The following is a 144,179-nucleotide window of genomic DNA, read 5'->3' as shown; positions in this document are numbered from 1 at the left end:
CTATATGTGTGGCACCCACATGTCATAGTGAGCATGTATGTGGAGGTTAGAGGACAATTTATGGCATCTGTTCTGTCCTCCAGCTAGGTGGGTCCCAGGGATCAAACTCAGATTGCCAGGCTTGGTGATAAGCCCCTTTACTTATTGAATCATCCCAATGGCTCTATTTCTAACTTATAAATTGTGGTTGCTACATATAGGTCTCGCTTCCCATGACTTAAGCTTATTATATTGGACACATATCCCTGCTGTTTCAGGCCACAGTTCTAACCATGCTCGTTTTCCGTGGCTTATTTGATTTCTGCATTTCCTTAGTGGTGGACACTGGCGTAGGCAGTCTTGGCAGGAAGGCCCTTGGAGCCACCCTCCTGCACATACATTAGCATGCGTCTCTTGGAGCATCTGTCCAGGAGGTAGGCTCCTTCTAGGTTTCCTTAAGACTGCCTATAGCCAGCAGACACAGGGATCTTGTTTCCTGAGTTCACGATAACCTTTGCAGGGTCACATTTCTGTATTTTGCCAATCTGATAAGTATGGATTAGTATCTTGTCTTAATTTGTGCTCTGCTAACTAATGAGCACAGAGTTCTCTTAGGGACTCAGATCAATCTGTGTGCTCTCACCTTTCTCAGTGAACAGAGGTATTGGCTGCTGTTAACTTTCTTCTCCTCTCTTTTCTCCGTCCCCTCCTTTATCCTCTCCCCCATTTCTATCCCCTTTATTCCTGCTCCTCCTTCTGTTCTCTCCTGCTCTATAGAAGGAAGTTTCTGTCCCTCCAGGTTTCATAGACATCCAGTCCCAATCCCTCCAGGTTTCATAGACATCCAGTCCCAAATAAACACACACAGGCTTATATTAATTATAAACTGATTGGCCTATTGCTCAGGCTTATTACTAACTAGCTCTTACAACTTAAATTAGCCCATAACTTTTGATCTTTGTTTAGCCATGTGGCTTGGTACCTTTTCTCAGTAAGGCATTGTCATTTTGTTTCCTCTGTATCTGGGTAGCGACCGACTCTCTGCCTTTCCTCTTCCCAGAATTCTCCCAGTCTGGTTGCCCTACCTATACTTCCTGCCTGGCTACTGGCCAATCAGCATTTTATTAAATCAATATGAGTGACAAATCTTATAGTGTATAAGAGCATTCATTATCCCACAGCACCCCTCCCTCTCTCTCCTTTCTGATATAATATCTCACTCTTGCCCAGGTTTGCCTCAAAACCTGAACTCAGGTGATCCTATCCTTGGACTCCCAGATAGTTGGGATTACAGCACAACCAACCATGCCCAGTTTCTTCCCTTGTTTCTCTGCTGAGTTGTTAGGTATTCTAGAGGGCATTGACTCAATGGTGTTCCAGAAATCTGAATTTATTTGGGGGCACTCTTCCAAGATAGCTGTGCATGAATTCCTGGTTACGTGTTACTTTATTTTTACAATTCATGTGTGTTAGAGCTTTATCTTGAAAGATTAATTTGTGGTGCAAGCTTTAATTCCACAGATCCACATTTTCAAAGGTTTGCTCATCATCTTGGTGCTGTGGGATGCAGTGAAGCCTTTAGAAGGGCCTAGAGAGGGAGGCTTTGGGTCATCAGGAATATGTCCTTTAGGGGAATGAGACCTTTGTTGCTTGCTTCCTCTTTCTGGCCAAGAGTGTCTTTCTCCTACCATGTACTTCCCATCACTGCCACCTTGGACCCCAACAGAAGCCTGTAAGCATTGGGTCCATACCTGATCATGGACTGGAAATTCTAAACCCATGAGCCAAAAGACCTTTCTCTTTTTACAAATTGATTACTTCAGGTATTTATTACTGGGGTAAGTATCTGAGTAATAAGTTGACATTATAAATATCTATTAAAGATGGCAGTGGGAGCCAGCAAAATGGCTCAGGATGAAAGGCAATTGCTGATAAGACTGAAGATGTGAGTTTGATCCCTAGGACCCACATGGTGGAAGACAGTCTTCAAGTTATCTTCTGACCTCCACATGCATCCCACGTCACATGTGTGTGTGCCACCTCTCCCAATAAATGTATTTTTTTGAAAATTACTGGTGGTTGTGGGAAAAATTAGGAAGATAAAGATGAGAATTCCAATTCCAATCCTTTGTTTTTCCTTGCTATTTCCAAATACTGAATCTATTAATTAATCTTGTTTATATAAAAAAGAACAGCTGTATTAAGATATAATGCACATGCTTGATTGTTCACTCATTTCTAGTACACATTTAGTGGATTTTGCTATATTACACTGCAAATCTAAAAATTGTGATAAAATATATAACACACAAAAATGGAAACTTTCATCATTTACAAATGTGTGACTCAGCGATATCAGTCTTACTGTTGTGCACCCATTACTAATAGGTGTTCACAAAATTTTTCATAAACTCTAACATTCTTTAACTACAAGTGACCACCAACTGCCCACTTCACTCCTAGTTCTGGATACACGACCACTGTACATGAATCCTTTCTGCTGGCTTTCATTTTGTGTAAATAATCTTTTCAGGATCCATCCATGGTGTACCATGTATCAGAACCTATATATGGTGGAGTGCAGTGATATGGGATTCCTCTCTGTATGCTGTGAATACCATTGGTGAATAAAGAAACTGCGTTGGCCTGTTGATAGGGCAGAACTTAGGTAGGCAGGGAAAACTAAACTGAATGCTGGGAGAGGGAAGGCAGAGTAGGGAGAAGTCAGGTAGCCCTGCCAAAGACAGATGCCAGAACTTTACCTGGTGAGCGACAGCCTTGTGGCTATACACAGATAAATGGAAATGGGTTAAATTAATATGGAAGAGCTAGCCAATAAGAAGCTAGAGCCAAACAGTGTTTTAATTAATATAGTTTCTGTGTGATTATTTCTGGGCTGAGTAGCTGGGACCCAACAAGCGGCCTCCTTACTACAGTGGAACAATGTTGTACTCTATGCATACCATACACTTGTGTTTCTACTTATCTTTTGATGGACACTAGAGTGTTTACATATATTGCCTAAATGTTTAATGATACAATGATTATTTGTAGATGTTTATTTGAATTCCTAGGAGTGCTTTTTTTTTTAAGTTGAGAAAATGCTATCATAAGATTGGTCAATAGGCAATTCTGTAGGGGCATTTTCTGATTATCAATGTGGGAAGGCCCAGTCCTTTGGGAGTAGTGCCACCCTTGGGCAGGTGGGATAAGAAAGCAGACTGAGGAAGTCAGGAGGGGCAGTCGAGTAGGCAGCACTCCTCCATGGCCACTGGATCAGTTCCTGCCTCCAGGTCCCTGCCCTGATCTCCCTCATGATGGACTGTAGGAGAGGTGAGCTAAAAGAAATGCTTTCCTCCCCAAGTTGATCTCAGTCATGCTGTTTGTCAAAGCAACAGAAAACAAACTAGAACAAAAATTGGGACCAGGATCATGGTGGGTTGCTCTGTAGACCTGACCATGTTGTTTTCAGGAGGACTGTGAAAGGGATTTGGCATTTTGGGCTGGAAAACAATTCAGCGCTCACAGCTCACTGAGCTGCCATGAGCTTGGAAGATGACAGGTGTGTGTGGACATGGGATTCTCCTAGCGCACTGTTGAAAAACAGCCCTTCTTTAACTTAATGTTCTGGGTGCCTTGCTGAAAAGCACCTCATCATGTCTGTGGGCCGTGTCTACTGTATCATGTCTGTGGGACGTGTCTACTGTATGTCTGTGGGCCGTGTCTACTGTATCATGTCTGTGAGACGTGTCTACTGTATGTCTGTGGGACGTGTCTACTGTATCATGTCTGTGGGACGTGTCTACTGTATCATGTCTATGGGACGTATCTACTGTATCATGTCTGTGAGACGTGTCTACTGTATGTCTGTGGGCCGTGTCTACTGTATCATGTCTGTGGGCCGTGTCTACTGTATCATGTCTGTGAGACGTGTCTACTGTATCATGTCTGTGAGACGTGTCTACTGTATCATGTCTGTGGGACGTGTCTACTGTATCATGTCTGTGAGACGTGTCTACTGTATCATGTCTGTGGGACGTGTCTACTGTATCATGTCTGGGAGACGTCTCTACTGTATCATGTCTGTGAGACGTGTCTACTGTATCATGTCTGTGGGACGTGTCTACTGTATCATGTCTGTGGGACGTCTCTACTGTATCATGTCTGTGAGACGTGTCTACTGTATGTCTGTGAGACGCGTCTACTGTATCATGTCTGTGAGACGTGTCTACTGTATCATGTCTGTGAGACATGTCTACTGTAGTCCATTGGTCTTGCAAGTGTGTACAATCTTCTGTACTGCGACACATCATTGTCATCATGTCCTTTAGTCCCACAATGCAGGAGGCAGAGGCAGGTGAGTCTCTGAATTTAGGAACATCCTGGACTGCATATCAAGATCTAAGACAGGGGCTGGAGAGGTGGCTCAGAGGTTAAGAGCACCGGCTGCTCTGCCAGAGGTCCTGAGTTCAATTCCCAGCAATCACATGGTGGCTCACAACCTCTCTAACGAGATCTGGTGCTCTTTTCTGGCCAGCAGGCAGAACACTGTATACATAATAAATAAATAAATCTTAAAAAAAAAGATCTAAGACAGGCAGGGTAACATAGCAAGACTCTGTCTCAAAACAATCCAAGTGCCAACTACAACAAGCCCACACAAACCTCCTAACATTTTATGATTTTCGTGTTGCGGTAACACCGGATAAAGGACAGGGGCTGGAGGGATGGCCAAAGGGTTAAAGCACTTGTGCTCTTGCAAAGGACCTGGGTTTTGGTTCCCAGCACCCACATTGTGGCTTACAACATCCATAGGTACATACAAGGTACACACAGTGTAAGTACAATGCTTATACACACAGAATAAGGAAATCTTAAGAAAAAAACAACAGACCAAAGTAATAGTATCATTCAAGTCTAGCTTGGTGAACTAATGAGTTTATTGGGGTTACTTCAGGAACATGGGTGAGGGGCTACTTATAGGAGTAGGGGCTTCCACATACATATACATGCCCACCTGTATACACATACATAAACATGTACATACATCTCCCCATAACATTATTTCATATTTATTTTATTGCCAATTATTTTATAGTGCTATCTTGCATGTTTCCCACAGCCCAATATATCTTCCCTTATGAGACCTTGATCTTATGATCATTGTGTGTGTGTTGTTAGGAAAGTGTGGTATTCAGCTGTGTCCTGTGCAGACTGAGCCCCCAAACCTATGTGTTAGGGAGAGGGTACTGTATTTCTATCTCAAAAGTATGGAAAATTTAGAAGAAGAAAGCCTATTTTTCCTGTATCAATGTCAATACTTTATCCTGCTTCCAGACAGGCCACTGTCACTCTCAGGTTATTTTCAAGGCAGAGAACACACAGTGAGGGAACAGTCACACAGGACAGGACACAGCGAGGGAACAGTCACACGGGACAGGACACAGCGAGGGAACAGTCACACAGGACAGGACACAGCGAGGGAACAGCCACACAGGACAGGACACAGCGAGGAAACAGTCACACAGGACAGGACACAGAGAGGGAACAGCCACACAGGACAGGACACAGCGAGGGAACAGTCACACAGGACAGGACACAGAGAGGGAACAGTCACACAGGACAGGACACAGAGAGGGAACAGTCACACAGGACAGGATACGGTGAGGGAACAGTCACACAGGACAGGATACAGCGAGGGAACAGTCACATGGGACAGGATACGGCGAGGGAAGCCTGGAGTGAGACTTTAACTGCATTTCTTCGATAGCAAACCAGACAGCTTCTGGCATCGATACCTGTCTTGCGAATTAAGCCCCTGTCCCTGGTGGCGCTTGCTTAGTCTTTTAGAAAGCACTTCGCGTTCTCATGTCCAAGGGCTCAGCGACAGCCTCGGCCTCCAGCTTACCAAAGCATCACTCTGCATACAGACCTCTGACAATGTAGTGTGTGTTTTTGTCAAGGAACACTTTCTCTTCATTTTATTATATTCTTTAATGAAAATTTACCAAGAAATTACTGAGTCAGAGCTGGGTAGATGGCTTATTAGGTAAAGGCACTTGATGCCAAAGCTCATGACCCAAGTTCAATCTCTGGGACTCCCACGGTAGGAGAGAGCTGGCTCCCACAGGCTGGACTCTGACTTCCACATGCGCACTGTGGCACACATTTTACCCCCCCCCCCCAATCCCTGAACCAGAAAATGAGTACATGGCATTTTACATTACAAAGCAACTCAATGACGATTTAGAGAAAGTTAATTCTTTGAAAAAAATGTCACAAATTCTGGCACTTCAAACAATGTAATTGCTATGCATCTTTTCCTTAAAAAGCTTGTTTCCAGGCTTCCTTGACTCCCTTAATGCTCTCCTTCTTGACGCACTTCCAGTACTCCTGCACACTCTGCTGCTGCGACACCTGTCACCGAGAGAGAGGTCAGGCACTGGAATCATGTCTCGTGGCCCTGCTCATTGCCTTCCCATACTCTCTAAAGAAAGCTGAGGGTGGGTTATGTTGCCAAATGCATGTAATGAAACCCATATTTGTTAATTTTCCCCAGATAATATGTGCTGTGGGAATCGGGATCTCTTTTCTAATTGTAAATGAATAATCTTATGTTAGGAACACAAGCATCAGTTCTCGAGCATCCCTTTTATCTGGCTCTCTTCCTAACTATCTACTTACTGTCTGTGAAGAAGCTTAAAGTCAAGTTATTCTGATGCGAATTTATTTCATGAGAGTACTTCTAGTAGATCCTAATGGAAACAAAATTCTGGGCTTTCTCTGTCCCCTAGTCAGAGTGCCTGTGACTAGCTGCAGCCACGACATGTACTGAGGGTTCTGTGTGCTTCATAGTTAGCTCCCTATATAGGTATTGTTGATAAATTGATCATTTTCTTCATTATACAGATGAGGTATCTGAGGAACAAACTAAGTGGTTCTTCAAGATTCATCAGTTAGCTGGGTGGCTGTGGTGCACGCCTTTAATCCCAGCACTCAGGAGGCAGAGGCAGGTGGATCTCTGTGAGGTCGAGGACAGCCTGGTCTACAAGAGCTAGTTCCAGGTCAGTCTTCAAGCTACACAGAGAAACCCTGCCTTAAAAAAACAAAAACGAAAAAGATTCATCAGTTAATACATGACAGGGCAGAATTTGAATCTAATGAGTCCAAGGTCAGTTCCAAGGTCAGATCTAAAGTCAGACTCAAGGTTAGATACTAGGCTGTGATTTCTGAAATTAGATTCAGATGTATGTGCACATTCAATATACAAGTGTGCATGTATGTCCAAGTATGTGTGCATGCGTGTGTATAAGTATGTACAATGACAGAGGTCTGAGGACAGCCTTGGGTGTCAATCACTGGCCTGAAGCTCAGAAAGGAGGGTAGTCTGGCTAGCTGGCAAAACCCACAGACCCACCTATCTCTGCTCTCCAGAAGTGAGATTCTAAGCACATGTCACTGTGCCTGGCATTTACCTGGTTCTGGGGACCAAACTCAGGGTCTTACTAATGGAACCATTTCCCCAGACTCAGGTTATTCTTAAAGCAAGGAAAATGGTAAATATCATTCTTGTAAAAGACAGTTCAGGGTTTGGTTGTAGTTTAGTTTCTGTGTAAATGATAAAGATTCCATTTAATATATTTCAATTGCTTCAAATTTTAGGTTTAAAACCATTGTTACTAACATGTAAAAACACAGATTAAAAAAAATTATAAACAAACTAAAAATCTGTTACCCATAAACCTCGATGCATCCTGTTTTTCAGTACTCCAAGAAACTCCCCATGGCTGAGGCACTCATCGCTGTCCAGGTCAAAGATCTTGAAGACGGTGTCCAGGACATTGTTTGAGAGCTCCTGTCCAGTTGCCACCTTCACAGCTCTCTTAAACTCCGCTACAAGGCAAAGCAAGAAACCGCGATCAACCAGGTAAATTAGTCTAAGTGGATTTAATCCACAATTTCCCATTATTTGAGAAGAGTATTCAAATCCTGAGTGTGCTCAAATCACGAGAGTATTCAAATCATGCATTTGGTTGAGAAATGTCATGAGGGTAAAGCAGGGTATTTCAAGTTAATCAAGGTTCCCAGTAACATATTCAATTCCATGTCCTTCCCTTTCTTGAGAATAAGAAAGTAAAAGCAGATAAAGTGACTCTTGAGTAAGCCTGCAGGGCTACGCAGGGAGAATAACAAGATCATTATCTTACTGCTAGTCACCCCCTTATGGGTATCATCCACTCGACAGTGAGACTACGTACAGACAATGAAAATGAAATGATCCGTATCTTACCCAGCCTCACGGGGCGATGAGCTAAGCTAAACATTTGCATGGCGATAGCAAAGTCTTCCAAATGCGTTGTAAAATGGCAAAATGACTTGAACTCATCCAAAGTAATGCTCTAATAAAATAAAAGGTTTTTTAATTATAATTTTACATATACATTGAAATATTTTTTTCTTTCTTTTTTAGTTTTTCGAGACAGGGTTTCTGTGTAACAGCCCTAGCTGTCCTGGAACTAGATCTTGTAGACCTCAAACTCACAGAGATCTGCCTTTAAAGGCGTGCGCCACCACCGCCACGCTATACATTGAAATCTTATTCATGTTAAGTCTTCTATCCTAAAGCTTATGAACATAGATCTTTCTAAGCAAGTTGATAAAATGTTAAAGACAGAACAGAGTGAAATATGGAGGTAGAGGCAGGTGAATCTCTGTGAGGTTGAGGCCAGCCAAGGTCTATGGAGTAGAACCGAGATTTGAACCTTGATCTATCTGATTTCAATATCTACGTACTTAAGAACAAACAAAACCTAAGTTTAAAAGCTACCTTTACCAGTAAAAAGAACTTGGAAAGGGGGCTGGAGATGGCTCAGCAGTTAAGAGCACTGGCTGCTCTTCTAGAGGTCCTGAGTTCAATTCCCAGCAACCACATGGTGACTCACAGTCTTCTATAGTGGGATCTGATGCCCTCTTCTGGCATAAAGTCATATATACAGGTAGAGTACTCATAAAATTAATAAGTCTTAAATTTAAAAAAAAAGAAATTAGAAAATTCTCTTCCTTCAACTGATGCTGCCTGAATTGATCTGAAACTTAGTATACCTATTGCCTTGATCTCCAGAGTAGCTGGGTTACAGGTACATGCCAGCTGAAGCAGTGGAAGTTCTGACAGAAAATTCTTATTTCTGCAGGGCCTCTCAGGACCTGCCCTCTGTCCAGATGTGGTCTGCTCAGGTCCCACTACTTTCAGCCTTTGTGGGGCAATCAAAGTTGTAAAATTGCAACAAATTAAAAAAAATATATTATTTTTCTTATGTGTATGGGTGTTGTCTGTGGACCACTTGCATGCCTGTGCCCATGGCAGGCAGAACAGGCGTTAGATGCCCTGGATGAAGTTCCAGACAGTTGTGAGCCGCCATGTGGGTGCTGCAATCAAACTGGGTCTTCTGCAAGAGCAGCAGTGTTCTTAACGTGGGCCATCCCTCCAGTCCCAACAAAAGAACTATAAAGAATATATGACCAAGGTGAAAAAATGTCAGCAGTGTGAAGGGTAACAAGCCTTCCTTCCTCCTCCCATCCCTCTTCTGACCTCACTGCAAAGGCATGGACAGCACCTGTATGCTTCCAGAAATACACAGCTCATATAAAAGCTGCAGGGGAGGACATTTCTTTTAGCTTAATAATTAATGGACACCAACATAGAAACAACGACTTAGGTCTACATGAAATTATCTGCAGCTTTTGCGGCAACAGTGTGAATCTATGTGACACAACACACTTTTTTTTAAAAAAAAAAAGATAAAACCAGCATCTTACTTTGAGCAAAGTCACATTGATAGCTGTCAGATTAAACTTTTACTTTCTTGAACAAGAATCTAGAAAAATTGCACTAGGGTTTATTACTTGAGTAATGTCAAAGCCATTATGAGCATCCTATGCGTTCATGTGTTGCAATCTCCTTTAAATAAATTTTACCTTTTGTGTGCCATAATACAGTTTAAAACGGGTAGAATATATACATTGGATGAAAAAGATATATACAAGGGATAAAGAAATATACAATCAGGCTAGTGGGAGAAAACCACCATTGTTAATAGCTTGCTTTAGGGTCTGCATTTCTCCCATAAACTCCCAAGTGTAGAGGGGAGAATGGGCATAGATGTCTATCTCTGCGATGAGCGCCTGTCACCCTCAACATTTGCTGAATGTACCGGATGCACAGATTTTTGATGCTGTTTCTTTCTGGGTCAAAGCAGAATTTTGTCTAAAACTGAATGCATTTTGGGTTGTGGGTTGAACTAATCAACAGAGATATTTTACTGATATATTTTGCATTTTATTTTACTCAATTTTATTGTATTGTGTACTATGATAATATTCAATGATTTTTTGTGTTAGCGTGTTCATGTGTTTTAGTGTGTGTGTTAGTGCATGTATATGGATGTATGCATGGCTATGTGTGTATGGGTGCATATGTAGGTGTGTGCAGGTGTTAGTGTGTGTGTATGGGTGCATGTGTGTATGCTGGTGTATGTGTGTTTCAATGCTTGCGAAGGCTACAGATTAAAGTCTGTTGTCTTCCTCTATCACTTTTCCACCTTATTTTTTGAGACAGGGTCTGCCATTGCCGATCCAGTGGATCTGTCTGACCAGTGAGCTCCAGGGATCCTTCTGCTTCCGCCTCCATAGCACTGGTGTTCCAGGCATGTGCCGCCATGTCTGTTTTTCATAGATTTGCTGGCAAACAAACTCAGGTCCTCGTGTTTATAGAACAAGCACTTAACTGGCTGAGTGCTCACCGCCCCTTGACTGATTTGCAACAGGGTTATTAGAGAATGCTTTACTTGTAGATGAGTCTGTAGGGAGCGAAGAGGCGAGCACAACAGCTGTGCTGTTCTTTTCCACCTTCTGAGACAGGCGGGAAGAGACTGGGGGGCTGACCAGGGAGACGGAGCAAGGGGAAAAGAAGTGTGCTGGGCTGCCGCAGCACTGGAGAACCGGAGACCAAGAGGGCACGAGAAGGGGATTCACAGAAGTGAGAGAAAAGCCGAGGTGACGCCTCATTCTGAACAGCGCTGGCTACAGTATGTGTCTGTTCACTGCTACCAGCCATGAAAGAGAAGAACACACCTCTCTTTTCACACCGCAGCTTCTTTGCAATGCAAACCCATCTATCTTCATGGGCTACACGCCTTTCCCCGGGTCTCTCTTTTATCTACTCCTAACTTCCCACGTGGGGTAAAATCTCTTCATGGACAGAAGCATTCAGTGCAATGCATCTGAATGGCGTTCATGTTTCCCACATAGCTTGTAAAAAGGATTACGCTTAGTGTTTGAGACACAACAGCATATGGTGTATATGTGTATACAGACTTAGCAAATCTTAGCAGAAATGCAGGGAGCTGAGGATGTTGCAGGCCCCCTGCTTTCCATATCAGGATTTTTTTTTCTGGTGTTCTGATCTGCTGCTTTCTAGTACCTGTTTAGAAACCGTGTTCCAGAGAGTTCTCCAGGGAGGCCCAGGGAGGAGGTAAGCAAGGACTACAGTAACCAGATACTCTAATTTTACGAAGAAACAAGTTCAGGGAAGTATGTTCATGACGCTTTATCTGAGACACGGAACCGTCTGCTTCCTACCGCACTGCTGTCACAATACAGCCGTCGGTCGTGCAGATTTATGCTGGACCTCTGCAGAAGAGGCCTGTATAGACCAGAGCTGAGTCTCCACATCTCAGGACAGGATCAGTGCACAGTAAGTCTGGCTGAGATGAGTCAGTGCTGGTCCCAGCAGAGCTGCACTCAGGGACACAGTGTATGGCCTTGTTTTGTGTTAAACTGGGCTGCTTGTTTAGTGTTAAGAACAAAATTGCTGGGTGGTGGTGGCGCACACCTTTAATCCCAGCGCCCAGGAGGCAGAGTCAGGTGATCTCTGTGAATTCGAGGCCATCCTGGTCTACAGAGTGACAGCCAGAAGCACACAAAGAAACCTTGTCTCAAAAAACCAAAACAAAAAGCTCAAAGTGATGCTTGGGGCATTTTTCTTATTTGCCAGTATCAAGTAACCAAAAATAACTATTACATTTTATAGCCAGACATTATTTTTTAAAAACAGGCTAGAATATTTAAGAATAGTAACTTTATGTTTTATAGGTTAAATTTTCAGTGATAAATACCTTAAAGAACCATAGAGAGTATTAGGTCTAGAGCAGTGGTTCTCAGCTTTCCTAACGCTGTGATCCTTTAATACCTTCATGTTGTGGTGACCCCAACCATAACATTATTTCATTGCTACTTCATAACTGTGATTTTGCTACTGCTATAAATCACAATGTAAGTATTCTGGAGACAGAGGTTTGCCAAAGGGGTCAGAAGCTGACAACTGCCGCCGTACAGTTCTAGGAAATGAGGATATTCAGTTTCTTCCCTTCTTCCCCTCTCTCTTTTCTTTTCTCGGCTTTTTGAGACACGGTTTCTCTGTGTAGCCCTGACTATCCTGGAATTCATTTTGTAGATGAGGCTGGTCTCGAACTCACAGAGATCTGCCTGCCTATGCCTCCTGAGTGCTGGGATTAAAGGTGTGTCTCATCACCGCCTGGACAGTTTCTTCATTTCTTACATATAACATTTCCCCCAAATTTTATGTTTACCTTCGAAATTCTTTATAATGAAGCTTTTTTTCTCCCTTTTTCCCAAAGAAACGCACTTGAAGGGTTGTGTTAATCCCAGGCTCTTTCACTGCTGGTTCCTATAAAGAAGCACAGAAAGAAACCTGTGAGTGGGAGCTTGGGGAAATGTCCGCGAGTGTGTCCTGTAGGTCGTGAAGGCAATGAGGGCAGTCACTCCTGCCTACGACCTTGGCTAACAGGACTCCCCCCAACTTCCACTAACCTCCTCTGTGATGAAACTCTACAGAAACTAAGAACAGAAGGGACACACCCTAAGAGGACAAGCCTACAGTTGAAACTGGGGAAGTTGAAAGTCTAGAGGGTCCAGGGTGGGACTCCTCACTCACATTCAGTACAGCTGGGTTACAGGTGCGTGCTGCCACGCTGCACTAGTGGGCCAAGTTCCTCCTAGCGCTCCTTGAAGCGCTCTGACACTGCCTCCCAGAGGCTCTCTGCAGCCCACACCACACTGGCCTGGAGTCCAGTGCCCACTGATCCTTCCAGCTCCACCCTACTCTGCTGTCCTCACTGCCAACTTCTCCCTGCACAGAGTGGCAGTCCAGACCGGGCCACTGCTGAACTACAGCCAGCAGCACAGACTTACTTTTCTCCAGAACCTTCTGTCTAAAACAGGGGCTGTGTAACTCAAACAACTGGAGGCCTGCAGCTCCTGGGCACTCTTGGCAAAGGCCTCATCTGCCCTGGGTCCACAGACACCATTATCTGTGTCTGTTCCACTCAGTTGGCTATGACTAGAAGTTTTTATTTTTAGATTCAGATTTCCACAGTCCTAAGGTTCTACATATCTAGTGAAGCATAGGGTGTCTGCCTCAGGATTACAGAACGAGGGGACAAATCAACTGAATAGCCAAATGACCCAAAATTTAAGCTCAGAAGAGGGATAGCTTCTACGTTTGACATTTACCAAACATCAGACCAAATGTCAAAGCTTTAGTAAAATTCATGGTAGCTAAAACATTTTTACTAATTCTTTAAGAATTTCATACAATGTATTTTGATTATATTTACCAACTTTTCCCCTTAATTTTGATTTGGTAATTTTGTTTTTCTAATTAGATTTAGATTTAAGTCTTGCTCTGAGCATAGAATTAAATGAAGTTAGGTTTCACACCACATCTGCTTTAAAGTCCCTGGTTAGGAGATTCCGGTTTCCCTTTATAAATCCACTGTAACGTTTATTCTTTTGAGACAGGTCTGCAGTAGCAAGAAGGACCGTGCTCTCCTGGATGGGGCTGCATATCTGCCTGACAGAACCCAGGATGCTGCGGACGCCCTGTAAATACCACCACTGAGAGCACTGTCAATCTCCCTGCCTGGTTCCCCTCTTGAAATATCTATTTATGTATGTGGGCGTTCTGTCTACATGGATGTCTGTGCACCAGAAGAGGAACTGGATCCCATAGGCCTAGATTTATAGATAGCTGTGAGCTGCCATGTGGGTGCTGGAAATTGAACTCAGGATCTCTGGAAGCTCAGTCAATACTTTTTTAAAAAATAATTTATTTATTCTTATTTTATGTACATTGCTGTTTTGCCTACATGTATCAGATCTTGGAGATAGATATGGATCTATTTTCAGGGCCCGACCCATTCTTATAACACAAGATAAGTCATTTAGTTTCTCTTAGACAAGCAATGTCATATTGACCATGCATGTAGCCTAACTGACGATGGTTCCCAGACAGTAAACGATTAGCTGACCCTTTAGCCTGAGATGGGACTATGTGCAAAAAGTCAATTACTGAGACAGTTATGTCTAATAAAGTTGCTTCTATCTTGACCTTGAATAAACAAAACTCCTGGAAAAATGACCTCGTGTATGTATTTGTCTCTAGGGGTAACCAGATATTTTCCCCAGGGGCAACCAGCCTGTTTTAAATCTGCTCTGAAGTCTAATGTTTGCTGTCATTGTAAAAGACTGCCTTTGTGACTGAGAATCTTATGTCAGTCTGAGGAATGTAAAATACCTTGGTATTATTTCTAGTCATCAGAATTACATAGCTTGAGCAGAAACCATGTTCCTGACAATTCACAGCTAGATTTATGACCAACAGAAGGAATGTTTTCACAAGATAAACATGAAAGCAGTGAGCACACAAAGCTGTTCTTATGGAAGAAATGAAGTGACTTGTGTGAGAAATTACAGGTAAAGGCAACTGGTTTTCAGAGTCAGTGGTCCTGTAGACCTTGCTCGACAGGATTATCTCCATCAAAAAAAAAAAATGATTAATCTTGTGGGTCAACACCTGAATTATCAGTTGTTATATGTCGTTGCATGCTTCCATGGTCCCCTGCATACAAGAGCTAACACAGAATATAGTGAGGTCTCAAGCTGACATGTTCAAGAAGGTGTGTTAGAATACTTTCATGTGCATTGGTCACGTCACTACCACAACCAATCAAAATAGATAACTATGGAAAGACTTTCCCATCAAGTATTTGAGAGGTGCTCACTTAGTGCTGCGCAAGACCTGGGTCTGAAGAGAGGATGGCACCGGAGGTGAGAGGCTCCTTCTGTGGCAGAGATTCTATTAACAGTAACTTGTCTCTGTTAGTTGCCTTTCTATTTTTGCAACAAATTGTCTGAGACAACTTATAAGGAGGGAGTACTTATTTTGGCTCATGGTCCTGGAGGTTTTGTTCCACGGTCAGGAGAACCACTGTTTTTGGAGCTGTTTTGTGAGGCAGCACAGTGGGGCATGAGCTCATGATAGAGGACAAAGCTGTCAGCTCCCTGCAGCCAGGAAGCAAAGGAGAGACAGGAAGGACAGGATCTTGATGTCCCTTCAAGAGCACACCCCTATGTTTTAGCTTCCTCCCACCAGGCCTCAGTTCCCATTGGTTCAAATACTTCCCAATATCTCCCCAGGATAGCCACCAGACACTACTGCATCAACTCTTAAGGGACACTACAGGCCAAATATGTGGCATTGCCCAAAGATAAGAACATGCTTCAATTAGGACAATTGCTTTGCATATTTTCTGTGTCATAAATGGTCAATGAAAACCCCATAGTTAATATTAATGCTATGACACCAATACATTTTTAAAATATTTATTTATGTAATGTATCTCTGTGTGTGTTCACTCATGTGCATGCTGGCATGTAGGTGCTAAGGTATACATATGGCAGTCAGGACAGCTCTCTGGAGTCAGTTCACTCCTGCCACATCTGGATAACTGACTCACGTTGTACGCTCATACACAGAGCCTTTTTCTTCTGAACAGTCCTGCTGGCTCCAACTCCAATAATTTTAACACACACAGATGTAAAGCAGATAATACAAAAGAATCCATTCTGGTACCCAGACTTAATTTTATCTGGAGGTGAGGGGATGAGATGAGGTCAACTTGGGCTTAATTTTAATATTCTCTAAAGTAATGTTGGTCCTTTTACTGCTAGCATTTACATTGCACTAGGCATCGTAAGTCACCCAGAGCTGTACTAAAGCGTGGGAAAGACTGTGTTTAGGTTCTTTGCAAATACATCATCATTTGACACAAAGGACATCACCACCTATGTGTTGAGGGATCTGAATTCTGCAAGGGTTTTCTTGCTGAGTCAGCTCCCTGATGGAGGGACTGAGGTAGGGTGAGCTGTGTGGAAATGCACCTTTTACTCCAATGTCATGTCCATGATAATGAACTCTTCCCACAAAACATCTGAAGTCCACTCATATGCACCCATCACCTATTGGAGGTTCCTACTTCTCAACACATGAACTTTAGGGGCACCGTTAAGCTCAAATTAGGCCCTATTCTTTGTGACCTTATTTTACTTTAATAATCTCTTCAAAGGATCCAATTCCAAAGTTACATGGGTACTCAAGACTTCTTCAACACATAAGGTTGGGAGGAGCACAAACTGATCAAGTCATTCAAGGGCTTTGTCTCAAACAGCCCACATCACTACACCCATGCTTCCTCCTGGCTTTGAGGGTGAACAAACTGGCTCTCTTGCTGGTTTTAGAACCCCAAGGATTCTTCTATAGACTACTAATAGTTTCCCCCTCACTTTTACACAGCCCTTGAATGCTTAGTCACAAACTACTTCTCCATGACACCTCAGTCCGTGCTTGACCATCACGACTCCCAGCCCCAACCTGTTCAACACCCCCACTTCCCATTGTCACCATCATTTTAAATGTTGGACCACACATCTTACCTACTCTCCATCTGTCCCTGGGCTTCGTGCTGGCTGAGGTTATTTGTTTCATTCAGGGTTGGTCTTCATCATCTCAATGCACACTTTTCCAGTGAGGTGACAGAAACTCACGGCTGTCTTCAAAGGTGAGCTGCCGATGGGACATTAACTGGCACACTGTATCTGGTCTGAACCAACAAGTGACTTCTACTTTCTCCACTAGGAAACTAACTTACTGTCCTCACCTGTCTTTCTGGCTGCTGACTTTGCACTGCTCCTCAGAATCCATTATTATTTCTTGTCTCTTTCTTGTGTGCTTAGAACACGCTGAAGTCAGCGCATTCAAATTCATAAATTTAGACCTCAAGGGCATTTTCTGTGAAAGACCAAGGTTTATTGAAATAGCAGAATAATAACAATATTGCACATGGTTCGAAACTTTGCTTTAAAGAGAAACTGATGGAGTGCCTGCCATGAGGACACTTCAGGACTTCAGAACTCTTACCACAACCCACATGACACTGGTGGTCTAAGTAAGTCTTAAGTCTTCTGATGATGTCCTTACACTCAGAAGCCCACACTTAAACAAAAATCTACATGTTTTTCTTCCAAATATATTGCTAATGTACAACTGTTAAGAATTTTACATAACAGCATGCTTATCTTCTCCAGGGTGCTACTATGCCCTGTCTGGACACACCTCAGACCTCTCATTCTTGTCTGCTTGAACACAGTCTTGGGCCTGGCAGAGACCAGGAAGGGACAGACCTGTATGTGATATGATCTAACGGTCTCTGCAGCAAAAGTCTGTAGATGGCATTCCTTAAGAGGACGACTCAAAGGTAATTCTCCAAAATGAGTATAATAGTGTTATTGAGTATGTGGATTACCATGCTCAAAACCCAGCACTCTCTTTTAGTGGCTACAAACAAATGACACTGTGTTTCTCTGCCAAATGCGATGACAATTGTGTTGATTAGTTTTTATCAACTCAACAGACCAGAGAGCCGTCTAAGAACAGAAAATCTCAGTTGAGGAAATACTGTAGGCAGGTCTGTGGGGCCTTTTCTTGATTGGTAGCCTGCATGTAATAGACCGATAAATTCTTAGTTGGTTTCCACTCTCTCGACCTTATGAACATCATCAAGCTGACCACGAACACTCTTGTGCAAAAGACAACAGATGACTGGGTAATTATTCTAGAACAGTGTTTCTGAAACTTCCTAATGTTGTGACCCTTCAATAGAGTTCCTCATGTTGTGGTGGCCCCCAATCATAAAATTATTTTTATTGCTATGTTGTAACTGTAATTTTTTTGTTTTGTATATTGAGACAGGGTTTCTCTGTGTAACAGTCCTTGCTGTACTGTAACTCACTTTGTAGACCAGTCTGGTATCAAATTCACAGAGATCTTCCTGCCTCTACCTCCCAAGTACTAAGATGTCCCAGTACCAGGTGTGTGTAGATGGAGACTGTGCTTTTGTTTCTCAGCCACTCAGACATGAATAATAACACAGAAACTACAATAATTACAACACTGTTTGGTCAATGACTCAGTCATATTTCTAGCTAACTCTTACAACATAAGTTGACCCATAATTTTTTTCTGTATTTAGCCATGTGACTTGGTACCTTTTATCAGTGAATGCCATCTCATCTTGCTTTCTTTGCTTCTGGCTGGTGACTGAAGTCTGAGCCTTTTCTCTCCCCAGATTTCTCCTTGCCTGGTTGCCCATTTTACGTTGGATTGGACTTTGTATATTGTATACAAATTTTGTATATTGATACAAATTTGAGATTAATTTTGTTAAAACATACTTTACATATATTTCTACTCTTGTTCAAGGTATTGTACTTTTATAACTCATTTAACAATGTAATGTAAATTTCTAGCCCTTTAAAATTATTATTATCAATCTGTTTAGGACAATAAGGAAATATAGTTTTGTAGTTAATCACCTAGTATAATTGAACTTGTAGTCACATTAGGTATGTTTTCAAGGTCAAATAGAGATATATTTTAGATAGGCAGGTCATCTTCAGGCACTTCAGAGATCTACAGAATATGTCATTTAAGATGTTTTAATAGCATAGGTTCTTCTTTTTTATGGCATTGAGACTTGTCTGCTCCTGGCAGCACCAATCTACTTCAGAGAAGATAATGGGCATCAAGGGAACTCCACATGGAGTTTACTTTCTTTGTGGCAAAAACCACTGGGTAAGAAAATGCCCTTGCCTTGACTGCTGACAAGCTGGACACAAAAGAAACTGACTGCCCAAATATTGTCCAGACAAGGAAGGACAGCCCTTCAGAATGTTCTGCTTCACAGAAAAGTCTGTCCGATATGCTAGGCCTGTAGGCCAAAGATAGAGATGCAGAGGAAATTTGGGTGACTGTCCAGGCATCCAGCTGTTTCTGTCATTACTCATATTTTGGAAGTAACTTGCTTGCACTTCCTGCTTACTCAATAAATATTATTTCCTTTTCGGGTCTCTAACATAGTTGAAGACTAGATAGTTATAGTTTTCCTTGTTTACCGGATGCAGAAAGCAAGTGATAATAGAAAGCAAATTAGGTACAAGACTTTGCACTCTCTAAGACAGGATAGATATGGAGTAGTTTCTGTAAATTTGTCAATGCAAATAGACTAAGCATTGTCTTAGTTGATGTATTTATTAGCTTATATATTGTATACAGTTGTGGTACTTATTGTATATAGTTTTTCTTATAGTTGTTATAACCTTTTTTATTTTAAATAAAATGAAGAAATATAATTCATTTCTATATTTTTAAATAAAGTTTTTCTGAAGACCAGAGAGTCAAACAGCCCCACTAGTCAGTCTTACAGACCAGGCAGTGGTAAGACAAACCCCACTACTTTAATCCCAGTAGCCACACTAGTTGTCATAGAAACCGGGCAGCGCATACCTTTAACCCCAGGAGTACATGGCTTTAATCTCAGCCCTAGAGAGGATTAAAGATGGGAGGAGACAGCTCTCACACAGGCTCATTCTGAGATTCCTGGAGGCAGGCTCGCCATATCAGACTGAGGTCAAGGTAAGAGCCTTCGCTGACTGCTTTGCTTTCCAGATCTCCAGGTTGAACCCCAATTTTTCTTTCTGAGCTTTTATTAATCATGCTTCAGGTGTGTGTAAATGTGTGTGTTTCCATCACCCACCCATAACTGTAATTTTATAGAGGAATGGTGTTTCAGTTTCTATGGCCACTAGAGATATGTGTTTTCTAGTGGTTTCAACCCGCAGGTTGAGAACCACTCTTCTACAGTATTTGCACAACTCTTCTTTTGTACTTCATTTCTATTTTTGAGATTATAGTATAATTATGTTTCTCCTTTCCCTTTCCTACCTTCAAACCCTCCCATATACCTCTCCTTTCAATTCATGGCCTCTTTTTTCATTGTTATTGTAGGCATATAGTATATGTATGCATACTATACTATATATAGTATAAATAAAACATATTTATATATAGTATATATACTATATATAGTATAAATAAAAACATATTCCTAAATATAACTGATTCAGTTTGTATAATGTACTTGTATTATGTTTTCAGGTTATTCATTTGATATTAGATAAGCAATTGGAGTCTCCTTGGGGGAGCCTATTTGTCCTGCTTCCAGCAATTCCTCAGGTGTCTGTAGTTCTTTGCATCGGGTAGAGACCTTGTGGCCTTTTTCCTGTCCACTTTGGCAGGTCCATGTGTCATCCTTGTTCAGCTCACACTTGGGCAGTCACATTGGTGAGAATTTATGGGTGTAACTTCTGACCTTACTAGGTGACCCAGTCTCACATCAAACTCTCTGCTCCTATTGCTCTTAGAATCTTTGCATCCCCCTCTTTCACAATGTTCTCTGAGCCCTAGGTGCAGAAGTGTTTTTTAGATGTAGTCTTGGGGACTGGGCTCCACAACTCTGTGTTTTGATTGATTATAGTATTCTGTAGGGGTCTCTGTGTGTTGCAAAGTTTACTTGATGAGGGTTGAAGACTGCACTTATCTGTAGGTATAAGGACAAATGCTTAGGTTGTTGTGAAGGATTATGTTGGTTTAATGAAGTAGTGGTTGTAGATTCTTCTCTGATATTTATGACTTCACTAGAACTGTATTTCCAATACTGACCTCCTCCTGCTGCGAGAACGCAGTGGCCGCCCATTCAGCTGCATAGCCACTCCTGTCATCGTTCTGATAATTTTTTAATGTAGGCATTTAGAGATATAAATTTTCCTTGCAGGACTACTTTCAATGTGCTTCAGAGGTTTTGTCATGTTGGGTTTTTTTTTTCATTTTCAATTAGTTCCTGGATTTTTATTTCTTTCTTAATTTCTTCTTTGCCCCATTCATCATTCAGTAATGAATTGTTTAATCTTCATGAATTTGTGTATCTAATAATCCTTTTTTACTGTTAATTTTAAGTTTTATTGCATTGTGGTCAGAGAGGCTACAAGGACTGATCTCAATTTGTCTGAATTTATTAAAATTTGTTTGTGTCCCAGGATTTGGCATATTTCAGAAAACTTTCATGTGCTGTTGAGTAGAATATGTATTCTTTGATGTTTGGGTGGAATATTGTATAGATATCTGTTAAATCCATTTGATGGATGACGTCAATTAATTCTGATGTTTCTGTTTACTTTTTGTCCAGATGACCTACCTATTAGAAAAAAAGGGGGGGTATTGGAATCAGCTACTATCCATGAGAATTAACCAATGTCTATAAATTCAGTGGCAGATTTTTTTTTTGTGAAATTGGGCACCCCAGAGTTTGCTGCATATGTGTTTAGGATAGTAATGTATTCTTAATTAACTGTGCTCTTAATTAGAATGAAGTTTAATTCTTTATCCCTTCTGAAATGTGTGTAACGTTGTCACCATGTTGTTGATTTTGGGTCGTATCGTTTCTATTCTCGATGGCATTTGTATTTTAATAATCATGGGTTTGTACTTCTTTCTACAGTCTCTCTGCTCTAGTCTTTCTTCTCTACAGCCCCAAATATTGCTTCCAGAATTGTCTTTAAGTTAATTTGTTGAACATAAATACTTTATGGCTATGTATGTCGAGGAAAGTTTTTCTTTCTCCTCCAATCATGCTAGATAGGTTTTGCTGGGTATATTGGTCTAGCCTGGCTGTCATAGTCCGTTAGGGCTGTAACACATTGCTGCAGGCTCCTCTGACCTTCAGAATTTCCATGGAGAGATCAGCTGTTATTCTCACAGGATTTCCTTTGTATGTGACTTGGGTCTTGTTTTGTTTTTTTCCTCTTTCAGCTCTCAACACGCTTTCCTTGCTCTATTTACTTGGTATTTTAACTCTGACAAGCCACGTGTATTTTCCTTTTTGGTCTTGTATTTTGGTATTTTCTATGCTTCTAGCTGTACGGATATCTCTTTAGTTTGAAGAAATTTTCTTCTGTGATCTTGTTGAATGGTCTGTGCCAATGACTTGGGGCTTCTGTTCCCTTTTCTATGTCTGTGATCAGAAGGTTTAGGCTTTTTCATGGTTTCCCACATTTCCCATGTATTTCTTTCCCGTGTTTTTTGAATTTTTTCATATACCTTGATTATTTGGTCTAGATCCTCTACTTTATCTTTGAGTCATGATATTCTACCTTCTGCTTGATTCATTCTACTTAAAATGCTTTCCCTTGAGTTTTCTATTTGGATTACTGAGTTTTTCAATGCATCTTTATTTCAGCTTGAGTCCTCTTCAATGTTTTTTATTTCCTGATTGAATTCCTTTCTCAAGTCTTAGATTGTCTTTGCCATTTTCTTCAGCCGTCTGTTTGTGTTTTCTTGGGCATCCTTCAGGTGTTTATTTCCCTAACGCTCTTCTCATTGATTTCATTGAGCTGTTTCTTTGTGTTTTCTTTAAACTCCTTGAATTCTTCGGTGCACTTTCTGGTGGTTCTTTTAGCTTCTATGTCCTGTGGCATCTAGGCAATTCTCATTAGCAAGCAATTTTACATTACTGTAGATTTTGGAGAGGAGCGTCTGCCTTGCTCTGTCATATTGTTGGTGTTTTTACAATGATATCGAGATAAGTGGACTTCTCTTGTTCTGAGTTACAGACAGGGTAGATTGAGGAAGAGGGGAGATTTGTGGGAAGGCTGTTTCTAGAAGTTACAAACTTCAAGGGTAGAAAGAAGTCAGGTAGGCAAGGGACTCTGGACTGGTGTGCAGGGTGTGCTTCCTGTTCCAAGTCTGGAGTGTGGGGGCAGATGCTGTTTGATGGAAAGATTAGATGTGACATGTGGTTTGTAAGAGAAGAGGGAGGATCCTAGCCCACACCTAGAGATCCTCTGAAGAGCAACCAGGGAAGGTCGGACTACTTGGTGTACTGAGTGTAGGACCCAGGTCAGCACTGGAAGAGTGACAAAAAAAAAATTGAAGAGGATGTCAGGGGAACTCACCTGCTTAGACTCTGAAGGAGGACATGGGAAGTCTGTGTACCAAGTGGGGTGATGGAGGCAGCCAGAAGGGACCTCTGGGTGACCACAGATAGTGTGGGTCCTGGCAGAAGCTTACAGCTTGGTTGTGGCCCAGGTGGGGGAGGCCAGACTAAGCTGGGGACTTGATTATAGGACCCACAGGATATCTGGAAGGTTAAGGAAACACATGTTAGGGAAGACCAGAGTACTCATCAGGCTCGACCCTGGAGGAGGAATTGATATTTTGAGCAGTTAATAGGTTGGTATAGAAGGCACAGAAGGCTAGTACTTAATTTTCATTTGAAGAATATTCACCTTGATTTTGTTTGGCCATTCAAAAACTTATTTTTGATACTTGTACTTGAATCAAGTTTTATTGACCCCAACAGTGTTTGACACCGTCTCCACCGCTGGGATAACATCGAACTTTCTACTGCGGGTGAGTGAGTCTCACTGGGGTCTCATTTTCACTCCCTTGGTTATCTATTAGCTTTACCACTTTTCTATCTTATGGCCCTTCCAGATTTCTTTTTCTGCCAGTTTCTTATCCACCAGCATTTCTGCTACGTCTTATTAGTGAAAACATTTTATTAAACCCGCCAGGGTATAAAGAGAGGGAAAACAGATTTCAGTCTGAAATGGGCAGAGCAGTGTGCAGATGCGGAGGGCAGGCGGGCACTGGGGGCAGCCATCACCAATCAGTCCATAGGCCCATTTCTTACTGTAGCTGCTTCTCTTGCTATTATGTTAAATTCTACCACTGTATCTTCCAAATGATAATCCTTTGCAATTATGTAACACAAGTATTATATTCAGCATGAAACTGTATCATATTTTATGTGTTTTGATTTATAGACATTTTCAGTGTTAATTTATTCACAATTAATGTTATTGTCTCTTATAAACTAACTTTGTGCCTCATTTAAGGATATCTTTGCTAATTTAAGTCATGAAACTTGTCCTTTTCTTACAAATGCTTTACATTTTGTATGCATATATGGATCATGAACCATTTGGCATTTATTTTGGTCCATAATTAAAAACTATTTTAGCTTGTTTTTACACAGCAAGCCAGTTGTCCCAACACAATCTGGTGATGAATCCAAAGTCCATCATTGATTTCTAAGTCCTTTTGTGGAAGCTTCCATGTATTTCTGGATTCTTGTTATCTCTGTAGCTATAAGTAAACAGTATTTTATTAACCATGAACTTAAAAAAAAATAAGTTGTATATGTGTTGGGAGGAGAATATGATTATCTATGTGTCCATATGTGGGAGGTATGGGTGTCAGTATGTGAGCATGTAGAGGCCAGAGGTCAATGTCAGGTTCTTCCTTGATCATTATCTACCTTACTTTTTGAGTCGGGGTTTCCTATTAGCAGGAGCTCACTGACTGGCTAAGCCCCAGTATCTCCCCATCTCCCCTTCCCAACATGGGTGTCAAGCATGCTCTGACACACCTGGCTTTATAGGGTCCTGGGGACCTGAAATTGGGAGCTCAAGCTTCATAAGCAAGCATTTTACCTACTGAACCATCACCCGGGCCCCAGAGAAGTCTAATTATTTTGTTGGAGAGCCCCCCGTTTCTTGGTTTTCCATGGTCTTTATCATTCAAATTAGAATCTGTTTGTCAAACTCCAATTATTAATATTTTGTTTCTATTGTTTGAAAGTTAAAAGCCTAACTTTTTTGGGTAGTGCCAGTAAAAATTCTACCAAGCATTTCCATCCCCCCTCCCTCCGTCTGTCAGTCCCTCCCTCCCTTCCTCACTCCCTCTATTCCTTCTTCCCTCCACTTCTTGCTGAAATTGATGAGAAGATTCTAAAGTGAACATGAAACTGAAGTAGGAGGGGTGGACATGGGAAATCAGGTGGGAGGAGGAAGTTTCCTTACCCCCAGGTTACTCTAGGTTTCTCACCAGATGAGCATCAAGACTTTCAACACAGGTAACAACGTTCTCTGTGGAAATTACAACATAGAGACAATACTTCTTTCATTTAGAGGTATTTCAAACAGCAATGTTAAATAGCAAGGAACTAGCCTTGTCTTGCTCTCTGCCCTCTTCCTCATTCCCTCCTTTACCATGGCTCAGATACCTACCATCAGGCTGTCTGTGACAGCTCTCTCTCTCTGTCTCTCTGCCTCCTGCTCTTTCTCTCCCAATGGTCTCATAATGCCTCTAACTCTCTGCATTTTCTTTCTGTATACCTTTATAAAGTCTACTCATGGTTTCCACAACTCTGTCTTAGTGTTTTGTTGTTGTGAAGAGACACCGTGCATGACCACTGCAACTCTTATAAAGGAAAACATTTAATTGGGGCTGGATAACAGTTTCAAAAGTTTAGTCCATTATCATCATGTCAGGGAGCTTGGTAGCATGCAGGCAGACATGGTACTGGTGAGTAGCTGGGAGTTCTACATCTGGATCTGCAGATAGAAGGCTGAAATGCAGAGAGTGCTGCTGGGCATAGCTTGCAGCCCATCCAGGTGACACACTTCCTCCAACAAGGCCACACCCACTTACAAAGCCACACTTCCCAATCCCTCTCAAGTAGCACCAGTTCCTAAAGACCAATCATTCAAATACATGAGCCTATAGGGGCAATTCTTATTCATACCACCACATACTCCAAGGCTTATTTTCTTAAGTAAGTCCTTGTTCTAAAAGTATTAACCACTATTAGATATAAAATCTCATGAATCAAATTTAAATGGGTCTGTGTAGTTGAGTTATGCCCATGAATTTCATTATGTTCAACGAAGCAAATAAAATCTATTGTTATGAAAAAGACTTTTGACAGATCATAATTATATAAAAATAAACACACCAGCAACAGAGAGGGGCAAAATTAAGGCGTCAGTGTTGGCAGATCTCATAACTGAATATCATATGAAACACTAGAAAACTTGGTGTCAGCCAGAGGCTCAACAAACAAGGACTCCTGCCACTGAGCCTGCTGATTCTAGTTCAGTGCAGGTCCCACATTACGGAAGAAGCCACTGACCCTGGCGAGTTGTCCTCTGCCTTCACCTGTGCATTGCAGGGCAGGTGCAGCTCTCCAGGCACACTAAGTAAATAAATACATATGATTTTAAAAATGCAGTACACTTGCTGTTTTGTGTAGTTACAGTAAAATGGTAAGGATTAATTTATTAATGACTTGAGAGCAGTTAACTAATTCTTAACACATCATGAAGTTAGTATTCAGAAAAGATAAGTGGGCATATGTTGTGCTAAAATCTGCTTGGTTAAGACATGACAGACTAAAATGTCAATTGTAATGAAGTTAAGTTGGAGTTGGAACTTAGACTAAATTCCCAGGTTATCAGTAAATGACTAACTTCATCCTTAAAAGTAGGGATTATGCCAGAGTGAAAAGTACCATTCTGTAAGTTAATAGTTTATCACAAAGGTGGAAATGAGACCACCCAGCTAGCTTTTTGAGTGAAGCAACCAAGTCTTGGTTGAGATTTTTATATAAGAATGTGAAAATTTGGAGTTTGAAGCCAATCATTTAAATCCTTCACCTAAAGGACAAGAGACCAGAAGCAAGTCTCCAGACTGCACCACATGATCTAACCTCGGACTCCTGTTTGCTCACACTGAGCACTGACTATGAAATCAAAACATGGACTTTGAACCTAATGTGACAGTCACATTTCCTTGGCCACTCAGACCAGGCCACCTCTTCTTTCCCAGACCTGGCCCACTCCCCACAGTGACACAGCATCTCCCCTCCACATCCCACTCCCCCACAATGTCTCTTCCCCTGAAGGAATGGAAATTTCTAGGACAACTTATAAAAAAATAAATGTGAGGCCTTGGATGTGGCTCAGTGGGTGAAGTGGCTGCTGCACAAGTATTGACGCCCAGAGTCTGGATCCGCAGGCTCCACAGGACCCACAAAAGAGGTGCAGCACCTGTCTGCAGCCACAGCTCTGCAAGGACAGATCTCTAGAGCTCACTGGCCAGTTAGCCAGCCTAGCCAGTCGGTAAGTTCTAGGCTCCCTGAGAGACCCTGACTCAAAAGACACAGGAGAGTATAAAAATCACCAGCCATTGACCTCTGGCATCAGACATACACATGCACTCACATACATACATGCATGCACATGCATGTGAACATGTCCACACAAACTACACACGAAAGAAAAAGAAGTCTACGTTGACTTTTCACATTTTGGAAAGCTATGCTCACCTTCCATAAGATGATTCCAAGCCATGTACCTATTTTTAATTGTATGTTGTTGCAACAAATTCATGAACTGGATCAGGATTAGATTAGATTATCTGTGCATATAAATTCCAAGTGCATATTTGCTCTCTAAACTTTCAATGACATTATCATTGGTACTTTCAAGAGAAATTAGTAAAGAAGGCGTGTTTTTCTACGAGTCTCCCTCTATGCTACGTTCATTGAGCTTCTTTAAAAATGAGTGGGGTTTTCCCAGTTCAAGGAGGCAGCGAAGGGTGAAGCAGGCACGGGGACACTGCGAGTCCTCCTGCTCACACTGGATGTGGGACAGGTGAGTCAGTGGGCTTCTCCTCGAGCCAGTCTCAGGCCAGAAACTGCCACGTAGGCCATCACCTGATGGACACAAGCCAGGCCTATTGCCAAATGGGGCCAAGGTACTTTCTTATTTTAGTTACTTTATAAATTGAAGATGAAACCTGATTAAAGGCTTTAATTGCAGTTTTCCCTCAATAGACTCAGGTTTTATATCCTTGGATTTATCCCATCACAAGCAAAACATTAAAAACCAAAATATTTCACCTGCTTTAATCAGAGCTATCATTTTCCCATGCTCCTTAGAGTGTGGTAACACAGAGCTATTTTGCACACCGTTTACACTGTGTTGGGATTGTAAGTAACCTGCATGTGAACTAAAGTGGGATGTTGGGCACGGATTATATGCACGATTACTCCCTTTCATTTGAGGGACTGGAGCATACTTGGATGTTGGTACCCTGGGGTCTTAGAAGCACCGTAGCATCTTATATTCAGTGTGATGCTTTGAGTTCATTGACTACAGGCATTCTGGGTAAAGATGCAGATGCAATCTCAAGTGCACTTCACGACTGAGGATAGACCACGAGAGATGCTCTACCATTCCTTACAGGAGAGTCTGCCGAAAACTGGAAAGGCAAGAAACGTAGTTTTCATAAAGAATTAGGTAGATTGATCTACATATTGAGAATGGTCGAGGTCGGATCCAAATTCTACTTTGAAAACAAACAAACAAAAAGGCTGTTCAGATGAAAACATTTTCAGAAGTAGTTTACAATTTAAACACAGACTAGACAGTATGCCAGTTGGTTTTTGCCAACTAGACACAAGTTAGAATAATCTAGAAAGAGGAGATTTCAACACAGAAAATGCCTTCATCGGGTTGGCAAGTCTGTGGTGACATTGTCTTGATGAATGATTGATATGGGAAAGCCCAGCCCACTATAGATTTTAGTGCATGCAACAGGGGGTTTGTTGTTGTTTGTTCGTTTTGTTTGCTTGTTTGTTTGTTTTTGAGACAAGGTTTCTTTGTGCAGCTCTGTTTCTCTTGGAACTCACTTTGTAGACCAGGCTGGCCTCAAAGTCAGAGATCCCCCTGTCTCTGCCTCCTGGGTGCTGGGATTAAAAATGTGCACCACCACCCAGCAACAGGGTTTTATATATTTTCTTTCCATTTATCTCTAAGTGTTGATATCAAACACATTACACTTGTTTTTATCATCAGTTAATAGCACAATATCAGGTTCACTGATTCATGCAATCGAATTGTAAGTCATCTGTGGGAGGAGTGGGAAGGTGCAGGATTCCACTGCCTTTATGGTCACCGGATAATAAACTGCTGCTTCTGCTGCTGGTATGTGTGGGTGTGCGCTCATCTCGTCTTTAAGTCAGAGAGCTTCCTTACGTGGGCAGCTGAGACTCTGCTAGCTCATGTTCATTGTGCACAGCCTCGCTCTCATGCCTGAAAACCCATTTCTCAGAATGAAAGAGTCTGGGTTAGCAAGGCTAACACTGTCCTTTCTGCACTGTTACCACGCCATCCCCCTGACATCTCGCTACAGGATGTCAGTCTTCCTGGAGTTCCTCATAGGTCTTGCCACTTTCGAGATTTGTCGTTTATGTGACCTTCAGTGTTTTAATTATGTCTTGTGTGGGTCTGTGTCTATCCTATGCTTTTTGTGTAGGTAGAGAAATGCTTCTTTAAAAACAAAAACAGGGGGCTGGAGAGATGGCTCAGTGGTTAAGAGCATTGCCTGCTCTTCCAAAGGTCTTGAGTTCAATTCCCAGCAACCATATGGTGGCTCACAACCATCTGTAATGAGGTCTGGTGCCCTCTCTGGCCTGCAGGCACACATGTAGGCAGATATTGTATGCATAATAAATGAATAAATATTTTTTTAAAAAAAATAAAAAATAAAAACAAAAACAAACAAAATATGGGGAATTTTGATCATTTCTTTTCTTTCTTTTAGTTTTTCAAGACAGAGCTTCTCTGTGTAACAGTCCTAGCTGTCCTGGAACTAGCTCTGTAGACCACGCTAGCCTCGAACTCACAGAGACTTCCACCTGCTTCTGCCTTCTAAGGGAAGGGATTAAATGTGTGCGCCACCATCTCTGGGCTTCTTAACCATTTTTTAATTTTATTTTATTTTTATTTTTTTAGGTATAAACTGATTGGCCCATTAGCTCAGGCTGCTTCTTAACTCTTATAAGTTATATTAGTCTATTATTTTGTTTATGCTAGCCACGTGGCTCAGTACGTTATTCAGTAAAGCAGTCACATCTTACTTCTTCTGTGGCTGGGTCACGACTGCAGACTAGGACTTCCTTCTTCCAGAATTCTCTTGTTCTCATTAACCCATTTCTATTTCCTTTTTAATGTCCATGAACTGCTTTCTGTGTCTCTGCTTTGGCTACATGTGTGCTTGTGTGGTCAATGGTGCCCTGCAGGTCTCTGTAGAGAGCCGCATGGTGCCATGCCTTACAGGTGGCGCTGATTCCCACCTTCCACCTTTCCAACGGTGAGTGCTCTCAGGTGTGTAACAACTCCATATATGGCTAATGCTAACATCTGGTTTGCTTCCACGTTTCTGGATCTATCTGCGTTTCCCACGTGGCTTGCTGGGGTTGGCTACCCAGAGGTTATTTAAGCTGTAGACTGGCTTTTCCCCGGGGTAAGAGGTTGCGAGGAGTAGCAAGAGGGTGAGAAGATTATTCTAAGGTCCTGAATAAAAACCACAGTGAGAAGAGTCCGGTGTTGCGTCTTCATTGCTGATAAGAGGACGTGACAGGTCTCTGAGATTTTATTCAGTCTTTCCACCACCCCTCCCTCCTTCCCTGTCGTCCACTCTGTTTCAGTGCTTGGGCTTAAACCAGGACCTCTCAGGCAAACACTGTGCACGGAGCTTCATCTCCTCTCTCTCTCTCTCTCTCTCTCTCTCTCTCTCTCTCTCTCTCTCTCTCTCTCTGTGTGTGTGTGTGTGTGTGTGTTCCTGTTTAATATATTTTCACATTCATGTATTCTTTTTTCTTCTATTTTTTCCTAAATATATTTACTTTTGCAATGTACTTGTGATTTTTTTTTTTAGTAAATTCTGTTCTTTCACACTTTGATACATGTACACTGTATTTTATGGTCCTTTCTTTCCCATCCCTCCCCCCTTGCCCTCCCACCCCTACTAGCTCCCAACTCTGTTCCCTACCTATTAATTCTGGCTTTGTGTAGTGTCCCACTCTATTTAACTAGGGCCATCTGTGTGATCCTGAGTTAGCGCTAACAATCAGAGCAGGGCAGGACCCTGTGAGTCCTTCCCTCCCCATGGCTGACCTTAGGTAAGCCTGACCTCCGTGACCCCTATGCCAGTCTGCACAGCTGCCGTGAGTTTGTGCTTCCCGTGTGCATATGATCTTAAAAGGCGATATTCCTTAGCCGCCCTCCCCACCATGCCTTGCTACATTCTACCTACCTCTTCTTTCACAATGTTCCCTGAAGCTTAAGGGGTGATATAAATGTCTATCTAGGCCTGAGCCCTCAAACATCTCTTATTCTCAGTACCTTGTAGTGGCAGGGTTCTTTGCCTTTATTCTATTCATTGCAAGGAGAGGGTTCTCTGTTTAGAGCTGAGATTAGCCTTTAGATATTTGGTGAGTGGACTGATGGTTTATCAGGTCAGCTAAGCAACTGTTCTAGGTCCCTGTGCCCTCAACCCTGAAGACTATACTTTTTCAGTAATGACTTCGGGTCAGATTTACAGTATTAGGCATAGATACCCTCTTGTAGGGCCATTCCTAAACTTAAGCTAAACTGGCTGGTTACCCCTGTGACAGCTGTGTCTCCATTGTACTAAGGAGCACATCTTGCCTGGCAGATTGATGCTCTAGCTAGCTTAAACCATCAATACCTTTATCCCACAGAAGCTTGCATATCATCTGGCTCCAGGAGAGCCAGCCAGCAGGGAGGAATCTTCCAGTCTACTTCTAGCTTGATTTACCTGCATCTTGCATGCGAAGTGTGTGGTGACCACAGCAGTAGGATCTTAGGAACAAGTTCTGGTGTAACCAGGAAGACCGATAAGACCCTGTATTGTCTGGGGGACTCTGTGGCCTCCCAGACCAGTGACTCACACAGGTGGCACTGTGGCTTTCATTTAGTAGTCGTTCTACGATTGCCATTGTGTAATCATACAAGGGTATCTGCCTTCAGACTTTCTCTAATGTTTTTAATCGGTGACCTCCCAGGCAGTAGGTTACTGAGTGGTTTTCTTATACCAGCTTCACTTTGTTCAGCACCAGCCCTGTTCCCTCATCTCTCTGTCATCCCAGTTTTATTACATGTGCTGCTCAAGGAGCACCCGACATAAAACTGAGCATCTCTGGACAGTTTCCCATTTTTGTTACTGTACATATCAGTGGCAGAACTTCCGCTTGACTGTGTTTTGTCTTTCCTACTGCTCTTCTGTTTGGTAAGACAGAGCTGCCAAACTTCCCTGGTGGCTTCCTTCTTTAATTCTTTAAACATGTTTGCAGTGGTGACTTTGATGTCCTCAGCCCACATTCTAACGAGGTTGCTGTCACGTGCTTTTTCTTCTCACCAAAAGAGAGGAGAAGGAGTCCATCCTCCTTGTTTGGTTTGATTTTGGTTTATATTTCCATAGCTTTGATTTTTGTTGTAAACTAGACATTTTAAGCAATTACATCAACTCTGAATTATCGTCCCCCTAATAGGCTTCAAAAAATGTAGTTTGTTCATTTGTTTATTTACTCAACAGTGTGTATACACATATACACATGTGTGCTAATGTGTATGTATGTGGTATACATATATAGTGTGCACATATACGTATTGCACATGTGTGATTGTTTTTGATATAGGATCTCGTGTATTCCAGGCTAGCCTCACACATGATATGTAGCTGAAGGTGGCCTTTAGGTTCTGATTCTCTTGGTATGTACCAAATGTGGTTTTATGTGGAGCTGGGGATGGAACTCTGTGCCTCAAGCATGCCAGGCAAGCACTACACCGACTCAGCTACATCCCTAGATCATGTGTTTGTTTCGTGGCCTATTCGTTAGGTGGTTTGCTGGTCACAGTGAGGACAGTCTATTTCCTCCTCTGTGTAGTCTCCGACATGCACACCGCTTACAGTGCAGTCTGGCCATGCCCACTTTCTCCCTTAATGCCTGCTCCTCAGATGACTGTGCTTTGCTAAGGTCCCCTTGGCTCTTACCTAATCACCATGTGCCTGGTTCTGCCTCTTTTATGCTCACAACCAGTTCTGAGTTGGGAGGGGATGGGGAGATAGGCACGGTCTGGCCACACCCACTCAGCACAGCTTCTAGCACATTGAGCTGGGCATTGGAGGAATCAGTGGGTCTCAGTTCAAATATCACAGACTCACTGCTCATACCGAGACTTAGAATATTTTCGCGAATAACTCTTGTCCCGTCTGCTGTGCCCCAGACACTCTACGTGGGTTTTCATCAGCTCTCCCAGGTGCAGCTGTCCCTGTACAGCAGCTCTGCAGGGCCTCCCACTGCCTTGCCAGTCCTCCCCGGTCACATGTGCTTCTCTCTTCCCTTTAGAAACCTCTCTGCTTCACAATATAAACAACGGCCTCACAATATAGACACACTATGCTCATGTATTCACATCACTTAGTATGCAAGGACTGTGTTGCTCAGAATCCCTTTTTCTGGTGAAGTATTCCACCCCAGCATGGGCGAGCTCATATTTGCACACCCACCTGCTTCTCAGGGTCCTTAGAGCACTGGATATTGGGGCTTTTACCATCTGGGTGAAATTATTTCTTTCTGTGCCAACAAAAGAATAACTTTTGTCTCTGGGACCATGCTCATTCTGCTATACATTAATAATCAGTAAATTATTTAACAGTAAATTATTTAACAGGATTGTATTAGCTACAACCTTTCCAGGTGTGCAGGTTAGTGTGTGTCACACTGGCACAAGTTAGAGTTGCCGGGAAGAGAGGATCTCACAGAGAGAACGTCTCCAAGAGATTGGCCTGTGGGCAAATCTGTAGGGCTTTTTTGTGATCAATGACTGATGTGGGAGGGAGGTGGGAGCGCCCCGGGCCCCACCCACTGTGGGCCATGCCATCCTCGGGCAGGCAGTACTGGGTTGTATATCTAAGAAGACAAGCTGAGCTAGACGTGCCCAGTAAGTCAGAAAACTGTGCTTCTCCACGGCCTCTGCCTCAGTTCCTGCCTCCAGTCTCTGGCCTGTGGGTTCCGGGACACAAGCTTAGGTCCTCTGGAACTGCAGTCAGTGCTCTAAGACACTGAGCCATTGCTTGGGCCCCAAGAGTGATGATTTAAAAGAACCCAGCACTTGGGAGGTAAAGGCAGATGAATCTGTGAGTTCAAGGCCAGCCTGATCTACAAGAGCTAATTCTAGGACAGACTCCAAAGCTACAGAGAAACCCCATCTTGAAAAACCACAAAAGAAAAAAAAAAGAACAGTCGTTGCGACCATGTATTTGATGCAGTTGCAAAGGTGGAGCGGTCTACTGGACTCTTCCAGCGAACTGACTGGATTTCTTAAACTGTGATCTAAAAATTGTAAACATTTGGGTTGCAAACCGTAGATGTTTCCAGTTTATTACAAGAGAAACATTTCAAATGCCTCCAGAAGCTTTATTTCCTATTTGCTCTAGACAGCATTTTTCCTTATTTGAAATCATAAAGCTCACTAGAACGCCCTTTTCAGGAACTGTGATGATCAGTATCTGCAGCACATCCAGGGAACATCTTCCCATACCCAGGCTAGCTGCAGGAAACAGCTTACAGCAGGAGGCTCTCCCGAGGTGCCCCGAAAATGTGTGTGTCGTGGGTAAATACACAACACACTCAGCACCAATCACAGCTCACAGCATCCCACCCTGCCTTGGAAAAATTACAATAAAGCAACTTCTTCCAACTACTGGATGAGCAGCCAAGCCTTTGCCACTGTTGCCTCTCAAGCCCGAGGGCGTCCCCTGGTGGCCGGTCACCTGACCTTGCTGAAGATCGACCTCTCTGAAGGAGCTTAATCTGAGCTGTGCTGATGAGGGCTGTGAAGTTCCGGAGAAACCCGATTAAAGAAAGACCGCGAAAGAAGATGCACAGGCACCTGGGCCCCTTAAGATACAGAAGAGCTGAGGGTTCGTGCAGCGGATCATTGCACCGGGCCGATATGGGACCACTGAATACTCTGCAAGTCGTCAATTGAGCCGCCAAGGGGACCTAAGTTAAGAGTCAGGTCCCCTGATGTTACCACACTAGGACATGAGGAGCCAGGCAGCAGGACTCAGGGAAGAGTCAGTGCACAGCCTGAGAACCCACGGGGAGGGCGGGAAAGGGGGGGCGAGGCGAGTGGAACCGGCATAAAGGTTCTCTGGTGCTGGAGTTCCCGGCCCAGGTAGAAGGAGTTCAGAGTTGCCCGAGAGAAGGGGCGGTGTTGGACCTGGAGGAGGCACTTGGGTTCTTGGGGTAGGGGGAGCGCTGGGGACCTCTGCAAGTGCCAAGCACAGCACTGGTGCCTAGGAGTGGACAGGTAGAGGAGTTGTCGGGGACACGGGCGGAGTCTTGTGTAGTGCGGGGACTTAGAGGAGAGTAGAGGTTAGGAAAGGAATGATGGGTCACGCTACCGCCCCGTGACACGGGCTGGGTTCCCAGGCTGTGCAGTGACCCCTGCCTCCCCCACCCTGGGGCAGCTGCTCCTAGGACCTGCTGGATATACGACCCTGTGTCGAGGACCGCCCCGCCTGGAGCAGAGTTACTGGGTAAGGAGGAGCCAGTGAAGATCCAAGTTGGTCTGGAGCAAGAAAAAGTCTGTGTCTGGAATACTGTGGAAACTGGGGTTGTTTGAACCCCAGACCCTCGAAGCACAACAGCATAAAAAAGAGCTGCCACCATCCACCGCTCAGTACAGACTGCTCTCTTCTCCAGCCTCCTAACCATCCACTAAGGTAAGGGTCCCAGCCTAGCTTTAGCCTTCCCCAAAACTTCCCACCACTTGGAGCTCCCCCGCCCCCTTCTGCATGCTGCACAGCCTACTCTGCTGAGACCTGGGAGGGCTGAGCACAGTCCCGCAGAGAGGTTTAGACTGGCTTGCTTTGCCTATAAGACTGCTGTCTGACATGCACTCTGAGACAAGACTTAGCTCCTTGTGAGTGCTGTGTCCTGTGAGAGAATGGGGTGAAACTGTTCTCTGTGTGTGGATTTTACCCAGGAGCCAGCAGGGAACTTTGGGGAAGCAGAGAGTCTGTGCTAAGCACAAAGGTCCAAGAGGTTTGCTTTGGGGTCTTGGAAAGAAACCAAAGTCCCCGGAGCCCTGGTGGCCACTGTCATCTCAGGCTCAACATCGTCTCCCAGTCATGTTCGGTTACTTCTGAAGTTTCTGAATATTTGCAGGAAGGAATAGGAAGATGCTGCTTTTAAAATCTCATGGGATAGACATCCTGATGGTTACAAACATCAGTGTGGTCTCAGTTTATCAGAGAAACACCACTCCTTAGGTGATATCGCTGGGTAGATTCCATAGTTAGTACTGTGCACGCAGACTCAGTGTCCTCTCTTGATGTTTCTAAAAGGAGATGAGCCTGTGTGTTTGCGGCAGGCTATGTGAGTGATACATGCTGTAATGAAAATGTCAGCAATACCACAGACTGTTTCTCCAAAGAGGTACACTCACGCTGAAGTCCTGAGAGGAGAGAGTTTACCAAGATGCGCAGTCAGGCTTGGGAGTTTCCTTTATACAACAATGGACCTCTAAATCAGTGCTTCTCAACCTGTGACTTGAGACTCCTTTGGGTGTTGAATGATCCTTTCACAGAGGTCACCTAAGACCATTGGGAAACACAGATTATTTACATTATAATTCATAACGGTAACAAAATTACACTTACGGAGTAGCAATGAAAATAATTTAGGTTGGGGGTCACCCCAACATAAGGAACTGTATTAAGGGGTCGCATCATTAGGAAAGTTGAGAACCACTGCTCTAAATGGTGCGGCCGGCTGAGAGACACGCCCTCCACAGGAGTAAGAACACCTGTGAACTTTGAAAATCCCACAGTGGACTGCAGGTATTTTGAACTCTCTGAACCTGCATTCCTGTTACTTGTGATGACTGTGCTGCAGAATAAGACACCAGACTCGATGGTTAGCAGATGCTACACACAAATTCTAACCTGTGTGTGGCAGACACTTACACACGCAGAGGGGGTTCTGACTCACTGTTGTCATCTATGAGATCAACTCTCTCCTCAGAAAAAAAAAGCTCGCCATGGTGATTCACCAAGCAAAGGCTCAGAACTCCACAGCTGACTCTAGAAGAGAGAAGCAAACTCTTGTGTTTACCAAAAGCTTTGCCTCCTCAAAACTATCAAAATACGACTCAGAGAGCAAGAGGGTGGTAAATTCATTCTTTTTAAAGAAACACCTAGATAATTACGGTTAGAAGAACATTTAAAACCCCTTAGTTCACACATGTTTGCAGACTATATACACAAATACAATTTGAATCAGCAGCGCTCAGTTACCTTGGGGATTTTTCTAATTTACCAGAGCACCACTGAGATAGCAACCATGTCAGGCTGTCCCACAGGGGTTTCTGTCCTGCCCTGTAGTTAAGTGAAACAGATATGGTTTCAATGAAATGAAAAAGATAAACACAGTTCTGTTGCTTTTCCTGGAATTGTATGGACAGAACGTGATTTGTATAGACAGGGTAATGTTGGCAGAGATCTCAACAGTCTGCAATCTGAAGGTGGGAGCAAAAGCTATGTCTCAGAAAGCCCATCTCCCTGTAGTTGAATTGATGGGATGTGAACCCAACAGACACGTGCTGGCGGTGGCACAAAGCTTGATTTCTCTTCCGGGATCAGTTTGATGTATTCCCGAACGTTACCTTCCTGGACCTGACAGTTAAATTAGGAAATGAAATTACTGTATTCCAGTTTCTGGTTTTTCATGTCTTTTTGTTGTACATGAGGGAAATAGCCCACTGAAGTAGGAGATGGGGCGGGGGGGGGGGCAGGAATATAAACTCAACGCTTCTTCATTACTTAAGGCTACAAGGCCCCTTTTTATATCCATAAAACTCATAGTTCTTCTATCTCCCCCCCACACACACTAAATAGTGTGGCCCTAATACTTAATTTGGAAACACTGTACGTGGCCAATCCCCTTTTCTAATTTAATTACTCACTTATAGTAATCAGTGTCCCGAGAAAAGAGAAAGCAGCAAATATGAAACCATGCCCTTCCCCATGCTGGGGTTTAAATTGGTGTGTCTCAGTCCTGAACAGCCCTGCCGGGAACTGAACCTAAATTAAACATCAGCCTAATTGAAACCGGCTGAAAGCAGCCCAGCGTGCTTCCCATCCTGCTGCTGGGCCAGACTCTCCTGCCCAGCGGCAGGCACACTTTAGTTCCTTCCTCAGGGGTGCCTGCGAGACTTCCTGACTCAGTTGCTTTTAAAGTATTTATTACGATGCACGTGTGACACGCATGTGGTGAAGGAGAGTGTGCCTGCCAGGTGCCTGTGCGGAAGTTAGAGACAACTTTCAGCAGGCAGTTCTCGAGTTCACCTTTGCTTCCGGTTTGGGATCAACTTCAGGCAGTCAGGCTTGTACAGTAAGCACTTACCCACAGAGCTATCCCACGGGCCCCTTTACTCTTTCTCTACTCTTTCTTTACAAACCACCCTCCGTTCAAATGATCCAATGGAAATATTCAATCCGTTTCCAGATGACTTCTTACGTGTGTGGGGGAAGCTTCGTGCCTTTTCGTCTATGTGTCCCACACTCCCTTAAAGGAGATGTTGTGTAGACTACATTGTCCCAGCTTCTCCGCGAAGCCACATACCATGGCTTTTTCATTTCATCCACCTGCGCCTGCACCTGATGGGGAACCTTCTTCAGCCAATGGCCTTTGAGAGGCTGGACTAGGTTGGGCGTGGCTTTGGGTACCAAAAGGCCCCCGGCAGGGGAGGGGGGAACCTCCACTTGCCCTCCCGCTCCCCACTCTAGATGTTACATTCCCTTCCTGTTTCCTCCTTGTGATCTGTGAGTTCTCTTTTTAATAAAGAACCCCTTTACATACCATATTAGGAGCTTAGCTCCAAAACTTAGCTTTGGACCCCAGCATCATACAAAGGAAGCTGTACTAGAGCCTCTGGTAAGTTTCAGAGCTGGTACCCAAACATCCTTCCTGTTAGGGTACAGCATCCTAGACAACCGCCATTCTTCCTGTGAGTGCAGACTGCCACACATGAGTGCTACTAACTCGGCTGAATCCAGAGGAAGGAAGGCCTCACGTTCAGGTGCACAGCAAAGTAGACAGGGTGGCTCTGTGCAGAAAGTGCTTGAAGATAATTCAATGGCCAATGTTTGACCCCTGGGATCCACATAGTAGGGGGAAGGAACTTAATTCTGCAAGTTGTTCTGTGACCCCCACACAACTGCCATGGCAAGAGGGTACTTGTAAACACACACATACACACTCACTGAATAAATAATAAATATAATGCCAAGAAATGTTAGCATGTCAAGCATAATGAATGGAAACCAGTAACCTAAGATCTCTCTGAGCAAAGCTGGGCATGATGGCACAAGTCTGTGGTCCTAGCACTGGGGAGGTGGAGAAAGGACGATTTGGAGCCCATTGACCAGCTCGTCTTTCCAAATCAATGAGCCTCGGGTTTAATGAGAGACCCCGCCTCAAATATCAGGTTGCGAGTGATTGAGGTAAATAGCTGAGGTTGACCTCTGGTTTCCAGACACACATGTGCACATGTGCATACACATGTATGCAGACATGTTACATAAAATGCATATGTCACACACACAAATTTTTAATACAGTACATGTAATTTATAAAAATTAACACAAAGAGATATATGTTATTCTTTTTTAGAAATAGAATATTTTCAAAGAATCATCTGTGTGAGGTTTTATGCACTGTGCTGTATTAGATCATCCTTCAATTTTATCAAAAATGGCACTATAACTCAAAAGTAGGAAGTTATAGATATGCATAATCTGTATTTCAAATGTGTCATTTGTATTGTTCAATCAGTAACAATAGTAATTTGCACAAATATTATTTTATAATTTTATCACTTCTTCACTAGTTGAATGAAGTGAGAAGCGAGATCCTTCAGAAGAATATAGAGAATGTATGTATATGAGCTAGAAGTAAGGTAAAAAAAAACATGAAAATAGTTCATAAATTATGCTTCTCATGATAGGAGAAAAATTTTCAATTTCTCTAAACTAAATTTTCTTAGTTTCAAACTAAGAGGAGTTGAATGCTTTCCTCTGCTGCCTAAATTTAAAACTCTTAACTGCATATTTAAGGAGTAATGTTATATTTTCTACCCATTAAATAGCCTGTATTTTTCAAACTCTGAATTCTGATTATTTGTAGCCACCACCACCCCACCCCCTGCTTAAGTAGAATAAGCATCCCAGACTAAGGAGAACCTATGCACATCCAATCCGTAAGACTGTTTCCATGGAGAAAATGCTTTTCAGTAGTTAACTACTTTTGTCTTTGCTTTTGCATTTTAGATAGGGTCTCATCATGAAGTCCAGGCTGGCTCTCAAATTTATAGCAGTCTTCCTGCCTCTGCCTCCCAAGTACAGGTATGGACCATCTAAATGTTTGTATTAGATGTTGAAAGTGAACCTGAGGTGGAGGTGACGTCCTGTTGCTTACTGGATGGAGGTAGGAAATGTTTACTGTGTGTATTATGAAGAGACAGACTCGGTGTCTGGTCAGAATCTAAAGTTTGATAGACAAGGTATTTCACCAACCTTGAGTTAAAGACGTAACATTAAACTGTAAAGGCTCTGAGCACAATAAAAACAATTTCCTGGGCTGGAGAGATGGCTCAGCAGTTAAGAGCTGTTAAGGACCTCTTCCTGAGGTCCTGAGTTCAATTCCCAGCAACCACGTGGTGACTCACAACCACCTATGATGAGATCTGGTGCCCTCTTCTGGCCTACATGCAGGATACTGCATAAACAAACAAACACACAAACAAACAAATCTTTAAAAAAAAGAAAAAAATTTCCTTGCTCTAATTATTGGACACAATTTCTGCTGTGTTCCTGAGATATGACTCACATTTGCTTATCCCAGCATCTATCAAACAAATAGAACCCCCCCCAATTTCACTATCATTATATGAATTGCATATCCATGTTCTTAAGACTTCTGGCCATAACATTAAGCTGCCTGCTCCCATCTCCACCCAACAGTTCAGCCCAATCTACACCTTGTCTGTCCACAACAAACAGTGTCATCATATATTCATCATTTCTTCCACATCTTCCCTGCTCTGGGTGGAAAGTGCTGCTGTTCCTTCCATCGTTGCTCACTCAGACACGGGGATAATATCGTGTCTATAAACATCAACCCTGTGCCACAATTTTGACCTTGAGTTTTCCTCAAAGACCCGAGTGTTCAGGGTTTGATCATAGAGGCAATGGGAGGTGGGAACTGGTAGGAGGTGGTTAGTGGGAGGAAGTTAGGCTGTTGAGGACACAACCTCAGAGGACACTCAGACCCCAGAGGACATTATCTGTATGAATTAGTTCATGGCTAGGTGTATAGATGAGAACCTCATAAAAGAAAGACTTATTGGGAGCAATGGTTTCTAGACAAGTAAGTAGCTTACCGAAGATGGAAAATAGAAATATTTAATATCCCTTGACTGCAGGGATTGGGACCAGGATTGCTTCAGGTTCTTCTTAGGAGGTACAATTAGAATATTGCATACACACAGAGATGTCTTGAGGATGAGACCCATGCCTAGATGTGAGAATCATTTACATTTTATTCATATAGCCACAGCCTACAGGTAGCTTCATAAAATACTCTAAGTTACTTTGTGCATGAAATCACGTGTGTGTGTGTGTGTGTGTGTGTGTGTGTGTGCTGTGTTACTCAACTGTGCGTCACTACTGTAACAAGATATTTGAGATACCTCACAGTAAGGTGCAGCAGGCTTTCTTGGGCTGCCAGCCTCCAAATCATGACACGGAGACTTATTTATTAATTATGGATGCTTGGTTAGCTTGTTTCTAGTTAGCTTTTTCTTCCTTTAACGTAAATTAACCTATTTCTATTAATCTATGTGCTGCCCCAAGGTTTATTTACCTCCTCTGTGTATTGTCTATCCTGATTTCCTGCTTCCTCCCCACCTGAGTGACTGCCTCCCAAAGGCTCGTTGCCTCCCTTTTTCGCTCTGCCTCCTCTTCCTGCCTAGTCTTCCTCTGCCTAGTTATTGACCATTCAGCTTTTTATTAGACCAATCAAGTGCCTTACACAGGCAAGGTAAGAACAGCAACACATCTTTACACAGTTAAGCAAATACAACATCAACAAATGCAACACATCTTTACATATTTAAGTATTCTATTCCACAACAATAAGAAAGCTTTGTTTGGCTTAGAATTTCAGACCATGTTCTGGCAAGGAGTATGTGACAGGAAGCTGCTCAGTTTGTGGTGGCTCGGAAGCAAAAAGGGAGGAAGTGGTTGGGGTTCCAATATTTCCATCACGGGTATGTTAAGAATGGCCTAACCACCCCCATTAGACTCTGTCCCCTAGAAGGTCTGCCATTTCTGCACAGCATCAAGCTAAGAACCAAGCTTGTAACTCGTGGGTCCCAGGGGACAGTTAAGATGTAGACTATAGCATGCATGAGATCCAGGAAGCACCAGAATTGTGGCATTATATTGACTCAAAAATGTTTTGGATTTTGGAGTATTACAGATTTCAGACAGTTGGATTATGGATGCTCAACCTTCATCAACCCAACGAAAGACAGCTTATGTTAGTTTGTTTGGGACCATTTTGATGTATATGTATTTTAAAATAACAATCAACACATTTTCAGATAATACTGAAACATTTCTGAAAGAACACTCTAAGCCAAGTTTTGAAAATGAAAGGGCATAAGCAAAGGAGTATCACACCATTGTCCAAAAACCAGTTATTGATCAAATAGCAAGTGCCGGTATCTTCTGGAAAAAAATGACAAGATGGAGAACAGAATCAAACTGGGATTGTTGATAAATGTTGAGTTTTTAAAGCAAAACAGACTTTTCTAAAGCATACCTTTCAGCAACAGGCAGAATTTTATGATATAAACAGAAAATACTTAGAATTATATTCCTCCTAGTGTATAGTTTGAATCCCAATAACTGAATGTGTTCTAAAAGTTTGTTGAGGAATCTGAAAACATTTCCTCAGAAACCAGCCAAAATTTGTTCTATGAATGTTTTGAAACAGTTTAGCCATAATGTAGCTGAGTAACCACACTTATGCTCTGGTGTTCCAAAGAACACACATTGTCCTCAGTATCATTTCTTTCCTTAATGTCAAGAAAATGTAAAACATGTCATACTCTTATTGACCCAGAGAATAAGGACTCTTTCCTGAGAAACCCAACTGCGATAAGGTCAAAGAGAGAAAACTGGTGTAGTCTTGGGGAGAGGAGACAGTCACACAGGTCTAGGGCATGGTCACTTAGAACTTGCTACTCTCACCCCAAAAGAGAAATTTTACCTGATTGTTTGAAACCTCCAGTTGCAGTGTGCTTGCACAGGGCAGCTTAGATGTACTTTTTTTTTTTAAATCACCTTTGAAATTTGCCCCAAAGGTATCCGCTTGGGAACTCAGAAACAATACTACATTCTGCTGGTTGAAACCAAAGGCAAAATTGACTCTTGGGCATAAAAAGGAATGGAAGGTACTGGCATCATCCCAAGAGAGCAACCTATTGTTCATTACTGAAGGCAGAGGAACTGATGTCCTGAAGGTCTGGTGTACGGGGTTATAATGGTCATCTTTATTTTTGTTCTTAATTCCATGCTGTGTTTGAACTGTCCCTGAGGTGAATTCATTGTTTCTGTATGTTGAAGCCAAGGTGTATGTTCCCCAATGCATGTGTTGAAACTCTACTCCTTCTAACTTGTAGTAGTACAGTTGGGTGGCTGGACCTTTAGTTGGTACTTAGGTCATAAGGACAGACCTCTCTCCAATATGGGCGCCCTGATTACAGGGACCAGATGAATGAAGCCCCTTTGACCCTTTGCTCTGTCTCAAGAAGCAATGAGAACCCACCATTCTAACCCAGACCTGTCCATGTTGACATCTTTTTCTCAGCTACCAGGATCACAAGAAAGGTTGTTGATAGATTACCCAGCCTCAGGCTTTTAACTATGTGGGAAAACAAAAACAAAAACAAAAACAAAAGCAAAAGGAATCCCTTCAGTAAGAAGGATCCAGAAAAGAACACAAAAAGATAATTGTAACAAACAAACACCCGGTGACCCCGAATATCCCTGTGACAAAACATGGGAGGGCAGACTTCAAGCAAGGACCCATGATGTGAAATTATTTACACACTGACTTCCCATTCAAATCAATAGGGAAAACAAATGCAAAATGCACACATGCTGTCCAAGGACACACTCTGTGTCCAAGGAGAGTCAAAGGTCCTGCTGTGGGTTGCAAAGATGGCAATGATGCCCTTCACGGGGAAAGGGCACGTCCTGCCCAGTGTGGAGTCTGAGTAGCTTCTTGTGACACAGAACTGAGCGTGAGATTTAAGAGCCGACAGCTACAGGCCCAGGAGGTGGCAAATGAGGAGCCACACTGAGAATCCATCTGTCTGACTGCAGCAGGTAAACACCTCCGAAGAAGAAGGGAAACAGCCAACAGAGAAGTGTAGTTGGCAAATGCAAAAAGTTGGGTCATGAAGAAAATGTCGATTGAATCATAGCATATTCTTCCCTGGCATACAATGAAAACTAGTTGATGGCAGGGAGCCGCTGTCGAGGAAAGCGACTCCTAGGAGACATGAACAGTTTTCCCTGACAGAGGTAGTCCCTTTGCTTTGTTACCTCAGGTGGTCTCTGGGACAAAGCCTGCTCTTTCACTTGGACAGCAATGTCTCACAGCAGTGGCTGATGACCCTGGCTGACCCTTAGAAGACTTTAAAGAACAAGAACAACACAGCAGAATGTCTGGTGTAAATCCAGGCCGCTCTGTTGCTTCCTCTCTGCTTCCCAATGCCATCCACCACTGTTGTCCCTGCCATGTGTCAGAGCATCCTTAGATGACCATCATCTTTGAAGCATCATCTTTGAGACATCATCTTTGAGGCACCGCTGTTCTCCCTGCCCCATGTTAGAGCATCCTTAGATGGCCATCATCTTTGAGGTACCACACTTCTGTGGTCATGATACCTCTAGTACCCAAGTTTAGTAGTAAACGATCTTTTGAGAAAAAAAAAAAAAGACTGTTAAGGGGATGGCGTGAGGGGCACTGAGGAAGTGACATAAGTGGGTCACTGTTAGTCACACTGGGCTGCCTGGGAATCCGAGCACCTCTTATAAGGAGACAATGGCTGTTGGGTGGGGACAGATCATGTTTACAGTTAGAACTGACACACAGCAACAAAAGGTCTTTTGAAGGTGGGGGCTGGAGAGAAGACAGCTAAGGGTTAAGAGTACTGACCAGTCTTGCAGAGGACCCACGTTCCATGTATCCAAATGGTGGCTCACCCTCTGTGACTCCGATTCCAGGGGATCTGAACCCTCTTCTGTCCTCTGTGGGCACTGTGTGCATGTGGTACACACATATTCACACAGACAAAATACTCATGTGCATAAAAAACAAATGAAGTTTTCTCTAAGGGTTTTTAAAAGGTTAGAGTTAAGCAGTAAAGTTCAGAGAGGGGAGAGGAAGCAGGCGGGCAAGGAGGAAGAGGAAGTGGGCGGGCAGAGGAGGAAGAGGAGGTAGGCCAGCAGAGGAGGAGGCACCAAGCATTTTAAATGCCTGGTTTTTCAGGAACTATTCTGATCGATTTCTTCCTTAACCTGTTAGTTGCATTTGTCTTGATGGTTATGCTCCATGCTGTCCCTGAGATCCTGACTGCCAACCAGACATAAGAACTGCTGCCCACCAAGTCACTTAATAGAGCGCTAACATCTGTTCCCTACGAATGATGCCAAGGCACGCATTCACGGCCTACGTGAGAATATCATAACTCCTTCAAGGTCAGGGAGGAAGCTTTGACATTTCAGGAGGCATCCTATTTTCTCTTCTGAAATCGAAGTCTTCTTTTTCTTTTAGTCTTTCTTATACCTCTTATATCATCAGCATCCTGAAGATTCCTCATTTATTCTAAGTGTATTTGTACTCTGTCTTCCCCAGCAGTACTGAATTAGGCTTTTATCCTAAACCTTATTCCCCAACTTCCTCCAGCATACCATGATAAATATAAAATATATACATTTAGTAATCTAATAATCAGTCTAATTTTTATTGATATGTAAATTCTCTATGGAATCTGAATTCTGAGCTGGGTAGGTAGTTCACGTGGTAGAGATGTTGCCTAGCATGGACAAAAATCCCTGAGTTCAATCCTTAATTCCCCATAAGCTAGGCATGGTTGTTTAGAATAGTGATTCCAGCACTCAAAGTAAAGGAAGAGGCTCAGAAGCTCATAGTCATCCTGGGATTCATGAGTCTCTGTCTCAAAAAAGAAACAAGTTAGAAAGACTGGAAAAGAATCAGCCAGGATCTTGCTGTGTAGTCTAGGTCATCTTCAGACTTGTAGCCATCTTGACACAATGGTCTCTGGTCATTTTCTACTCTTACCTCTTGAGAATGTTTTCTTCTACAATGGTCTTGGGGATGGTTGGTTTCAATTATCTATTTGACTCAAACAAGAATGGCTTGGGAAGAGAGTCTCAATGAGGAGTTGTCCATGGTGTGTTGACCTGTTTCTGGGAGATTGTCTTAAGTAATTGATGTGTGAAGACCCATCCCACTGTGGAGGGACTATTCCCTAGGCAGGGATTCCTGAACCATATTGGAGAAGAGGAATTTAGCTGAGCCCAAGAAAGTGAGTATGTATTTATTTCCCTTTGCCCTAGACTGTAGCTATACTGTGACTGACTGTTTCAGGTCCCTGCTGCTTTAACTGCTCCACAATAATGGACAGAAAACAGAAATTGTGAGCTACAATAAATTCGTTTTCACTTGTTACTTTTTGTCAGGACGTCTTATCAGAGCAATAGAAACGAAGCACGAACACTCCCTTGGGTCATTGTCCATTCTCACCCTGGAGATTGCTCCAGGTCATGGCTCCACTTGTCTTCCACATTGCGCTCTAAGATTCATATAATTGGATTTAACAGAGATCACATGGTCTGGTGAACTGAGGACATGTCAGCATGAGATCCAGGTAACATCAGGGAATGCATGTGTCTCAGAAAGCTGGTCCCATATCTTAAAGACTCTCTGAAAGCTGTAATAAGTGAGGTGGGATGGCTTGCTGGTTCCGTGAGAAACCCTGTCACCGCTCCAGTGGCGGTGGGATCTGGGAGAACGGGGCTGATAAATGAGGCGGACTAAAGTCTCATGCAGTAGTCAGCTCTAGTCAGAGCATCAGTTTATACTCTGAGGCTGAAGAAGAATCACGTGAGTAAAGGGCACAACCACAAGAACAAGCCACATGTAGCAAAAACAGGCTTTTCCATAGAGGCATAGACATTTAATTGAGTTATGCCAGCAAGCAATAATTAATAATTTGAAGTAAACTCACTCCTATCCAGTATACCTAGGAGGAACACAAAAACACATTCCAAGAACAATTCTGTGTTTTGAAGAAACTGAAGTCACAAGACTCTTGTTTTCTCAGGGTTTTCTCACAAGCACTCAGAATTCTCCTCACATGGTTCCGTTCCTGAATGATTTCTGACAAATCCCTATCTGAGAGACAGAGAGACAGACAGAGACAGAGACAAAGATACACACACACACACAGAGAGAGAGAGAGAGAGAGAGACAGAGACAGAGATAGAGACAGAGAGAGAGAGAGAGAGACAGAGAGAGAACTACTAAGAAATACCTCTAAGGTCAACCTCTGGCTTCCACATGCATGTGCATATATGTGCATGTACATCCATCAGCACACATGTATACACACAGGATTATGTACTTACTGTATACACACAACACACAAAAATACATTGCAGGGTGTGATATTTTCAGAATATGATAAGTGGCCCATCCACTATGGGGTAGCATCGCATCTCCACATCAATCTACTGCGAAATTAGGCTGCAGGGCCAGAGTTGAGCTGTAGACTTGGGTTGCGCTGTTGAGGAGAAAGGGCAGGACTGGATCCAGGTGAACTAATGAATGGGTGGGTGGGTGGGCGAACAACAGGTTAGACAGGCAAACAGGTAGACAGAAGAACAATTTAAGTAGGCCAACATCATTTGTGGGAATGAAGCCCAGATGACCCAGAACACTTGGGGGTTCTCTGTGTGTTGGTCATTAGTGCACACACTTAGTGTGCAGTGACAGGTCGTGGGCTGTCACAAAGGTGATGCCAGACATTGTCTTCTTTATGGAGCCAGAATGAAAATGTTGGACCCTTTCCTCATCCTGGTGTGTCTAATAAGTCCTCGGACCTGCTTTTTCTGATATGATTTTAATATGCCATGTGTGCCTATAGTCTCAACTCTCCCTGGTAAATCAATGGGTGGCACCCTCTCTACTTCCAGAAATGAGTCATTCATCAGTCTGTGCTTTATGGGTGTGCCAGAAGGATGGTGTTGTTCAAGTGTCCAACCAGCTGAGCACCATCCTCTATTCTCAAAATAGACCCAAAGCTTCTCATGGGGCCCAAACCTTTCGGGACAAGTCACGGTCTAAAAACAACCCACCATTTTATACAACATGGGATAACTTAGGGCCAGGAAGAGCCTGCTCTCAATACCACTTCCAACACCATTTGTCCAAACTATAAGACAGACAGATGGACAGACAGCAGACAGATTAAAGATAGATGTCACTTTCCTAAAAGTCAAAAGTTGGTACCTTTTGTTTAGCAATGCAAATTGGGGCTGTGTATGTCATGTCCTGTACACTTAGCAAGACGAACTGGGGCTGTGTGTGTACTTGGGCATCACAAAATCAAATCAGGAAACCAGGCCCAAGAACGTGTTGACCACAGGAGACTGAGGAAAGATTACAACGCCTTTTCCTGGGCCCCACAAGAGGAGGATCCCTAGCGCTGTGATGGTGATGGCCCTAGTGACCTGTCACCTGACAGCATAGTGTATGCATCAAGAGACCAACAGGCAGAGACTTCCCACTGTCCTAGGGACTTCAGCTCAGCTGAGTGCCTGCTGTTGAGCTGTTGACACAGCCTACTTAAAAGGTCATTTGTCTGTCACTCCATCTGTTCATCTGGACCTAGACCTCTCCAAGGCCTCTTCAGCACACACACACACATACACACACACACACACATACACACATGCACGCACGTACGCACACACGCATGCATGCACGCATGCACATACACACACCTTACTTCTACTTGCTGTGACCAACTCTTGAGTCTGGGTTCAACTCTCACCAGTTGCCTCAGTGTCTCTGGCAGACCTCTGGTACAGCTAGTTACCTGATCGCTGTGGTGCCATTTTTCCCACCCCTACTGGTTCCCCTGCTGCCTCCCAGTCCTCTTGGGAGATCCTTGAACTCTGCAGTGGCCTTTTGAACAATTTTTAGCCATTCTGCACTCTGTGTGTGTGTGTGTGTGTGTGTGTGTGTGTGTGTGTGTGTGTGTGTATTTTGACTGGGGGTGTTTTTGCTGTGTGGTACATAAGGTGTGGTTCAAGAACTAACATATAACATTACTAGTTAAGACAGGAAAATAGAAACTGTTTGGCCTCAGCTGGGTGCCAAAGAAATTAAGATTTGGCAAATTGATGCCAATGAAACAGCGTTATCTAATTCATTGCTAGTCAATATATTCTGATATTGTGGAATGACACAGACATGTCCTGACATACGTCCATTTTTATGGGTCAGTTTGTGCCTTGATTTCTTTTAGGATGTGGTGTTTGGATCGAATTCCTCCCCGTGACATCACTACCAAAACTTCTGATTTTACACTAGGGTTGTCCACACGGAGAAAACTTGAAAGAGAGGTACCAGGATGGAGGCAGTAGCCCTCTAGGCTCTGCAGTGTAGGGCAAGAATGGGGAAAATGAGATGACACCAGGCTGGATCCCAGAAGTATGATGACTGTGCATGGAAGACATGGTGTACTGAATAGGCATGGAAGCCCAGCAGGCTTTCTAGTCCTTTCTCATTAGCCATGGAACCGTGAACACATTAGTTGGCCTTGGAATAGAGTTACTTTAAGGTCTCCTCTATATTTAAAATGTTATAATTCCATTGAAAACATATCACATGTGAGTTTCAGACTTAAGGAAGACCGACATTAGAAACATAAAATTCTTGTTACAATAATCTCAATTACTCTATAAAATCAGACCCACCTCTGAGTCATTCTCACCTGGAGGACTGGATGTAGAAAACTGAAAACATGAAATAATGTTAAGTGTGAGTGGAAAACACACAAAATACTGGGCATGAAAGCCATTCCCAATGTCAAGGGCATGATTACAAACCAACCTACTGACCAATGAAAAGGACGATGGTGACCTTCAGCAGTCGCGGTCAATCAGAACACAGAGTGAGGACTTCAGACCTGTGTTTTCCCATCCGTGTCTGTCTGAAAGGTGAAGGCGGCATCCTTGGCACATAGGTTAAATATTTTGACTAAGAATTGATTGCTGTGCTCTGGTTTTCAGTTTGAATTGTCACAACAGACAATTGTGTGTGGAGGATCCCTGAAAGAGCTCCAAGTGCCCTAGAAATATAAGATTAGCTGATACTGTCCTGGTTTAATTTAAGGCCTGCAGCTGTTCCTGTAGGGAAGCATCGAGTTTCAAACAGTTACGAAGACACAATGAAAATAAATAGAAAGGGAGTCTCCCCAGGACAAAGTAGAAATTAACCACGTGTCCGTGTGGTGCTGCCCGTCTATGCCATGTTTGCTGCTAAGACATCGATCTCAAAACATGTAATTTAGTCTGCCTTAATTCATGCTGCTCGGCAGCATACCAATGACTCAAAGATTAGGATGATTCAGAGGTTGATATATGTGTACCTGATAAAAATTAAATGAACTAATTATTTTTTAAATGAAGACAATTTAGCACCAGATGGTTATATCCACATAATTTGTTAAACAGATGTATTATCTTTCTTGAAAAACATCATTTGTTACATCCACATAATTTGTTAAATGGATGTATTATCTTTCTTGAATAGCATCATTTTAATAAGTAAAGTTTGTTTAGATTCTGTTTCTTATGGTAAACATGATGTAAATTTTTTCTCAAATAATTTTCACTGACAATGGGACTTAAGGAAAGTGTTTTTCAAAGACAGACTGTTTGTTATTGGATAGTTTCCCATCTCTGGGTAAAAAAAGGGAACCCATAAAGCAGGGAAGCCCAAGTTCTGAGCGCCGCGAGCTCCTTCGCAGTGGCTGAGGTGAGGGTCGGCATTAGAGCTCACCAAAGAAACCTACTTACTCTTCTTCCTCAAGACAAAGATGCTTTACAGGAAGTGGGGCAGAGTTTACCTGTCGGGGTGCTGGCTTTGTAGGAATGGTTGGGATTCTGTGTGGCTCTGGCTTGGGTTTGGCACGCGTGAGGGTGCAGGCTGGAATTGGTTCCCAGTTTTAAGAGTCCGAGCGATTGAGGTCACCGGGTAAAATTAGATTCGCCTGTTGCTACAGGAAGGGCAGAAACCTGAGCCAAGAGAGTCCTTTCTCAGGGCAGAGCCAGAAGTCAGTGTCCCGTCACCCTACACAAATGGGAGTTTAATTCTTTCCGTTCCCGCAGAGTTTGGGTCCTCATCTGGAACCAGTTCATCAGTGTGGTTTCTGAGTCGCTAAGGTAAGTAGTCAGTTTCCACTTGGGTTTTATATGATTAATGTGTAACTTATAAAGCAAATAGGTACAAGGTTTCTAACTTCTTTTTCTCCAGTGGCAAAACGGTTAATAGTCTAAAATAAGCTGAATAAATTCTCTCAATTTTATTTTCATTATTAACAAAATCCGGTTCCCCTCTCATTTCGCCTGTGTTGGTCCCAGCAACTCCAGGGACAACCTGTGCTGTGCCCTTAGCGTGGCCGCGCTGCTGACATTCGCAGACTTGTCCTATCAATGTGGCTGTGTCGTGGGATGTTGTCCTAACAATGTGGCTGTGTCGTGGGATGTTGACTCTGACAGTGGAACAGAGAAGTGTGCTCTTTAAAGTCACCTTCAGCTCCACCCAAGTCTTTCTGGTAAACTGAGTCTGCGGCTTCAGACCTTCTGGGTGCTTTTCTTAGAGACACTAATAGGTGAAAATGGGAACAACAGTCAAGGTGTTTTATAAACTGAGAATCAACAGCACAAGAGCCTAGTGTCAAGCCGGCTCCAGAACTGTTCTTGGACTGTTTCCCTCACGAGATTTGGGGGGAGAAAAAAAAGTGATATGCACAGATAAAATCCATCCTGTGGGGTGACTCTAAAGAGGACTGGTGATTTCGACTACTCAGATTAGGGTTGTGTCTTTGTTCCTAAGTTACTATGTGGAGGTTGGAAACTATGAGTTACTTTTAAAGAAAGGAAGAAGGCCGGGGAAAGAACAACAGGACTGGGAGAAAGCTCAGCCCCAGGATGGGGTGAGTCTGGGATCACAGGAACTACAAAAGCCTGGCCTGTTTGCTTTTTGCTCTTTTCTTGGAAATATCTAGATACAAGGAGATCCACTTTGGGAATTTCAAAACTAGTGGTTCAAGAAGAGTTAATTTTGTGGGTTCTAAAATGGGTTGAGATTTTCTTTCAAAGCCAAAGGGACAGCCATATCTCAGACTAGCCAGGTCTGTGATTCTGAAGATGGTCACGTCCAAGTTCCCAAGTGACCTTGACAAAGATGGTAGTTAAATACTGAAAATAACACCCTTCTATCTTGTTCTATTAAAAATATATTTCCTGGGGCTTGAGATACAGTTCTGTGTTACAGAGCTTTCCTAACATGTGAAGTCCTAAGTTCACAACCAGGTAGATGATGATAGATGATAGATGGATTGACAGACAGACAGATAGATAGATGGATAGATAGATAGCTAGATGATTGATAGATAGATAGATAGATAAATGATAGATAGATAGATAGATGATAGATAGATAGATGATAGATAAGCCAAACGGTTTTATATATATATAAAAGGACAGAACCCTGAGGCTAATTCTGCCTCGTCCCCATTCCTTCAGGTCACGCCTTCTTTCTTTCTACCTTCCCCCTCTTCTCCCAGTCAGTATCTGTGTAGCTCGATCCTTCTCTGGCTCTATGACAAAGCCCTATAGTTCAGTTCTTGCGTCTGGGTTCCACTCTATGAGTCGCCTCAGCATCTCCAGCAGAGGAGCTGGTCATCTGACCACTGAGGAGCTTCGTCCTCACCTTATCAGCTCCCATGCTGCTTCCCAGTCCTCTTGGGAGATCCTTGAACTCTGTAGTGGCTTTTTTTTTAACACATTGTAGACAATCTGCAGTGTGTGTGTGTGTGTGTGTGTGTGTGTGTGTGTGTATGTGTGTATGTGTGTGTGTGTGTGTGTGCGTGCGTGTTTACTGTGTGATGCAATAGGTATGGCTTGAGATTTATCATAAGTAATTAAGACTGGAGAAAAAGAAACTGTATTTTTGGCTGTCAAGGAAACAGACTATTGGAAAAAATGAAGCCAATGAAACTACCTAACCTTCAGCTCTATGGCCTTATGACTGCTGTAAAACCTTTGCCACACTTTGTCATTTCTTCCCCTTCAGAGGCCTTTTAATTTTGTCATGATGTCATGTAGGGAATTTTCGGGAGAAGATCATATAGGAGTCTTTTATATTTTGTTAGGAGTAAGTAAAGTCCTGAGTGAATATGTATTGTTTGATAAGGCCCAGCCATATCAAGGACCCTAATGCCTTAGACCCACAGTAAATGGCAAGGCCTTTCTGGGCAAGGCTCAGAGGCATGGCAAAGCCTTGCCCCAGTGGTCTCTGCGTGGGTATTGACACTGTGTGAAGAAAATGTCCACCATTGCTTTCTCTGCCTGCCCTTGGCTGTCCCTACTCAGGGACTCCCTTTCCACTGTGTATAACAGCTCCTTGTTTATCCATGTGTAATAACCCTGCCCTGTCTCACTGTCCAGCTGCATGTAATAGCCCCACCTCTGTCCAATTGCACATCATAAACACACTCTCTCGTGTGAGAGATGCCTTTAGGAAGAGGAGGGTGACCATAAGCCAAGGGCGGTTCAAGGGAGACGTGCCTGTGAGTGTGGTGACCCTATGGAGTCTCCACATCACCTATATACATACAAATGAGACAACTCAGATCCCTCACATTTTATTGTTCTGTATCCAGTTACAATTTAAATAAAATGTTCTGGGGGGGGGGTGTATCTAACGTATTCAGCTTATTCAGTAAGTATTTGCTGAGTTCATACAATAATGACACATGCTGTTCAGGGGCTGGGCCACAACAGAGTGGCCAAACAGTTTGGAACCCTACCTTCTTGGGATTCATATGTGGTGACAAAATCAAGTACAGAAAAATACCCAGATAAAATACAAAGCATCACCTATAGAATTAAGTGATGTGGGGGACAAACTTCAGCAGGAAGGAGCATAGCGCTGTCTCAGCTGGGTGACAGAGCAGTGGCTGCAGGGGGGTGCTGTTACCTGGGAGACCTTCTGAGCAGAGGACAGCTCAGGCAGGAGTCACACTTAGGGTACACATTCACTAAAACCTGTGGAGCTGGAACAATAGGGTCAGGGAGAAGGCAGGAGGAATCCTGCTGGTGGCAGTGAAGGCATGGCGGTGGACTCCCAGACAGAGTTCTGTAAGAGATGGCACAGAGATGGAAAGTTGTGAAAGGCCATCTCAGGGCTGGGGCAATTGTGCATGCACGTTGACTGGAGTTCAGATCTTGAGAATCACAAATGCTTTGGTGAATGTTGGTTGTTTTTTTTTAACGTTTATATTTAGTGTGGGCCAAAGTTTATGTCTGTGCATGTGCATCAGGTCCCCTGGAACTAGCATTACAGAAAACTGTGAGTCATACAATGTGGGTTTGGGGGATCAAGCCTACGTCCTCAGCAAGGGCTTTAAACTGCTGAGTCCCCCTCAATTTTATACCCTGAGTTTTGTCGTACTTTATGGTAGACAGATTAATAACCTCCAAAGATGTCTATACCTAACACTCCAAACCTGGGAATTGCAGGCAGAGACTGTTCATTCACTTCCCAGCTGATAAAACCTGAATAATCACGCAGAAAGCATATTAATTATAACACTGGCCAATGACTCAGGCATATTTCTAGCTAGCTCTTATATCTTGAATTAACCCATTTCTATTAATCTGTGTATTACCATGAGGCTGTGGCTTACCCGGTAAGGTTCTGGCTGATGTCTTTCTTCTTTGACAGCTACACGGCATCTCTTTGACTCTGCCTACTCTCTCTATATATTTCTGTTTGGATATCCTGCCTAGCTTTGCTCTGCTAAGCCTTTGGCTGAAACAGCTTTATTTATTAACCAGTGGTAATAAAACATATTCATAGTATTCAGAAGGGAATCCCATATCATCTCTCCTTTTCTGTCTAATTAAAAAGGAAGGTTATAACTTTAACATAGTAAAATTACATATAACAAAATAGATATCAAGCAAGAATTACTAAATTTCAATATTTAGTCATCTATCCTATCTTTGTGAATCTAAAGTTTTATAACTAATTTATTTATTATCATAACTAAGGAAAACTGTAATTAAAACTATCTAGTCTTCAACTCCATCAAAGACCCAAGAGAAATATAATATTACCTAAGTTAACAGGAAGCACATTATAAGCAACTTCTAAAACTCTGGAATTGACAGAGACATCTCACTGCCTTGGACAGTCCCCCAAAGTTCTTCTGTAGTGGTGGGGCATCCATCTTCAGCCTACAGGCCCATAGTATCTGGAATACCTTTCCATGAAGCAGGAAATTTGAAAGACCTACACTGGCAGTTTGTCAGTCACTTTCTTCTGTGTCCTACAGAATGTCTGGCAGACTCTTTCATGAAGCAGGAACCCTGAAGGATTGTTGCACCTTCTTTAGGCAATTCAGCAGTCATTTTTCTGTGGGTCCTGCATGTCCATTTTAAATAGCATGCCATCAAGCAACCAGGCAAAGGCAATTTCTTGCCCAAATGGCTAGCAAACTCCATAAGGAGACTCTCAAAGCCCATCTTCCACTTGAAGTAATTGGTGCTGCCAGGAGCCGAAATGTCTCACTGTTGAGAAGACTCTAAGTTCTTAAAACATTTTAAGTGCCGTTTTCTGTAGGTCTTTGAAGTGATAAAGATTATCTAACTGAAATACATCTCTATATATCTAGAAAACCTAACTAACATGACTATAAGTTTGACTATTATAAATGACTACCTATTAATCTGTAATTTTTAATTATATATTACATTTAAAATGAGCTGCGTAAACATACTTTAAACAAGAGTAGAAATATATACACACAGTGTAACCAAATAGACCTGAAATTTGTATCAATAAACCAAAATCCATACTAATGCTAAGTATTTATCTCTATATAATATCCCTCATTAAATAAAAATAAACATTTGCAAACAATCATTTTGGGAATTTGTGCATTGTTTTCTCCAAACTGCTCCCTGCTATCTGTTGAGTGAAGTATTTTTAGGATTCATAGAGATCTTTTGGGGGGGCTCTTGTTCCATCAAACCACATTAGCCTGAATGGAATCCACAGGTTCTCATCTTCTTTGAAAACAAAAGCAGAACTTTTTTCCAAAGCATCATATCCTTAGTCTCAAATTTTGAAGTCAAGATACCTTTAAAAACATATATGTTGGTTTAGTTTAGCAGCCTCCAGAATCAAATGTTTCTTTGCAGTCAAAAAATTCAAAGAAAACACAATAAGATGTATAATCCAGACTCTCTGTGGATATTCCATCTTTATGTGGCATATTTTTCTTTACACCTTTAATCTATTACTTTTACTGTCTCTTTAAAGACTTCAATTTATTTTTAAAACTACTTACTTCTTTTTATAACTGTCTATACTCTTTTTCCTCTCTCTCTCCCAAGCCAACATATATTTATCCAACACTGTGACCCATTCAGAGGTCTTATTGCATACCTGTAATTATTTTCTGACCAAGAGCACTTTTAAAAAATGTTAAGTATACATGGCTAGGACCAGGAGTTGGCCTGTCTATTTGTTTCACCATGTCCAAAATGGTGGAGTCATGTTCACCACCACTTGGCCATGCTCACTGCCCCAGCTCCAGGGGCACAAAGGGTCTATGTTGCCATTAAGCAATTAGTAACAAGCTGCTCACAAACCCCATTTAAGTGCAGGACCTCCTGAAAGAGCCAGAGCTGTTCGTGTGACTAGCATGAACCAGGAAGCCTCCTTTTAAAGGAACCATTCCTCTGCTGGCCACCAGAAATCAGAGCCTACCTGAGAAAATGCTGCTACTACAAAGTCATGCTTAACTCTGCTCTTTGGTGTCTAGAATTCCTTCCCAAACTCTCTCGGGTTTTATGTGGATGTAGTTGTCCCATGTTGGCACTCCACCCTGTAGGCAGAGACTGCTCATTTGTTTCCCGGCCTCTCAGACCTGAATAATCACACAAAAACTATATTAATTATAATAGTGTTTGGCCAGTGACTCGGGCATTTTTCTAGATAGCTCTTACATCTTAAATTAACCCATTTTTATTAATCTGTGTATCATCACGAGGCTGTGGTTTACCAAGTAAGGTTCTGGCTGGTGTCTTTCTCCTTCATTAGCTACTTGGCATCTCTTTGTTGCCACCTACTCTTTCTATATATCTCTGTTCAGATATCATATCTTGCTTTGCTCTGCTAAGCCATTGGCTGAAACAACTTTATTTATTAACCAGTGGTGAGAAAACATATTCACAGCATACAGAGGGGAATCCCACATCAGGGAATGTCTCAACCTTTCATGGAAAAAGGAATTTGGTATATGTGATAGTGCTGGCTCTTGAGGTGGAAAAGTGACCCTGAGTTCTCCAGGGAGTTCAAAGCCAATACAAGGTAGGATTTAGGGTTTGGGCAGGGATGGCCAAGTCAGAGAAGATGTGCAGAAGGAAACAGCATGAAGGTCAGAGATTGGGGCAGATTCTCAGCTAGATCCTCCAGAAAAATGCAGCCAGGTCACATTGAGTTTTGGTCTTGCAGATACGTTTTCTGAACTTCTGACTGCAAGAAACAGCATGTATATAAGCCACTCAGCTTGGGATCATTTGTTACATCAGAGTTGGGAAAGAATGGCAGGGGATATTAGGCAGGATTATAAGGAAGACTGAAGGAGATCGGAGAACAGAACAAATAGCACCCGGTAAAGCTGCCAACACTAGGTGTCCAGAGGAAGCAGGGTCAGTCCTGAAGACTTGGAAATTCTTTGTGACAGAAACACACTTCTACATTGTCACAACATGGGGGAAGAGCACTAAGTTAAACACAGACAAAGAATTATCTGGACATCTTTCGTTTTCAATATGGCTGCTTCCAAATCACCCCTAAAAATGAACATACACCCCATGCACGAGGTGTCAGAGAGGAGACCAGCTCGAGTGCTATGCACATGTGCCATTTCCAGTCAGGGTCATCATCACTCATGACTTTCATGGACCTTTTCCTTGACTTTTTTTTTATATTTGGTGTAAAGGTAAAATAAAGGATTTATTTTTTACCAGAACTCTTTTGTTCACAAAACGATATTTGTAAACATTCACTCTCACAAATATTATAATCTATCTAAACATATGTCAGTTCTTGGCAAAGACAGGTGTTGTAGGCATCCTGTTTAAAACATCATTCATAATTCTGAATCATTTAGGTGAAGAAAAACATAATTTAACTACTCAGAGTCAAATTGAGTAATTACATTAAAAAATATGGATACCAGCTTGATTTTTCTTCCTTTTTTGATAACTTGGCTTTAAGGTTGATGCTTCAATGTCAAGGTCAGCTCTGCAGCAATTTGAAAGCCACAAGTGTGTGTGTGCGTGTGTGAGTGTGTGTGTGAGCATGTGTGTGCACGTGTGTGTGAGAGTGCGTGTGTGTGCAAATGTGTGTGTGTGAGTGAGTGTGTGTGTGCCTGTATGTGTGTGTGAAAAATTATGGCCATTGGATTTTAAGTGAATTGGTCACATCCAAATTATTTTTAATGACAAGTTAAATATTGGTTGAAACAGTATGACATGTTTCAAAGTACTAGTACACCTCTCTCTCTCTCTCTCTCTCTCTCTCTCTCTCTCTCTCTCTCTCTCTCATTTGTTCTTCCTTTGAGACAGAGCTTTATGCATTTGACCTTGAGCTCCCTATATAACCAAGAATTCATTTTATTCCTCCCCCTGCACTCCAGAGCCCTGACATTACAGGTGTGCACACCATACCCAGATTCTGGCCTCTTTTTTAAAAATTATCACTTCTAGAAATTTAAGTTTGGGCTAAATTTGTTTTCTAGACTCATAATAAATCAGTACTGGCAACTAAGTTCTCTCTCCTCCCCTCTTCTGTCCCCCTGCCTCCTTTACTCCCCTAGAAGATGGTACGAGAACAGTACACCACAATCACGGAGGGCACCCACATAGAGAGACCCGAGAACCAGCACGTCTACAAGATCGGGATTTACGGCTGGAGGAAGCGCTGCCTCTACCTATTTGTTCTTCTCTTGCTCGCCATCCTTGTTGTGAACCTGGCTCTTACCATCTGGATTCTCAGGGTAATGTGGTTTTCTCCGGTGAGTACTGTCTTTTCCTGAGCACGCTCCAGACAGGCTGGATCATTGCCTTAATAGTGCGTGGAGAGATACTTTCTGTCTTTCTCAGGATTTTCGTAGCTTACTGCCATTGTTCTCTGACACACTGTAAACTACAGTGTGCTGATTTTTTTTTGGAGGGGGCTATGCATTATATTTTTCATTAGTTATTTTCTCTATTGGGTAGGAAAATCCTACTCTTGAATTTGTGGTTGATTGAGTCAAGCTATCTCAAAGGTCATTTGTAGAATGTGATCTATAGAACTATGTAAATCACAGATTTTCCTAGTGTCATCAGTCCTCTAGGCTTAGTGTTTCACACCTGCCCTCATCTACTTAATTACCGGGATGAAATACCTGATGCAGAAATATGTTTGCTTTTAAAGAAGATAATTTTTGTTTTTCATTCAGTTTTTGTTTAATTTTCCTCCTTTTCTTGATAATTTTATGGATGTATACATTAGAATATGATCATATTTTTCTTATCTTCCCCCTCCAACTCTCTCCATATCTCTCTTAACAGATCCAACTCCCAATTTCATGTCATTATTTTTATAGCTCACTAACTCCAATTAGTGCTGCGCACACATACAGGGATGTGGGGAGCATGGGAAATCTACCTACCAACAGCCACATACAAGAAAGAGTGATTCTCTCTCCCTCTGCAGTTATTCACTGCTATAGTTCCTCAGGAAGGGTTGTGGCCCTGAGGTCATCTACCCATCTATGCCAGACTTTTGGCTGGCTTGGTCTCGTACAGATAACTACAGTGGTTGTGACTTTCTCAGTGCTCGGCACTCCTCCCCATCCTCCAGCTCTTCCCTTCTTCCGGCCACCCCTTCCCTGATGCTGCCCAAGCCATTTGGGGGGCGGGGACTTTATAGAGATGTCCCATTTAGAGCTGAGTCTAAAGAAAAGTGGTTTATTCCGCTCACACTGTTGGAGGTTTAAGGGCTTAGATTCAGCTCTAATGGGGACCTGAAGATGCCTGGCGGGAATGCAAGAATGCATGTGACAGGGAGCATCACATCAGCAGGCAAAAGCCAGCCAGGCTGGGTGGGGCCCAGCTGGGTTTTGTTTGTTTGTTTGTTTGTTTTGTTTTTTATCACAATCCTCCTATGGAGCTAACCAAGGGCTCCAGACAAATATCTCAGGTACAAGTTGCCATTGACCCCAGAACCTTCCATGTGGACCTACTCCTTAAAAGTCCAAAAAGCTGCCACCCCAATTGCCAAACTTCTCACAAAGGAAGCCTTGGAGCAGTGGTTCTCAACCTTCCTAATCCTGTGACCCTTTAATACAGTTCCTTCTGTTGTGATGACCCCATCCAAAAAATTATTTTCATTGTTATAAGTAACTTTGCTACTCTTATGAATCTTAATGTAAATATTGGATATTTCTGATAATCTTAGATGACCTCTATGAAAGGATCATTCAACCCCCAATGGGGTTGTGACCCACAGGTTGAGAACGACTGCCTTGGAGGGACACACTTACACCATGCCCAAGCCAGAGCAGCCCAACATTTGCATGTTTTAAACACTCTGATCTGATGCGCGTGAATACTAGACAAACACTTCAATATTCACAGCAGATTTAGTAAATAAAATACTAACAGTCTGAAAGAATTTATTCTATTTTAAGCATTCTCATTTGTTAAAAATAATTGCATAATTTTCTTTGCCTTGATATTTCAGGTACACTTTGTTTTGTAGAGCCGGGAGTTGAACACAGGGCCGTTTGCATGTTGGGCAAGTGCTCTACCATTAAGCTATGTCCCAAGAAGTCCTTGTTTTGTGAATTTGTGGATGGGATTCTATAAATTAAATCCATTAATTTAGAATTAATTAATTTATGTAGAATACATTAACTTGGCAAGACAGATCCAGTGAGATAAAAATACTCTGCCAAGAACTTCACATTTAGTCAGAGTGCTCTTTCCAAGAAGGGCAGTCATCATCTGTGGTTCAGTGAGAAATGCACTCAGGGAATCCTGCCTATTCTGTGCCCTTATTTCTGTCCTGCCATGGTTCTAGTCAATACCATTGCTCTTCTCACATAATAAACATTTGTGTTTCTATATTGTGGTAAAATACTCATAAAATTAAAATCATAGCTTGAAAAACATTTTTGAATAACATTTAATATAGAGAACTATAAGTGTATTTACTATAAATATATTAGAAATTATTATAAATTACATGTAAGTTGACATTACAAATATGAGTATATTTAACATTAGACAGTATAGGATATGATTTATGGGTCAGAATTTGTAAAATAATATCTGTGTAGCAGCATGATGGTACTAAGTATCAATGCCCAGCCATGACAGTACTGGGTACCAATGCCCAGCCATGATGGTACTGGGAACCAATGCCCAGCCATGATGGTACGGGTACCAATGTTCAGCCATGATGGTACTGGGAACCAATGTCCAGCCATGACGGTACTAGGTACCAATGTCCAGCCATGATGGTACTAGGTACCAATGCCCAGCCATGACGGTACTGGGTACCAATGCCCAGCATCCCTTTATGCAGGCAGGACATCTGGACATGTACTAGTTACTTTTCTGTTGCTATGATAAACACCATGACTGAGGCTGCAGATGTATGCTTCTACCCTTTAACTCTTTTGCTCTTTACTTTTTGGGAATCCACCACCCAACTCCCAAATAAATACACATGGAGACATAATCCTTTCTTACGAATGCTCAGCCTTAGCTTGGCTTGTTTCTAGCCAGCTTTTCTTACCTTAAATTACCCCGTCTATCTTTTTGCCTCTGGACTGTTATCTGTTTCTATTTCTGTATACCTTATCTTTCCTTCTTATTCTGTGTCTGGCTGTGTTGCTGGATGACTGGCCTCTGACATTCTCCTCTTCTTGCTCTCTTGCTTCTCTCTCTTTTCCAGATTTCTCCTTTTATTTATCCTCTCTGCCTGCCAGCCCCACCTATTCTTTCTCCTGCCTCGCTATTGCCTGTTCATCTCTTTATTAGACCATCAGGTGTTTCAGACAGGCAGAGAATCACAGCTTCCCAGACTTAAACAAAGGCAGCATAAACAAAAGCAACACATCTTTACATGATTAAACAAATGTTCCACAGCACAAACAAAAGTAACACATATTAAAATAACAGTCTGCAGCACAGGGAAACTTATGGAAGAGTCTGGAGTAGCCAGAGTCTAACTTCAGCTAGCCACGAAGCACTGAAGGTTGCTTTAAATGCTATAGCACACAACAAAGCACACTCTGGGTGCACACTACCGCTTCACAGCCGTGCGGTTTATAGAACTAATTTGTACAGATTTCTACGACAACGCACATCTTGGACAAAGAAGGCGGTATCGACTTCAGATCCACCTCATGCGGGGCACAGGCTGCATTCTCCACCACGTTCCATGTCTGAGGTGGTTTTCCTCCCACAGGAATGCGTTACTGGCGGTGTGTGAGCAGGGTCTTTAGTGCTGACCTTAACAGAGTGAGACATGCTACCATTCACATTTGTGGGCTCAGAAGATAAAAGACACAAAGTCCTAATCCACAGAAGATGCTGGGTCCTAATCCAAAAATATTGAGCATCACCTGGCCTTTATACCTGCAGTGGAGTGGCATTCACCATACAGGTTGCATGGGTATAAGCTTGAGTCTTTGCTTTGAAATATCATAGCGCCGAGACTACAAATTGTTTATTAATTCACACTTTAATTTTTTCTGTCTTGAAAACTTTTAACCTGATATTTCTGCTTTTAAATTTCATTTGATTGTGGTAAGAAAGTATTATCAGTTCTACTCACGAAATTTGTAGGTATAAAATAGAATCTCATCAACAATAGGTATGTTTGAATTAGCACATCTGTAGGCTTTATCTGTGTTGTTCACTGACCTGAAAATTCATAGGTTTTTATCAATCATCCCATTTCCAAGTCCCCAGCCCCTGTAAGGACCATTCTAGTGCTCAGTCTCTTGAGTGTGGCTGTTCCGAGATCTCACGCATACGTGACAGTCATGCCACATGTGTCCTTCTGTGTCTCCTAGATGCGTAGTTTGTTTCCACATCTTTGCCACCCTGGGTGTTGCTAAAACTAACATGAGTGCACAGATAACACCCCTCGGTCCTAATTTCTACCCTTAATGACAAACTACCTAAAAGGGAAATCAGAAAACAATCTTATTTTCAGTGGCATCTGAAAGAATAAAATATCCAGTGAAAAGCTAAGGAGGTAAAAGCTTGTTCACTGCAGTTGTAAAACATCGATGAAACAGATGAGAGGAGATCAGAGATCATGTTCACAGGTTACAAAAAAGCTTAATACACTTGGGGCTTTGAATGTTGGCAAGCACCTGTAATTACATATCAGATATCTTGTATATCAGATATTGATTCGTAATGGTAGCAAAATTATAGTTATGAAATAGCAATGAAATAACTTTATGGTTGGGGGTCACCACAACTGTATTAAAGGGTCACAGCAACAGGAAGGGTGAGAGCCACTGTTGAAAGGGGTTCTCCAATTGACCTGGTGTTGCTATGTTCGGGGGTTCCTGGAGAGACTTGGCAGCTTCATGTGGTCCTCACACATAAGGATGCTCAGTTTGCAAAGGGACTTAAACTACTAAACCTGACAAACTGTGTTGGATTCCTGGGAACCCCATTGTCAAGGGAGAGAACCAATTCCTGAAAGCTGTCCTCTGACATCTACACAGACACTGTGGCACAGACGTGCCCACATGCAATCCATCCATCTATGTCTTTAAAATAAAAAAAGACAGTAATAAGATTTTATTTTCTTTTATATGTGCATGGAGTCTTAGATGTTATCATAACATGATTTGTTAAATCATATATGCATCTCCCGAATAGACCTTTATGCTTGCAAAAGGTTTTTTAAACAACTAAAGTTTCAAGTAGACATTTAGGAGAAATACAGAAAAATAAAAGGAATATATAGAAAGGCATGTGTAGTTTTAGTTAGTCCAAAAAGAATGAAAAACAAAACAAGAGAAAATTTCATGTCTCTTTCTTTAACAGATAGGAATGGGTTACTTGCATGTTAAACAAGATGGACTTCGCCTGGAAGGAGAATCAGAATTTTTATTTCCACTGTATGTCAAAGAAATACGCTCCAGAGTGGTAAGAAGACTGTGTTTCACTTTTGAAAAATAAGTAATGGTTAAACACAACAATTCATGGTATATCCTATCTAACACATTCACAGTACGTCCTGTCTAACACATTCACAGTACCTCCTATTTAACACATTCACAGTATGTCCTATCTAACACATTCATGGTATGCCCTATCTAACAACTGGACTGTGGACCTTACTTTACAGAATATGTGCTATAAAGATTTTATTCTTAACTGCTTCAGCTCTGAGTTTAGTAACCTCAGCACGGTGAGCTGTTCAAACACATACATACACACACATGCACACACACACATGCACACACACACACACACACACACACACACATTGGGTAATGTTTAAATGAGGTCAGACATATTTCCTCCAAAGTTTATCATTTCTTTATTGTGGAAACACAAAGTGATGTCTTCTAGCCTTTGAAATGTACAGTGCATCGCAGTCAGCTATGGTCCTGCTGCCACACAGCACTCCCCAGTGTCTTCTTGCTCCTGTTGGGCTATAACTCCTACCCACTAATGACCCACTTCTCCCCTCCCATGCCACCCCACCCCCAGCTTCCTCCCCACTCCCACCCCACCCCTAGCCTCTTCCCCCATCACCCCATACCTAGCCTCCTTTCCCCTCCCACACCACTCCTAGCCTCCTTCACCCTCCCCACCTTCTAAATGACCAGTTTTTTTCAGACCACGAGACTGAAGAGTCCTTCGGGGCTTGTCTTTTTCCTGTGTTAGACTTTTTATTTTTACGGCGGGAACTCTTTGCATTTTGAAAATAAACAGGTGGTATTTCTTGTAGACAATCTAACCGTTCTTGGACTTATCCCCTACAAATGCCTTGAGCATAAATAACAGTGACAACAAAGACTGCGAATGCCTTGGCAAAGATAAAACGCTAATTAGAACCCATTTTCCTCGAGAACTAATCAAAATATTAAGAGCAGCATTTTCAAACATAATAAACTCAAAGGATGATTATAATGTATTCATAAAAGTCAATGCATTTATACCCTGAAAATAATATAATTCTGGTTATTTAAAGCTTTGGCTGCAAGCGTAGAGGATGCCAGGATCTGACGTAGAGAGTGTACATATCAACTATATGCAAACATAAAGGTAGATCGTGCTAATTCTGGAAATCCTTTCCAGGATTCATCTCTGCTTCTGCAGTCCACTCAGAATGTGACAGTCAGCGCTCGCAACCCAGAAGGGGAGGTCACGGGCCGCGTAAAAGTGGGTGAGTGCAACATCCTTACTGCACCACGCTTGTTTCAAGCCCATGCGGAGTGGAAGCAGTTGAACGTTTCCTCTAAAGAGTTGCGAGCTTATTTATAAGTAATACAACATGAGCTTTCCAACCTTCATGCTGTGCACAGAGGACAGTCAGCACTGAGAGACAGAGAGACGGTGTAAAGGTTTGTGTGTGTGGAGGGGGGAGGCATTAAACTTGAAAATAGTGAGGAGAACGATAATGCATGATTATCTAATTAAAGTAAGCTTTATTAAATATTGGCCAGGACAACGGTCACTGGCCAGGTCCATACCCAGGATTCCCGGAAAATGGCATGGAATTAGGTTAGTCAGGTGCTCATAAAGGCAAAGCCCACAAGGTTATGTATTTCCAACCTTCATCCAGTAGGGGGCAATCATCCACCCTGACGTATTTCCTGTCTGCATACCTCCTGCCTAGGTGTTATCAAGCACATTCTGTGCAGTTGGACAACCAACCTTGTTTACAAAAGTGAAAGCCTGTGGCTGGTTATCTTACCTGAACAACAGGCCCCAGCATTCCCAGACGTTATCTGTCCTTGGGCAAGTGGAGCTCGCAGGTTAGAGGCGATTTTTGCTTTACAGATCTCTTAAACAGTCATTTAAAGTTAAAGCAGAACTTCAGCTCTCACACCCCCCACCCCGCCCTTGAGTTGTATCCCAAACCAAATCCTTGACTCTGTGGTGGGTACCTGCACATACTGAGATCTAATAACCATCAGTTTAATAGCACCCAAATAAAAATTTATGTGTGCAGTTAAGGCATTAATGATGCAAGGGCCATTGGGAATTATCAGAAGCCAAAGGGCCAAAGGCTTTGTGATGATTGGCATCATGGTTACCATGAAAATGGGAACTTGTCATTTTTCATCTGGGTTTTTTTTTCTGCAAGTTTTTGGGTCTTGTTTTGTTTTATTGTTGTTTTTTGTTTGTTTCTTTGTTTTGAGTACAGCCTGATTATCCCTAACGAGTCCTGAGTGATTTGCATAGAAACAACATTTTTCTCTTAAAGTCACATGATACCTCCTTGCTCTACATAGAGCAGGTCGAGTGCTCTATCAGATGGGAGAATTATTCCAGAAACTACCTTATAAAGAGGGGACAAACTCAGTCCTACTCAGAGAAACCCCAAACGGAAACGCCCACATTGTAATTGGCATCACAGATGGGCAGGAAATCAGTGATGTACCTTCCTTCACTCAAGGATTCCATGTTTGACAGGAGGACAAGACTAGCAACAGCAATGTTCAGAAAGAACAGCTAACAAGGTTCTGTGGAGCAGAAAATAAAAATGCGTCCATCTCCACTCTCACAGATAGAGAGGAATATTCCTACACTGCATTGTCTCCAGAATGCAGGTGCAAGGAATGTATTATTTTTTATCCAGAGGAAAACCACTGGCACATGATGCATGATTTTAGGGAAAAAAATGAAAAACAGCTAATAATGACGTAACAGATGAGGGTGTTTTCCATTCCCAGGACAAGGCTGAGCAATAATCTTTTATGTTTAAAAGTTGAAAGAGCTGGAGAAATTGCTCAGTGCTTAAGAGTACTTGCTGCTCTTGCAGAGGACCTAAGTTTGGTTGCCAGCACCCTTAACAAGTGACTCACAACTGCTTGTAGCTCCAGCTTCAGGGGCCCCTACACCTTTGTGTGGCCTCTTTGGGAACTCACATACATGTGCGTATGAGCAGGCATACACACACAACAATAACAACAACAACAATGAGCAAATTTTTTTTAAGTTGAAAGGCAACATATTTTGGAAAACAGTAAACGTGACACACAGGAATTTAAATGACGGAGAACTTAATGTTTCAATGGATGTATGTAGGTATAGGGTATGCATCATGTTTCTGTGGCTAGCAGAGACACCTCAGAACAAACACGGTTCTGGTCAAATGATGACTAATGCTATGTTGATAGCTAACTTCATGTTTCAAACTCTAAAATTACTGTACTTAAGAGAACTATAAAGCAAAATTGGAATCCCAGATGTTAAGGGTTGTTAAGGGTTGATATTTGTAAGTTCCTGGTCTTGTCCAATTTTAACAAAATTATTGTTTTACAAGATAATAGGTCATAAGGTCAACCACTCTTTCTGCTTCTATAGAGGAACACTTTTTTGCTCAAGACGACCTTCTGCTTGGCAGAACAGAACTCAGGGTTCTTTGCCTTTATAATCTCTGAAGAATGTGACTGATTCTACATTTGGGGATCCTGAGTCCTGGTGGGTCTCTAGATAACCCAGATGCATAACAGTAACTGTAGCTTCCTCCTCCTCCGCTCAGTTCTTCCTTTCCACTGCCTGTGGGGAGCCGGGAACCCCTTTGCCTTCAGTCTCACCCAGTTTCTCTTCATGGAAATGAGTGGATGCACGTGCAGTGTGTACCATCATTCTTGCAAGACTGAAGCAGTGAGCTTGCACTGCATAAGTTGCCCTATTCTCCCATTTTTTTAATCAGAAAATGTTATGTATCATTCAGAGTCAATATTAATATAACATATATAAGAGATGCTGGTGACCCTGGATCTCAGGATAGAAATATATATCTACCCCAAAGTAAAACCACATTTTCTTTGTTTTTTTGTTTGTTTGTTTGTTTTTTCAAGGCAGAGTTTCTCTGTAGCTTTGGAGCCTGTCCTGGAACTAGCTCTTGTAGACCAGGCTGCCTTTGAACTCACAGAGATCCTCCTGCCTCTACCTTCCGAGTGCTGAGATTAAAGGCTTGCGCCACCACCACCCGGCTAAAACCACATTTTCTTAAGAAAAAGAAAACTGAGCAAACTGGGAGCTTTAATCCCTAACTATATCTGTCACCAAAACATTTTTTTCATTATATTACAAAACATTATTGTGGTAGGTTGGGGAGGTGCATGCCATGGTTTGCCAGTCATATTCCGTAGTTTAGTAGTGCCAGGGCAGTTGTGAAAACAGGGAACGTATGCTGCTTACAACAAACACTTCTAATACCCTGTCCTGATTGGCCCTTCAGGTGCACAAATGGTAGATGTTCAGAGCCAGGGCTTTCAGATCCTTTCTGAAGACGGCAAGCCACTGTTCACCGCAGAGGAGCAGGATGTCGCGGTCGGCACCGGCAGACTGCGGGTCACGGGTACGTGGAGACAGTCGGCTGCAGCGGCATGCATAGCTCTGCTCCGCACTCTGTAAGGGAAAGCACCTGGCTGTTGGTGTTTCTTCCTGGCGCTTCCTTTGACATTCTGTTTGTATTTGAAGGACGATGCCTTCCTCATAGAGTTTTGCTCACCTTCTTATTTCTCCTTTGTCTCTTTTCTGGTCACCGGAGCCAACAGCTGACACAGCTTTCTGTAGAGTTCACATATCTGTCTGATCCCCATTATCCCAGATACTTGGATACCCCATGTGCCTACAAGACAACCTTTCCTCTGGTTGATTCAAAAGTGGAACCGAGCTCTCACTGAGTTTACCTTCAGTATAAAAAAATCCAAATGACAAACATTTCCGGAACCTCATTGTAACTTGCTTGCTATGCTTCTGGAAGACGAGAGGTGCAAACAGACAGGTGTGTTTAAGCTGCTTCCAGAGCTTTTCTGTACTAATCAGATCAGCAATAGCCTCTTCTCTCACGCAGTGTTACCAGGATGTAGATCCAAGCCCTGATATATGATTTTATGTGACATATGCATCATTCCCAAGCACACTCCAAAGTGATGACCTAATGTTGCAGACTTTGCTGAGGAAGCACCAGCTTCCTTTCTTTCCAAACCATACTGGGAAAACCAGAGATGAGTAAGTGAAGCCAGTGGCGGGGGCGGTGGGGTGGGAAGGGAGGCATGTGCCTGTAGTCTAAACACTCAGAAAGCAGAGGCAGAGGATCACAAATTCAAGACCCGGGCTACATGGTGAGACCTGTTCTCTCCCTCTCCCTCTTCTTCTCCCCCCTCCCCACACTTACTGCTTAGTAAGTAAAAGAGCAAGTCGCTAAGTATCTGACATAGAATCCACTAGTATATATGGTTTGACTCATCTGCTTTGGAATGATGGAGACACGGTTAGTAGGAACCAACTGGAATATTTAATGTGCATGTTTTCCTAGACTAGCATTACATTATCCCATCCTCATGGCTGGACAGCTACTGTGGCCAGTACTACACCTCCTACTCAGCCCTTGGATCACACACAACTGAGCCTCCTTACTCTACAGTGGGCTGTGCTGCTGAGACGGCATTGTTGATAGGCAGGTATCTGTTATCTTCCACTTGGGATATTATCAGTTCATGACATGGTTATTGGAACACAGAACCATTATGAGCCGAGGGCTATCTGTATAGGAAACATTGGCTTTCTTGACCTCAAGGCCTTTCATTTCTGGACTTTTATTTTATTTTATTTCTGGACTGGCTGCACGCATGTTGTCAGTAGGTCTGTCTCCTGATGTGTACGAGTTTGTTGGCAACACTAATCTACTCTTGTTGATAGACCAGGATTAATGCAAAGTCAGCATAACTTTTGGGAAAGTGTCACTGCATTGTGGGGTGTAGAGAAAAGGGTAAACAGAAACTTGGATTCCATCCCCTCCCAAGCCCCATCACAGAGGATGAACCACTCCTTAGACTGGGGTTCCTTTCAGACTGTGGCATAGTAAGGGAAACAGATGGGAAACCCGATGGGCAGTTGCAGTGTAAGTCACCTGCCTGCATGAGAGCCACCCTGGGGACTTGCTATGTCTGTATTTATTGGATTCATCCCTAGAAGGCCCAACTTAGCAGTGTATCGGTTCCTTTTCTTGTCTCTGTGAAAAAAGTATTTGCCGGAAGCCACCTGACGGAGGAAAGGCTTGCTTAGGCTCACAGTTCAGGAGATACAGTCCACTGTGGGAGAGAAGGCATGGAGACTGGACCTGCTTGCTCCATGGCTGAGGGAGTTGATGGTCCAGCACAGCTTACACATCTCAGAGGTTCAGCAAACAGAGACAGCTCAGACCAGAAACAAGACGAGCAATGAGCCTCAAGGTCTGCCCTTTGCAGCCTGCTTCCTCTAGCTAGACCAATGTCCTAAAGGTTCCACAGCCTCCGCAAACTGTGCCGACAGCTAGAGATCTACTCCTGAAACACATGGACCTGGGAGGGCATACACAGGCACCTGCTAAACTATTGCAAGAACATTTTCTTGAAGGCAAGAAGCAGTTTGAAGTGTTTACATTGGGAACAAAGTGGGAGGTTGTATGGGTGCCATGCAGCGTGGCAGTGATGGGAACAATAGGATTATTACATCATCTGAGAAGCCTGGGACCCTCCACAAATGCTCAATGAATCTATGGAACTGACCTTAAACACTTAGCAGCAAAGATGCAATAGTCTAGCGTGCACATCCCCTTCACAAATAGAAGTGTTAATACTGAATTCCATGTATTGGAGGGATCTAAAGGGAGCCTTTCAGGAAGAATGGAGCCACTGGAAGTCACCAGTACTGGGTTCTGTCTATGAACTCCACAACTGTTGAACTCTACCCCATGAAACTTCTCTCACCCTCCCCATTACAATCAGTCTAGTGCTCACGGTTTAATGCAGAGCTTCCTGTGAGTACCATTCATTCAAAAATAGAAGGACATATAGGTATGTCTATAGGCAGATTTTTCTGTCCCTCCTGCCAGCTCCAAATTGCATCTTGGAGACATTAATTATGAAAGCTTGGCTGATAGTCTAGGCTTGTTTCTAAGTCGTTCTTATAACTTAAATTAACCCGTTTCTATTAATTTACTTTCTGTCTCATGGCTTTATTACCTTTACGCTGTACTGCCCCATGTTGTTTTCTCTCTGTCTGGCAACTCCTCACGACTCTACCCTTTTCCCCTGTGTCTTCTCTGCCCCAAAAATCCTGTCTAACTATTGGCCGTTCAGCTTTTTATTAAACCAACCCGAGTAACAAATCTTCACAGTGTACAAGAAGAGTATTCCACAAGATATGTGGATTTACCTGATAGATGTGGGAGGACCTTGCCCACTGTGGCAGTGCCTCTCCTGGGCAGATGGTCCTGGACTCCCGAGTAAGTCACAGAGAGCAAACCAGTAAACAGTTTTCTTCCATGGTCTCTCCTTCAGTTCCTGCCTCCAGGTTCCTGCCTCAGTTCCCTCTGTGATGGGCCTGGAACTGTAAGCTATAATAAACCCTTCCCTCCCATGTTGCCTTAGGTCATCAAAGCGATAGAAAATAAACCAGAACAGAAATTGGTACCAAGTTATGCCCTAGGCAGGGGTGTGTCCTAGGCATGGGGTATGACAAATTGAGGGTGGGGACTGGTTATAGGAGAGGTCCAGGCAGGCTGTGCCCTAAACCTGGGATGGGGACCACTCACGGGTGGAGTCTAAGCACGAGAGGAGTGGAACCTAGGCAGGAGCTAAGGTTTGGCCTGGCAGAATCTAGGCCAGGCAAATCCTATTTTTTTGGATGTATTTTGGATAAATAAGCCCTGGATAAATCTTAGTGGGTGTACACAGATGAAGCATTGTTGCTTAAATCTGTGCATATGCCCATAAACTCAAGGTAAAAAATACTTTATAACCTGAACAATGGATCTGTGTTGCACTGAGGAACCTCTGTACCCAATACAATGGATTATTCATTTGTTAGCACCTTCGGCCCCGCTGCTCTGCTTGAATCCTTACCTGCAAACTTCAAACATCACCAATAACTGTTTATCACAAGGTTTGCACTAACCACCATGTGCCACAGTCTGCCCTGCTGCCTTAAGCATTGATAAGTAACTGTGTTTTAACTACAGCATGGCTTTCCAGCCGACAATGCCTGTTTACGTACGTAATGAAGCCCTACAAGTGTGCAGACTTAAAATGTGAATTGTGGATATGACAGTGTGTTCACCTGCTCCACACATCTCTGCACCCTAGGCACATCCTTGCCTGTGATCAAGTTCTCTGATAAATGGACTGTGGGGGATATGCTAATTCCAGAAACACAAGGGGGATGTTTCAGATGCTTGGAATTCTTCAAAACTATTCTATTGGGTCTTAGAAACAGATGAGATAAAACAAAACTGTTATGTTTTATACATACACACACACACACACACACACACACACACACACACAAACTTAGTAGAACTGAAAGATAGCGAGGCAGATGCAGTGTCAATGTGAGCTATTTCTTTTTTTTTTTCATTTCGATGACTGATATCATTGTCTAGTGTTAAAATAAGCCTGTTGGTTTGTAATAACTTGGGTCAAAAAAAAATCACACTCTGTTGATAAGCTATCGTGGTGTCCTCAAAATATACATAAACTCGTGTGCCCTTTTCCCCTGAATTTGGAACCCATGAACAAAGTCAGCAAAAAGGACCACAGACTACAAGCTGAGCATCCCTTGCCAAATGCTTAGGACACAAAGTGTTTGAGGTCCCAGACACTTTGATTTGGAATATCTGTCTGTGAGTAGACACTAGAGGGATGAGAATTCACTTGTTCTGTAGCTTGGATCATCCCTATTGTAGAGGTTTCCGGAACTTGCATTTTGACTAGAGCCCATCACATGAGGCCAGTGCTGGAACTTTCCACTCTTGAATGTTAAGCCCATCCTCAAAAACTCTGGATTCTGGGATTAGGGATGCTCAACCTCTAGGCTGGACTGACTATTTCATTTGGCTGATTCCATTTCTTGTATTTTGTTCTGATACATCTCTGGGCTTTGTTTAGGGCCAGAAGGAGCTCTTTTTGAGCACTCAGTGGAGACACCCCTTGTCAGAGCTGACCCGTTTGAAGACATTCGGTAAGGAGTTTGCTTCCAATATAAACAAGCTTTCTGATAGTAAACAAAGAGGTGTGCCTGCAGACAGAGGCTCAGGATGTACCCATATCCCTTCTTACTGCCTTAGCCACCTTTGCTGCCAGGCCTTTCAGCATATAACTAACTTGTTATTGCTTATTGGAGCCCAAGGCAAGCCCAGAGCCCTGTCAGGTCTAAACTTGTTGTGGTTTCAAGGTTCTTCCTCTCTTGTTCCAACTGCCTCTGGTCAGGCTCCATAGGACCATAGGAGTCGGTGTTGCAAATTAGCTCGATACGGAAAATAACCAGGCCAGCTTAAGGATGACAATTATATTTTTAATGGTTACAATGGGAAACTCACGCCACAAGAACGGGGAGTCCGACTTCCTCTGTGTCCAGTGGGAATCGCGCAGAGAGTACACACCTGATCCCTCTCAGTTTTTCTTCCTCGGTTTTTCTTCCTCGGTTCCAAGTAGCACATCTTAACTGGATGTGATTGGTTAACAGAGCTTCCCCATCATCCTTCTGGTCACACTTTGGTCAGAGGGGTATCGCTCAATGGACACTGTTTAATACACGCTGCTGCTTCCGCATCAGGGATGGGATGATGGGTGGGTGCTCTGGGCCCTACATGGGCAGGACTGGGCCTGGCACTTCTCTCCCTCGCGTGCCTCCCAGACTTGAGCATCCACTACCCCTCCCCACCCCTGGCATTCGAACAAACTCTTCCCTCTGAGGGGGTCCCTTCTGTCACACCGCCCATCCCTACCAAAACAAGCCAAAGCCTCATGGAAGAGGACAGTGCTCCAAACAGACTTTGAAATTTGAAATAAGCATTCTTGAAAGTGTCAATTTAATCCAAATTGTAGGTGCCCTCCTCCCTGTGTGCGGACACGTGCGTGCGCATGTGTGTGTATGTGTGTGCGTATTATATCTCACGTATTCATTAAGAAAAGAATGGTATAAATGCAAGTACAAGATAAATTCATATTTGCAAACCATGTTAGAAAGCTAGAAAGCTTTGGTGTCTGTGGTAAAAATTCACATCATGTATAATTTTCCCTACCAGCACTTTTTAGTGCGCAGTTCAGTGGCATGAAGTACATCCCACGCACTTTTGAATGACTGCCACAGTCCACGCCCAAAGCTTTTCTTCTCCGAACCGAAAGAACTTTAGTAGTCCTTCATCTTCCCGTCATATCTCAGCCTGGACCCACCACACCACTTTCCACCTCGGTGGACTTGACTATTCTAAGCACGTCATGCAAGAGGAAGATATTGTGTTTCTCTTGTTGTGACTGCTTCCCTTGGCCTAAAGCCCTCAACTTTTGATGTATTTGTGCACGGTGACTCTTACAGAGTCCATCCATAATTCTAGACTGTTAGCTATCACGTATTCACTGTTAATTCCACTAATACATTATTTATGTCAAAGGTTGAATGGTATTTTTTTTAAATAAATGGCCTATTATAGTAAGGATATAGAATGTCCCCCACAGGTCCATGTATTGGGGCAGTTGGTCCCCAGTTGGTGGCACTATTTGGGGGAGGAATACAAACTTCAGGAGGTGAAACCTAGCTGTCGGGGATAGTTGGAGAGCATGCAGGTTATAACTAGGTTCTGACCCAAGTACCCTTTACTTTCTGGCCTATTAAGATGTGAGCAAACCACCTCAAGCTCTCAGTGTCACAGAGTCCTTGCTGCCCTGCCATGCCCACCTTGATGGACTCTACCTCCTCAATCCATGAGCCAACAGAAATTCTTTCTCTTAAGTTACTTCTTACGAGTGTTTTAACACAGAGTGGAAAAATGTAACCCAGAACATCCGTGTCTTTGCTTACAAAGAGGTCATTGCTGGGGTAACTTTACCATCGGGTTAGCACCCTTTGGAACCAGTTGGTAAATACGGAAAGAAATGTTCCTACAAGCCAATGAAACCCTAAAGTGCTACACACAGAGTTGAGTGGTGGTTCTGGTGAAGATTCAAACACTACAGAAATGCAGACAGAAAAGATGGACTATGAAGTTTCAGACAGACACAGGGGTTCCATTTGTGTTATATTCTGGTAAGGACTCTGATGGCATTCTTCACTAATGAATGGATACATGGATAATCCTAGTTCCTTGGCCAAACTAACTTTTCTATATTATCCCAACATTTTATCGATTCAGAGATATATGTAACAAACAACCAATAGTGATGATAACTGAATTATAATAATGTTCACTAATTATATAAAGAGTCATAAAATCAATATTAAAGAATTATGATTGAGGATGAAGAATATTTTCTTAAGACATAAAATTATTTACTATTTTGTAAAGAAAATTTATTAAGACCATCTTGAAATAAGAAATTTTAGAGATTCACTTTAAAGAAAATGCTAACATTTTAAGAAACTATGCATCTCAGAGTTAAACATAAACCTGCTGGCTCAATTTAATTTCTGTGGCTGTGACAAAATACCCTAACAGAAGCAACTTTAGGGAGAAAGGGTTTGTTAGCTCACAGTTCTAGGGGACATTCTATGATTTTGAGTAAGTCATGGTGGCAGGAACTGAAGCAGCTAATCTCATCCACAGTCAAGAGCAGAGAATGAACAGACACATACTTTCACTCAGCTCACTTTCTCCACTCATAGAGTTCAGGATCGCTGCCTAGGGAATGACGCCACTCATAGTGGGCAGTCTTCCCACCGCAGTTAGCACAGTTAAGATGAGCCCTACAGCATTGTCAACCTAGTTTAGACAACTCTTCACTGAGACTCTTTCCCCAGGCTATTTTTTATCATGTCAACTTAACAATTAAAATTAAGCATCACATTTACTCAGTGGGCTCCCGCTTAAAAACCAAAAAACAAATATTAAAAGAATAGTCTCCTACTTTCTCCAGTTTCTTCTCTATGAGTTGAATATATTCTTTCTTTCAAAAATGATTAATTGTTTTAGTTAGAAAACAAAATAATAGTCTATTGATAATCACTTGCAAATGAAAAAATCAGTTCTCTCTACTGAAGTCTCACTGGGGGTATAAACAACTCTTAAGGACAGGCCCCATGCCCAGTAGAAGACGGCCAACACAAAACGAACTCAGTGGCATCTTTAGAGGTTCTTTGTCTAATAAGGGTTTTGTCTTAGGGTTTATATTGCTATAAAGAGACAACATGGCATGGCAACTCTTATAAAGGAAACATTTCATTGTGGTAGCTTACAGTTCAGAGGCTTAGTACATTAGCATCATGGTGCAATGTGGTAGCATGCAGGCAGACATGTGCTAGAGGAAAAGCTGAGATTCCTCCATTTTGACCTGTAGGCACAGGAAGCAGTCTGAGACACAGGACATGACTTGAGCACATATGAAACCTCAATGCCAACCTCCACAGTGATACACTTGCTCCAACAAGACCACACCTACGCCAACAAAGCGACCCCTCCCATGAGTGACACTCACTTTGGGGGCCGTTTTCTTCCAAACTACCATAGGTTTTGACAAGGATTTTTTTCTTTTATTACTATATGGGTCCTTCAAAATTTTATTAAGGCTTCCAGTTTTGTGTTCTTAGGGGATTTCTGTGTATGACTGTATGTGACTCTGTTTCTACATGTGTATCTCATGCTTATTCTTTGGCTCTTTGTCTTCTGTTTATTTTGTCCAATTCAATTTGTTTGTTTTTGTTTTTTCTTATTTTATTAGTATTCTTTATTTGTCTGTTGGTTTTATGATGAAAGAGAAAAAAGGTGTGGATTCTGATGGGAGGGAATCTTGGAGGACTTGGGGGAGAGGAGCCATAATAAAAATAATATTGTATTTAAAAATCTACTTTTCATAAAATAAAGAGTTTAATTATTACATTTTGATACATCTACCCCAGTGCCCTTGGCTGCTATTTGCCCTTTACCACCTCCCCCATCTCTCCTTCCCTTCACACTGTCTCCCTCCCTCCTTAGATAGTCTACTTGTTTCTGTATCATATAGACAGATGAGTGCACATGATATAAAACATGTCTTTTAATCTTTCTTTCCCTCTCCAGTGCTCTCCTTTGCTGCCCCCGTCCTCTCCCAGCACCCCCCTCCTACTGTCATGTCATGGGAGAGAAAACATGACCACTGTCCTTCCTAGTTTCCAGGCTTTTTCCACTAACATGGTGATCTCTAGTTCTATTTTCCTGCCAATTCACTGCATTCTTTACAGCTGAATAAGGATCCACTGTGTATATGTGCAACACATATGATAATAGCAATAAACATGGATATTCAAGTATCCCTGTAGGATGCTGACAGGTTCCTTGGATATATACACAGGCACAGAACAGCTGGGTCATGTGTTTGTTCTGTGTTCAGGAACCTCCATGCTAATTTCTGGTGTCTGGACTACACTACATTCCCACCAGCACCACATGCGTGTTCCTCTTTCTCTACATCTGCAACATCTCGTTCTTTTCCCCACCCACCCCCACAAGGTCTGATCACTTATTTGTTGCCTAATAATCCTAACAGTCTTTAATAAGACTTTCATTTTTGACTGGACTCCAAGTAGAAGCTCTCAGCAAGGACAGTCCAGGTCTCTCGGCAATCTGTTCCTGGAATATTTCTCTGACTTCCTTCATTTTCTTGGTCAAAAGATGAGCATAATCTGCAGTCCCCTCTTCATTTTTCTTAGTGTACTGAGTAATGGGTGGGCATGTGTGTTACAGAACATGTAGAGTAACAAGATGTAAAGCAATACGTCTGATCTACACACTATGGTATGGTCCAGGAATCTCGGGCAAGGGCCTGGAGATTAACACACAGAGACAGACAGCACACAGGGACACGGGTCACCCTTGATACAAGAATGCCATGTTTATTGTGCTCCAGGGAAGCTTATATAGGGATCCTTAACTGATAGCCATGCCCAGCTCTCAGGATCTTTCAGCTGCAGGCCTCACCAGAACCCACTCCCCTGACATCAGGGTCTCATGCTCAGAGCAGCTGCAGGCACAGGTAAACAAGTTGTTTTGCTCAGTTCACTGCAGCAGGCAAAGGGTCTGAGGCAGGCAAAGAAAGTCAAGGGGCCAGGGGTCTGCAGCCCCCAATAACAAGATACTGAGTCTTGGGTGCCTTGGTCCTGGGCCTCTTACCATCTTTATTTCAGACAGCATGTTGGCAGACATCACCTCAAGAGACTAAAGAGTTTTTAGATTCTGCTATCTCTTTGGGCCCCGACTACTGGTGGTCAGGAAGGGTTTGTTTGTTTGTTTGTTTGTTTGTTTTGACACAGTGGTCCACCTAGGAAGCACCATGGAAAGAGAACTTTGTTCTCTTTGGTCACTGTTCTGGCTGGAATCCTATGTAGCCATGATGCTGTTTTAATTTGCATTTTTCCTTGAGTGTTGTCTTAGTTTCTTGTCTGTTTCTGTGATAGACTATCCTGACAAAATTCTCAAGGAAGAAAAGGTTTATTTCAGCGCATCGTTTGGGAAATCAGGGCCACAGGAACCTGAAGCAGTTGGTCTAATTTGACCTACACACAATTAGGAAATGGAGAGGGATGGATGCCTGTGCTCAGCTTCCTTGATCTGTTTTGTATGGCCTAGGACCCACCCCCCAGGAATGATGTATGCTTAGTGAGCAGGTCTCCCCACCTCCATGAACCTAATGTAGATAGTCCCACATGCATGCTCACAACTGCCTGTAACTCCAGTTCCAGGGGATCCAATCTCCTCCTCTGGCCTTCTGAGGAAACCACACACATGGTGAACACAGAAGACAGATCTATCATCTGCTGTCTATCTATCGATCTATCTATCTATCTATCATCTACCTATCTATCATCTATCTATCTATCTATCTATCTATCTATCTATCTATCTATCTATCTATCTATCTATCTTCCTATGCATTCATGGAAGTACTGGCTTAGAAAGTAGGTGAGGGGGATGGAGAGATGGCTCAGCAGTTAAGAGCACTGCTGTTCTTGCAAAGGATCTGGGTTCGATTCCTAGCACCCACATGCCAGCTCACAACTATCTATCATCCCAGTTCTAGGGGTTCTGAAGCCCTCTTCTAGTCTCTGAGGACACTGTACTAATATATGTATGCTCACAATCATGAAGACACACACACTCACAATTTACAATAAAAACAGTATCTTTAAAGATATCATTCATTGTGGAACATTTGATTTTTATATAAACAACCTACTTTTCTTTCTGAATCTTTTAAAGACTTTTCATTCATCTCACTGATTTGTATAACGTGGGGATAGGTATGTTTTAACCTAGGTGGGGATGTTGGTGGCTGACTGGGACCAACAGGTCATTCTTGGGTGACAGGACCTTAAAGAGACTGACTGACCAGCGATGGGAAAATAAAGAATACAGAAAAGTTGGGACCAGGAAATATGGCATACGCTGATGGTTTATGCCAAACAAGTTAATAACAAGTAAGCCTCTTATACAGTGTGCAGGTGTGTGGGGGCGGGACAGAGACAGCAGAAAGCCGTCACGCAATGGGATGAGGTCAGCCGCAAGCTAACCGAGCAAGGTTGTACAAGGGGAGCACAGAATATCTCAAGTGTGTCACAGATTGAGCACACAGCAGGCTGGAGCTGAAAGCTCCGGTCTCTTCAGAGAGAAAGGCCACATTCCCAGAATAGAAACCTTAACTCCTTAAAGGCCCTTGCCCCAGTCCAGAGCTGACCTTCCCAAGTCTGCCCCTTGGCAAGGACACAGAACTAGGCCCTTTCATCTGTCACTGGGGCTCTGAGAACACCTGGGATCTGTCTCGATCTTAGCGGGAGACTTTCTTCAACTTGAGGGGTTCGTGTTCCTTTTGCCATTCTGGAAAACTAAGAGCCCTTAGTTCCCAGTGTGTGTCTTCCTTGTTCTCTAGAGGTGTAGAGTCCTTTGCTTCTGCTCTATGGCCTCCTTGGGAGATCAGGGAATTAGTAGTGATCATGTCTGGAAAAGGCGTTCTTCATTTTCATGGATTTGCTGCTGGAATTCCACATGCCCATTAGATGTGGTTACAGCCACAGTCCTTGGTGGCCTCACCAAAAGGAGTCACAGGTATTTCATTTGAAAGTTGTGGTGGGTGTCTCAATATGCCGTCTAGCCTCTGCATCAGAATTTTAATTCTCACCAAACCCACTGCTAAATTTTGCCAAATGCGTAGCTCAGTACACTCTTAAATCACTAGGTCATGATCTTGAATGGCTCATTCCTGCACTTGAAAGTCTGCAATGTCCTCTGTGAGTCTGCTTTATTTTATGTGTGGAGAGTATGAAATCCATGGACTTTGTTAGAATGCCTAAGACTCCATGCCACCCTGGCACCCATTCCAGAGCCTTCCCCTGAGGCCCCCATCCCTCAGTCCCCACTGGCTTGGAGCACGTTTTATCTGCATTTAGTCACTGATCTTAGGAAGCAGACCCGTCTTCACTTCTTCACTAAGGCTGCCAAGGTCACGCAGGATGCGCCTGAAATGCAGCAGGCCTATAGGAGTTGCTTCAGTGGTTTTCCTTCCAGGCAAGAAAAATACAGGTCACCGCAGAGCCCCAGTGACCCGGATGCATGAACAAGCAGCAGGAGCAAGTGAAGACTCACCGGTGCTCAGACAAATGAAGCCAAACCTAATCTGACCAGTAAATTCCATAAATGTCCTTTAAGGATATTCTCACTTTCAAAGCAAGATTTCAGCATCGCAGTACTCAGGTTTTACATGCTCTGATATATGAACAATAGTGAAATTTTGTCCTGTGTTATACATAATGATGGAGGGGGCAAGGTGCCAAGAGAGGGCAATGGGAGGCAAATATGACCAGAGCACATTTTATGTGACAAAATGTCATAACAAACCTCATTACTTTGTACAATTGATACATGCTAATTAAGTGTAGGAATAAAAAAAAAATGACAGAAATTTCCAAACATGTCCATCTAATTTAGAAGTCTCTCCAGGACTGGGGGGAAGGGTCAAAGGTCAAGTGCTTGCTCAGCATACATGAGGTCCTGGATTTCATCCCAGCACTGATAAAACTCCAGCAAATTCATTCCTAGGGCCCTTCTGCAAGCATGCCACTCCTTTCTAATCCTCACGTGGTCAGTGCTACGCAGAGTAGGCACAGATCCTGAACCGCACAGCTTGTAGTTGTGTGGCTGGACTGCTGACCAACAACTGCATTGTGCCCTCTGATGGAATCCATCCTTTCTCGGGAGAGACAAACAAGAGATACTCTCTGGCACAGATACTTACGGTTCTTTTCTTATGTTTGGTCCAACCCCAGGAAAGACCGATTCACTGTACTGAAGCAAAGTCAGGTGTGGCCCCCAAACAGCCTATCTCCTAGCCTCGTCACTTCAGCCTTTTCAAAAGAAGTCCTCCCAGTTGCCCCTGGAACTGGCTGAACTTAGAGGGACTTCTAAAGGTGAATCTGGGAGATCTCCATCAGCAAACTGCTTGCCAGACAGGCATAAGCCCTAAAACCACATAAGGGGTCAGGGACAGGGGCATGTGTGCCTGTAACTGCACTGAGGCGGAAGTGGCAGGAGAATCTGAGGCATGCTGGCCACCCAGCCTTCCCTAATTAGCGAGCTCCGGACCAGTGAGAGAACATGTCTCAAAAGAATGAAAAGAGGATTGTCCCTAAGGACCAACACCAAGTGTTATCTGCTGGTCTCTACTTGCATGTGTGCACACATGCTCTCCATTGTGTGTTGAGAGTGTGAGATCCTGAGTGCACACACGTGTGCTCACATGCACACACACACACACACGCACACACACACACACACACACACACATGTAAATAAACAATCTCAAAAGATTTTTTAAGAAGTGAAAGCTAGGCTAAACATTTTCTGCTCTCATGGGAACATGTAGCAAATATCTTTGGCCTTAAATCTGTCTCTTTTGTTCCTTCCCTGTGAGTTTGTATATTAACTAAATTCTTGTTGGGGAATATTATTTTAAGGTGTATTGCTTTTGTTTATGCTGCATTTGTTTAACTCTGTGAAGCTGTGATTCTTTGCCTGGCTAAAACACCTGATGGTCCTAATAAAGAGCTGACCAGCCAATAGTGAGACAGGAGCAAGGGTAGGCAGGGCTGGCAGACAGTCTAAAGAGAAGGAGAAATGAAGAAAGGAAGAGAACAAGGAGAGGAAGATATCAGGGGCCAGCCACCCAGCTACATAGCAAGCCATGGAGAAAGAAGTAAAGAAAGGTACACAGAAATGGAGAAATATGAAAGCCCAGAGGCAAAAGGTAGTCAGGATAATTTAAGTTAAAAAAAAACTGGAAAGAAACAAGTCAAGCTAAGGCTGGGCATTCATAACTAAGAATAAACCTCCTTGTGTGATTTATTTGGGAGCTGGATGATGCCCCCAAAAGCCAAAAGAGTAAAGCGTCATACAACAATGCTGTCACTGTCTAAGCTGTTCACCCATGGCATTTTCTTCTGCAGTGCCACGATGACAGCTGATCTCATAGGCTGTCACTGGTAGGACACGTGTTTCTCTGCTGCTCACTCCGTAGGATAGTTGTTATCAGTGTGACACAAACTGGAGTCACCTGGGAAGAGGGACCCTCAGCTGAGGCACTGCCTTCAACAGACAGACCTGTCAGCATCTTTGCGGGGTATTTTATTGATTAACGATTGATTCGGGAAGACCCAGCCCACATGAGCACGCCATCCCTGGGCAGCTGGACTAGGTAAGAAAGCAGGCTGAGCACGCCATGGCAAACGAGCCAGTGAGCAGTATTTCTCCATGGGCTCTGCTGGAGTTCCTGCCTCGAGCCCTGCTGGAGCCCTGGCTTCCTGCGGTGATGGACTGTAAGCTGTATGCTGACATAAACCCTTTCTTCCCCTAGCTGGTTTTGGTCAGTGTTTTTATCACGACAATCGAGAGCGAACTAGAACGTTCATCATTTCTGAATGTATGTGGATAGAACACGCCAACATTCATGACTGACACCAAGTTTCTTGGAGAGTCTGCGTCCCTTGTCAGTTACACTTCAACTAAGCCATGAAGGTTTCGTGTGCAAGGCTCGGTAGTTTACTTTCCTCCTTCAGTCGGTTGGTCCTCCCTGGCCCTGCACTGCTCACCTGGAGCCCAGAGCTGCTCACCTGGAGCCATCCTCCCACCTCAGGTTCTGAGGAGCTTGGGCTCAGAAGCGTCTTAGCTGTTGTCCCCAGGTGGTTCGAGGGTGGCTTCTAACATCTTTTTTCTCATTTCAGGTTAGAATCCCCAACACGAAGTCTAAGCATGGATGCCCCAAGGGGGGTTCACATCAAAGCTCACACTGGGAAAATGGAGGCCCTGTCTCAGATGGACATCATCCTGCAGAGCAGTGACGGAGCGGTGAGTACAATGACGGAGCGCTGAGCGACCGTGCGGCCGAGGCACCTGCGTGCTGCACCCACCAGGGCGTCAGTGTACTAACCTTCTGCTGGCCTGTAATGAGACCAAAGAGGCTCAACATAGGCGGTGGGGAAGAAGAACTGAGGACAAGTCAGTACTGGGTAGGGTCACAGACGGTTGGAGTCATTCCACGGTGGGCTCACTTTCTTACACTGGCACCTGCTCCACGAAGTTCCTGTTTCCAGTTGTGAGAAAACACTGCAGACTTTGAGGAGGTGCAGACATCAGTCTTTGCATTTCCTGGTGACTCAGTGTTTCACAGCATGGCTGTTATTGGGGTTGTGTATAAACGCTCTTGTCGCCCAGAGCACTGTGTGTGGGGTGTTAGCCTGAGTCACTAGCACAGTGCGGGTGCATGGTTACATGCTCTCCTCCAGCTCTGCCCCTGGCTTGCACCAGGGAGTCAGCAGACACTGTAAAGCACAGCGCAAGTCATGCAAGGTGCAGGGGAGCTGCAAGTCCAGCAGCCTGGGTCTCTATGGGTCACATCCATCAGTCCTCTTTCTGGAAAGTCTGCTGGCCCTCTGCGCCTGTCTCCTCATTAAACAAAGGGGGGAAATGCTTGACCGTGTCTTGTGGTCTTGAGGCACTTTTGTAACATTTTGAAATGACGTTCAATAAGCATCAATGTAATTAGGATGCACACAGTGCTGTCCTAAAGAAGGTCATGAGAAGTCACTTCAGATATGTGGACAGAACCCAATCAATGACTGCCCACAGAGAAGATGTGAAAGACATCTACAAACTAAGACGTAATCCAGAGCTGCCAAAGTCAGAGATGGAGCCAAGGATTCTAAAATCTTACTATGGAGACACGGTATCCCCACACACTGCACAAGGCTTTAGTTACCATGGAGACAAGGTATCACCACACATTGTACACAGTTTCAGTTACTATGGAGACATGGTATCACCATACACTGCACACAGCTTCAGTTACTATGGAGATACGGTATCACCACACACTGCACACAGCTTCAGTTACTAAGGAGACACAGTATCACCACACACTGCACACAGCTTCAGTTACTAAGGAGACAAAGTATCCCCACACACTGCATACAGCTTCAGTTACTATGGAGATATGGTATCACCACACACTGCACAGCTTCAGTTACTATGGAGACACGGTATCACCATGCACTGCACACAGCTTCAGTGACTATGGAGACACGGTATCACCACACACTGCACACAGCTTCAGTTACTATGAAAACATGGTATCACCATACACTGCACACAGCTTCAGTGACTATGGAGACACGGTATCCCCACACATTGCACACAGCTTCAGTTACTATGGAGACACGGTATCACCACACACTGCACACAGCTTTAGTTGTTAAATGTTCATCGTTCCTTCTGAGAACCAGGCAGCACTTCTTCGGGTAGCACACAATGGACCTATAATTCCAGCTTACATTCCCCATGACTAGGAGCTGGACAGAGAGAGGACAGATGTCTGAACTCCTGCCTAGCATGCTGAACAGCAAAACAGTGTAGACTGTCAGTGGAGAAAAAGAAGCAAGTGGACAAATTAACCTACAAACCGCAAGACAGGAGAGGGCAGAGATGCTGAGGTAACAGCCTTGCAGGGAAGAGCAAGTACTCAAAGACCCCCTGGCATGGCACGGTGCCCACTGGATTGCCTCTGCTCTGCTGCTATGCAAAGCCACACAGTGCAAGCTGTCTGGCCTGCAGCTAGCAGTGCTCTGACGGCTCATTAGGAGATGGGGATTCATGGATGAGAGCTACAGGGATTAAAGAGAGCTCTAAGCTGCTTGACAATGAAGACATTATGCCAACCTACAAAGCACTGAAACTTCCTTTTAACGAGTCGGTGTTGGGAGGAAGGGGCAAGCCACTGAAGGCGACTGTTCTCATGTCCTTAGGAGAATGGTCCCCTGCCTCAGCGATGGCTCTTTGCTTATGCGACTGTTTAACAAACCCGGTGGTTCCCATGGTGCTTGCCCTGCTTTAGTCTTCAGGCCTGCTGCACTCAGCATTCAGGAGAAGACAGAAGGATTCTGAATAATATTAAGAGTTCAGGGAAATGGTTGGCAGCTGGAAAGGTGAATTCAGTTGTCTCTCCTAGGAAAACAAATCCCAGATAAAGTCAAGATAAAGTCGGACACCCATGAACCCATTTCTGTGAACTGAGTGTCATTCCAGTGGAGAGGAGACAGTTTAGCACACACTCACACGCAATCACAAGTGTGAATTGGCATAACAAGTCTGTCAGTTTTGTCAGATAACTTCAAAAAACATTTTTGAGGAGTGTGTAGTTGTTTTTACTTTTAGTTCTCTGGGGGTGGGGGTGCCACCTAGCTCCCAAATAAATACACGGAGTCTTATTCTTACTTATGGATGTCCCCCTTAGCGTGGCTTGTTTCTAGCCAGCTTTTCTTAAATTATCCCATCTACCTTTTAGCTCTGGGATTTTATCCTTCTCTATTCTATATACTTTTCTTTACTTTTTTACTGTGGCTAGCCGGATAGCTGGGTGGCTGGGTGGCTGGCCCCCGATGTCCTCTTCCTTCTCCTCCTTCCCCTCTTCTCGCTCCTTGATCTTTTCTCAGACTTCTCCTATTTATTGTCTCTGCCTGCCAGCCTGGCTTATCTTTTCTCCTGCCTCGCTATTGGTCATTCAGCTCTTTATTAGACTAATCAAGTGTTTTCAACAGGCAAAGTAACCCATTTTCACAGAGTTAAACAAATGCAACATAAAAGAATGCAGTACATCTTTGCATCATTAAACAAACGTTCCACAGCATAAACAAATGTAACACATCTTAACATAATATTCCACAACAGGAGTGAAGCAACACAGAATTGAAAAGCAATTTAGCTTACTAAACTAATTTGTAAAACAATGGGTCAGTTTTCCTAGCTAGGGAGTCAAAGAAAATATGGCCTGTCTCCACATTGAAGGAGCATGTCAGCTCCAAGCCATTTTGAAAGGACTCCAGTACAGGCAGGTGTCCAGCTTGGTACCCAGCTTGTTTTCAATGGGAGAAAACCACCTTTCTTGGACTATGCTGGGAATGTCCCTTGGTGCGGTTCATTCCTCCTTCCTCATGTCTCATGTCTCACTCTCTCCCAAACAGCTGGTTCTCGATGCTGAAACTGTGGGTTTGCCCCAGTTGAAGCAGGGGACACCGGGTCCCTCTGGCAGCTCTAAGGGAGTCTATGAGATTTGTGTGTGTCCTGATGGAAAGCTCTACCTGTCCACGGCTGGTGAGGTCACCACCTGCGAGGAACACAGCCACATCTGTCTCTGACCGCTCCCTCTTCGGCAGGGCACCCATGTCGTCTTGGTGAGCTGAGAGATGTGGCCTCAGCCTTCATGTCCCCGCAGCTGGATGGGAGCTGGAAGAGACCCTGCTAAAGCCCTTAGAAGCATGCAGGGCAAATGTGACGATGGCACTGTTGGCCTAAACTGCCTGGTTTCAGAACGGCACAGAGAAATGTCAAGAACTCAGTCACTGGATTTTCCTCTTTCTAGGCCCCTCCACGTCTCTCATGTTGAACTGCTATCTGGAAGCAATGCATCGTACCCGACAGCAGACATCTCTCTCCTCACACACATTCAGCCGGCTGGTGGATTCTAGAATGCCCCAACCCCGCAAGCCCTTCCTTTACATTAAACCTCAGGGGCTCCTTTCAGCTAAGTGTAGTGTGTCAGGTTTTACCAAGAAATCTCCAGGAGTTTGAGGTTGATAGATTTCAATACGTAGTTAAGGGAAGAAACTACACAAGAGTAGTCATTTTTTTTATATACGAACCAATGGGCAATAAAAACAACATTTTTTCAGACCAGAGTTTAAAAAGTGTCTGATTTTCTTTAATGCTAATAACTCAAAAATATGGGAAGTATTGATTATCCTCAAATTATTGGTAATAAAGGCTCAGGTCAGTCGGTCATAAGGCACAAGGTCCCAGGTTACTCCTGAGATTAACTCAAAACGTGACCCTAAATTGGTATGGCCATTTTCACCTGGAGAACTCTGATATAGTCGCTCCACCCAAAACACTGTGACAGTTGTATGCAGGGATGTATCATGTTAGTTGACAGATTTAACAGGTGCTCAAGGGTTTTTGTCTCCAAGGATCAAAGGGAGTGGTGAACCTCTGCCTTCCAGGCCTAGTGTGGACTTCCACAAACAGGAGGCTGGCTGCAGCGGCATGGAAGTAGTCATGCAACTTTTACAGAGGAGGCTGGGTGCAGCGGCATGAGGCAGTCATGCAGTGTGTGAATGTATCGGTGCCCATTGTTGCATAGGTTGATAATAACAAGACACAGTGCATATCTCGGTCTCTGTGGAGTCCCTTCACTGACAGTAAAAATGTCTGTCATGGGTTTTGAGAAATGGCTCAGTGGTTACGAGCACACTTCTCTTGCAGAGAGCCAGGTTTGTTTCCCAAGCAGTTCACAGCTGCCTGTAACTGCAGGTTCAGGGGTACCTGACTCCTCTGGCCCCCCCAGCACCTGCACTCACATGCCCATACCCAACACAGATACATCCAAGTACGTATAATTTAAAAAGTATTAAGGTCTTTTTCAAGTGCCCATAAGTGGCAGAAGTTGTTTGTTTGTTTTGCACAGTTTTAGAAGAATCTCAGTTTAAGACAGAGTGAGACTAGCTCTCCTGCAGCTTCCTGTCCACAGATCTGTAACACTAACACAAGCCAAATGTGCATTTCCATCTCAGAGCCAGGGGAAAGAAGTGATTTTTTTAAAAAATCACTAGTAATTATGTATATAATGTTATGCCTGCATGCATACCTGCTGGCCAGAAGAGGGCACCAGATCTCATTACAGATGATTGTGAGGCACCATGTGGTTGCTGGGAACTGAACTCAGGACCTCTGGAAGAGCAGCCAGTGCTCTTAACCACTGAGCCATCTTTCCAGTCAGAAAAGTGAACTCTTTTTAATGCTTTTTAATAAAGTGTTTACTAATGCTGTCTTCCAAACCCCACTCTAAGGGCTAGCACATAGCACACAGAAAACAGCAAAGTGAAACACAGTGCTTCCCATGACACTAAGAGCAAACACCCGAATGGACAGTGCTCCTGGATACAGAGCTGGGCACTGTTTGTTTGGGTTCAATCTTGATTCTTTTTTAAATTTCTGATTTCTGTGACATGTCTCTTGACAAGGTCAATCAGTCCCATGCTTATGCCTAAACAATGTCTTCAAGCCCATATGGCCTAACACAGGATCACATTTATAAGTAAACTTTTTCTTATACAAGTCCACAAAGGCTCCAATGGTAAAGTGAGGTTGAAGAGGAAGCATGAGAGTGGAAAATGGGATGTGGGAGGTGGCTCCGAGGACTGGAGTCCAGATTGCAGAACCCATTAAATGACAGGTAGATGTGGCCATCCACCTGTGACACTAGCCTTGGAATGCAGAGGTGGAATGCCCAGAGCAAGCTGGCTAGTGAGACTAGCCCTATCAGTGAGCTCTGGGTTTGGCTGTGCCTCAAAAAAATACAGTGGCAGAGCAATCAAGGATGATTCCTGGCATAAAAACCTTGAGCCTCTACAAGCATATGCACATCTACTTGTGCGTGTGTGTGTTGGTGTATTTACACACACACACACACACACACACACAGAGAGAGAGAGAGAGAGAGAGACAGAGAGAGAGAGAGAGAGAGAGAGAGAATAAAACATTAATTTTTGTGCTTTAGAGACTCTTATTGGAAGATTCTGTGCATAGAGTACATTCTCCAGAGTGATAAGTACTTTATCCTTTGTTAGGACCAAAAACTTTAGATGGACCCTAATATAAAATTATAGATACATATAATTAAAAATTTCTCACATTCAAGAACATACCTATGCTTATAATGACTAATCCTTGGTTCTGGGTTTTCTTTTTTTTTTTTCAAATTGACACAAGATAGCGTTATCTTAGAAGAAAGAATCAGACCTGAGATAATCATTTCATAAGGTTGGCCTGGGGCAGAAAGATGGTAAGAGTCAGAGATAGGGAGTTTGCTATGAGACTAAAATAAAAAATGAGTTTGAGAGAGAGCAAGGGGGGGGATATTTGTGACGGTTTATAGGGAGGGAAGGGAAGGGAGAAATGATATAATTATATTATAATCTCAAAAGAGAAAAATACTGGCTTGTAGGTAAGCCTGAAGGGCATTTTTAATTAGTGACTGATGCGGGAGGGCCCAGGCCATTGTGGGCGTTGCCAGCCCTTTACTCCTGGTACTGGATTGCATAAGATAGAAATCTGAGCAAGTCATGGAAAGTCAACCAATAAGCAATGTTCCTCCATGGCTTCTGCACCAGCTCCTGCCTCCAGATTTCTTTCTTTCTTCATGACAGATCATGATGGGACATATAAGCTGAAATAAACCCTTTCCTCCATGAGTTACTTTTGGTCATGGTATTTCATCACAGCATTAGAAACTGAGACAGAAATTGGTATCATAAAGTGGACTATTTTTGTGATGAATCAGATCATGTGTTTCTGAAGATCATGGAAGGACTCTGGAACTTAGAACTAGAAAAGTCACTGAGTGTTCAGGATTTAAAAAGCGGTTGTGGGAACTCAGAAGATATGCTGAGAGCTGTGCAGATGATGGAGGTCTGGCTTGCAAAGTTTAGGAGGGGATTTAAAAGTCCCTTAAAGACTTTATCAGGGCTGATCATGAAGTTGTAAATTAAGAACCACTAAAATGAAAACTTTGCTTTCCTGGGACACTGGTCACTTGGGACTGAAGAATCAACTGTGATTAAGACGAGACCAGCAACACTGAAGCAAAGTCTTCAGGAGGAAGAAGAGCCTTGCCCCACTCCAGATCACAGCTGTGTGTGCCAACACTGAGGAAACATTTCCTAGAAAATTTTGTTTCAATCATGCCTTTCTGTCTCTGTCTCTCTCTCAAATCAAGGTCAGCACACAGATGCTGTGATCCAGAGGGGCCAGGCTGTACCTGGAGTGGCAGCTGAACTTGGCAATGTATAAGTCTCCCAGGTCTCTTCTCTAAGGAATAAATAGGACATGGAGAACAGCCAAGGCTTGGTACTAGGAGAGGTCATTGGTGAAGGTGCAGCCTTGATTGCAGTACAAGTCCCAGTATTAAAGGGGTCATAAGAGAGAAGTTGAGGTCTGGCACCATGTGGCAGATCAAGGTCCCTGAGGAAGAGTCCAGCAGAGGTTACTGATAAAGGCACAGTCCAATTGCAGCAGGGACCCCAGAATTTTGGAGATGCCAGTACCATGAGACAGTCACCAAGGACAGCAGCACATGTGGAGTGGAGCCAGGCTGAGCCTAGAAAGCAAGTCACATGTGCTGTGGATGGCAGAGCCAGAGTAGATGGTTACAAAGGCAGTGGTTTTGTAACCTAGCAAACACAACACAATTCAGGCTCTAACTCCCATAGCATCCTGTGTAATGGACACTATGGTTGTTTGAGTAAGAATGACTTCCACGGACTCATATATTTTAATGCTTGGTCATCAGAAGGTGGCAGTACCAGAAAGGGATTAGGAAGTGTGGCCTTGCTGGGTAGGTGTGGCCTTGTTGAAGGAAGTGTGTCTCTGGGGATGTGCTTTGGGGTTTCAAATGCCCAAGCCAGACCCAGTAGCTTTCTCTGCCTGCTGCCTGTGGATGCGGTTGTAGAACTCTCAGCTACTTCTGAAGCATCATGTCTGCCTGCATGCTGCCAACTTCCTGCCATGACGATAATGGCCTAAACCCCTGAAACTGTAAACCAGCCACAATGAAATATCTTCCTTTATAATAGTGGTTGTAGTAATAGGAGTGGCGGGCCGCTTCCCACTGCCCAGCTAGCTTTACCTAAAATAATACAAAGAAACTGTATTCATTTAAACACTGCCTGGCCCATTAATTCTAGCCTCTTATTGGCTAACTCTCACATATTAATTCAACCCATTTTTAATCATCTGTATATCACCATGTGACTGTGGCTTACCAGGAAGATTCTAACCTATATCCATCTCAGGCTGGAACTTCATGGCATCTGCCTGACTCTGCTTTCTTTCTTCCAGCATCCTGTTCGGTTTACTCTGCCTATCTAAGCTGCTGTCCTATCAAAAGGCCAAGGCAGTTTCTTTATTTGACCAATGAAAGTAACACGGAGACAGAAGACCCTCCTACATCAAGTGGCTATAGTCATGGTGTCTCTTCACAGCAGTAGAATCTAAGACAGAAGTCATTGACTAAGATAGACACACACTATTTTCTGAAGGCTGCCAAGCTCTTGTGATAGGGCAGAGCCATGCTGGCTGAACCCTCCCTCAATTAACCCATCAGCCAGCTGTCTTGGGGAACAGCAAATGAAGGCAGAATGCCTCATGTATGGTTTTCAGCGTATATGTTTTGCATGGGTGTTATCCTTTCCCTGATTCAAAATAGCAGTGGGTCTAGACTGGCTTCAGTCAGCCACACAGTTTTAAATTTCACTATCTACATTCTTATAGCTTAGAACACAATGGACTTTGCATTAAGCATAAGCCAACAATTTAAATAGTGTGAGAACTGTGTTGAAAAGCACACTGTTGACAGAGTAAAGCACAAGTTCATTTCTGGCTTCTTAGAGGCTATGGCTCATGGTACACTCTTTTCTCTTGGTCTGTTGGCTAGCAGTCTGCCAGGACAAAGCTTTGTGTGAACTGTGAACACAGGTAGAAATAGCCTTCCAGAGGATAGCTTCAGTGAGATAGTTCAACTTTCCCAGAGGATGGGGGCAGAGACTGGGATATCAACTAACCTGCATTAAACAGCATGTTCCTATCATAAGGCTCCCAGTACAAGTCTGATTACCATATGGGCAGCAGAGGGACTGTGTCAAGGGTCACACTAGTCAGGCATCCAGGCCTAGAGACATTCTCCAGATAAGGTCAGGTAGAGTGCTGGAGTCCTCCATGTTGCTAAGCTTAGAGAGAGCTGCCAGGCCATGGAAGACTGTAACCTCTAATTAGCAGGGCCTCCCAACAATGGTTTTGTATTCCGAGGAGGTAGGAAAGGGCATTTCCTGAATTCTGTCCCACTATTCCCATTTACACTCAGAATCTTTAAATCAAAGTTAACGAATTTGGTTTTAGGAAGTATGCAGATTAGTTTTATCATGTTGCTAGGTAAATCATACCAGGCTTTGGTCTGACTGAGACAGCCAAGCTGGAATGCCCTCACCATATCCCTAGACCTAACACAGGGGACACCTACAATGTGCTCAGAAGGTCTGTGTGATAGTTAATCTTGGTTGTCAACTTGACTTACATTTGGAAGCAAATGAAACCCAAGCAGTTGGGTGCACTCATGGGGGATTTTTCCTGGATTATTTGAGGTGCAAGACCCACCCTAAATTGCGATCATTTGTGATCATAAGACCCACCCTAAAACCGGGCCACATTTTCTGGTGGTCGCCTATATAAAAGGACACAGAAGGAAGCTTGTACTTTGTCTGCTTACCCATTCATTTCTTTGTTGGTGTTAAAATCGGGATTCCAACGTGGACCGAAAACTGGCAGCTCTCTAGGACCTCCCAGGGCCTCCAGCATCAGATTGGGACTACTAAAATACTCTGTCTTGGGAACTGAATAACTACTGTATCACTGACTTTTCCATCAGGAGAGAGCCATTGTTGGACTTTTTAGATCACACCCTGTAAGCCACTCTGATAAATCCCTAATATATCAGTATATATTAATTCATTCTATTAGTTCTGTCCCTTGGAGAACCCTAATATAGTTTTTTTAAATAAATGAAGTATAACTTTAATTTGTATTAAGATAAATGGGCAACAAGTTTAGAAATCAAAGTGCTGAGAAATTCTATCTGTAGAACGTGCCTTAGTTTCTCTTCAGCCTTTCTAGCCTTTAGGTGGACTTTTGATTCTAGTCTTCTACCCAGTTGCCAGGCAATGCCAAGCAGTGAATCTCCTCACATACACACTACTGGTTCTGATGCATAACTAAAATCTCCCATGACTGCTATTTTCTACCAGAACTACGGATATATCGTGGGGTTGTTTAAGATTTAAAGAGCACAGTTTACAAGCTGTGTTGATGGAATAAATGTTACCCATCACCAAGTCAACTAAACATTTTCCTGGAATACTTCTTGGGCTCAACATCTTTGCTCTCCTTGCTGTACCGATTGTAGTGCACAGGCAGTGTACAGGCTTGCCTGTTTCAGCCAGGACACCCATCCTTGCTGGGTGCCCTGTCTCATCCCAAGTATGGCATTGCTCCTATGCCATCTTAACCAAGAACTGCTCAGGAGCACCTGCTTCAGGCATTCGGTTTCCATTATCATTAAAAAGAAAACGAAAAAGAAAAAAGACAAATGGGTTTTTTAAAGCTTAAGATAGTAAAATAGACAAATTTATTCAGGGCAAAAATTCTTTATTCTCAATTTCAAACTCCAAAAATACCTGGCAGAGGGGGCGGGGAGAATACTTTTCAAATACACTTGCTGCTGCTGCTAAGTTAGTGTTGAAACCTGATCTCAATTCTGCAAGGCTATTTATGAAGATTTCATAGTTAAGCTAGGGTAGATATTCACAGGCCCACTGCAGAAGATTGCAGGGTGTTGTCAAACCCCATTAAGATGTTTCATTAAAAGCAGACACGATCTCACAGGCCTAGAGAGATGACTCAGCAGTTAAGAGACATGGCCGCTCTTCTGGAGGACCCCAGTTCAATTCCCAGCACCCAAATACATGGTGACTCCATACCACATTTAACTCCAGTTCCAAGGGATCTGATTCTTCTAGCCTCCATACATACATACATGGGGTACAACATATATGCAAGCAAAATACCCATGCACATAAAACAGTAAAATAAAATAAAAATAAATCTAAAAATTAAACAAACAATCTAACATGCTCTCAGATTAGCTCACTGAAGAAAAGATGAAATGCAACTGGACCCAATACTTCATATAATGGGTTGTGAATCTGAGTTGTCTGGTTTGTTTTCAACTAGATCAACTATCCCAAAGGCCAGACAGAGTTTTCTGTATAATTTTAGTGTTGAAAATTCTAAGTGCTGAATCTAAGCATCAAACAGCATACATTTGATATGGAAAGCAGCATTGGGTAGCATCACAACAGAATGTTTAGTCCTCCATCACTTACCTTCAGAAGTCTGGTGCCCACACAGTGCTGTCCAGAGACCGGGAATGTCAAGACATGCTAGGTATGGTGCAGTTACATTCAAACCCACCTCAACAGATGAATCAGCTAATTCTGTTCCCTACAGAGGTGAAGGGAGCTCTTAACTAAATCAGTGAACACCTAGTAAGGCTACATATAATATGTACTTCCTATCAGTAAACCACAAGGAACCCTAACATCTCAGCATGAAACATTCAGGACAATAAACACATGCCAATGTATACTAAAACTCAAAATGTGGGAAACACTAAGCTTGATTTCCAACAAATTATTTCTCAAGAAATAACCCAAAGCTGCAGAGATTCTCAGCTTTCAAGAGCACTGACTGCTCTATCAGAAGAGCCGGGTTCAGTTCCCAGCACCCACATGGTGGCTCACCATTATTTTTAACTCCTGTCCCAGAGGATCTGGTGCCCTCTTCTGGACTCTGAGGGCACTGCATGCAGGTAGTACACAGACACGTGCAAAACACCCATATACATAAAATAAAAATAAAACCTCAAAACAAAAATTTAGAAAATAACAAAGCAAAATGATTTGCTATATACATTTTTCTTTAATAAAATTATGGCATTTAATATTAACAGCAGAAAATATTCATGATTCACATCCAGAAGCAATTAACATTCCTTATTACAAATGAAGTTAAAAAAAATCTAACATGTTCTGTATGTAAGCCCTTAATTGCATAAAATATATTTAGCATCATTTACAGCCAGTGCACTTATATAAGCTATTATTTTCTTTCTTTGTCATTATGCAAAAGAATGTGTTAAATATGTATGTTAGGATTTTTGAACATCATGAAAATTAAATGTCAATTCCCAGTCATTCGTGGGGGACAGTACACACTGATAATTCCCTTTGTAAACTACTGCATATCACCTTAATGATTATTTCAGAAATTTTAATGTACTTAAAGTAAAAATTTTAAAATTCCCACTAAGTGCCATATTGAAAAAGTTTTTTTTCACTGCAGCACCTTTAGACAACAAAAGATTGCATCCTGTTCAGTCACACTATACAAATTATGACATTTCTGGGAAATATGTACACAAAACATAATGCCAATGTTCTTTTGCTAAATGTCATGTTGGTAAGCAGTTTTAGAAACAATATCTAATAGTAGGAACCAGCACTCTGAGATTTCCATAAGTTATCTTCATGAATCAGGAAGCCTGCAAACACAAGGTATAAAAAAAAATCAAAATAAAGATGTAAAGTGCACCCAGCGCACTCCAGTGACCATTTTCATACTCTTAGTCAAGTAATAGTCAGGATTAAATACTGTACCATCTCTAAATGTACAACTTAAGATGTGAAACGGCAACAGATTCACAATCAGACCCAGCTGATACGAAATAATGCATCTAGAAGTGTCCACTTAGAAAGTGATAAGCCCAGAGACCTAACTCCCCTCATATGTCCAAATCAGTATGTCCAGTGTTTCCTTACCTACTTCAAGACATTTTTAAAGACATAAAATTAACTTCCTCCTAACCAGAGAGTAGACTCTTATCTAATAAACTGCTAAGCTTTGGTTACATAAAGTGCAGTTCAGTAATGTGTCACCCAACTGCTCAAACACAATTAGGAACTCTGCAGTTCACCATCACCTTCAAAGTCAGCTTTCAACTCTGCTAAGGTTTCTGTGAGGAGTCACAAAGCTTCCAAATGTTTCCAGAACACTCTCGTATGCTCCACAATTACCAGACACTGGCAATGAAGCTGAATGAAGTATAGAAATTTGTAGTTGTGCTATAACACATTCAAGATCTGGCTCTAATTCTTTTCTTTAAATACTTTCATACCTTTTGTTGTATAAAATTTTCAAGTTTTATGATGATACATGCTGTACATTCCATCACCCTCATGGCAACCTCAGATGTGAACCTGTCATTAGGGATCTGTGGGAAAGGAAGCAAATCAGGATATCTAGTTTTTAGGCTGTCTACACCATAAGCTTCCAATGTGTGCACATCGTTGGTCAGTCCTTCCAGCTGTTGGCTGTACTCCTCTATCTTCTGTGCAAGTGCCGTTGGCTTTACATCTTTATCGGATTTCCCCCTGACGGCATAGTCGGCTGCAATCAAAGCTAACTTGGTGGAGAGGCAGCACTTGAAGCACACCCATTCGTTGGCATTCTTGTGAAGGTCATTCCTGGCAGCTGAGAAGTTAGCTCTGGCTTGTCTTAGCCATCTCCGGGCTTCCACTGGATTGCCCACAGACTTGAAGGTGGGAGGGACGAAGAACCTTTGAGAGTATGTCTGTCCAGCAGAAGGAGGGCATTTTTCTTTACTTTGCTGTTGCCTTTCAGATTTATGACTTGTGGCTTCTTGATTCCACGAAGTATAAAATCTTTGAAATGAGTACTTGTCTGACTGAAAGCGGGATGCAGAGGTTGAAAATGTTCTTCTTGAAGCTCTGTCTGCATTTTGATCTAGAAAAGCCTGTTTTTCTAATCTGTTGATTTCATTCTGCAGATGTTTGAAAACTTCATTAGCAATGTCATGATTCTCTGGATTTTTGTCAGGGTGCCACTTCAAATACAACCGTCTAATGATCTTTTTTCGTTCTGATTCTGGAAGCTTCCAAGCTTGCTCCACCACTGATGTCACTTCTTTTAAAATTTCTGGTAAAGCATTCACCTTGAGCTTTTTGGGGGAGTGGTGTTTGGAGGAGGGAGACTTGTGACTCTCTCTGCCAGGGAAAAGAGGAGGAATGCTTCTGAGACCGGGAGTCAGGAACTCTGTGGGGCTTGTTGGTGTGGTGGGAGCACTGTCTCTGCTTTGAGAGCTCTCATCAGGCCTTGAGAACTTGTACAGATCAAGAGAGCTGACTATCTTATATTCACTGTAGCCAATATCAATCTGATAGATCTTTCCTAGGAAGCTAGTATTGTCAGCATCTTCTCTTTCAACTTCTTGCACAATAATTGCATATGTATATGTTGGCTGGTATGACCCATAGATATCACCACCTTCGGCATCCACAAGGTATCCCACATATTCTCCAGGATAAAAAACATTCATTGGATCCATAAGCAGTGTATAATGGATCTCAGCAGGTATTGGTGTGCCAGGCATGGGAAGTTCCAGTTTTGATGGCTCAGAAGAGTCATACTTTACCCCTAAACTGTCAAGTTTCTCGCTGATCCTGTAAATGTCGTTGCATCCCAGCATAGCAATTAAATACGACGTGTCAGAAATCAAGTTGTCAGTTGCTGATTTAAGTGTCATTGCTAAGGCTAGCAGGAAGTTAATGTCTTTACTGTCTGAATGCTGGATGTAGAGCAAGATGACTGCATTGCCAAATCGCTTCAGAAAAGCAAAAGTTTCACTCCTGCTATGGGGAATAGGATTAAAACCTTTAACCCTTAATGTTGTCTGAAGCTTTTCAAAACAGGACACTTTCAGCCCTTCTCTTAGAGCTTTGCAAAGTCTGATGGCCTTTTCTTCATTGGCCAGGAAAGCATTATCATTTTCATGCTTCATGATTCTAATGAGTCCTGTGATGAACTGCTCCGAAGACAAGAGAAGTTGTAGTCTTCCCTGAAGAGAACACAATGCTCCAAACTGGCACACTTTGGGAGTCTCTTCATCGAGCTGCTCTTCAAGTATACTGCTCAGCAGACGAGGCCGAAGCTTTTGAGGAAAAAGCATGATCAGCTTAGTGTGGAATCCGTGGTCTTTCCCTAAGTAGCACTGGCTAAGATCAACTAGCATTTGCACACCAATATTGCCTTGGATTCTACTTTTATAGTGTGGTGCATCGTCAAACACCAAGATGCTTGACTTCACCAACCTACCATCCTGGCTCGGAAGGTAGAGTGCGAGGTCCCGGGCATTCTCCAGATCACTTCTCACCTTGACTGAATCATTTTGTAGACTCTTGAACAGACCAGAAACCACTCTCTTAACTGTGCGCATTTCATTAGGATCTAACTGCTTTCCTTCAGAGTTTTTGAATATGCGGCTCAATACTTCAACATATTGCTTAGTTGAAATAATATCTTCAGTGCCTAAATGTTTGAACAGCTGATGAAATGTGCCAAGCTCTAAAGGCAGTTTGTACAAATAGGGCTTAAAATCAGCTTCATATTCCAGGTTTATCACTACTTCCTCAGGCTTCAGAAGTTTCCAGCCATCTTCGACCATCACAAAAGCAACACCCCGAAGCTGAAAACGGAACTCCCGCTTTTCTGCACTGAGAAATTCATATATGCTCCTCAAGACCTTTGCTCTTGTTTTTACCATTTCCTCATCCAAAGTTGTTATGTTGCATATGTTTCTGCAATTATTAATGACCTTATCAAGAGGGGGGTCCAAGTTAACATTAAGCATATTTAAAACTTGTTCAAGCTGTTCCTGTGGACCAAGGTCACTGCCTTCTTGTTCTTTGATGCTCAAGGGTGTGGCTTTCTCTGGAAGAATAGGGCAGGAGGTCCACAGCAGCTGGAGCACATCACACTGCTTGAACTTTGGGTTCACCTGTGCTCCATTGAACTTTATGAGAGGAAGTGTCCCATTTACCTCCTGGTACTGAGGGTGAAACCGAATGTATTCAGCAGGGGCCCGTTCAGGACATAAGAATGGTATTAAGGACAGTTCCTTCAGGAAATTTCCAGATAACAAATCCATTCGCTCTTGGAATATGTGATGGAGAAGGATGTCAACTGTACTTTGCAGTGTTTCTTTAGACCAGTTTTCTGTATTTGCCCTCACACTGATTTCCTTGGCAAACTGTAACAGCTGCTGCTGGGAAAGTACGTACTTTAGTCCAACATTTCTCAAGAATTCCACCCAGGATGTCATAAACGCAACTTGATTTTTAGGTTTTATTACTTGTTCCAGTTTTTTAAAGAACTCTTTAGGAATAAACAATTTTTCAGGAAGCATAACTTCAAAAACTTTCACAGTTCTATCATAGAAATGTTTTGCTTGTTTGAGTCGATTGTTGGCATCATGGATAATCAGTAAGCTTTCCAGCTTTTCAAAAAGTTGTTCTTTAATCTCCGACAGCTCCTCAATGCTTGACAATCTATTCTTCAGATAGATTAAGTGCTCTAATTTTGCATCATAAGAGAGATTTTCAATTTTTGGCAGAAGGTGTTTCAAATACACCTCCAGATCATCTACCGGGACACAGCCAAGTACCTCGTACAGTTCTTTTAAATGTACCTTTTCTTCAAGGAAAGCAGATGATGATGACTGTGTCCATTTTTCCACTTCAACTGAAGGGATACTTTTGGTAAGCACATAGCATGTTCCAAATTTTGCAATGCTCATATAGCGGCCACTGATGGATTTGTAGCATGGGAGGGACTTTAAAATTTTTATATCATCTTGGGACATCAAGTGACTCAAATTACAGTTGAAATACATCAAAAGTGCTTCAAAGTCATTTTCCACTAGTTTTTCAGTTCTAAATGTTGAAGTTTGAACCATATAATGTACAGCCTTCAGGATGCTTGAGGGGCTATCGATGTTTGCAGTGTTACATGACAACAGAGGAACTAATGCACTGTCTTTAGAGCAGATTTTGTTCAAAGCAAGCTGAATACAGCCAGCTTTCATGAGAGCATGAAAAACCTTATCGCTCTGAGCATTTGGGAAGACAGCAATGTGCATGAGGCTCAGAGGAATCAGCACATCTCCCTCGGGAACCACAAGCTGACTGGATGACACAGTGAACTTCGTTCCTGGAAGCAATGCCCAGTCTTTGAGGATGTCAACAATGACATCAAATGCTGGTTTTGGTTCTTCCTGATCTTCTGTCACACTTACAGATTCACTGATAAAATGCCAAGCATTCTTAAGCCAAGATTCACTGGCAAAATTGTCTTTCCATTTTGCACAGTTTTTGGTCTTATATTCACGAGGCAATACAGAAGAGAGTAAGTCAGCAAAGCTGGAAATATCAAACACTTTTGCAACTTTGCAGTTCAACAAAACGCTACTGTATTTCAAATATAAGGTATTCATAAACAAATCTTTACGTGATGGAATTAATTCGTGGTATGTTGTTAGGAATTTGGGTCGTTTACTATCAAAAACCTGCAAAACACTGTCCAGTGTGATGAGCAGGGGCAGTCCCTCAACTTCAAACTCATTTTCTTCAGCATCTTTAAAACAGTAATCAACTAACAGTTTTAAACTATGAAAGAGCTTTAGGTTTGTTTGCTGGAGACGACAAGGTAGCTTCCCAATATGGCAATTAGTATCGGGAGAAGAGAAAGTCATTAAGAAGGACCTGACATCAGCAGGAGTCACATAGCTAACAGGAATATCTGCGTCTATGAGGCAGTGGTAAAGATTAGCAGTTTCGTCACAGTTATAAACCAAGTTGAAACCAATTTCTAAAAGCAGGTGCTTTAGTCTGTAGACATTCTCTGCAACTGTTTTCCGAGTTGTGATGTTATAATCTGCATTTTTAAGGTGCTGTAATTCGTCCTGTAGTAAGTTATCAAAAAATGGTCTAGTTTTATTCAAAGTAGACATATTGATCCAAGTAATTATGACTGCAGAGTGCAAATCAGAGCCATCAATATTTGGAGCACGAACAACAGGTAAAAGACGTTTCATGTCTTCATGGATGCAACTGTAAAGTGCTTTTACTAAGCAATATAAATCTGGCTGCAGATCAAGCCTATTAACTGGAAAGAAGGACAGAAACTTCTTCAATGTGTCCTTTACAACATGAATGGGTGTGTTCTGTAAAACTGATAATGTTGGGTCAGAACCAGGGAAATACCGTTTTTTTAACTGGATTAGTAATTCAACATATGCAGGCGCTATTAATGCTGTCATTAAACTATTATTCCAGTCACTTCGGACACCAACCCCATTATCATCACGCCACAAGTTTCTTCTGGCTGAATCTAGAGCAAAGTGGCCGTTCACATGAAATGGCAGGCCTGTCTCCAAAGAGAGAGGCAGAAAGCAGAAGGCCCTGTGGGGCTTTTTATAGTTGTGCGTAACGCAGGCAGCTACTCCACCACGTGGGAAGAGAGTGATATCTTGGTTCTTATGGGCTGATATAACACTCTTAGACACTTTGTCCATACTTGAAAATCCTGACCTATTGCAGATTAACCATGTGGTCAGATTGCCCTCTGAATCCTCAGTGTCCATAGTGTAGGTTATCTGTTGAACTGGAATGTCCTTGAGCTGCCTCTTTTTAGTAACACTGTCAATTACAGATGCATGGAATTGCTTCCTTTTCAATCGGTCTCCATCAGTGATCTTGCCTTTTACTGAATAGAGCACATTCAAACCTCCAGTGGCTTTATCTATTTCACAAATAGATATTTTTTCCATGTGATTGAGAAACATCAGAAGTTCTGCCCCATCAGAGCGCAATTTGTCTAAAAGATTCTGGACCATTCTGTCTGATGATGGAACTGAGGATATTTCTGAAACTTGTGCCATTTCTGCATTACGCAGCGGAAATCTAAACATTGTACAATTGTCCAGTTTAAAGTGGTTTCCCAAGTAAAGATCCAGAACATCTGAGAACTGGGTTCTAAAGTCTGCATCCAAATCTCTGAACATGCGTCCAGGACTAACTGATGTGGCTCCTGGTGCATATCTGGCATGGGGATCAAAAATACACAGGATATCATTGCCAGAAATAAAAGAAGGGCAATCTGTAATGTGATACACAGAATTGAACCCGATTCCATATTGTCCCGTTTTGCAAGGATTTCCTTCTTTGGTGCCTTTCCCAAGATTCTGAATTCCTCTAACATCATCTTCTGTAAATGGCTGGTTGTTGTACACACACAGTGCTGGCCCTTGCAGTGGGGCCCACTTATCGTCAAATATTCGGTCAATAGGATGCTGCCTGGGATCAAAGACAAAGCAGATTTCTGTGGCCTTTGCATCATCAGCATTTTGAAGAAGCTCTTTCAGCATTTCCTTTTCTGAAGGATAGGCATTGAGTATGCTCTTAATTCTGCTGGTCAGTTTTTCTTTCTGCCCAAATTCTGTACCTAGAGCTGTGAAACAGATGTTGGATGCATATCTTTCTAAGGCTTTGTGTCTCTTTGGTATTGCTCCTAGTTTTACAGCTACCTCCCGGGGTATGTCAGCATGGCAATACTTAACAGTAGAATCCTTTACTTTTATCCAGGGACAGTCATTATAGCATAATGACTTAGCAGGGAGAAGCAGAAGATTAGTATCTGGCAGTAATATTTTGCCATAATTTTTCTCACAGAATTCTTGTCTCTTTTCTCTAATGAGACTCCAGATTCCTTCACTAATTATTCGTCGGCAAAGCTGAAAATTCTCTTCTGTAATTTGTTTTTTTCCTCTTTCTTGATCAATAGTCTCTAAAACTAGGGCAAAATCTTCAACTGTAAATGACTGCCGCACACCCACACTTTCAAAAAGTTCACGGAAATTATTTTTATATTTGTTAGGTAACTGATAGAGGTATGGTGCTGCTTCAAAATTCAAATGGAAAGAAACCTTTTCTGACTCAACATATACATTCTCAACCAGAATGAAATGAAATGGTCTTAGCTTTTCAATAATTGCTGCCTTGGCCATTTCATTCTGCATCATTGCTTCATGGAGGTACTTGTAGCAAGCATTGGTGATATTCTCCTGATACAATGTAATGCCATCATCAACTGACTTTGCAACTTGCTTCAACTGATTTATTACCAGATCAACTGTTGGCTTCTTTAGTAAACCCAAAAACTCTTTAACAGCCAATGACACTGAACCACACCCTCTAAAAGAATGGGAATTTTCATTGAGAATTGGTTGCAAAAGACAGACTATATCTTGATATTCAGCTGTGTAAAGGTCAGTTGCTGCAAACATGGTTTCAGGCTTAAAACTGTTCCCTTTCCATTCTAAAGAAAAGCCTGCTGGCTTTGTTAGAAATGGAAGAAAGGGAATTGTTTGGTATCTTGCAGCAAAATCCTTTGCTCTAGGATCTCTTATTTTTAGCTTCTCGTCAATAAGGCTTAGTAAAATACTACTCCTTAGACAGGCAGCAGCATGGTCACTTTTATTAATCTCAGCTACCGACTCTGCACGCTCTAGCATGTCATCCCACAAAATATCATCTTTTGCCATGCCTAACTGAACTAGCTTAATCAAAATAATAGGATTGAGGTAATCCTGTGTCGAGCCATAAGGGAACCTCCCATCCTTAGTATCAAATAACTTTGCAACTCGTCCTTCAGGGTGGATCAATCTTGATGGCAAAACCAAAGGATGGTCCTCCAAGGAGCAGGGAACACATGGGGTAACACGAAGAATTCCTGAGAATTCATCAAGTTTCTCATTTAGGACAAAATTCATTAAAGGATCTCTCAATTCAGCTTCAATTTCCTGAATATTAGGGAAAAAGACTTCTGAAAAAAACTGTTTCTCTGAAAATGTATTTTCAAGCAGTATTTGTTTACAGCCAGCCTCTTCAAATCCTGCCTTTACTGAAGAAGGAAGCTCAACAGCACAGAGGTTTTTGGAGCCTGTTTTCTTGAGGTACTTCAGAAATATCTTGAAGGCTGCTGAACCAACATCTTTCCTTTGAAGTATAGAATCATCTAGAAATCTCACATTCTTCATGGAAACCCAAGTAGAACCATCAGAGAAGACTCTGGTCAACTCCTTCCCCTTCCCATGAGCTATATCTTCATAAAATCCATGACAAATCACAGAGAAGTCATCATGAACTAGATCAGGATCAGGCCACACAGCATAGTAAGAATAATCAATCAGCTCACCACCAGTGGCCAGGTCCCGTAAGACACTGAGTGCTTGTAAGTAAGCTTTCACAATGACATGCCTCATGAATGTGGTATTCCATCGTCCTTTTGTATCTGTCTTCCAGATTTCTTTCCTATTTGAAGTAACAGCAAAGCACCCATTGATGTGAATTGGCAACCCTGTTTTTATTCGTAGAGGTAAATAGCAAAACACCTCTCCTATGTGTGGTTTCACGGACCACTTCTGCTCCTGGGTCTCATGCAAAAGAACACCTACTGCCCCACAAGGAACGAGTCCTAGTCTTTTTCCACTTTCATTCAAGGAAAACTTCAGAGCCTCTCCTGTATCCATGCAGGTACATATAAGCCATGTGGTGCAATCTACCGTCTTTTGTGGCAATTCATCTGATGGCTTTTTTGATTGGCCAGACTTAGCCATTTCAAAGAGAGTAGCTGGGTCGTCATCTGGACCTCTAAACAGTGGTGACTGTAAGTCAGCAATCCTCCTAAACACATGGTGGAATTCTTCAACTGTGATCTGAAGAATGCAAGATGATTTGGGCACATCGGTGGGAAGTTTTTTGTTGCTGCTGCTACAAGTCTTCATGAGTTTAGCAGCTTCTTTTAAAACACTCAAAGCTGGTGCACTCAATGCTTTGGAGGGGCAGGCTTTTTTCTTAATTATTATTGTGTCTTGTGCTAGGCTAGGGTTTGTTTCTTCTATTTTCAAGTATTTCAGGTACATTGAGTTTACACTCTGGGTGAAAATGATAAGTCTGTGCCCGCAAAGGCTAAATTCATCCACTAGGGAGTAAATATCTGCAGTGTTATAACAGGTACTGCTAACTTCACTCACTTTTGCTTCCTGTTGTGTTCTAAAGGACAACCGGAAAAGAGTTCCATTGTAGCTGTAAGGGGCCTCTACAGCCAAAGGTAACTGACAGCCAAATACATCTATAAATGGTTTGAACTGATTTGGAAATTTCCTAAGTCTTTTCTGCTGTTTACTCCAATTAATTTTGATTCCAGGATTGGATCTATCTTTTATGTGTTTACTGATATGATTTATGTTTGGATCAAACATAATCATAAATTCTCGGCTCATAATGATAGGGATGTCAGTGATGTGGTACACTGAATTAAATCCAAGACCAAATTTTCCAACTTTGTCAACCTCTCCCCTTTTTAAAGATTCTCCTAATCTAGTTATGTTTATAAAATCTGAATCTGAGAATTCAGAATTGTTGAATGACCACAAAGCAGGTCCATGGCAAGCTGCCATCCCTGGGTCTAGGAGATTCTCTCTGATGTCCATATTTCTTCTCATATCAATCATGAAACTGCATTCTGTAGCATTTGCATCATCGGCATTTTGAAGCAGCTCTTTAAAAATATCTGACACAGAAGGGTATTCTTCCAAAATATTTTTAATCCTTACAGTAAGAGGCTCTCTTTGTCCTGACTGCTCAAACCCCATGTTTTCAGGGTTGATCAGTCTTGTACTAAGGCAGGGAACTTTTAGCCACTCCGCAGTTTTCATGGGTATGTCTTCATGTACCAAAATGATTGGTTCCACTGAATCTTCAAGTAAGTCATTGAGGTCATCAACTTTGATGTCACAATAACAGCATTCATGAATTGGCTTCATGACAAGTTTGGAAGGATTTTTGCTATGATAGATGGGAACTGGTGTATTAGGGCTTGCTGGAATCTGGTGGCTATACAGCCATCGCATAATATTCAACATCAGATGAAGGTTTTGTTTACTTTCTTGTTCACTCAACTCTTGGTCACTTGCTAAATAAACCTTCTGAATGACCATGGAAATATGATCTGATGTCAACTCTTCTATTGAGCCGCAGGCCTTAAACAGCTGGTGGAATTTTGCCATGGTTTTAGGCACATTATATAAATAAGGCTGAAGATCCAGATCATGGATTGGTTTTATCACAGCCTGAATAAGAGGACAAAAGTTTTTGCCAGTCCAAACCCATGGGAATTTCAAGGCTTTAAAAGAATCCTTCCCTTCATTCAGATGATCATGCATGAACCCATAAATTTCAAGCAAAATATGTTGGAACTGATAGTAATCTTCATCACTGAAGGTTTTTGATGTATACCAGTCAACAACAATTCTAAAGTGTTTTAAGACAGCACTGATGCTAGGCTTTGTGAAGATACCTAGAGCCTTCTCCAAGTTTACATGGACACTTTCAACAAGAGGAAGTGAGGAGCCCACTAGAACTGCATGTGCTGCATCACACATATCTGGAGGTGCACAAAGATTACAGAGGTCCCCTTTCCAGATTAAGGAACCTGGATAATTTGGAGGCCTTTCCTTGTAGGCTGGAACCCATTTTATTTTCTTCAGTGTCATCTTCCCTTCAGAAGACTGTAAGAGTGTATGGTTTTTGTTCAAGACTAGTAAGAGGGTTTTGGCTTTCTTTAAGAGCATATCCTGATTCTGACAGGAACTGACCTGTAACGCTTCAATTTTTTTTGCCACTTGCACAACATCTTTCTCTTTCAGGCTGGCTTCATTTTTTAAACCAATCTGTCTCAAAGAGTGAAGGATATCTGGTGAGGTAAAAATTGCAGGTGGGAAACAGGCTTCTTCTTCATTATAAAAGAGATCCTTTAGTACTTCTATATCAGGATCAAAGAGTTCACTGGCTGCTACCACATGCTCCTGTGGCATATGAATAAATTTTATTGGCATCAACCAATCAAGCACATTCGGATTCTCATTTTTAAGAGAGGATAGATTCTCAAGGATCCACAGCATAAGGTGTGTTACTTCTTCCTGGGTATAAAATGCATTTTCAATATCTTTTAAAACAAACTTTAAACAATTTGTAGTTTTTAACTTTTCGATTTTCAACATGTTCGCCAAACGAATGGTAGCTTCATCACTACTATCTATTACAGAAAGAGACAGTCGCAGATCTGCTGGAAGTTTGGCAGTATGATCCAAAACTTTACATCCTTTTAATTTAGTGTAAGAAGAAATCCCTTGATCAGATGAATGATTAATTCTTTTGAATATTGTCAATTCTTGAATTATTCTTTTCTCTTTTTCACTGGTATCAGTCAAGCTGGCCAAAAACTTTCTTAGAGCATCTTTGTGGGTTGGAAGTAATGATGCTACTTGGTTACATAACTTCTGCAGTGGTATCTTCTCCATTATCTGCAAAATGGCACTCGGTAGCGGCGAATGGATGTATTTTTTAACAAGAGGATGCTGAATAGAGGTATCTAACCTTTTTAGGACAATCCCCCCAAGTTTCTGTACAATATCTGCTAAGAATTCTGGAAGCTGAGTTCCAGTTTCGTCATCTAAAATGACTACTGATGGGATCCTGAGTCTAATGAGTTCCATACACGTCTGATCTTCATCTAGTGTAGTTCTGGGGATAAGTGGCATCTCATCAAATAAGGTCAAATCCTCTGCAAAATGTATATAGAGATTCTTCCAAACCATTTTAAGCCATGAAATGGACGGGTGGTGCTTGTCTTCACTGAATGGATACCACTGAACCACCAACTCTCTGCCGGGCCAGAATGTATTCATTACTTCCTTAACAAGACGTGCAAATCGTTCTGGATTTAGAAGCTGCAGCTGAGTACACGGTCTTCCTGTAAACCACACACAGAAATGTTATGCACAACTCTAAGTTCTTCTGGTCTCATGTTTAAGATGGTGCTAAGAAGTTGTTTTAAGAAAATGCAAAAATTCAGCATAACTAAAGTAGTTTTAAAATGATAGTCTATACAGAAAATAATGCTTATAATAACCTTTAAAAGAAGCCATTTTCTACACAAAGGCTTATTTTATTTAAAAATTCATAAAATACATATTCAAAGGTATATAGTGTTCTGCAAATGAAATCAACATGAAAAACAATGTGTAATGCTTAGTTGTCCACAAATAAAAGTCCCAAACAATATGCAAATAAAATTTATGTATTTTTTTTTCATTTAATGGGTAAACATTGGTAACCAGGCCCAATACAAATACCTTTGGGGGTTGTTGAGTACTTTTGGCACCTCGCCTGCATGATTGTACAGGAAGAGAAGGGCTCAAAGTCAGAGCACAGGGGCTGCAGTTTCCATTTGAGAAGCTCACCCTTTCTGAAATGCAGGTAGCAATGGCCCTCAAGGAATTTCCTATTAGCCTCTCTAATCAGATATGCAACTGGGTGTCAGCGAATGTCTTAGAGATTTGAACTCGCTCACCTGGAAAAGCAACAGGAATGAGGCTCTGCACAGACTGTTCTATACGAGCACAGCTACAGTTTGGCCAAGGTTGACTTTATTAAAGTGTGCTCTGTAGAACCAGGGATTTTGTAGAAAAGCTTCAGGGCAAACAAACTAAACATGTGGGATGTTGCCACCGGGGCAGGTATTTCTTCCTGCCAAAACAACTCTATTTCTGGATGATTGCAAGCTAGTAGAGTAATAAAATTTCACCTCTTTCAGGGAACAGTTGCTTATCTTAACAGATTGCCTAAAATTAACATTTTTAAAGTATATTTCGTATATCAGAGTATTTTTGATATTTAATATCAGTAACAACAAAATAAAAAACTACATACCTGTAGGTATGTATTTGCTTTTATAGAGAAATAAAAGAAATCTCAAAATCAATTCCATGGAAACTAACATTTATCTTTCCCCTATGTGCAAATGACTTCAAGATCCTTATGAGCAATTTTGGGAAATGGTGTAACAAGAGGTATACCTCAGGCTCTTGGGACTTTTGTATATAGGTTTTTTTTTTTTTGGATAAGATCATATGTGAGGTGCTTCAGAGGCCTTCTAATGGAGGGCATGGAGATTCCTGTTGAATATTTATACTTCAGCATTAAAAGCTAAATGTCTTCAGTATAAAGTAGCTAGAAATCAGGACTTCAGATTAAAGATACTGTAGTCATCTCATTCCCACCCTTCCTTCTCCCCATCCTAGTATTTTTCAATCAAGGCAGGACATCTTTGTTTCAAAGACTTTACTCTCTACTCCAAAATCCCCACCATGCTATTTTCAAACCACTGTCATAGAAGTCCCAGCAAAGACACACTTTGGAAACATCAAGAGAGTGATAATACCCAGATTCAGAACATTTCAGTTTCTACATCATGTGACAGAATAATTCAAGTAATTTTTTAGAAATTAAAGTGTCAACAATACAACCAATGCAGTTTCCTCGGGTTATGGAGCAAATTAAAATAAAATTATAAAATCAATTTTATAATATTGTTTCTTAAAGTGATTACTGAACAGAATTAGCTATAACTGAATATCTAAGTCATAAGTAAGGCAAAGACATAATTTTGAAGATATAAAAATGTTGAAAATTAAAATTCAGAATACCCAGAAAGCAAAATTTTAAAATATGTACCATGTATGTTCCATGTAAATTGCCATATCATATGCATTCAGTAGATAATCCTGCATGATATACTGGCTTAAAATTTGACAATTTACAAAACATACTTACCTTTAGGAAAAGTATTTGGTATGAATTGCAAATAAAATGTCAAGACACACATACACCTCACATATAGCATGCAAGTAATATATCAGTCATGCTCAACTGGAAAAACATTAGGAAGTAAAGGAGAGAGAAAATGTAGAAAGGCACAACTCTAAGTAGATTAAGTAAATTCAGGCAGAAGTCCCGAATTCTAGCCACTCTGTACTGAAGACAGTTAGTTTTTAACCCGGAAGTATAAATGTTCACACAGTAGTCTCCATGCCTTCCCCTCTAAAGCACTGCTACTAGAATGAGCAAAAATATTGGCAAGCATTTTAATAAATGATTTGTGGGCTTTGTGGCTTTTACAACTATCAGCAATGTCAAAACATATCTAACTATCCTTCTGAAAAAAACGTCCCTAGGATCAGCAAACTATTACCAGGTACATTCAACTTTAACTTAAGAAGAATTCTTATACATAGGTTTTGTTTGCCATAGATGATTCTTAGATACTGGAAACAATATTGATACAACCAGTATCTATTCAGAGACTGTACTATTTTTGTTTCCATTATTTACATGTCTACATTCCTTGCTAACTCGGAGAATAAATGCACATGGTCGGAAAGAGGAACTATCAATTGGTGTAAAAATTCTCTTAATAATGTTTTCATTCCAAATGCTTTAAGTAAGCTCCTTCAGAGGTGCACTCTACTAGACAAAGCTAACTAAGGCATTGTGTAGATGGCAGTTCTTTTTGCTTTCTGGTACACAGTGGCAATGGCAACTTTAATGGCTGGTAAATTCTGATAATTCACTACTGTATAGAAGATGCAAATCCTTGTACAGACACGAACAGCAAACATTCAACTACATGATTACTGTATATCAGTCACATTAAAAAAAAAAAAAAGACCAAGGTTGGGGGCTGGGGAAAGAAAAGGAAAAGGCAGTCCAGCACTCAAGTCTAGATGTGGTGCTATAGGCCCCTGGGTCTTTCAGAAGAAAGTCTGCACTGATACTCTGCCACTGACATCTTGCCTTGGACTTTTGTTGTTGTTTTTCTTGTAATACTGGGCACTGACTACAAGGTCACATGCAAGCTAGGAAAAAAACCTACCACTGATCTATATCCCAATTCTCTTTTTACTTTACTTTTCATAGATTCTCACTAAGTTGCCCCAGGCTGGCTTTGAACTCACTTTGTAGTTCATCCTGGCCTTGACCTTACAATCTTCTTGCCTTAGCCTCAGGAACAGCTGGCATTACAGGCGTCTACTATCAGGCTTGGCTTGGACTTGAATAGGAGATACAGCAACAGAGGTTCAGTAACCAAATGCAACGAACCCCGGGGCAGGCAGTAGCAGGATAGCTACCTACATCAAAACTTTACTGCCTCTTTCGCTATATTTTCCCAATATAAGGGCCATTGATAAAGTATTAGATACCTTTAATATAAATTTAATATTTACAGAAATTGTCACTATAATGACTTAGTTTGTAAACTAATCATATGTGTGTGTATATATATACATATATACACATATATATGTATGTATGTGTATATATATATATATTCTGCTTCAAAGGATACATATATATAAACAATTTCTATTAATCAAATATTACATCCCTTAAATTTCCAAGTAAAACATGAACTTGGGAAAATAATACAAAAGATAAGGATATATATTAATGCAAAACAAAAGGAGTAGGAAAACAATAAAATAAGACGCCCGGCATTGTCAGGTCACCTGAGAGTCACTAATGAAAGCAGACTGGCCACTTTAGTGCTCTGTACCTAGACAGGGCTTCCTACTCCCACCAGTCTCCACACTGGGCTACAATCCTAACAGTTCCCAAATGCTCTCTTCCCTGCACTTCTCCTCTGAGCACTTGCGTGTATAACAGAAGTGCAGTCATGCCACACTCTTCTATGGAAGCAGTGTAATGTGTCTTTCATTTGAGATTATTTATGAAGTGAAGGTTTTCAAGTCATTCAAATGTGTTTTCTATCAGTGTTTGCAAAACCAAGGCCTATATTAGTAGTTTCCTCTCTCCTTTAAAGTTATTTCCAGCACAAAAAAAAAAGTTGACATAATTTCTAGCTATTTAGGTTAAAAACAACACGGGATTCAACAAACGAACAAATGGCAATCAAAATCAAATGAACACAACATTCAGTCAGTGATCCTACCTGAGTATCCCCAGAGAAGCTGCTGTGCTAGAATATAATTAAATCCATTCTTAGAAAAGCCAGAACATTCAATATTTCACAAGCTCACTACAGAAATTACATTTTAAGGCAATGCTGTCTGTAGACTCTCCACACAGCATTATGCAAAAGAAGAGGCAAAAACAAAGCTCTAAACAGTGAATGCATTTACGAAGTAAAGATCTATTCAGATGCAAATTAACCTAAACTCTGTAAGACCTAAGACCTTGTTCAGAGCAGCTAAAAGAAGAGTGCCTGCTTATAAGCACAGACCACAGGGCCTTCCCAGCAGCCTGCAGGCGAACCATTGCTTTCTCACAGGCCACCTTCATCAAACAAAAGGCCTAGAGAACTGAGAAAGGGAGACTAGAATTTTTATAAGTACTTTAAAATCTATACACGTAATTCTCAGTTTATGATAAGTTTTGCTATCAAACAAATTCTACTGCTTGCTTCTGATAACCACCAATAACCACAATGTTCTAAGAATTGTCATTCATCCCATCAAGTATACCGCTGCACTTCTGTGGAATTACGTTTGTGCTCTGGGGTACTTGGGACTCGATTTCAAGGCTAAGGCAGGGACTGTAAGTCTCATCAGAATGATTACCTCACCAGCAGTATTTGCCAGTCAGGCAATACAAGGGCTGGATAGCTAGAAATAAACACCTAGACATGTCCTCAGACTTTGTATCTGATGAGGAAGGCAGGTTAGAGAGATGATTACAAGTAACTACACAAGTGTGGGGGTGTGGTGCTGCCTTGTCTTCAGTGTTACAGAAGTACACTTAGGTTACATGAAATGAGATGAACGGGGTGGGCATAGGAAAACAATCAAATGTCTGAATAAGTGTTCTTTAAAGATGAAAATTATCAGGGGGAAAAACAAAACCAACGAAGGGTTTTGGTAACAGCAAACACTGATTTAACAGTCCTGTATACCAGGCATCTTTATAACGCCAAGAACAAAACAGAACTAGGTAATAAAAACATCTCATGGACAATGCCAATGACTTTAGCCTTTTTTTTTAAGTAAGAAAAACAAGAAGCCTTCAAAAGATTTTTTTGATAAGAGGTAGAAAAACAATGTTTTAGAAAGGCAAGTTCTCACAATGCTGTGTTGAATAGAGAAGCAGGAACGGCTGTGAGAGATACCGGGTTCTCCTGCGTTTCAGGGAGAGATGGCAGTAGTCTGAATATTGGCAAAGGCAGGCTTAGAACGGCACATGGTCCTTTTCCCCAACAAATAACTATGGGTGTGGGAGTCCCAAACATCGTCATAGTACAAGTCTTGTGTCAAATACAGCTATCTGTATGCCAGGAGCTAGCAAGGAAAATACAACATTTTCTAAAGATTTGTATACATGCATATGAGGTCAATATCTTTTCAATAAATAGTGTACATCATGATAAAGTTCTGTCAAAGCCATCACTGAAAACATGGCTGTCCCTGAGACATGAAGGCGGAGTCTCTCCCCTGTGTGTGCCAGACAGAATACAAAACCCATCCCTGATTTGCCGCTCAACTCAGCAAGCCCAGTCCATTCTCAGCAGTGCCCACTGCATGAACGACAGTGCTGACTAATATCCATATCCTCATGCAGCTGTGATTTTTTTCATCCATTTATTAATTTCATTTGGCACAATGCTTAGCATATACAGAAAATAAACATTTAAGGACAGCTCTTGAGTCCCTAACTGTAAGAGCACATAAACTCATCTAATAAAAAGTATCTTGAAAAATTAAGAAACATGTAAATAAGATCCTAGCACCACTCCATTGGGAATTTGTCTACTCAAATACTTTTTTTTTCTAGAATTTTTTCATCTAAAACCCATTTACTGGCAGAATATTCTAACTATTCACCTCTTACTTAATTTCTGATAATAATCCTTTAACTCATGTAATTTAAACTGCAAATAATCTAATTTGCAAATAAAAATGAAAAAGAACAAAAACAGAATGGTGGCTCTAACTCTGAATTTCAAGTTATCTAAAGTCTTTCATTTCCTTGAGCTTTTCAAGTAGAGATGATGACAGGCTGTGCTAGCTAAGGACTGTGGAGAACAAACAATAGAAGACACTCATTACAATGATATCTCCTAACTAAGGAAGGGGGAAGGAACTGAGACAAGGCCTTGGACTTGAAGCCTATTACCATACCCACCATGAGAACTCCAAGACCATTCCCCCATGCTACATAGACCCATAGACCTCTCAGGGCCTGTAGAATTACATTTACTATATGTGGCTCAAGAGCTGCCTCCTGGACCCCTCTCCCACACTTGGGCAATAAAGAGATGGCAAAGACTTCACCCACTAAGAAGTATTCTAGGAAGACTAGACCAGAATGTTGCTCTGGAGTTCAGTGCCGGGTCTGCAAAAACGAGACCCAGCCCCAGGCAGAAAACAGAAGTCTCAGAGTGCCTTCCAAGCACTGGGCAGAGATCTGTATAACAGGACAGACTACTGTTCCAGCATGCTACATTGTCAACTGTATAGCAGGACTTCTTCCCCAGCTATCTTTTATTTATCTATTAGTATCTAGCTCATGACTACCTCCCAAGCTTTCTCTGTGGTTACCAGAGTGCAGTATAGAATGCATGGAATAGATAGACAGAGTTGCTACAGGTCAGATTAAGAAGTTCTGGGTACCGCTGTACAGTAGGGTAACTATAGATAATAATATATATCTTATGCTTAAAAAAGCTAGAAGATTCTCCATCAAGAAATGTATAGAAGGGAGGGAGAGAATCCACATTTCGACACCTCAAAAGGATTTCCTGAAATGCACAATTTACAAAGATGACATCTGGATGGATGCTGGCCACAGTGTTAGTCACTGCAGCTCCCAATACGCACAGACCCTGTGGCAGCACTGGCAGGCTCAGTCGGCGTCTCACTTTTAACTCCAACCTGATTTCCCTGACAAATCCCAAATCCTCTCATCAACATTTTAATGAATAAAGATATATAATGATTAACGACTTTTCCTTGAAAGGAAAAACTCATGTTGTCTCTGATCACAAAGAATAAGCTTCTTGGTAAGACGAATTCTGAAATCTGGGGGTCAAATACTATAGCTGGGTCAGGATATGGTACAGTAGACAAGGGAGACAGGGTGGAACCCCTCATCTCCTGTACTCATCTGAAAACCCCAGACTTAACCTTTTCCTCTCATCTGTGAAATTGAACTAATAATCAATTTCCTCATTATCACACATGCTGCAAGATCTGAGGATAGGAGGGCCTAGGGGGAAAAAAGCACTGTGCAGGCTACAATACACGTCCTGCAAATGCCCACCACCAAGAGCCTCAGCATGAAGTTCTCAATGACATCACCTTTGTTATCTTTTAGACACTAGAACAGCTAGTGATACATCTTCAACTGAACAATTCTTCTAGGCTGAGCCATAAAAAGTCAGGTTTATAGGTCTAAAATAGACAGTTATTAGAAAAATCTTATAAAAACCTTTCACATTTTTATAAAGAGGGTTGTTTAAGAAAAGCACTAAATGGCTACTATACCTCGGGTCTGGGCAGCTTCTTTTAAAGCAGCTAGAAGGTGAGGCTTCAAGTTCTCCAAAATAAGTCTTGCTTCAAGACCTGGGAAAAGGGACCTAGAACGTGAGAGGTGTAAGCAGTTACAATTCTAACATTTCTAACGTTAAAAAAATCCACCATATAATTTCAAGTCAGTTAAACCTGCTATTTCATTTTACACGAATTACAATATGCACACCAAACTACAATATTATCTAGGCTTTGCCTTAAAATACGAAGGTATCATATATCAAGTCAATTCAAAAAGTCTAAATACCTAACAATAAAACGATTTTTATTCTATGAAATGTCAATATGCACCCTTAGCTATAGAGACTTAGTTGCTAAAGCTAAGTAGGATGATGCACATCTGTAACCCCAGCATCTGGGAGGCTGAAGAAAGAAAACTGTGCTTTCCAGGCTAGGCTGGGCTACATAATCACACCCTGTCTTAAAAATACAAACAAATAATTTTTTCATATACTATTTTAATTTAAATTTCATCAAAAATAATTCTACTAATTCTACTTCTATTAGTACCTTATAATATTGTTTTCAGTGTTGTGACTGAAAATTAGCTACTAGAGCAATTGTTTCTTGAGAAAAAGCATCGCTGTGTCGTCTTGGAACTCCCAGGTTCAAGTGGTCCTTCTTACCTCCCAAACAGCTGGGACTACAGACACAAGGCAATAAACCCAGTTCTTACACCTTTTCCTTTAAAATATAACATTTATCTTTTAACATTTCATGAAAAGCCCTCCGAACCACACAGCCTACAAATACCTGGTGGATCTGGCAGTCAAGGACCCCGTGGACAGGACAGCCCCCCACTCCCTGGAGCAGCCAGTGTCTAAGACACATAGTATCTACCTTGGGAACTCTTCTGAGGTGATGTAAACAACATCCTGATCAGAGACAGATGAGGAGAAGGGGACAAAAGCCCCACTTTGTAAAGGCAGCAGCTCGAGCCCAAGCAGCTCACTGTAGGCTTGGTCAGAAAGCACAAATTCTAGAAGATGAAGCTTTTCTTCAGTACTGCCCAGGTGTGCACACTTCCTCAGCACCTGCCGCACCCATGTAGGTGTTACCTTCCTCACAGGAGTCGCAGTGGAGGTGGCAGAGGCTGCACTGAGCTGCACAGCAGCAGCCAGGTTCCCTGGTACCTTGGCAATCTGCTTCCCTGAGCTCTGGAGGTAGTTGAGCACAGACTGTGTGTATTCTAGATTTCCATCAAGTTCTGAGAAGTACACCTGCTCCAGCTTTACCCACTCACCACTAATGGAATAGATCACAGCATGCTGGAACAGCTCACTGAACAGAGGCCCCAACACCGGCTGCCAGTGTGCCTTGACTTTGCTGGCCTCAGGCCAAAGTTTGTAGATGGCATCCACTGACAAGGGGAAATCGGAGCTCTTTTCTGTCTCCAGGCGTTTTATTGAGTCTAGGATCAGAGTAGCATAAGCTTTGGGAACAACATTCACAATAAGAAACTCATTCCATAAGGCTGCAGGGTCTCTCCACTGGTCCAGCTCTCTCCATTTTATGCTCCTGCGGTTGTCAGTCAGGCCGAAGAAGCCACTGATATGAACTGGAAGCCCTGTTCTGCTTTCCTCACCAGGAGGTAAAGGAAGAAAACAAAATGCTTTTCCTGAGAAATCAGATATTGCTCCATTTTCTTCATCATCCCTGCCTGATAAAGACATGGCTAGTCCAATGATTGGGACAAATTTCAATTCATCGGCCAAAGAATCCAGTTTACTACTAATGCCTCGTCCACCCACACTGTTACACACCAACCAAGACGTCTTCTGGGCATCCTTTGTACTCTCGTCCTCCAGAACTATGTTTATATGATATGTTACGCAGGTGACACTGTTGCTTGGGATCTTTTTACAATAGTTGCTTATGGCCGTTTCCAGAATCTTGATAGAGTTCGGCCGTTCATGTTTCAGGGTCTTATTCTCACTAGCAGTCACTCTAAATACCAGCTTTTCTGTCCCATCGGCCTCTCGGACATGTAAAGATACAGACTGCACACTCTTCAGGAAGAGCAGCACTGTGTCTGCATCTGCCCTGAAAGAGTCAAACAACTCCAGAACCTTCTGCTTAGTGTAGAGATTGCTGCTAAGCTGAGAAGGCTGTAAGCGAAGAGGGAAACGGAAAAATGTCCCTGGAAAGCTGCCATTTGCAAATGTTTCCTTGGTGCTTCCAAAAACGCCAATGAAGGGTGCAAATTGATCCGGAAGCTCATTCATTTCTTTGCTGTCATCCTTGAGATTCCAACATTGGCCTGATTCATGGGGGCCAAAAAGTGTCTGATGAGGATCTAGCATTCCTATCTGATCACCACTAAAGATACAAGGAACATCTGTAGAAATGAAAACCAAGGCATAACCAACTAAGAAACTCAATGAACAACTGTAAGTGCTGCCATAATGAAATTATAACTACCATCAAAATATTACATAAGAAATAGCATGACACATAAAATTCTTCAAAAGCAAGTGACTTAATACTTTGGAAGTGAGGCATAACAGTTTCTAGTTTGAGCCAATCTAGTAAGAGCCAGTTATAGAAACTCCCACGATTTTTATGAAAACATGTGCTGTATCTTTAAATCTTCAACAAGTAGAAGATATAAACACTATTTAGACATTTATACTCAGTGCTAACTGGCAGATAAGTCCAGATAGAAAGGAGTTACCATTTATGTTCAAAATTAAAGACTCAACTGTTGATTTTGACAATGCAGATTGTTCCACTGCCACATAACTCAGGAAGCACAGACTCCATACTGAGTGAGAAATTAACTTTCCTGGGGAAGGACTCACAAGGTGTACTGAGACAGTTCTTAAAGATCTACATCTTACCACATGGCCTCTAGACTGACGTCAGCAGTTTCTTCTGTTCCTCAACTAAATACAGTGATATTTCAACCGTGGCAGAATTAGAAGTGTGATTTATTATTCTGAAAAAAAAACTTTTATACATGGTTCTGCTCAGAGGGCTTCCTATGGGTAGTTCTGATGTGTTTTGTCTTCCATGTAGACTTTAGCCTCTAATCTTCATACTCATTGTAACTCTAGTAAAGTCGGTCAGCTCTTTAATATCTGTGGTTATCAGATGCCAGTTCAATTGGGACAATCACCAACTTCTAAATTCTTATGTATCATAAGTAGCAAATGTATGTCCATTAAATCCATTAGCAAGATAATCTAGAATATATTTGTCCTTAGTCCCTCTACATAATGCCACATACTTACACTGAAATCAGTTCAGAGAGACTCTTGGTATTGGAAAAGCATAACCTACGGCTTTCTCAAATCTTCAGATTACAAAGAGCCTTCCAGCAAATGACTCACATCAATGTGTTCACTGTTAATTAGGGGACAAAATAACACTGAGCTGCACACACAGGGTAGCTGGCCTGCTCTAAATTCCTGCACAGTAGTTTCTACATTTGTACAATCCTCAACTGTGCTTCAACATTCATAAACCATCACCTGGAGCCATGAAAAGGTGAACTTCCAAAAGTTCACCAAGAAGCTGGCTCTGGGAATATATAAATAAAATATAAAGATTCATGTGTAACAGTTACATTTTAATTTATAACAATATAATTTAATATGTAGCATAGTCAATATTAAATATTAACCTTAATATAATATAGTAGATTTTTGCCAAAACTTATCTATAGTTTGGCTGAGTTTACTCCCCACTTGCCCACAGCCAATACTGCACCTGTTATATGGTAGACAGAATTAAACCCAATTCCAAATCTTCCAACCTTCAAAGGATCATCTTTTTTCCTGCTTCTTGCTATTTCTTGAATACCATGCCAGTCCTCTGGGGTGAAAACCGCATTGTTGTATACATAGAGAGCCGACCCTGGGTATTGAAATGCACAGGCAGACACTCAGCAAGATGTATGGTCAGCTCCGTTCCAAGAGCTTCATCCAGACAAACAACAACAACAACAACAACAACTTATTTGATGAGAAAATGGAGACAAGTGAGTATAGTGACTAAATTCTGCATTATTATTCCAATTGTTCTCACAATAAAAATAGAAACAAACTTGGTAAAAAGCTAATATCCAGAGAAATAAATTGTCAGGAAATTAAGAGAATTATGGAACTTAAGTACGAAAAACTACAGACCAGATAAGGATATTACCACAGTGCACCACACTCTGTTAAAACTTTTCTAAATAGCATATTCAAATTATTCTTTGTAGAGGGAATTTCTAGAAAATGTATGCAGTATACATCAGCCTGATAAACTGTTAGGTGCTGTTTGAGCTCACCAAGAAGCTGGCTCTGGGATCTGCCCCCCCCCACTTTAGACCCAAGAATGCTGTGTCAGTGTCCTCTCCAAGGCCTCTTGTGAGGATGGTCTGAGGCCCCTAACTCTGTGACAGGAAGAGATAAGAATAGCAAAACAGTCACGAGTAAAAATGTTGTATTCTGGAGAATAACTAGAAGGTAAAGGTTTCTAACCAATGCTACGGCTATTTGTCCCATCATATAAAAAAGTTCTCAAGTAGGAAAGAGAAGCCATTCCACTGTGAGAAGCTCACCCATGGAGAGAGCGTTTAGTGGGGAATTCCAGTCTGATTGTCTCAACGTCCCTGATCATTTTCTGTTGGATGTTGTGTCCAGTTTGATGACATCTCCAGCAGTTGCTATTTGTTCTTTTACTTGGACACCCATCCTGAGGGGAACTCTGCTCTGCCTGGGACTCTCTTGGGAACTCCAGCTGACTGCCATAAAGGGGCTTCCTCAGTAGATCTCTGCTGGATGTTTTCAGCAAGTGACCTGATGTCTGTCTGTCTATCTATCTATCTGTCTGTCTGTCTATCTATCTGTCTATCTTCTATCTGTCGCTATTTACTCTTTTACTTTTTTATGTATACTGAATAAACACATCCATTTAAAGCTGAAAGTATGGTAAGCATAGATCATTCTCTAAGACATGCAAAACAATGTATTAAGGAAACCTACAACCAAAAAAAAGAGTTTTTCACTGTATTTTTTCATAAAGTAGAAATTAATCCCTTACTAATGCTAATAATCATCTTGTAAATATTTGGGTTGTATGTTTTTGATTTTGCTTTACTTAATTTCTATTCACAGCATTGATAGTGTAATTTAAATAGTCATGGTAAATATTTAAATAAATTATTTGGAATTATAATGCTATCTCCAAAGTGATTTCTTTAACAATATATTGTATAATTCTGAGCAAATACTTTGGCACTCTTTTGAGACCTGTTTTCAGAAATTCTAACATTCTCTGAATATAAGTAACTATATCAACTCATTACTCTTTAAATATCATCAATGTTTTCCTTTGAAAAGTTGCTTAAGAATAACACAGACACAATTAAGCACAGAATCTCTATGTGTACCCTTGGACCTGTGCAGCCTCCATGCTAATGAACTATATGGAGATTCCTAGTATCCAAAGAACATATCTTTTTGCTTCTTTAAATATGGAATGTTGGCCTGGTCTTTTTTTTTTCTTTTAATTAGTACAACTGCTATCTTTATAGTAATCAAAGTCAGGGCATGAAATTGGTCAAGGTTGCTATTCTGAAAAGGACAAGCACACAGCTATGAAAAACTACTCAGGAGTCAAGGGAGTCTGGTGCCACCAGATCCACTATCACCAATCACAGCCACAGGCTCAGCCTCTTCATCACTACTGAGATCAGAGCTTTATCTCCCAACAGGGGAGTGCAAAGGATCCACTGTGCTATTACTCAAGCCTCACCCCAGCACACACCATAGAGAAGAGTCCTTAAACTGTTAGCTATTTCTATTATGATACAGTAAGTCTTCACTATAATATCAACCTTTATGTCATATATAAGTTCATATTATATGCAAAAATAGTAATGAATGACTTGTTATTATCTACCAGCTAACCACAGTTCACCTAAAATGGCATCTGTCAAATACTATGTGGTTCTGCCTGCTCCCTGTTCACTAAAAAGTACAAGACACAAAAGGAAAGATCACAGAACAGGCCCAGGAGTGAACTTCTTGCCAGAATCTAGAAAGATCTATATAACTTTAAGATCTAGAGAAGGGAATTAAGAAGTTCAGCATGGTTACCAGCATTAGAGCTGATCACCAGGGGAAGGAAAAGAGATCTTCCCTCCTAGAGTCAACAGGAAAGATAAGAGTTCCTTGGCTAGGGTGGGACTCCCTGACCACCTCCCCTCCCTATCCTGGAGCACCATCAGGCTTGAGCTTGTGCATGCAGTGAAGGCTGCTGTGGGATCCCATGGTGAATGCCTGTCGTATGCTTCACTGCTTCTGGCTCTTACAATCTTCACACTTCCATAGGAGGCACAGCTTTAAAAAAGCATTCATTGTTCAGGCCCTTATCCTGAGCTGAGTCGCTCAATGAGTAGAACCTATCATTAAGAAAGATGTTCCACTAATTTTGCATCCTCCATCAACAGAACCCATCCTTATTCTTATTACAAATCCTTCCTCTTTAGGCCCTTGGCCTGAGCTCTGTTTATCAGTCAACAGACCTCATTCTTATTCTAAAGGTCACAGGTGCTTTGCTACTTTGCTAGGGGTTTCTACTGTAGCTACTACATCTAAAGCTTTGTGGTGATAACTGTCACATGGGAACCTTTCTTAAATGTGTGGGGACATAACCCTGAGGCCAGACTCTGAAGGTGTGACCCAGAGCTTACAAAGATGGTGCTGACTCATGTTTCACTCTTCACCTTGCAGCCCCTCCAGCCATGACTCTTACAGGGTCCCCAGCTCCACCTTCTCTTTTGAGATGACCCCTGAGGCACGGGAGGAAGGTATGTGACTGTTTAAGTTGTTTGGTGGTGGGTGTGATGGTGAAGTTCTAAGTTCTGTCTGGCCTGGAACTCATTATACAGATCAAGCTGGCCTTGAACTCACAGAAACCCACCTGCCTTTACCTCTGAGTGCTGGGACTAAAAGAGTGTACCACTGTACACAGCTATTTCGGTGTGTGTGTGTGTGTGTGTGTGTGTGTGTGTGTGTGTAATGAAGATGGGAAGCAGAAAGACTTAAGCAATAAGGCGGAATTTTGAAGTGAAATGCTTCTAGGATCTCTACATTCTCACCAGCACAGCACATCAGGACAGTGAAAACAAATGTCCTAGACATAAGCATGACCACCATCACACCTAGGACCCTGTTCTTTCCTCAGAATAACTACTAGAAAACTTGCCCTCTCTATCACTATTACGTGGGCAGGACCTGCCCAGTGTGCTACTGCCTGGGGAGCTGTGCAGTGGATAGGGCTCTATGGGACCAGGACTTGCTGCAGACCCCTGAATACAAACTGAACACCAATCTAGGAGGCTACATTAAATAATAAAATTACAGTCAAGAAACTACAAGCTAATCCTCTCACCAGTGAAAGACCAGTCTCTAGAGGACTGCGGTGTCAACAAAGTGGCAGAACTCAGAACCAGGGAGCAAGCCTCCTGAGATTACCACATCATATACATCTCTACAGATGGAAAGAAAGTACTATAGTCAAGCCTGAAATCTGATATTGGAATGACTGTAGCCACTACAATAAATGTTAAATATTCAATTAACAACAATGATGGTTTCTGTCACAAAACATCATTTTGTAACTATGTATCCCTAAAATATATCTAAGAAAATGAGTTAAGACTCCTTTTTCACAGTACTGTCCATCATATACAAGTATTCACAATCATCCATCAATTCCAAAGCCGAGCTGAGCTAAGTTATGTACATATTTTTCAACATTTCAGGGTGCAAGCAAGCTGGCAAGTCTATAGGTGATGGCTCTCTTACTACTTTCCCTCTCACCCCCCTTTCCCTTCTCCTGCTAAGTCTATATTCCCACACACAGCACAAGGGCAGCCCTAAAGTAGAGACCAATATGCATACAACTTCTTTCCAAATGCAGAAGAAATGACAGTTATTTAGAAGCAGTGTCCTTTATCTTATTCATAATATAAAGTATGGGCTGACTGAGAGAAATGGAAGGCTATGTGATTACATCGCTAGCCATTTTACTTTAATTTTTTTCTTTAAATATACCAACTAAAACTAGATGTTTCATCTTCCAACCAAAAGCAGAAAAAGCAAAAACACTTTAATTAAACATGCCAGGAAGTACAAATGATAATCATGCTGTTCATTAAATAAAGCATTGTAAATAATTTAAAACCACCATTAGTACAAAAAATAAAATTTACTCCAAATTATTCTTACCCTGATATTGTGCCATATCTTTTGACCAAAGAGTCTCTGTTCCATATTGTGTTTCATCATATAAAAATTTAACCTCTGTGGCTCCAGCATCTTCTGCATTCTGAATTAATTCCTAACCATGAAACATACCACAAATTTATATTAATACAGTCATCTACTGTCCAACTCTGTATTTACCTACAATATCTAAAATGTAAGTGTATCAAAGTGAAGAAACCTCACTACGTCCATGGATAAAGCTAAGCTCTGGTAAGGTTCCTATTGAAAATAGTTTCTACACACAAGATTTGGGAAGTCTTTCTCAGAAATTCACACCTGCAAGTCAGCTCTGAATGTGCTAACATTCAGTCTCTAACAAATCCATGCAAAGCCTTTGTTCAAAGGAAAATACTCTAGTTCAAGATCTATACAGATTATTCTGAGATATCTTATGCTTGAACAGCTTCCAAAAACAAACCACTGTTCTCATTTGTTTATCAAACTTAAATGCTCTTAGATACTCAATGGTATTAGTCTACATGCACCCTAATAAGCTATATTCTAGACAATCTGACGTGACTAAGGCAGAAAGCATCTTAGTGATGAGAACCATTCATAAAGAGAGTAATATCGATCATTTGCTGGATGTAAGTGAGCTGGTGGGTGCCCAGAAACCTGTGATATTGAAAGGAAAGGGCAAGACATCAATAAAATTGCAGTCCTCCCAAATACTTCTAAACACCTAACTAAACCTTCCTGGAAACTCAAGACTCATTCCTAGCAAAGATCCTACTCCCTCACTTGTGACCCAGCTCCTGTAACCAACAGTTGAATCCTCACTCTGAATTCATGCAGATCATTCAGTCTGCCTCAGTCACATGGCAACTCCATAATCATACCCTTCATTACTCTAGCAGGTCTCAAATTAGCCTTCTATGAGCGCCATTCTGAAAGGCACACTGAAGCTGCTCCAGTTCCTTAAGGGCAGCACAACCTTTATTCCATGCCTATCTGAGCATGATTACACGAGCTAACAGACTTTAAAATTTTGATAAGCTAGAAGAGAAATGAGGGCTAAGACACTGAAGATGAGTATAACAAGGAAGATCACAATAATTCATCTATAGTCCTAGTTCATTCAGGAGGCTTCATATTAAACACCAAACCTCATTTTCACAAAATCTTCTTTCACTGCCTTTCTTGTGGGTATTTAATTTTTGTTTTTCTATTAATAAATATATTCAAACTTAGAGAACACATCACAAGCCATGACTATAACCCTAGCACTAAGACTGATGTAGAAGCATTATGAGTTTGAAGTCAGCCTGAATTACACAGAGAGTTCCACTCCATCTTGGGAAAAAATATATTTGAGTATGTAAAATATAATTATGCTATTAAACTCTCTCACAGAAACAAAGCTCTAAATTCAGAGCCCAAGCAAGCATGTGTTCCTGGCCTGTAACATGGACCTGTGTTAGGCTGCTGAACTACTGGTTGGTTGGCTGGTGGCTGGTGTACATCAGCGGGTGCTCTACAAAAGCACTCCTAGAGGACACTGTGTTTAAAGAGAGCATACAGCAGCTTAGTGTAGTTCTACGCTCCAAGCCCTCCTCCCTTCATGCCAACTGTATGCTCAAATCTACTCCATTCAGCTATGCACTGTGGCTGTGGAGGCAAGGTAATCAAATCTAGATCAAACGCAAACACTGAATTATCTGCTCTGAAAGTAAACCACAGATATGATATCCTACCTTAAGGATCTGTCCTCCTTCTGGGTATCTTCTTAAAATATCCTTGAGAAAATCAACAAGTGGAGGAGTTGTTTGACCAAATCGACCTAAAATACAGAATATATTTTAAAAGATTTAGGAAAACAAAATTTCATGACTCACCATCTATATGTGATTTGGTCACATAATTTCATGTATGGCATTGCAGAATCCTAGGACTAAAATCTACTGGGTTAAGTAACTCATAGAAAATAAAGCCAATTCAGTGTTATCAAATCTCAAGGTTTTTAACTAATAACACATTAGGTTTCAAAGGATTTTTTTCAAGATATTCTATCACAAAAGGTTAATTCAAGAGCAAGCAAGCAGCATGACAGAGGGATAAAGGTGCTGCCATCTTCTAAACGGATTAAATTGCAGATATTGTTTATTGCTCCCATGCTGAAAAACAGGACAGAAATAATGGCACTTATTGCCACATTCGTATTACTCCCAAACTCAACTGATATTCTGCTGGTTCTGAAGCTCAATGATTGACTAGGATAAGAACTAAGAGCTAGCCAGGCACTGTGGCTCACACCTTTAATCCCATAACTTGGAAGGCAGAGATAGGTAAATCCCTGTGAGTTCAAGGTCAGCCTTGTCTAGGGAATAAATTCCAGGACAATCAGAGCTGTTACACAGAGAAACCCTGACTCAAAAAACAAACAAAAATAACTTAGAATTTCCTACATTGTTCTAGACCAGCTGAGCAGTTCACCTTCAGGAAGGTGTAAAAAGAAATATGGAGAAAAAAAACCTTAAGAACAAGCAATTTTAAAATCTATATAAAATAAAAAGTAATAAATAAAAAGTGCTTACATAAAGAAGCTATCACCATAGGCTAGACTAAGAATATTTCATACTTCATACTTTAGAATATTTGCACTAGTTAATGAGATAGATTAAGGATAGGACCTAAGATAAAAAAATGAAATCCATGTATATTTAATACACATCTTTTACCCATAGCCTATGGTAATTCTATACAAAATTTTTAGTGTGCCTGTGTTTTTACTATAAACTGTCACATGAGGTGAAGTACTGAATTTTTCATTATCACTATGTGCTAAGGTGAGTCATGTGGCAGCTGACAAGGCAGTTTAAGATTTGTCTCACATTGTCAGAGAATGTTGCAGGTACTTAGTAAAGCCAGGTCCAAACACAGAAAACCTCTAAAAAGATACAATATGTTTTAAAATGTGTTTAGATGCTAAAAAATTGGAAAAAATTGATATAGACAGTCATAAAAGTAGTTTAAAAATAATAAAGTCTTTAAAGAAAAAATAATTTCCAAAAAAGATAAGCCAAAATATACAAGGTGCAGGATCTGTATGGTACTTTTTGACTTTGAATTTTTTAAATGCTAATGTACAAAAAATAGCTTCTGAAAGACACTGAATTATGGAAACTGCTAAATTAAACCAATCTATATATTTTAAGAATGTAACTTTTAAAAGTTTATGTATTTTCAGGGGGAAAAACGAGTAGATGCTAATGATGCTAATGATGACAAGTAGCCTCTCAGAATGCCTCTGTTACAGTTTCTTCAAAATTCTGCATCCAGAACAACTTCAAAGCTGCTGAGATGGTCCAGCCTCACAGACTATCAAGCCAGGACTTCAGAAAAGCTCTATACTTTCCCATCACTCAGAGACTAAACAAAAAATAATACAGCTAGCTCTCCCAGGACTTGACCATTATCCCAATTTTCTCAGGGTCCCCTGAAGATGCTGTTGCCCCAGGCAACAGGAAATAATTTTTAAAAATACGATGCCTACATTCCCAAGAGGAGGACTGGGTAGTTTTTGGTCACTCAGTGTTAGTCATTGTATAGTGGATTGGTTGCAAATTGTTACTGATCACGGTAAGAAAAGAAACAAAGCAAGGGAGGTTAGAGTCAAGGATCTCATTATAAAAGAGGGGAGATAGGGTAACGATAGGATAAAAGGGTAGATTACTAAATCTACTTTTAGACTAAGAATTAACTACTAGTCTTAAATATTTTCACTGGTATGGATTTATGTATATTGATACAAATTTAAGGTTGTTTTTGTTAGAACATTTCCTATATATGTTTCTACTCTTGTTTAAGATATTTTTATATTGACACAAATTTAAGGCTATTTTTGTTATACTGTATATGTTTCTTTCTTGTTTAAGGTATTGTATAAGTTCATTTAAAAATGTAATGTAAAGTTCTAATCCTTGAAAGCTATTATTATATGTCATTTAGGATAATTAAGAAATACAAGTTAGTAGTTAGTTATCTATAACAATCAAACTTGTAGTCATGTTTGGTATGTTTTCAAGGTCATACAGAGATATATTTTAGATATACAGATGATCTTTAAACACTTCAGAGACCTACAGAATATCACATTTAAGACGTTTTATTAATAGAAGGCTTTTCATGACAATGAGAAGGATCTGTTCCTGGCAGCACCACTCTACTTCAAATAAGAATGTTGGGCATTGAAGAACCTCCATATAGAGTTTGCTTTTATTGTGGCAAAGTTATCAGCTTGGCAATAAATTGCCTATCCCTCAACTACTGAAACTATACTGTCCAAATTGGACAAAAAAAATGTTACTGTCAAACTTTGCCAAGACAAAGTATGCCAGTCCTTCTAAATTCCTGTTTCGTAGACATCTGTCAGATGTTCTAGGCCTGTAGGCTGAAGATGGATGCCCTAATACACAGAGAAAACTAGGGCAACTGTCTAGGCAGCTAGATGTCTCCACTGTTTCTATAGTTTTGAGAGTTGCTTGCTCTGCACTTCTTGCTTACTCAGGTAATATTATATCTTTTGTGTGTCTCTGATGGAGTTGAAAATGAGATAGTTATAGTTTTACAGTTTTTCTTATTACTAAATTCAGAAAAGAAACTTACATAAAAGATATAAAGTTTATAAAGTTAAGAAACATAAAAGCATAAGTTGTTTAAGATGTTTTGAGGTCTAAAAAGATAGTTTTAATATGGTAATACAAGTTATGATAAAAATGGTTAAGTTAAATTCATCGAGATAAAATAAATAATAGAGTATTTTCTCAAATATGCCAAATACAAATCAACTGGACATTGTGAATGTAATTCTTACCTGCTAACTTTTTATTGCATATAGTTTTACTATGTTAGAGTTAAAAACCTTTCCTTTTTATTTAGATATAAAGGGAGAAATGTTGTAGGGTAATTATACACTGTGCGAAGAAGTATTTTGTCGTGATTGGTATGATAAAAAGCTGAACAGCCTATAGCTAGGCAGGAGGGATAGGTGTGATTTCTGGGGAGAAAAAGGAAGAGGAGGAGATTCAAGGTGCATGGGAGACACAGAGAGGAAACAGGAGGTATAAGATGAAAGAGAGGTAATGCCTTATTATAGAATATAGATTAATATAAATGGGTTAAGTTATAAGAGTTGGTTAAGAACAAGCCTAAGCTATAGGCCGAGCTGTCATAATTAATAATAAGTCTCCATGTAGTTATTTGTGAGCTGGCAGCCCAAAGGAAAGCCCAACTACAGAAGTACATATAAAAAGTTACAGAAACTTAATGAATGAACTTGAAGGTCAATATATACCCATTTAACTATCCAAACATCATTATTACTGCCATACTCTATCAATCTGCTCCAAAAGTTTCTCCTATCCTAACTCCCTTTTGACTTTATTTTTTTGTGGAAAAGTATTTAAGATTTCCCTTCTTAGCAATTTTATTTATTTGTTTGTTTATATTTATTTATTGCTAAGAAGCTAGGCTGGCCTCATACTCCAAAGAGTCTCCTGCCTCAGCTTCCTGTGTACTGAGATTACAGGCATGCACCACCGTCCTCTACTCTTCTTAGCAGGCTTTAAGTACACAGTACACTGGGCATCACAATCGGGCCGTGCACTGTGCAGCAGATCTCAGATACATTTCATATCGGACCAACACCTCTTCATTTTATCCTCCTCCTAGTTCATGGCAGTCACCATCCTCCCCTCTGTGACTGCATTAAAATAAAATCTGAATTATGGCATATGCTTCTGATAAAACCATATTATACCTCCCCCTTTTAAGCCTTTTGATTGAAGGTTCACAAAAAGATGACAAGTTTTGGGAGTCAGATCTCCAATCTTGATCCAGTCAGGTAACTGAAACAGAGAACAGAAAATGTATAAGAAGAGACACAACATCCAATACGGTCATTTCAAAACCTTCCTCAAGTGTTTTCATTCAAGTAACGCTTGTTAACCATTCTCACCAAGAAATAAGTTGTTCTGAAGGAAACGTTTCAGAAGACAGAACAAAATGCTAATTAAAATATTTATGTAGTAAATACTTTAAATTTAAAAGTTAGAATTTTTCTTTAAGTAATTATAAATAAAATTTCACCTATTTGTTCTCTACCATACAATTCTTCCTTCCCTCTTTCACAAGCTGGGCAAGTATTCTACTTGTCCAAATCATCTTAAATTCAGTTTCAGATATATGTGAGATCCTTAACATAAGCAAAACTATCTTTTTGATCAATGCTATCAATATGTATTTGGTATGTAGCATAGGTCCAGGAAACTGTAACAGATCAAAGGACAAAAAATTTTGACATATTAATATGCATGATAATTTTCTTGGGATTAATCTACTCAGCATTCCCCTGAATCAGTAGCATTTTTAAAATTTATTTTCACCGGTATCCCACAGAATTATGTTCCCAGGGAAACATGTTTTCTTTTGGAAAGCATTACTACAGATGCCCCCAGCAGGAGAGGAGTAAGCTGTAACATCCCTTACTGCCTTGGTGCTTGGCCCCTGCTTCTAATGAAGGCGGGTACAAGATGAATTACTAACTCGCAGAGCTGACCCCTCTGTCTGGGTCCACTTTTAATCTACCAACAAGGTCTACCTGGGCTTTTTCAACAGTCTAAAGATCACAAGCCTGACTCCAAAGCTTACCTGAAGGACTGCTTTTCTAAGGTATACTTTACTGACAGGACCAACTGTCTCCATGTTCAAAAACTTGATGAGTAGAAAGGTGAGCTCACTAGCTTTCCCTCCAGCATCACCTCAGCTTTATTTCACACTTCAACCAATAGTGTCACCACCTACAGTCACTCCAGGGGAACATCCCTCTCCAAAGCTCCTCTGCAGTTACTTCTAGGTTCAAGTACATAATCTCCAGTCTCTCCAGTCTAACTGTATTTTTCCACTCCCTGAAGTGGCTTCTCCCATCTTCCAGGTTTTAATAACCCTCTCCCATTCGATCTCCTTTCTTTCTTACTTCTTCTGTTCCTCTCATTGGGTATACCACTAATGGCCTTGGTTATAAAGCATGTTCACATCATACACCTTCTGAACCTGGGGACAATCCTTTGAAAACTAGTGCGTGTCTTGCACAGGTGCTTAAAGAAACAAAGATGGGCTAGTCAGGCGGTAGTGGTGCTTGCCTTTAACCCCAACACTTGGGAGGCAGAGGCAGGTGGATCTCAGTGAGTTCAAGTTCACCCTGGTCTACAAAGCGAGTTCCAGGACAGTCAGGACTGTTACATAGAGAAACCCTGTCATGAAAAACTTTTTTAAAAAGTGGGGGAGGAGAAAGAAAAAAGAAAACGAAACATAGATGAGAACATTGACTATCACTAGCAAAAAAATAAGTCCTTAGAAATAATTCAAATACTGTAATGTATTTGAATAGCTAAATATCACACACTAATGAATACTGAACAGCTAAGTTATATACAATTTAGATGTATATCAATAATGAAATATTGAGTGAAAAAAAGCTATCCAGCTTATTACATGAAGAATGATAAACTCCTTATAATAGGCATAACCAACAAAAGTAAATGGAATATTATTTGGGTAATGTATTTGGGTTACACATACATATGAAATACAAACATATACATATACACACTTAGAGAACTATTTAGACAACAAAAACACAACAGAATATACATAGACATGAAGGAGAAAGACAGGCATACAGGCATAGAAGAGACACGAGGATATTCATAACATCATCCATGGGTGATCATTCTACAGCTTAGTTAACCATCTAATTAATTACTAAAAGAAAGTCATAATCAATCAATGATCATTAGTCCAATTTAGGATCACTAAGGTGCACTGAAAAAAAATGGTGGAGCAAATGAAGGAAACATAAGAAGTTTCCAGGTTTTCAAGACAATCAATTGCATCAATTGCAAGAAACTAGACACCTAATAACCTAAGAACATGAGGTTAGCCAGACATAACTGAGAGTCTGACAATAGACAATCTGGTAGACTTTACTCTGTGTGGTCACCACAGGGCAGTGATTCTCCTAAAGAGCAATCGTACAGTAGAGATGACCCAGCAGTACTATCTCCTATGGAGCGTGCCATGATCTGGTGACTTGTCCAGGCCCTCTCCACTTTTCTCCAAAGAAAAGTCCCTGTTCTCCACCCATATGTAATATGCTCCCTATTCATTGTTTTTAAAAATGATTATAAAATCATCAGAATCTTGGTCTTGTCAGCCTCATTCTCCCTTACAAACCTCAGAGACAAGCATCTTCAGTTAACAGCAAACAGTAACTCTATGCAAATTATTAAGCACTATGACAATATAACTGTTCAGTAGATCACCTAACATTTTCTTTTCTCAGTGTCAAAGACATAGGGAGATGCTCAAGAGTCAAAAGTTGGGGTTTAGGGAATGGGGTATTGGAGAGGGACATGACACATTTGTGATAAATTAAAAGACAGGAAAGCTAAATCAACATCTACTATCTATTATGATCTGCTGCTTGCCCTGAAATATTCAGAATTTAGTAATGTCAATCTAAAAAGTCCTGAGCAGCATGGGACTGAAAGGTAAACTCCACCTGTGGAAAGAATGCCAACATATGATGCTTCTTTTGAGCACTAAAGGAGGCTGTAGGTATAGAGGTCAGAGAACAGTGTCTGGAGGAGAGCAGGGAGTGGAGGGCATAGAACAGGACATAGGAGCCCAGTAGTTCTCTTCCCACACTTTCCAAATACAGAAAGGGAGAGGTGCTAACTATAGCCACGGCCTAGAATTCTGTCTTCAACGCCGACCTCTCTCTCGGTTTCAGACCTGCAGCTGGGAGCTGACTTTCACCATCTTTAGAGCCACACACCTTAGAACTGGCTAGACTGGACGTGGGAAAGCAGAACCTAACACACACACACACGAATTTGGCTCTAGCGGCATACACATGGCAGCAGCAAGCAGGATCTGGGTCACCCACTTCTCCGTTACTTGCATTTTCCCTGCGGCTTCTATGTCTTACCATCAGCAGAACCACACACAAAAGCAAACTGACTGCCATATTTCTTCCAGAACAAGCTGCCAGTCATCCGCTAGGGAACCCACGGTCTCCTAGTCTGACTCCAGACTTGGAAACATGCTCTGTAAAACCTTTTTGCCTTATTCTACACCCACTGTCCATCCTTTAGGTCAGCAGTTCTCAACTTTCCTAATGTTGCAGCCCTTTAATACAGTTCCTCATAAAGTTATTTTTGCTGCTACTTCATAACTAATTTTGCTATTGTTACAAATTGTAATGTAAATATCTTATATGCAGGATGGTCTTAGGCAACTCCTGTGAAGGTGCCACAATTCTCTCCTTTACAGAGTGTCCTGTATATCCTTTCATTTACTTATTTGTAGTGTGTGTGTGTGTGTGTGTGTGTGTGTGTGTGTGTGTGAGAGAGAGAGAGAGAGAGAGAGAGAGAGAGAGAGAGAGAGAGAGAAGGGGGCGCATGTGTGGAGGTCAGAGGACAACTCTGTAGAGATCCTTCTCTCCTTTGACCTTTGCAAGGGTTTCCAGGATTAAATTCAGTCGTAGGCTTGCACAGCACTGAGGCATCTCCCTCCCTCCCCAGGCTTTCAACTTCACCTTCACAGCCATAGACTAGAACCCCATGACCTCAAAACCAACCAGTGACAGACACAGATCTCTTTCACCCCTCTAACCACCCAACCCAAACAATATGACCACTTCTTCCACCAAGCACCCCGCATCTGAGCTTTTCAAAGGCACCTGCAAAGACACTTGCAATGGCAAGAGCTACAACTGAGTCATTGGAATATATGCATCGAGGGAACAGAACGACAAAGGAGAAGCAGGAGTAAGGTGGGCAAGGCATGGAGGTGACTGATAAAGTAAGCAATAATGGTGAGTGTCTCTTTTTGATTCCGCCTCAACTCCCTGGGCAACCCAGTGTGTGTGCATCAGCGGACACCCTGGAGAGAGTACAGGTGCATAAAAACAGGTTCACCGGAAATCTCTGTTTAAGTGTGCAGGGAATCGGAAAACTGACCCAGGTATATAAAAAGTCAAGACCACACTGGAGAGTAATGAATTGAGCAGTACGGAAATCCAACTAGAAATGTCATCCGTGTTGCTCAAGTAACCCCTGTAATTTCATTCGACTCTTTAAGTCCTGGACATGCTGTTCTTTACCGAAAAAGAATGGGAAGATATTAGGGTTAAAAAGAATAACATCATTTTCAACAAAAAGTGATTTAAATTTCCTATTCAAGGAAACGCTAGGATTTGTCCCATCATCCAAGAGTGAATGTGAAATGTTGCTATTTTCCTAAACTGTGGTCTACTAAGACATTCATTAGCACTTCAGACGTTTTAGATTTTCTCCTCAAAATAGCAGTATAGGTATTAATGTCTGAAGTCCCTTTTCAGCTGTAAATTTCCGTGATTCAAAGAAATGAGTGGAGAGTACTTGCCCAGCACGTGCAAAGCCCTAAGTCTCAGCCCCAGAACCACAAAGGGGCTGGGAAGGGCTCCAGAACAGGCCGTTTTAAAAACAGCATTCTTGTTCAATTTAGGGACTGAAATAAACGAGTGATGAATCAGAATGGTGATGTCTGAGAATTTTTAAAATGCCTCGGTTCACAGTGCCCACCAAAAAACGTTCGTCTTAGGCAGTGAAGATTCACGGATCTGGAACCGTAAATGGAAAACAAACAAAAAACCCCACAACTACCGGCAGGCGCACGCTCCTGCCCTTCTGCCCCAGCTATCTGCAAAGCTCTAATGAATCATCAGAGCATCAGTCTTCCGCGACAGACATGAGCCCCTGAGTTTCCTGCCGCCAGTACGCGACGGCGGCGCCCATCTCCCCGGGGCAGGCCCGGAGCAGACCTACCTCCCTGTCTCCGCGCCACAGCCGCTGCTCGGCCACCGGGAAGCCGGTCTCGGCGAAGATGCGCTCCTTGAGGTCCCGCGCGGTTGCGGTCGCCGGCACCGCCACGGTCCTGCAGCCCACGCAGCCGCGGAGCACGGTCACGCGGACCCACCTGCGCCAGGCAAAGGGATGGTCAGCGGGGTTCGCGCGCGAGCCGGCCGGCCCTCCCTCCCACCCGGGGTCTCGTCACCTGTCCCCCATGGCGGGTTCCCCAGGCCCGCAGGCCGCCGCCGCCGCCGCCTCACGCCCAGCCCAGCCGCTCCGAGAGGCTCGCCGCCGGCTCTGAAGCGGGGCTCCTCATGGCGTAGGCCGGCGCCGCCGCAGCGCTCTGCCGCAGCCCGCAGAAGAGGCAGAGGAAGGCGCCGCTGCGGAGGAGGAGCGAGTCCCGTCGCGGCCGCGCGCTAACGACTGAAAGGGCCCGGTGGGCGTCGCCCGCGGGCACGCGCGGCTCCAGAACCGTTAGCTGACGAGCCTCTCCTCCTCGCGGTTACGCCTTCCCAGACGCGCCCCGAGGGCCGCTACAGTCTTCCCGGGAGCCCCAAGCCCCGCCTCGGCTCCGCCGTCTCCCGGGAGGCAAGGACGACCCCGCCCCCGCTCTCAGGCCCCGCCCCCAGCCACGCCCCGGTGGACGACTGCTTCTCTAAGACTCGAGCCACGCCTTGGTCCCGCCCCTCTCCTGGGTGGCTAAGGACCGCCCCACGCCCTCCGCCAAGCCACGCCCCCCAGAAGCTTAGACTTCAGCCCTTCTAAGGAGCCTTGGGCCCCGCCTCTGTCCCGCCCTCTCTCCCGGAACGACTCCACCGGCTCCTTCCCGAGCCCACGACACACAGAACGCAACGGCTGAGGAGCTGCCTGACCCTACCTAGCCCAACCCGATTGAGCAGCTGCACGACCCCACAGGCTACGCCCCACTCTGCCCTGTCCAACCTGGAAGGTCAAATGACAATCTTCCGCCCCGCCCACCTGCCAGGCCCCGCCCAGTTCTGCCCTGCCCCCTTCTGCGGGGATTTAAAACTCTGGAATTCGCAGGAAAAGAGGTATATTGCCCTGGTTAGAGTTAACTCTGTGAGAAGCAAACATTTCTAGAACCTAGGCCTTCAACTCTTAAGTGTCTGCTCAAGAGTCTCATCTCCAAACAAGAGGGAGACGCTGAACTGCAATATCGTTTTTTCCCGTTCGTTATTGAGACCAGAAGTAGCATGAATGTTTCAGACGTGGAGACAATCATTTATGTAAACCTAGCACTCTGGAAGCTGAGGCAGGAGGATACAAGTGAGTTTGAAGTAAACCTGTGCTGTCTGCAAGACTGACTCAAAAAACCAAAGTGGGAGGGGCAGAGATTCATACATTAGTTTTGCTGGAGGCAAGAGAGCCAGAAGCAATACAAGAGGATACACATAAAATAATTTAAAAGCAAATGTACCTCATTTGGGTTGCATTATCTTACACTCGATGGGATAATTCTTCCCCCCCCCACACACACACACAAACACACACATGCCACATCTGCAACTCTGTAGAACTAGGAATGGAGTTGACATAATAGGGTCACCCCACAGCTTGAACTTAAGTCGCCTAGAAATTAAAAAGTGAGGAAGGTTTCATCAGTGAGTATCAGGTGCCTCCTTCCACTTATTCTCACAGATCCTGATGAAAATCACAAGATCGAAGCCCTCCTCTGTTACAGCAACCCCAAAGTTACATGGTGAAATAGTTAAAGGGTGATTGTTATTTGAAATATTCTCACCAGAATAAGAGCTCTATTCTAGAGTTAAGCCTAAAAAGTGACATTAATTACCACTTCTCTTCACGCCTCTCAATATATTCATAATTCATCATCAGAAGTAAAAACACAGACTACCCTGAGAACTGTTCAGTTATTAATAAAGCTAAGAGAGACAGTGATATCCATCAAGACTGCCATTTGCTATTGGAAGAGGTCAGGTTTATCCACTAGAGAAAACTACACTAGTAGCATAAAAATCCTGCCAAGAAACTCCAATGGCCAAATATTTGATTTTTAAATTAGATAACCATGTACATGTGAATGCATTGGGTTATCAACAAATAGAAAAACAATAAGGTTTTTTGTCTATTGAGTGAGATTTCTTCTCCCCCCTCCATCCCTCCTCTCCCACGAGCACCATGCTCAGCAATCGTAACTGGTCACCACCCAGACCCCAGGACAAGCCTTCAGGTTAAAAGACTTCAGAATTAGGGTCCACCTTCTATTCTTCTGCCTTCCCATATGCTCCTTCCCTGGGTACCAACAGGATGTGGTAACAATAGAACCCAGACATGGAGTGGACAGCCTCAAAGGATAGAATGACCTCAGCCACCAGGCATGCCACAAGAAGTAGAGTCAGCCTGCAAGGATGCTGGTCAGAGGCAGCATGAACATGTAAGGCAGAGTGCCTTTGGGCTGCACCTCATAATGGTTTTACTCACCAGAAATGCAGATCTAGAGCTCAAAGAGGTGTCAGAGCTAGCACTGTAGACTGAGGAAACACTAGCTTCTTCAGATAATACTGAAAAGATGTATCCCAACTGGATACACTCCTGAATGACAAGGAGAGCCAAAGGATGAAACAAAGTATCTAAGCAACTGTCTGAGTAGACACAGTTTCAATTTTACCAGATAGAGTTCTGGACATGACTATGCTGGTGGTTACACACTATCAAGGCTGTAATACCATGGCACTGCACAATTCAAAATGATTCAGAAGGTGAATCTTAAGCTATATGTACCAGCATATTAAAATATAGTACTGCTGGGCAGTGATGGCACACACCTTTAATCCCAGCACTCAGGAGTTAGAGGCAAATGTATTTCTATGTGTTTGGAGCAAAACTTCTCTATGTAGTGAGTTCCAGAACAGTTAGGGCTGTTACAGAGAGAAACCCTGTCTCAAACAACAACAACAACAATAACAATAACGATAATAATAACAAATAATAAAATACAAGGTGGTCTTGAAGTGTCAAGACCCTCCCACCTCTGCCTCCTAGGATAGGATGTGGTCATGTATTCAGCTAAACTGTATCTTTCTTTCGTTTCCAATATTTCTGAAAAAGCACAGAAAAACTAAAGGAAGTTGATGAGACCAGCAGCCAAGATTTGGAACTAACAAACAAAGGCAGGGGGCTGGAGAGATGGCTCAGCGGCTAAGAGCATTGCCTACTCTCCTGAAAGTCCTGAGTTTAAATCCCAGCAACCACATGGTGGCTCACAACCATCTGTAATAAGGTCTGGTGCCCTCTCTGGTCTGAAGGCATACACGTAGACAGAATATTGTATACATAATAAATAAGTGAATTAAAAGCAAACAAACAAAGGCAGGCAGCAGGGCAGTGACATGAGTCATCTCACACAGACACATGTCATATTACATATCGACTGCCATGTAGCAATGAAGTACAAAAGACTGCAAAGTTAAGTGAACAGCTAGCATGTGAGTAGGTCAGAGCGGCAAAATACCAACAGGATAGCCATGACTCTACCAGGCAAAGAGAAATGCCGGTTCCATAGGGGGGTTGATTCTATTTCCTAAATGTGCAAGGGATTTATTATTTATTCACTTTCATTTATCTGAGACAGTCTCACCATGTACCCCTGGCTGGCTGGAACTCTCTACATAGACCAAGACACCCTTGAACTTGTTGAGATCCCTCTGCCTCTGCCTCCAGAGTGCTGCCATCACCCCTTCCAAGGATGTGTGCTATCTAAATAAATGACGACCAGTTTGACAAAAGCCATCAGTATAGATGAGTTGGGAGAACAAGGAATCTGGGGCTGGGAAGATGGTTCAGTGGGTAAAATGCTTGCCATGGATGCAAGAAGGACTGAATTAAGTTTTCTACCCTGCACACAAAAAGCTGCTTCTGGTGTCTGCAGTCCCTGAGTTTGGGGGGGGGGGGTTGGAGCTAGGTGGGAGATAGACAGACCTCTGAGGTTACTGGTCAACCAATCTAGACAGACAGTGAACTCCAGGATCATTGAAGAAGCCCTGTCCCAAAAAGAGTGGGGAGGAGGAGTGGGAGGAAGAGAAGGAAAAGGAAGAGGGGGAGAAAGAGGGGTGTGAGGAGGAGGAGAGAGAGAGAGAAAGAGAGAGGGGAGAGAAAAAAGGCACATAGGCCTCCATGTATACCCACATGGACAATGCACATGCTACTGAGGGAATTCAGCCACACAGGCCCGTGTGCACACATGGACGTGGACAATGCACTTGCTACTGAGGGCATCCATCTTTGAAGACGATCTCCACAGGTTTAAAGGGTGAGATGATTTTCACACACTGAAAATCATGCTGCTTGGAATCAGTAAAGACAAGAGGGGGCCCAGGCCCGACTTCGTCCCTCAAGCTCCTCCCAAGCAGGAGAGAGTAAGACTAAGGGGATCCTGGAAATCCTCATTTTAATAAGCAGTGAAAGTAATTAAAACTGCTAATTTTCTGCTTACATCCCAAGGAAGGAAGAGAAATGATAGGCAAGCAGGTGAGTGATAGCTAGACCCTCCCTGTGATATCAGGGGGCAGGAGACACCATTTAAAGCAGTCAACAATGAAGGTGAGTGACTGAAGTGCTCCACTCTGAGATGAGCCTTTAATTAGAGGCCCAAAGAAAATGAAGGAAACAGAGGTGACACAGCTTCATGCAAGAAGAAAGGGACTCAGAGACACCCTATAGATGACACTTTCTCACATTTACAATGGCCGTGTCATCACTTCCCCCACGACAAGTCATATCTGTTTTCTTTTCAAATCTGTTCCTTTCTTGTCACATGATCAGATTTTTAAATGATACTTGTCTTGGTCAGATTTCTACTATTATGATAAAACATCATGATCAAAAGCAACTTGAGGAGGAAAGGGTTTATTTCGCTAACAGTTCCACATCAGACTGTCACAAAGGAAGTCAGGAATTCAAGGCAGGAATCTGGAGACAGAAACTGAAGCAGAGACCACAGAGGAACATTGTTTAGTGACTGGCTCTCCAGGGATTGCTCGGTATATTTTTTAAAACACCCCAGGACCATCTGCCTAGGAGTGATGCCACTCACCATGGGTGGAGTCTACCATAGCACTCACTAAGAAAGTACTTTACAAGTTTGTTTGTGGGCCAGTCTTAAAGAGGCATTTTCTCCACTGTGTTTCCCTCTTCTCAGATAACTCTAGTTAGTGTCACATGACAAAAAAAAAAACTACACAGTACAGTACCTATTTTTTTTTGTCAAAAAATTTCCACTGTCTGAAGCAGGTTACATCAAACAAGTCCTCAAAGAATAATATGAAAGGGAGAATGTAAGAAAGAGAGAAAAAAGTAATAAATGGGAAGCAAGGTAAAAGAGAAGGATGGAAAAGGGGAAGGGGCTGGGGGATGGGATGAAGAGAGATGAGAGAGATGAAAATGGAGGAGTAGAAAGAGGAAAAAGAGGGAAGGGAGGGGGAAGAAAAGTAAAAGACAGGCAGGGCATGGGTGGGAAAGAAAAGGGGAGGGCAGAAAAAGGAGCAAGGATAAAGAGGGAAAGAAAAGAGGAAGGAAGACAAAAGGAAGGGAAAGGGGATAAAAGAGAGGAAGAGTGGATGAGGAAATGGAGGGGAAACTAGGGAAGGAAAAAGAAATGGGAGATGAAAAGGGAGGCAAGAAAGAGGGAGAAAAGACTGACAATAAAGAAGGTGAGAATCAAGAAGATGGAGGATGTGGAAAGCACAAAAAGAGGGAGGAACAGATAAAAGAAAAGAAGAGGAAGAAGAACAAGAATAAAAATAGGAGGGAAAGGAACAAGGGTGTGAGAGAAAAGGAGAATGAGAAAGGGAAAAGAGGAAGGTATAAATGGAGGGGGGTCAGAAGGAAAAGAGTGGAAATAATAGAGAAAATGAGGAAGGGGTGAAAACAGAAAAAAGGGTGGGGGAAAGGAAGAAAGAATGAGGGAAGAAGGAAGGGAGAGAAATAGAGGAAGGGAGGGAGGAAAAGGAAAAACAAAGGAAGGAAAAGAGGAAAGGAAATTAGAGAGGGGGTTGATCTAAGGAGGGAAATTGGAGAAGTGAGAGAAAGGGGAGGATAAAGGGGAAGGGAAAGGACTGGTGGAAGCATGAGGAAAGGAAGGGAGGAAAGAGGAGCGAAGGAGGAGAGGAAATGGGGAAATAAAAGAAAAAGAGAAGGAAGTGTGGAAGGAGCAGGCAAGGAAGGAAGGTGGAGAATGGGAGAAAAGAAGGAAGCAAAGGGAGCTGACAGAAAGGAGGGGAGGGGAAGGGGTGAATGGAGGGAAAGGGGAGCCAGAAAGGAGAGAAATTGGAAGGGGGAAGGAAAGAAGAAAGGATCAGAGAAGGGGAGAAAAGGGAGGGGAAAGAGGAGGAAAGAAGGAATGGCGAATGAGAAGGAAAGGAGACAGAGAAATGGAGGAAGAGAGTGAACAGAGAAGAGAGAAAATGGGGAAATGGAAGGAAGAATGGGAGAGAAGGGAAGGAAGGCAGGGGGAAATGAAGGGAAAATCAATGAACAAAGAAGGAAATAGTAGAAAAGAGGGAATATAGAGAAGTTAGGGCAGGAGGAAGGGAGGGTGACAGAGGAAGGAAGGGAAATGATCATGAAAAGGGAAGGGAAACAGGAAGGAAGAAGGAAAAATGAAGGAAAGGGGGAAGGAAAGAAAGAAGGAAAATGAGAGGAGGGAAAGGAAAGGAAGGAGAGGGGGATAAAGGAGGAGGAAGGAAAAGGGATGGATTAAGAGAGGAAAGAGAAGAAAAGGTAAAATGGAGAAAAAAGGAGGAAAGGGCAAGAAACAAAAGCACAAGACGGCGCTTATGGGAAAGGAGGAGAAAGGAGAAAGAAAGAGGGAGGGAAAGACTGGAAGAGAAGGCAGGAATGAAAGGAATAATTTAGGAAGGAAAGACAAGAGCACAGGAAGGAGGAAAGGAAGGGGAAGAAAGAAGCTAGGGGAGAGAGATAAGTGAGAAGGAATGCAGAGGGCATGAAAGAATTGAGAAAAATGGAGAGGAAGGGAGAAAGGGGAAGGGGAAGAAGGAAGGGAGTTAGAGTGGTTGGAAAGGGGAGAGGGAACGAGAGGATAGGAGGGGGGATGAAAAGGGAGAGGGAAAGGTGGAATGAGGAAATGAGGGAAAGGAAGAGGAAGGGAGGAAGGGGAGGAGGGGAGGGAGAAGTGGAGGAAAGAAGGAAGAAAAACAAGTGGAAATGGGGGGTTAGAAAGAGAGAAGGGGTCCCCAAAGAGTGGCTTTTGTGGTACCAGAATATGCCATGCAAGCTTCCAAAGAGGAAATAACCAACAACCCTACTCAGCTACGATGCCTATGAACCACACTGAGGACCATCAGCAGTGCTACAGGGGTGGCATGCACACCTTGGCACATACCAAAAGCTCTCTATTTGGACGTAAGGCTGCTCCACAAGATGGGTACCACACCTGGTACTGGAAACCTTGTTAACTATTCAGTGCTAGTGGATTCACGGTTACTGGAGGAGACTCTGCAACCACTAATTTACTAATCCAACACAATCCCTAACAACAACCTAAATATTTGTCTTTCTACCCACAGATACGTGTAGTCTTCGCCTCTCATCAAGGAAACTTTTCAGACAGAGATTATTACAGAAAGTCACAACCAATCAATATGCAGAGTCATGGAACCTAGTCCCAGTGGATGCATTTACAAACCACTCCTGCAGCCAAGGCTCAGGGAACATCACCGTGTGAACGAGGGCAGCAGAAAGATTGTAAGAGCCAGGGAATCAAAGTCTTGGCTGTGAGATTGTGTGTCCTAAGAACTTCAGAAGCCCCAACTGCAAAGCTTCACCAACATGACCACCCAAATGTCAGACGAACAAGAATGACACCAACAAGCATACCAAACTTCTCAGGGAAAAGACCAGGGGGCCTCAGCCCTACACAAAAAGCTGCAAGTGACTGAGAAAAGCTAGAAGTGGGGATGCCATCTGCCCCAGAGAGGACGGCACCAATCGGTTGCCCAGTGTCAAGCAGTCAGTCCTGAAAGCATGCATACAAGTAGCATTATATGAACGCGACAAATGATATTTAGGAATATACATGTATGCACATATACATATGTGCATGTAGTAACAGTGAAAAAGGAGAACATGAATCTGAGGGAGAGTGGGGGGGTACATGGAAGAGTGTGGAGGAAGGAAAGGAAAGGGGGGACTGTGATTATAATAACAATAAAATTTAAATAGAAGAAATGGGGGGTAATTTTGTGGAAGACGTGGAAGTAGCAATAGGGAACAAAAAGGGAGGAAAGAAGAGAGGAAAACAAAAGAAATACGAAAGGAAGAGGAAAGGGAAAGTGAGAGAGAAGGGAGAGTAAAGGGGGTGAAGGGAGGAAATGGGGTGGAAGGGAATGAAAGTGGGAGGAAGGAAGTTGAGGAAGTGGGAGGAAGAAGAGTGGGGAAAGGGAAGGCAGAGAGAATATATGGGGAAATGGGAAGAGGAAGGAGATGAATGGGAGAAAAGAAATCTGGGAAGTGGGGAGGGAAGAAGGAAGAGAAAAAGTGGAAAGAAATAGAAACAGTGGAGGGATTTAGGGAAAGGCATTGAAAAGGAGGGAAAGAGAAGAGAGGGAAGAAAGTGGGGGAGAAAAAAGGGGAAATCACAGGAAGGGAAGAAGGGAGGGATGGAGGGGACAAGGAAGGAAGAAAGAAAGGAAGGAAGAAAGAA

At 42.2% G+C, this 144,179-nt stretch overlaps 3 protein-coding genes across 7 annotated transcripts; 1 reads left to right on the top strand and 2 right to left on the bottom strand.

Annotated features, from left to right (window-relative positions):
• Positions 1 to 4,901: 4,901 nt before the first annotated feature.
• Positions 4,902 to 8,405, bottom strand: LOC148120227 (calcium uptake protein 2, mitochondrial-like). The gene is made up of 3 exons (XM_087912160.1): positions 8,270 to 8,405; positions 7,715 to 7,872; positions 4,902 to 6,396 (listed from the first exon to the last, which is right to left on the bottom strand). Exons 1-3 carry the CDS (start codon positions 8,307 to 8,309, stop codon positions 6,304 to 6,306), a joined length of 291 nt encoding a protein of 96 aa, XP_087768286.1. The 5' UTR covers positions 8,310 to 8,405; the 3' UTR covers positions 4,902 to 6,303.
• Positions 8,406 to 51,464: 43,059 nt separating this feature from the next.
• Positions 51,465 to 87,974, top strand: Sgcg (sarcoglycan gamma). Of its 2 annotated transcripts, none has more exons than XM_048447901.3 (8): positions 51,465 to 51,625; positions 59,365 to 59,559; positions 64,613 to 64,714; positions 65,876 to 65,963; positions 68,994 to 69,113; positions 73,687 to 73,759; positions 83,975 to 84,098; positions 87,266 to 87,974. In XM_048447901.3, exons 2-8 carry the CDS (start codon positions 59,365 to 59,367, stop codon positions 87,437 to 87,439), a joined length of 876 nt encoding a protein of 291 aa, XP_048303858.2. In that variant the 5' UTR covers positions 51,465 to 51,625; the 3' UTR covers positions 87,440 to 87,974. The 2 variants fall into 2 exon arrangements, with proteins under 2 accessions (XP_048303858.2, XP_048303850.2); XM_048447893.3 differs by having other exon boundaries at positions 51,467 to 51,625; positions 59,362 to 59,559.
• Positions 87,975 to 95,865: 7,891 nt separating this feature from the next.
• Sacs (sacsin molecular chaperone) lies at positions 95,866 to 135,894 on the bottom strand. Of its 4 annotated transcripts, XM_085698588.2 has the most exons (10): positions 135,684 to 135,894; positions 135,455 to 135,605; positions 130,345 to 130,432; positions 126,281 to 126,366; positions 124,548 to 124,659; positions 120,034 to 120,180; positions 117,163 to 118,660; positions 116,278 to 116,369; positions 112,731 to 112,757; positions 95,866 to 108,692 (listed from the first exon to the last, which is right to left on the bottom strand). In XM_085698588.2, exons 1-10 carry the CDS (start codon positions 135,692 to 135,694, stop codon positions 97,135 to 97,137), a joined length of 13,770 nt encoding a protein of 4,589 aa, XP_085554714.2. In that variant the 5' UTR covers positions 135,695 to 135,894; the 3' UTR covers positions 95,866 to 97,134. The 4 variants fall into 4 exon arrangements, with proteins under 4 accessions (XP_085554714.2, XP_085554717.2, XP_048303873.3 ...); XM_085698591.2 differs by lacking the exons at positions 120,034 to 120,180; positions 124,548 to 124,659; positions 126,281 to 126,366; ... (1 more) ...; positions 135,455 to 135,605; positions 135,684 to 135,894 and having other exon boundaries at positions 116,278 to 116,355; positions 117,163 to 117,332; XM_048447916.3 differs by lacking the exons at positions 112,731 to 112,757; positions 120,034 to 120,180; positions 124,548 to 124,659; ... (2 more) ...; positions 135,455 to 135,605; positions 135,684 to 135,894 and having other exon boundaries at positions 116,278 to 116,355; positions 117,163 to 117,332.
• Between the last annotated feature and the right edge of the window lie 8,285 nt (positions 135,895 to 144,179).

This window comes from Myodes glareolus, chromosome 12 (genome assembly GCF_982192425.1).
Source record: "Myodes glareolus chromosome 12, mMyoGla1.1, whole genome shotgun sequence".
Classification (NCBI taxonomy): Eukaryota; Metazoa; Chordata; class Mammalia; order Rodentia; family Cricetidae; genus Myodes; species Myodes glareolus.
The sequence above is the reverse complement of the archived record's forward strand: the minus strand, read 5'-3'. Positions and strand labels throughout refer to the sequence as shown.

Bases quoted from the DNA above. Each gene is read 5' to 3' on its own strand.
- LOC148120227 (XM_087912160.1), bottom strand. From the start codon at position 8,309: ATGCAAATGTTTAGCTTAGCTCATCGCCCCGTGAGGCTGG. The intron at 7,873-8,269 runs GTAAGATACGGA...TTTGCCTTGTAG, and splicing joins TCATCGCCCCGTGAGGCTGG to CGGAGTTTAAGAGAGCTGTG. The intron at 6,397-7,714 runs GTAACAGATTTT...TCTCGGTGACAG, and splicing joins GGATGCATCGAGGTTTATGG to GTGTCGCAGCAGCAGAGTGT.
- Sacs (XM_085698588.2), bottom strand. The intron at 130,433-135,454 runs GTAGGTCTGCTC...TCTCTGTTTCAG, and splicing joins TGTGGCGCGGAGACAGGGAG to TTACCTGACTGGATCAAGAT. The intron at 118,661-120,033 runs GTGCAGTATTGG...TCATTTCTACAG, and splicing joins TTCTGTCTACCATATAACAG to ATGTTCCTTGTATCTTTAGT.
- Sgcg (XM_048447901.3), top strand. From the start codon at position 59,365: ATGGTACGAGAACAGTACACCACAATCACGGAGGGCACCCACATAGAG. The intron at 59,560-64,612 runs GTGAGTACTGTC...TTTCTTTAACAG, and splicing joins GGGTAATGTGGTTTTCTCCG to ATAGGAATGGGTTACTTGCA. The intron at 64,715-65,875 runs GTAAGAAGACTG...AATCCTTTCCAG, and splicing joins AAGAAATACGCTCCAGAGTG to GATTCATCTCTGCTTCTGCA.